The sequence below is a fragment of the Eleginops maclovinus genome, chromosome 1 (genome assembly GCF_036324505.1).
Source record: "Eleginops maclovinus isolate JMC-PN-2008 ecotype Puerto Natales chromosome 1, JC_Emac_rtc_rv5, whole genome shotgun sequence".
Classification (NCBI taxonomy): domain Eukaryota; kingdom Metazoa; phylum Chordata; class Actinopteri; order Perciformes; family Eleginopidae; genus Eleginops; species Eleginops maclovinus.
The window spans coordinates 3,803,107-3,946,343 of NC_086349.1; the positions used below are offsets into that span (position 1 = coordinate 3,803,107).

A 143,237-nucleotide genomic window follows, 5' to 3' on the forward strand; every position below is an offset into this window, starting at 1 on the left:
AGCGAGGACACGAGCCGGTCTGCAGAGCTGACACTCAGCGGGCCGCACAGGACAGGCACTGAGGAGAGGTCCCGTTATTGGGAGTCCCTGCCCGCCAAGTCTGCAACAGTATCTTATGATGTTCCGGTCAAATCCTTCAAAATAAAAGCTTTCTTAACAATCACTAATGAACATATGTATTTATCGGTTTTAACATCGGTGTTCATTAATTAACATTACTGTAAATGGGCCAGGACATTACTGTCTAAAAGCAAACGGTTAACATCGTTACCTTGTTTAAACTGAGTCTCATGTGTTGACATGATATTGTTTTATTACCATTTGTAAGCTCCTAACCTCTTATAAGGGTGATTCAGTATTTGTAATGTGTTTATATTTTGAAAGTCAAATCCCCAGGAAAATAGTGATTGTTCTGCTTAACTGCAACTTTTATTTTATGAAATACATTAAAACACATGCTCTTATTCTTCAATATAAATTAATTAAATAATGTGCAGTGGTTGACGGTATTTGAGTTGTGTTCTTTGCAATGCACTAAAATAGTGTTTCTGTGTTAAATGTTGATATGGTTTTCAACTATGGTCTATGGCAATTTAAGACAAATTCACCAAGACACTCATACATATACACAATGTACATATTTCAATGCAAAACAGACTTAGATACACAGATAAATTGTATCACTTCAAAGTCCTTTGAAATGTGTTATTAAATGTCTTTGTTCCCCCGTGTATTTTCACTACAGGCTGTAGGCTTTAATTTTAAAGGTTGTTGCCGGAAGTGCTTCACGTGAATCTCTCGGGCTTTGTAGTTGAGCACGCGCGCAGCCGGAGGGTTGTTGTGTCTGCTGCTGAACAAGGAGAACATGAGAAAACCCAAACACAGTGAGGAAATGAACCGCTTCTAACTTCCAGTGTCTGCGGGTACCGTCTGGCTCCACGGTTCGCGGCTCGGTGAACTGCTCAGAGTGTGTCCGGGGTTACAAGTGGCGGAGCGGCTCCTCGCGGGAGTGTGAGTGAATGAAAGCGTTGTTTGGAGCCGTTAAACAAAGAGCCCCTTTTCCCTTACCATTGTTTCCGAGCCCTGCGCCCGCTCTCTAACTCATTTCAGAAGTCTGTTAGACTGTTAAAGTAAGCTAACTACTCCAAAGTGTATCTGTTTTTAAAAAGGGCATGGAAAACGCGGGCTTTAATGCAGAGGAGTTTAATTCATCCACAAATGCAACCCGCAAATCCCTAACGTTCACACTGGGATACAGTGATTTGATTCTAAGCAGGCTGGAAGTTACCACAATGATATTAGCAGTTCTCTGAGGCAGTAATGGACTTGGTGTGCATCAGTGGTGTAAAGTAACGAAGTACATTTACTCAAGTACTATACTTAACTACAACCTTGAGGTACTTGTACTTTACTTGTCTTCAAATGTTTTGCTACTTTATACTTCTACTCCACTGCAATGCAGAGGTGAAAAGTGTACTTTTACTCCACTACATGTATTTAATACCTTTAGTAACTTTACAGATTTGGATTAATGATGGTAAATATGATCAGCCCTTAAATCAGACTTTAGTTCACCTGCAGTAAATCAGCAGCTACCCTGCAGTATACAAAGCCATTCAAACTAGCTGCACCTTTACCAGCTCTGAGAACACTTTAATGATCAATAATTATAAAACATATCAGAGATATTATTCTGAAATGGACCAATCAAACAATGACTGCTTTTACTGTCGCTACTTTAAGTACATTTAGATGCTGAAACTTGAGCAGTGAGCACTGCTCCTACCTCTGGTGTGCATAACCTAATTTGAATCCCATTTGCAATAAAGCGGAATGTATTAAACTGGGAAAAGCTTTTTGTTTACCACGTCTTAATAACAACCTGATAAGAAACAGCACTATTACGTTTTTTCAAATAATATGTATGGCAGGTATTAGGAAGGTAACTTACTACATTTACTCAAGTACTGTACTTAAGTACAATTTTGTGGTACTACAGATGTAGTAACCAATAGCTTTGCACATTTAGATTATAAATGCACAATTTAAATCAACTAGTAAATGTTTATAAACTATTATAGTTTAAGCTACCCAGTAACTCAAATGAACCCCACTTTACGAAGTGCAACATTAAAGTGATGAAGAGATTGTTGCATCAATACAATCACTTAAAATATATGTTGTAACTTAAATGTGCGATTCTGCCTAATGAGCACTTTCATTTTGGTACCTTAATTGTATTTTGATGCTTATCATTTTTAACTTCTACTTGAGTGCAATTTCAGATGCAGTACTTTTACTTAAAAGAAAAAGCAAAGGAAGTACAATCGCTGTGGGTAGACTGTCCGCCAGACTGCATTCTGAAATCTGCCAATTTATGTTTATTGCAACAAGTCATAAAATACTACTCAGAACCAGTGATGGAAAGTACATTTACTCCTTTTTTGACATATTTGTACTTTACTTAAGTAATTCTGTTTAATGCTGCTTGTACTCCACTACATTTAAGAGGTGCATATTGTACTTGTTACTCCACTACATGTATTTAACACTCACAGTAACATGGTAAACATTATAACACACACAGTATATGCTGATATTGTATAATGCAATGCTATTATATTAATCTACATTTGGTCCAATTCGACCAACTACAAACCTAAAATACTCTTGCATGTATTAAAACAGGATAAAATAATAACCATAATGATTAAATACTGAGAAAAGATCTATTCTGCATACAAAGTAGTTTCAGTTTTACTTAATTCTTAAATTACATTTAGCTAATAATACTTCCGTACACCAACTATATACGCTTTTGAAACAGGTCATTGTGCAGAATGAGCAGTTTTAGTTAAGTAGAATTTAAAATCATGACTTTTACTTGTAGGGGAGTATTTTAACAACATACTATTTGTATTTTTAATTAAGTAAAGGATCTGAGCGGCACTTTGGGAGCCACTCTTTACATCGGAACACACTAAACCTCCTTTTAAAACCACACCCCCACATAAGTTAGTAAGTTAACAAATAAAAAAAAGGGCATTTAAATAAAAAATGCTGCTTTGTATCAATGCTCAATTCAGAATTGGTTATAAAGGGGTAGAAGAACTCTTAATAAATAATACTAATTCTGTGTTCTTTGCACACACATTACAGTGCCACGTTTGACTGATCTGCATTCTCTGTGCCTTTGATCAGAGGCTACAGGTCCCAGGCTGAGTCTGCCATGCTGCTTGTGTTGACAGGTTGGAGACGGCCTGCGCTCCAGTCATGACCTCTGGGAATGGAAACACTAACAGCAACAGCGGCCAACACAATAGAGAGAGCAGAGCAGCCCAGGCCCTCATGAGGTGCCACATCCTCACCCATCTGATAGAGGGCTTCGTCATCCAGGAGGGGGCCGAGCCTTTCCCTGTGAGTACTGCTCCAAAGTCACAAAAAATACAGACTCAGAATGTGTGAAATATGGTGCTCATAATAACATTGGCCATATCGGCTGTTTGACCACGCTTGATGTTTGATCACGTTTTGGTGATTAGCTTCCAAACTATCTGATCCGCTCATGCATCTGTCCGTTTCTGTCCTGGTATTCCCAGATCTGAGCTAGTGATTTGTTGGTAGTGTTATCAAGTACAAACAATGGACAGAGCATTAGCTGATTCTGGTTTTAGTCAAGAGCCAGGAGGATCAGTCAGGAGGTTGACACATAACAACTTTTATTTATTTATTTATTATTCATTCTATTATTACAATATAAATAGAGACAATTTATGAATCTGACAAACCTACAAAATTAGTAGAAGCGGGAGGGCAGAATGCTTATACAGAAAGTAGCTCTACCGTGAGTCATCCAGTTGCAGGATAAAAAGAAAACATAAATCAGTAATTAAATACGCACAAAAATAAACAAAATTCTATATATACATACGCATACATATGCACACATACAGTATACATACATCAAGTTTCCCGGGTGAAAAGAAAATAATAAGGTATAAAATAAATTCCTACAAGTTCATGTTCAAACAACAAGACATTATAAATTCTCATCCTATTTTAGAATAAAATATGTGAACATCATAACACATCGCAAGAAATGTTGCCCCCATTTCCTGACCACCTTCACAAGTTCAGATAAGATATACTTCTTAACTATAAAGATATAGTTATATAGATATGTTTTCTTCAAAGCCGTGTGTTAAAACAAGGCAATGCACATCATTTGTGCAAAATAAACAAACCTAAAATAGAAAATAAACAGAACTGGAAAGTAAAATATATACAAGTTGAGCCTGAAACATAAAAAATATGTAGACCATCTGACTAATACAACCTATGAAATTACAGCTCAAACAATTGAACAGTAAAAGTTTCAGTCATTTCAACCTGTAATGTTTAGTGTCAAATTTCAAATATAACAAAAAAACAACCTATCCATCTGTCCACGTTTTATACGCAGTGTTCTGTCATTCATTTCAGACTTTTCCAGCTGCAATAATAATGTGTTTAACTTCTGCAGGTGGAGCGTCCGTCTTTCTCAGTGGAGAGCCTGAGGAGACACACTGCAGACTCAAAGATGGACGTCCTCTCACCAAAGGGTAAAGTTGAGACGTTCTCAGAGCAGCAGAGTGTGTTGCATTCTGTGAGCTGACTTTTCTATTCTCCACTATATATTGTGGTCAACACATTTCACTCATGGACAGAGAGGACAATAAATGTTTTATTTATATTGTAATATTCCAACACATGATCAAAAAGCTATGTTCATCCACGTTGTTATAAATCTTGGAAATTCTGACCATGAATTCATGTAAGGGATTCACCTTTCCCTGTCAATAAGCTTCTCTTTCACAAGTCTGGCTTTTAGCACTTTTAGCACTTTTAGCACTAGCATCCAAAAATCCAGGCTGGTTCTGCCATCATCAGTGTTTCCTGAGGATGATGGTGTGTGTGTGTTTGTGTGTGTGTGTGTGTGTGTGTGTGTGTGTGTGTGTGTGTGTGTGTGTGTGTGTGTGTGTGTGTGTGTGTGTGTGTGTGTGTGTGTGTGTGTGTGTGTGTGTGTGTGTGTGTGTGTGTGTGTGTGTGTGTGTGTGTGTGTGTGTGTGTGTGTGTCCTCAGAGTTGAAGGCCCAGCAGGAGCCCATGCTGACCTGTGAGCTGTGTGGCAGGGTGGATTTCGCCTACGTCTTCAAAAGGTCCAAGAGGTTCTGCTCCAATGTGTGCGCCAAACGGTAAGGCACTAGATTCTAGCTTTCTTTATAGAATCTATCGACACCAACTCAGATTAAACTGATCGTTCTAGTTATGTAAATGTTGATTAAATGTTTATCCGTCACATTAAAATAAATGAGTTGATGGATACCAGAATTGGCATGTTGTTTGCTGGCTTGTTTACATTTAGTCTCATTTGGTCACCAGCTTCAGACATAAACCAGTGGAGTATTAATGATGTATTTCATGTCATAGAACAAGCTCTTCAGCTTGTGTTTACCAAATACCATATTTTAGGCATCACATACTGAAGTAAGAATGTACTATATAAGCACTAACTGATGTTTTACTGTCCGTTCCATTTTTCTCTAAGTGGATTTTGAAGAAGTGCATTAAATGACCGCAGAGCAGATGGTGGTTTTCAGCCTTGTAGCTCTCAAAGTCTGTTTTCTTTTCCATTACCCGGCTGTAAACACTGCCAGAGCCCATACCATCATCCTTTTAGTGTACTTCCTGTCCGTCTTTAATTTGTATTTTGCCAGACTCTGTCGTCAAGCTCTCTCATCACCTCCTCTTGTTTTGTATTCTTTTCTTTATCTGGGACTTTTCAGCCTGCATGAACCCAAAGTTTCTCCATTTTAATTTAGTTTTATTGTAAATTGAATGTTATGACCTTTAGACCAGCGTCAGATAAAAAGAGTAGCTGCTTCCTGAATGTTTTGTACTTTGATGCTTGCTGGTGAGAAAGAGACAGGAGAGAGAACAGTTAGTGATGGAGCTCTCCTCCTCATTTTAACCCTAATCCTGCTTTCCAAGCCTCAGGGATGCTGCTAAGGACATTCTGCAACCAATCTAGAACCAATGAGAACCAAAATAAATAAGCAGAACGAACAATCACATCCAAAAGATACTGTATCCTAACCTCCTGAATCAACAATTGTGAAAACAAACAATGATTAACACGCTGGCTAATGTTCCCTTTGTTTGCAGCTACAATGTGGGATGCACAAAGAGAGTGGGTCTCTTTCCAAACCGTAAAGCCACCCTGGAGATCATGAAGAAACAGAGAGCACTGAACGGAAACCTCAAGCTCTGCAGTCTGGAGTCCAAGAAGAAGGTGAGACAGCTTGTTGTTTTGTGTTTCTGTGTGTGTGACGTGCAGCTCTCCCCTACCTCACTTCCTGTCAGAGCTTTTCTCAGTGTTTGACAGAAGCGTTGTGTTCTGTGCAGAAGCCTGCTGCTGGTGCCTCTCCGTCCACCGGCCAGTCGCTCCACCCTGCTCAGGGACAGTCCAGCCAATGCTCAGACCTGCCTGGATACAAGAGACCACCGTCCCCCCCGTCAGCAACGCAGCCCCTCTGCTTCCTGCCCTCTGACCCCGGCCAGTGGAACATAGACGAGGTGTACGAGTTCATCTCCTCTCTGCCAGGTGGGGCCGCCTCTGCTGGTTTGTTAGATTGTGTCTTGAGAGAATTACTTTAGATATGGATTTATTTCCATCAGCTTTAATCACATTTATGAAGAATTTCATTCAGTTAAACCCCATATTAAGTTCCAAACCACATCCAGCATTATTTCTGAAACTCTTCTCAGTGTTTACCTCTAGAACAGAGACATTATATGTATTATATTACAACAACTCTAAGTCCCTCCTGCAGACATCCTGCTGAACACACAGACACACAGAGGTGCTGCGGAGGGGATTCAGCTCGCGACTGTGTATGGGGGACGATAGGTTGGGACGTGTCACATGGGCGGGATGTTGCCAGGAGTTCAATGTAAAGCCAGCCCACATATCCAATATGAAGTCATAACAGAAGCAAATCTGGATCAGCTCATTTGTACCCCCGTTTTTAGAGATGTGGGTAAGGAGGAAAAGAGAGAGGGTTGTATTTCCTGACACTTAGTGAGTCTCCTTACATACCAGGGACATATTTATGTATAAAAGACCTTTAAGGGATGTCAACGCAGAGATGGAGCATTGTCGGACAACAATTTATTTTGCCAGTAGACTAACAGCAGTTCAAAAAGAGAGTTGAGGGGGCAGGGACGATCATAACGATTCTAATATAAAATAATTAAATCAGTATTTGAATTATTTTTATTTTTTGAATTAATCCTTTTTCCAAATTGATTAATTACTTAAAGAGGGCTTATTGTACTTGTTTTCAGGTTCATATCAGTATTTAGTGCCTCCACTGGGACATGTCTCCATGCTTTAATGTTCAAAAAGCTCTTTATTTTTCTCATACTGCCTGTGCTGCAGCACCTCTTTTCACCCTCTGTCTGAAACCAGAGCCCTGTCTGCTCTGATTGGTTAGTTGGCAGACCTGTTGTGATTGGTCAACCACTTAGGGATGTTCCGCCCCTTAGCCTATCACATACGTTGTGTTTTGGAGCACTAGCCAATATAAAGTGAGTGTACAATAGTGATGTCACTATCATAAAGAAGTAACATGAGTGAAGGGAACTTTGGGATTTTCACCTTTGCAGACCATTTACATGCACAAAAACATATAAAGACTACACACTACAGGAAAAGGAAATCCCCAAAAGAATAACAGGGCCTCTTTAATAATAATGTCCACTCAACAGAATCAAGAGCATTCTCAACATCTGATTATTATAAACTGACTGATATTTACCCAGTTGAAATAGTCATTATTCTACTTAGAAATGAGATGTTTGAGGATGAAATTACATTTTGAACTCTGGATTTCATCCGTTTAAGCATCTATATGAATACACTGTCCATCCATATCCTCTGGGCTAATGCTTCTGGGGCTTCTGGCACTTCACACATCATGATGTCGGTTATGATGAGTCAGTAAGAGAGTGTGTGTTCTGACTGTGTTGCTGTGTGTGTGCAGACTGTCAGCAGGTGGCTGAGGAGTTCCGCTCTCAGGAGATCGATGGCCAGGCCCTGCTGCTGCTGAAGGAAGACCACCTCATGGCCACCATGAATATCAAGCTGGGGCCCGCACTGAAGATCTACGCCCAGATCAGCACGCTCAAAGACTCGTAGCCCATCCTACACACACACACACACACACACACACTGCTCTGAGGCACGTGTTGACTGAGCTTGTGGTGCCACATTAGCTTGATGGACATTCTGACATCAGCTGGGACTTTTTGACTCTCCTTCACTTCCCTGATAGCTGCTCCTTCTGGTAAACGTGAGCCCATAGTGTGGATGTTAGGTAGGCTGTGTCAGGGGGGTGTTTTATTGAGAACATATTGTTTTCATAATGTTTCTTTAAGGTTAGCAGATCCTCTAGGACTTCACAAGGAGCGTGACTGTGAATATTCAGATGTGTGCGTGCCGTGTTTGCCTGACTGCTTCATCACAAGGTGGGTGTTATGCAGAGCCTCCCATCTGTGGTTCTGATCCAGGACTTTACATGCTACCCATCAGAGCCCTGCACTGCTATCTCCGAAAACTCTGGACATTTCATTCACTCACATTCATTCACACATGAAGTTGCTGGAACCTATCCGAAGACACTGGCATTATGGTTGACTATTTATTGAATCATAACCATTATGAAGATGTGTTAAAAAGTCAGATTGATGACAGACAAAAGCAGATTTGTCTCTGCTTGCAGTCTTAGAGGACGTCCTGGGCGTCTCTGCAGGGCATCAGGAGATTCGTACTCCCCAGATTTGTGAGGAACGGCTTGATTGAACGGTCAGTTGATTTAGTGTAATAAATAGCATTTTCCTGAAATCAGATAATGATGACTCCACTAGGTTTAAATAGTAGAAACAGCCACTCAAACACTGTGTAAAACGGCTGGTTAATGTGTGTATCTCTGTACAGGACAACATGAACACATTAAATGTCAGCATTATTGCAGTGCTTCAACCCTCAGCCATGCTTTGATAGTGTGTGTGTATGAAGGCTGGATTGATCACAAGTGATACAGTATGTGTTCACTATCTGAGCCACACTTCCATTTAGGGTAGCAGCAGTGATCGGGTGGAGTGTGCACACAGGAAGTGCCTATGTGATACAGAAGTATGATTCAGGCTTGAATTAATAATTGGACAGTGGGTTAGGGTTAGGTCCAGTGTCACCAGAAATAGGTTGCAGTAGAGGACCACATGTAGGGGCCACACACAGTAAACAGGTTTTGGTATCTTACTGCACTTAACTCTAAAAACTTTGTATTACAAACCATACTATATTTGGCAGAAACATACATGTAATTCACCATCATAAAAACAGAGGACCTTTTTTAATTTTCAATGTCCAAGATCTGTTTGAGGGAAAAATAAAACAACTGTAGTTCACTGGGCAACACGGAAAGACAGTTTATAATGTTTATATGCATTTGTTTACAGTGTTTTATTTTAGAATAAAGCTGGTTTCTTTAGTTAAGCTGCAATTGAACCTTGTTATCCTTCAAAAATGATATATATGTGCCGCCATATAGCCCACGTTCTGGTATTTTGGCCCGGTCGAGCCCGCTAGGCAAAGACCATTTACATGCGGGCCTGTTTCAACAAGTAAATTTCCGAAATGTGATATTAAATCAACAAAATGAGTAAACAGCACCGAAAAATGACGAGCCCTCAATTATTTCTTATTTATTTACATGTCTGGCAGCTTGCCTGTCCTGTTGCAAATCAGACACAAGTCAAGTGTCAGTAGTATAGAACTGGACACATAACTAAAGTGACTAATGATGCAGTGTCTCGAGCAGTCTTTTGGGCTTATATTACTCATTATTCTTAATGACTAGAGATAGAAAGCTCCGTATTGGAGGCAACGAGACAGACAAGGTACAGAGTTAGTGCGAGTGCAATCTTACATCAGCTGTCACTGGTCAGAATGGAAGTAATCCTTGTTAATGTAGCACAGTTTTAACTGTAAATTGATCACTTCTATAGATAAAACATAGTGAAATGGTTTGGACAGGCACATGAGTTGATTTTCCAGCTCAAGTGTTATCTCCCAGTAATATATGAAAGGTTTTGTTACTTCAATTTTAGACATTCATACAATGCCAATTCCATCATTATTGTGCTCTTAGCCATTAAATATGCTGAAATTAATTCCATTCTCCATTACATGCCAGTAGTTCACAGTAAATAATGACTGGATCAAACCTCAGCATGAAAGAAGAGTGTCAAACACAACATGACATGTCAATAATCCATAGACTTGAGACAGTACTTTTTGTGGTCTAATATTTCAAAAGGTCTTGTTTAATGTATAGTAGAACATGCACTGATTGTGTCGATAATTATTAAAAAGTATCCAAATTATTCTTTCATTTTCCTTCAAATTTTACATTGCGGAGAACTTTCTGATTAAGCTCCTTCCCGTCTGGACTTGAGTGATCCGCATGTTGGTATGTCCTAGAACGACTCTTTGAGGCCGTAAATCACTTCCAACGGTACCACAGTTGTCTTATACAGTGTTCAGTAGGGCATGTAGATACAGTTCCTGATGACTCAGCATGGAGAAGTAATTGATCTATATGTGACATGTTGACATGGTATACAAAAGTTAAGACTGTTACAGGATTTAGAAATGTTGCACAGCACACGCTGAGAGAGGAGAAATGTGTTTGAATTAAGAATTTGGATGAGTTTTTTTTACAGAGTGTGCGTTAATGGCATTCTCTGTTTTGTTCTTCTCTTTCTGTAGTGTTCTATAGGATTCTGGCATGAATGCTACTTGTAATGCTCCTTCCAGAGTTTCTCATTGGACCTTGATCATTACGCATAGCCTTCAACTGTCTAGCGCTCAACACATTGTCATGATAAGCTAAGGTTGAGCATCTTCACTAGCTAGCCAGCTAATGGAGTCAGAGCGACTGTGCTCATGGTTTGAGACAAGGGTGAAAAGGGGTCTGCAGCACAGCAATGAGAAAATAAGTGCTTTGAAACATTAAAGCATGGAGCATCCATGAGACACTACAAGATTAGTTGACTGCTGCATGGGATGCATAGCGCCTTGTTGTTCAGCCTCTAAAATTCTTGCCTGCACACCCTGTTTGTGGCCCATCATATTGCTGCCATTGTCGTATGACTGCCCACGGCAATCTGAAATGCTGAGGTTGTGCTTCTCCAACTGGTCAAGCAGGATTTCACTGAGCCCTTTACCAGTTGTGTCTTCAACATGTACAAATCCCAAAAAATGCTCAGCAATAGAAACAGGTGTTTCACAGTTGACAATCCTGAGAACAACAGAAAGTTGTTCCTTGTGGCTGATGTCAGGAGTGCAATCCATGATCACGGAGAAGTATTTTGCTTTGTGCACTCTTCTTGCAATCTCCTGTAGGATTTTGTCTCCGACCAGCTGAATGATTTCGTTCTGAATGACTCCACTCAGGTAATGCACCTTTGTCTCTTTGCATTGTATTCGTCTGATGTGTTCATTCATTACCGGATCAAACTGTGCTAGGAGTTCCACTTGAGCCAGAAAATTCCCATTGTGGCGATCATACACGGTACTGGTAGTTCCTCTCAAAGCCTGGTTGCGTTCTGCCAGATGGGAAACTATGGCAATCACTCTCCGAATCACGCCTTTCCAGTGTTCAACTTCAAGTTGCATCAACTCCATCTGTCTTTGATCAATCAGTGTACTGGTTTGCAGTCTCCTCTGAAGGTCGTGCCACTTTTTCACATTGTCACAGTGCACCTTTGTGCACTCGTGTTTTTTTAGGCGATAGGAAAGGTTCTTCCATCCACCGTAGCCACAGGTCGTTAAGGCATTGTCACGCTCACGCTTCCCGAAAACAGTACAAGGGAAACAGAACACTCCATCTGTGTGGATGGAATACACCAGCCACGATCGATGTATATTCTCACCATTTTTCATGGTTCTTTTGTAACTGTCCTTGGTGAATCTTCGAGGAGGATTGTCTAAGTTTTGCGGGAATTCAATGTCCATGATTTGCACAGGTCCTTTTTTGACTATTTCACAGCGCATACTGCTTGTTAGGACACTGGGCCAACATCCTGGGTCATCACTTAATGTGGTGCTTGCAATACCTACAGGTACCCCAGTTCTGGATGGTGGGGTGGTCTCTGCCATGTCAATGTCATCTTCCTCTTTGTCCTCCTCATGAAGTGGAGATGGAGTTGATGGCACTGTTGAAAACATATAGTTGCAAATTAATTTATAGCACAATTGCCATGTGGTAAGTACAGCAACTAGGGAATGGTGATCTACTTGTATAATGCTTTAAAAAGAAAGGGTCATTTTAATACACTTTCATAGCACATGGGTGTTAGGTGATAAGTTGAAATTGTGCGGCTTAATGCACCTTCTGTTGAACCACTGCTGGGAAGTGGTGTGGATGCTTCCACTTGCTCCTCCTCAAGTCGTGATGGAGTTGATGGCACTGCTGAAAAATATGTAATTACAAATTAATTCATGGCACAGTTTCATGTGTGAAGTACGACAACTAAATGCTTAAGGTATGGTGATCTACTTGTGTAACGCTTTATAGCAAATGGTCATTTTAATACACTTTCACAGCACATGCTGCTATAACTTTGGGTCACTATGATAGGTGATAAGTTGAAATTGTGCGGCTTAATGCACCTTCTGTTGAACCACTGCTGGGAAGTGGTGTGGACGCCGCAATGTTGTCTTCCACTTGCTCCTCCTCATAAACATGTGACGAAGACGATGTTGATGGCCCTGGTGCAAAAATAAATAAATACATAAATAATATTCTTTTTATTTATATTGCACATTTTGCATGCATTGATCTCAACAACTCAGTTATTCATTAACATTAGTGAATGTCCCACATATTTGAAATGTCCAGAAGACTCTGTGGGCAAGTGGAATGAATACACACAACTATGACTTGAATTAGAAAAATGTAAAGTCATTTTGATAACATCAAGTGTGTTGATAGAAGGCACTAATAATAGGTAGAAAAGAACGTTACCTTCAGTAGCACCAGAGACAACACTTGGTAGAGCGGGATGAAGAAATTTCAGCAATGCCCCTTGGAGAAAGAATAAGTACTGTATGATTAGCTTGGTTATTTTTCAAATGCTTTTGAAATCCTATCATTTTACAGTCTGATAATTGTGGTGAAATAGATATTAAAAGCATTACACACAGTTCCTACTAGGCGGTTTAGTGGCGGTTTCTATACGACTACAGGTGAAGCACTGCTTCACCAAAAAAAAGTAAAAAAAATAATAATAATAAAATCTTACAATAATCCCGTTTTCACTGGTTTGAAAACAGAAATACAGTCACTAAGACGAGCTGTTTTCCTGAAATCAATTCTGTGAGTGGCAACAGCGCCATCCCCGCACCCGTGGTGTGTCTGTGTGTGTCTGTGTACTGTCTGTGTCCCATAGAAAAAGCTCAAAGCTATCGGTACAGTTTTTAACGGTGGTCCAGTGGTATTTACAGCTATCATGGAGACCAACAACAACAAACAGCAGAATAGGTTTAGAAAAGGATTAATTGACACTAAAGTGGCTGTTTTCTTCATGTGGCTGATCTGCGCCGGGATGTTAACCGTTAAAATGTAAATAAAGTAAGTAAATCAACCCAATGGTATTCTAGCAAAATTATTGTAAACTCCCATGTTAATCTCCTATTAAATAGCTAGCTACTACAGGAATAACTATTTCACTGGTTGTCTCAAGGCTCTAACGACTGAAAACATATGTGAAGTTTATTTAGGATATTAAGAGGAATTAATCGTTGATCAATTTGGCCAGCTGATAACGTTATGAACTTATAGTGAAGTCAAAGGTAGCAGTTTAAGTTTGGTTAGCATGCTAGCATGCCAAACCACTGGTTCCTAGCTAGTCGTCGTTACAACCTCGCTACTCTAGCAAAATATGGTATACCCTGCCTGGCACAATTTTCATGTTGATTGTGTATATTCTACTTACCGGTGTCTTGTTTTCTTTTCTGCTCCTCTTCCCTTTTCTTCTTCTTTTTTTGATTGCCGGAGAGATAATTTCGCTTCATTTTAATTTTTCACTTTTCACTTGCACTTGACGCTGTCGCGCTAATGCATGGGAAAGGGGGGCCCCCTCGAGCTGGGGTATTTCGACTACAATGTGTCGTTGCGCTTTTCGGACATCGCATGCTCTAGGGAGGCGCTGTTGCTGCCCTCGCAGTCGCAGCAGAGCCCTTCATATACAGATGACTGCTTATTATTATGAAGCTATTTAAAATCGTCATTGCTGTTGAATACATGACCTGTCTTATTGGTATGCATGTTGTTTGATTCATGTTGCATTTGTATCAGACTTTTCTTTGAATTTTGAAAAAAAAAAAAAAAAAAATCTTAACCTGTCGTCTTTGGGGGGCCTCCTCCTACTCGGGGGCCCTAGGCAATTGCCTACCATGCCTACCTGAACGCGACGGGCCTGGCCATATAGCTCACCATGTATTTGGACCCAGGTTCGAGCCCGGCCTGGAACCATTTACCCATGCCACCCTCTCTGTCTTCAACAATGTCAATCTTCCAGAAAAAAAATCAACAAAAAAATGATAGATACAGCACCGGAAAAAATGACGAGACCACTCCACATTTTTCTTAAATCTGTATCTCTACATGTCTGGCAGCCATTCCAGTGTCTGTTGAATTCCAACACAGAGAAATGTTGTCAGTAGTTTATAGAATACAATAATAAAAAGTGATAATGCTGCAGTGGTCTCGTCATTTTTCCGGAGCTGTATATATATATTTTCTCTAAATACAAAAGAAACATGAACGATTGAGCCAAAAATCCAACTGGTAAATGAGTTCAGTGTTTGAGTGGATCCTCACATCAGCTTCCCTGCAGAATAGGAAGTAATCCTTGTTACATTACACAGTTTTACAGCTTTAAATTGATCACTTCTAACAGAATAAAAACATAAGTGAAATGATTTGGTCAGAGAGCACAATTATTATTTTCACAGTCATCAACTGATTTATTCTCCCCAACGTAAAATAATATGAAATATTTTTTACTTCAATTTAACACGAACATTCAAGTACAATCCAATCCAATCCGATTATGCTTATAGCCATTAAATAGCTTAAATTAATTCCTTCTCCATTACAGCACAATCAGTAGTTCACAGTAAATAAAGACACTGGATCAAACCCACACACATAAAAAGAAAGAGTGTAAACGACAAACACTGACATGTCAATAATCTGCATAGACTTGAGAACAGTACAGTTATTTGTGTCTTAATATTTCAAAAGGTCTTTGTTTAGAATGATTTAGTAGAATCAAATGCACTAGATGTGTCAGAATAATTATAAAAAGTATCCCAAAAATATTACTTCTTTCTTTTGCCTTTCAAATATGTTTTACTATTGCGGAGAACTTTCTGATTAGAGCTCCTTCCCCAGTCAGACTGTGAGTGATCCGGCACTGTTGGTATGTCTAAGAACGACTCTGTTGAGGCCGTAAATCCAACTTCCAAACGGGATAACCACAGTTGTTACTAACCAGTGTTCAGTAGGGCTGTTAGTTACAGTTCCTGATGACTCAAGCAATGGAAGAAAGTAAATTGACGTATTATGTGACATGTCTGACAGGTATGAGAAAAGTTTAAAGAACGTGTTACAGGATTTAGAAACAAGTGTTGCACAGCAGCACGCTGAAGAGGAGGAAGATAATGTGTTTGAATTAAGAATTTCGGATGAGTTTTTTTCTACCCAGGAGTGTGCGTTAAAGAGGCCCTATTCTGCTTTTTGGGTTTTCTCTTTCCTGTAGTGTGTTCTATAGGATTCTGTGCATGTAAATGCTAACTTGCTAAATGCTCCCTTCCAGAGGAGTTTCTCTCCATTGGACCCCTTTGTTCATTACGCAAGGCTTCAACTGTCTAGCGCTCCAACACATTGTACATGATAAGCTAAGGTTGAGCAATCACAACTGAGCTAGCCAGCTAATGGAGTCAGAGCAGACTGTGCTCTGGTTTGAGACAGAGGGTGAAAAGAGGGGCTGCAGCACAGGCAGTATGAGAAAAATAAAGAGCTTTTTGAACATTAAAGCATGGAGACATATCCCAGTAGAGACACTACATACTGATATGAACCTGAAAATTAGCAGAATAGGGCCCATTTAAAGCATTATGTGTAAGAAGTGAGTGTTCTTCATTACCCAGAAGCATGCTTCCCCCCAACCCACACCCCACACCCCACACACACTCTAATATCTCTGCTTCTCATGCATCGATCTGGAATCTGATGATTTTTAAGAAAAGATCACTGGCTTTAAAAGGGAAAACTACTCGGGTTGATGGGTAAGGAATGAAGTCACATCTTAAAATAGACTTGCTGATCAAACGTTTTCTTTATTGCTGCTTTGTTATCTTCTATGAATTATTTATACCAACATTCCTTTCATTTAATATGCTAAACCCTGTTTAGTTCCTCAAACTTCCTTTTTTTTGGGTCTAGCATGAGCAGAATGTTTTGGACTGTTGTTCGACATTGAAATGTGTACATGATGGGCATTTCTGGTGATTTTTTCAAATGTTAGGAAAGAAAATAAGCAGATTTCTGAATGCAACTGATGTGATGTAGGTGCCAGTTTTACCCTGCATGCCTCTGCAGCCTCACAGCAGATCCCTTAAGAGAGACCCCACTGTTATGAGTCTTTACCTAGCTTACACCAAAACAAAAGTAAAACATGTTATACAGCGCCAGGCAGCACACCCGTGTTAATATCTCACATGCTACCCCAGCGGAAGCACAGACACTAGCAAATGTCGACTGCAGTGTTCAAACAGCATTCTTGGTTTCACAGCAGACATCCTCACTCCTGTGGGCCACCTGCTGGAGTCAGAGCGGAGCATTAGAAACCACTGATGGGGAGACACACACACACACACACACACACATGCTGAGGAGGAGAGAGGTTAAATAGAGAAGAGCCAAAGCCAACCCAGAGATTTCTTGTTAATTTAATTGAGTGAATCAATATAAAACATCATCAAAACGCAGGAAAACAAAAGGGACGGTAGAGACAAGGTAAAGCACACAGTCCAGGCTGATCAGAGGGCAACACATCTGGAAGTGGAAGTGGAAATCCCCACCCACCACCCCCACTGCATCTCACTACTGATTAAGGCTTCTGTCAGTAGCAGGATGAATTAGCTTTGGGCCGAACCGCAACGATCATCTCACAAACAGGAAGAATAGGATTTATTCAGACTCAGGATTTATTTTCCGTAGGTCACTGGTTAGACGTTTCATTTTGGCCAACCTGTTTGTTAACATGGCCGGACCTATTTTTCCTACTGTTGTAGTGACAGATGTTCCTGACAACCAGAGCTACGGAAATTAAATCCAGGCTGTTTTCTCTTAAATAATCATTTTGCAGGACCATACCAATGCTCAGGCTCATTTAGTACAAATCACACGCAAGCCAGTCATGTATTTTAGGTACTAGATCATTTCCTCCCCGACCTCTAAGGAAGTAAATGTTTTCCCTTATCTCTGTTTAAAATAATCAACAGACTACGAACTTCTTAAACCTCCTCTTATTCCAAAATTAAAACTGCCCTGTGGATGTTTCTGGTACACAAAGTTATGTCACTGCTCCTCATCTCAATTCAATGTGTGTCCTTTGGGTGTAACACACAGTGTCTCCCCTTAGGAAAACATGTCATTATATTGGCTAGCCGTCTTTGTTGGCACATTAAGAGAATGGGGCAGTAATGAATCCTAAAAAATGAAATGAGTGATCATTGCGGAAGCTTTACACGTTTTGTTCAACATCAAATAAGTCAGTAATTACCCCACTCGTGAATTTCAAACAGCGGTTGCTAACAATTGTCTAAATAAGACTATTTAACGGAATCACGCTGAACATTAGCCGCCTTTAGCTTAGCCGTGGTGATGCACAGACATGCGCCGTGATGTAGCTTTTTAATTAAGGCTATTGCGATGCTAACCTTTGGGTCGGCATACAATGATGTCATCATTGCATCTCTCTATGGCCACCAACTGCCAATTAGTGGAACATAAAAAGTACTAGAACTACCTTGTGCGTGTTAAAGATGCAAACACATGGCTATTCTGTATGTGGCTGCACTGGATTGCTAAATAGCACTGTTAAAAAGGTGCTAAAAAACTATGCGGGGTTCTTTAAATGATGTTTGTGCAAGATTAAAGATTAAACAACATATGTTTACTAAAATAAAAGCGATGTCCACTTAATTACCCCTACACGGAATGAAAACCAATGGAGAAGACTTCTGAAAATCCTCTACCTTCACTAAAGTAAAGTATTTGTGAGCTTAATAAATGCAGAAACATTGGTACGGTCCTCCTCAGTCAGAACAATGTGAAATAGCTATAAACTTTATACAGTTAAACAGTAACCTCCTAACTTGTGCTTGTTTTCTTCCGTTGCACTCAACAAGTGCTGTACATTCCACAAGTGCAGTTGCAGGGTGTGTGCTAAGATGGCGAGCCGGAGCAGATAGTACGTTTTGTCCTTTTGAATGAAGGGTGCTATTCTACCTTTTCACTGAGATCACATGTCTCTGCTCACAGTCTGTCAGAGGAAACCAGGGATCCCCTCCTTTGACATGGAACACACACTGAAGAATCACTTTAGTGAGGGGGGGGGATGTGTAAGGCGAGTATGCCGACCCACTCCGGACAGGTACCATGTGAGACGGGAAAATAAGAGTTCACTCACTGAGAAACCAACCCACAGAGAGAGCCAAGAGAGTGAGAGAGAGAGAGAGGAAATCTTTGCCACCACAAATCAAAACAAACAAGGATCAGTCTGCAGAGTTTCTGTTTCCTGTTTATACCTTGCTCCTGAAGAGGGGCTTGGCTCCGGGCCCACAGTACTCGTTGTATATGAGCTTGAAGAGGAAGAGGTGGAAGAGTGTTATGAGCGAGGCCACGCTGAACCAGAAGAGGAAGGGCAGGCCAGGGTACCTGTTGGCCATGTGCTCCTCGTGAGCCAGGATGGCCTTGAGGTGCAGGGTGTGGCGGAGGTCCTGCAGGTGGCGCAGGTCCGTGGAGATGTACAGCAACGGCGTGATGGGCTGCGTCACCATCACGGGGAAGGTGTGACCTTTCACCTCGGATGTCAGCTCCACAGGCTCGTTGAGGCAGCCAGCCTCGCAGGCGTACAGCTTCACCGGCTTCTCCTGCTGCTTCACCGACACGTGGAGGAACGGCTTCCCCTCGGCGTCCAGCAGCACCGCCAGGTTGATCAGGTCCTGGTTGTAGTGGATCCCCCTCAGTGCATAGCTGTTGTGCAGCACGTCCGGGTCGGCCTGGAACTGGAGGTGGTTCTCTGTGAACTGAAGGCCCCCGAAGCTCAGCACCATGGCCTGCATGTTGCCGTGGGCCCCGGCCGCCACCAGCACCTTGCAGCCCCTCTTCTGCAGTGTGAGGGTCCACAGCGTGACCAGCTGCAGGATCTGCGCCGCGCTGCTCACGCGCTCCGGCCACAGGTTCTCGGCGTGCATGGTGGCGTGGCCGCTGAAGCAGTGGTCGGCATAGTTGAGGCTGGACTCCAGGCGGACGCGCTCCTCTCCGCTCAGCCTGCGATCCAGGAGCGGGGCCGGTGAGGAGGACAGGATGTAGTAGAGGGTGGTGTTCACCGTGCGGCTCGACGGGGTGTGGGAGTCTGTGATCTTCCTCATTTCAACACCTGAGGATCAAAGAAGCAGATCTTTACAATGACCAGGCAGCTAGTTTATAAAACATGATTCTTGAGCTCGGTTCGACAAGAAGCCGTCAGAACTCAGAACTACTTGCTACCTTCAAACGGACAACAAGTATTTTTAATCTTTTACAAAGCTTGACTTTATCTTGCACCCCCAACACATCAGTGACTTTCTTTCCTTTTACAGCCCTAAGAACACTCAGATCATCTAATGCCTTTCTTTCAGAAGCACCTACAGTGTTACACAAGAATCTGGGGAGGCTGCTCTCTGATTTTATGGCACCACACAGAAGAACCCCCTCCCCTTGGAATTTGTTTGAAGAAATTAAAAGACGTATCCTTTCAAATTTGGCTTTAAATGTGGGCTAATTTTGGAGGTATCATTTTGAATGATTTTTGATAGAACTCTTTCTGTTTAGTCTTAATTATCTTTTACTGTTATTCATTTTTTACTCATTGTCAATGTTTGTATGCATCTTTTGTTGATCTGTAAAGAACTTTGGGCTGCATCTTATACAACAGATGCTATAAAAATGAAGTAATAATTATTATTACCTGTGTTTTTATACATCACTGAGACACTGAGTTGATGGTTTATGTCGCTCGAATTGTGCTCACACTTCTACAGCACTCAAAACAAAGTTGATTTGTACTCTTTAATGTCATCTTATGTAGACTAACAGAGCTTGTTCATATATATAAAAGAAAATTATAAATATGGAAGTCTTGACCTCCTATCCTATTTGCAAAAGTGGCCTGGAGGTCTCTCCATCTGTGTGTGATGTTGGAGGGTATTCAAATGTAGCCAATTACTTTGCAAGCATTTAGGTACATTTCACATGTAAGAATTGTACTTGGATAAATAGTGAGCTAACCAGTGTTTAGTGACTCCCTCGAGCTGTGGAAGAGCAGGAACCTCCTGAAGCGATGTGATGTTATCTACACACACTGTAGGTCGTGAATACCCTGCTTAGTTCCTGCGTATTCATATGTCCATCAAGGCATTGTGTGTCCACAAACACAGCAGGCTGTGTACACAATGATTAACCCGAGCTCCTCACGGAACACCTGAGCAGCATGCCGTGCCATAAATTCACAGCGGGTTTTACGCCCACTGTCAGCTGCAGCAGCTCGGTGGACTGATTTACATATTATTGCCTTCCACTTAAACCTGTTTCAAAGTATTTTTACCGCCATGCTAAAAGGAAATTTAAACTTCTATTAGGAACTTCAAAAGCACACATCTGTGTATTAGTATGTTTTAGCCAATTAGATAACATTTAATCCAGCCAGTGATATCCAAAGGATGTACAGAAAAAATTAAGAGACCACTCCAAATATTTCTTAAATCTGTATCTCTACATGTATGGCAGCCATACCAGTGTTTGTTGAATTCCAACACAGAGAAAAATTGTTTTATAGAATACAAAAAAAAAAAATGTAACTCAAAGACAGATATATTTATATTTCATGTAAATGTAAATATTCCTCTATATTTGTATGAAAATCATTTTATTATTATTTTATATAATTATTATTTATAATTAATTATAATATTAACGAACTAGGCAATTTCTGATTCAGATTTCTGATGTGATTTGTAGTGGGCCTTAATGAAAATGAAACCCTTATGCGCTCCTGCACGGAAAAAAATGAAAATGCTGATTTTAATAGAATGTATTGCGACAACAGATTTCATATAAGTGTATCAGGATATTTGAAAGCAATAATATTAGTTTGAATAAAAAACATTAGGCCAAACTTAATATTATTTCTAACCTAATACAGTGATGTGAAATGTGCTGACATAATACATTTAATTAAAGCCAACGTTTCAGTTTTTCAGCGCCAGTAACTGCCACCCCCCCGCTCACCTGAGATGAAGAGGTCCGTCCAGGACTGCTGGTGCTCCTTCACCAGGTCTTCCAAGCTGGTCCTCAGCAGCTCCCCCAGCTCCTTCTTTGCTCCCTCTCTGAGGGCGCTGAAGGTCTCCTCTAGCTTGGATGGCTCGATCGGCTCCGAGGTCCAAACCACCGACAAGATGTTCTCCTTGTGATCTACCTTAGCGGGAACCTGGATCCTGCTGCTCAGCTTCTTGGTGACCACCACCACCAGCACCATGCGGTTATTCTCCACAGGCACTCTGCCGGAGGAGAGCATTATGTCTCTGTCCTCCAGTTTCTCCACACTGGTGGAGAACTTGCTACCAAAGGGTGGGTTGTCAGAGGAAACGTCCAAAGACACGGTCCTCTCTGATGGGTTGTTGATGTTGATTCGCTGCAGATAGACGTTCGGTCTGCTTCTGTGCGCGATGAACTCCTCTCTGATGGAGACGCAGTCCCGGGCTGACTGCGACCCTGCTGGTGAAGCGCAGCGGACCGACAGCACGGATCCTTTCCGGAACCACAGCATGGTGGCCTGCACCTCGGCCCGGTTCCCCTCCAGACGCACGTTGACTCTGGGTGAGTATTCAGTCTGGTGGACCGGAGCCGAGCCGGGCTGTGAGGACGGGGCCACCCACAGCTTGTTAGAGTCAATGTCAATGAGAATGTGGCCATTACCTGTGGAGAGGAAGAGTCAAATCAAACTTTATTTATAAAGCACTTTTCAATACAGAGGTAACTCAAAGTGCTTCCCAGACACAATTTACAAATAAAAACTCTTCCCCTTCACAGGTAATATATGGCTTTGGGATTAAAAGAACACCTAATACGAAAATATATAATGCAAATATGTATTTGCATTTTAAAAATAAAAACTAAATAATTAAAATATTGGTTGTATCAATTAAACATCAAAGATTTTAATTGTTTGTTTTTTATTTTTAAAATGTAAAATACAAATTATAAAAACAAAGATCTTCTGGGAGGATGTGCTACAGTCGTGGGCCGTAATACTAAAAAGACGCCACACCATGGGTCTGTGTTCTCACTTTAGTCCCGACGGACTTTGCCACCACCACCCGAAAAAGTGTTACTAAAACTTTTTAGTGAGGTGGTGCACAAAAAGTTATACTAAAGTCAAAGTAAAAAAGTATCAGCATCAAAGTATACATAAAGTACCAAAAGTTTATATTGTGTGTAAAAGCTCAACTCAGAATCATGTACATTAGGTGGATTATGATTATTGATGCATTAATGTGTTGATCACAGCTGGTGGAGGTGAAGCTTTTAATTACGTTATAAACTGCTGCTGGATATCTGAACCTATCATTATATGACAATGTTTATTTATATTTTGCATTTGCTGATTGTCTAAAAAGTACAATATTGGCCTCTAAAATGTAATGGAGTAGGAGTATAAAGTAGCATGAAAAAAAAATACTCAACTACAATTGCCCCAAAAATCCTACTTAAGTAGTACAGTACTTGAGTAAACGTACTTCACGACATCACACCAGCAGACTCAGGGACGGTTTTATCCCACAGGCCATAACACTGCTAAACTGCTGAGCTCTGTGTCTTCACACCTGTTAGCAGTCATATGTTTGCACCTCACGTATTTATCTATTATGACAATAACCAGCATTTTATTTCACTGTGCAGCATCTCATTTTACATTCTATTTTTAGCTCATCCTATTCTACTTTACTTGCTAATAGTTAACTTCTCATGCATTACTTGCACATTAGTCTTGCAACATTCAATTTTATTTCCACTCTTATTCTTTTTGCACTACTTTTATTATTATTTTATTATGAGTCATTGTTGCAGGAGCCCGTGACTTAAGTTTTTCATTGCATATCTACACTGCAGCTACTGTGCATATATCATTAAAGCCTTTGAACCTTTTTCTACCTGAAACAAAAGGAGTATCCATTTGTTCCTGGGGCGTGCTGTAGATCCCCTCTCCCCGCTCAACCAGGGACTTCCAATTGTGGATCTCGGCCAGGAGGCACTGTCCGGCCGCTCCGCCGGGCATGGCCGATCCGCTGAAGAAGCTCCACCTGCGTTCCGCTCCCAGGTACCAGTAGAAAATGAGGAAGAGCAGCAGCCCGATGAGAAGCCTCCTCGCCCAGCTGCTAGACAACAAGCCCGGGAGCCCCTTTAGTCTCTGCTGCAGCCACATTGTTTTAAAATGACAGGAGCCCGGCTATGAGTCAGCAACAGAAGAAGGCACCCAGAAATATTAGGCTGTCACATCGAATTCGTTTCAAAACATGGTGATCCCATGGACTCGGTGGTGGCTCCACGGGATGAAGGCTGGTGTTGGCTAAATTAGCTTAGCTAGCTAGCTAGCGTCGAGAATGATAACTATATCAAATGTGTTATTATTTCTGGCATCACGGTTATTGTCATATTCTTCAGCGGGTGTGTATTATACTTGTCCAGTTGTTGTTTCTCATGCCATTTGGTTTCTCGTCAGACTTCAGGTTGAAAACATCAGCGACTTCCCAAATAACTCTTCTGGTTTGTCACAACTGTCGTAAAGAAACACGACACAGCAGCGACCGGAAATGTCGCAAAAACATATATGTACTCTTAACATTTCTTTAAATTAACATAGTACATTGTCAAGGAAACGAAGATTGCATGAACACTTTTTAGTATGTATTCTAATGCATCTTTTATTTATTCAACCTAAAAAATATATGTCATAAAAAATGATTATAGCCTACGGTTGTACCTATTCCATTTTATTCGTTTTATGAAAATGCTTTCAAAACGTATTCAGGAGTATGAATCAGACACATTTAGTAGATATGTTTCACATTTGAGTTACTAACGCCTCTCAAGCAGTGAAAATAAACTAAATACATTTACTCAGTAGGCTACAGTGCTTAAGTTCACTTTTGAGAGACTTGTGCTTTACTTGAGTATTTCAATTTTTTGGCGACTTTGTAATTCTACCCCCCAATACAATTCAGAAGTTAATGGTGTCCTTTTACTCCACTACATGTATTTCATCCCTTTAGTTACTTTGAAGATTTTGATTAATGATGTGAAAAATAACCATCCCTTAAATCAGACTTTAGTTCACCTGGAGTAAATCCAGCAGCTACCCTGCAGTATACAAAGCCATTAAAACTAGCTGCACCTTTACCAGCTCTGAGAACACTTTAATGACCAATCATTATAAAACATATCAGAGATATTATTCTGAAATGGACCAATCAGACAATGACTACTTTAACTTTTGTTACTTTAAGTATATTTTGATGGTAATACTTTTGTACTTTTACCTGGGTAACATTTTGAATGCAGGAATTTTGCTTGTAACGTAGAGTATTTCTACATTCTGGTACTTCTATAATACAAGATTTGAGGACTGCTCCTACCTCTGCATGTCAGCAGGGAAACACGCTGTAAGGCTAAACCTATAGTATCTAGTTTATTAGACATACCAAGGTAAGATTACCTACAATAATGTACATGATAGACTTGTTTTGTAAGGCTACTGTTGAGTTCCAAAGAGTCTACTCTAATAAGGTCATTATTACCAATTGTGACTTTACAAATTGTTTTTCTCCTCCATAGAAAATGTTAAATAAAAAAACAAAAATGCACTGGTTTAGGGTGCTACGTGCAAGTGCTCATGTCTGCAGAACAGCTGGGTCATCATTTCCAGCAGCTTCTCCCGTCCCATTTCGGAAGTGGGCGTTGCGGAATTATACATTTTGAGGCTTGATACTGGAAAGTAGAAACGTTTTATTTCATCGCCTCATTTAAATTGTAATTAACATTGAATAAAATACGTTTTCATGAAAACAAAGCCACACTAACGTTTCACCCTTAGTCTTCAACTATTCCTTGTTCAAACAGTCTTTTTGTTGTATGGAGAGGGAAAAGGAAGGGGGTGGGGGGAGGTAAACACAGACTTAGAGAGAGGGAGGGAGAAGGGGGGGCAGATGGTGGAAAAGTTAAAACAGTCGAGCTAAGTTTGCCTCCTCGCTCCGCACCGGCTGCAGAAGTGTACCGTCCAGTTTGCACCGGGACTAGTACATGGACTTTATCTTATCTTTGCAAAATGAGACTTCCGCGCGTGCTTTTGTTTTTAGGTGTTTCTGTCTGCACTCTTTTCACTCTGACTCCCTGTGAGGAGCAGCGAGTCCCCGAAGGTGAGTAAAGTCAGGAATGCTGCCCCAGACAACACTGACATCCATGTTATAAACATGTTTATGTTAAAATGGTGTTTGAGAAAGTCAAAAGTAAAACACCAATGTATATTTCGGTGAGGTAAAATGTGCGTGAGGTCGGTATTGACTTGGACTCCTGAGCTCGTGCGGTCCCGGTGGATGAAAACTCTCACGTTAACTTTACTCCTGGTTATGGCCGTGACTTTAAACGACAGAGAGATTCGGTTAATTTACAACATCTAGCAAGACTTGGCAGTAAGAAGCCTAAACCAGATAGTAAAATGCACAGTTATAGTGTGTATTTCTGTTAGCTACAGAACAGCCTGACCGTTATAAAGCTGAGATTTGTTGATACATGTGCTGCTAGTGGCGCTTTGAAGCATGCCGAAAAGTAAATAACAACTCACAAAAAACATGAACTACGTTATGTTTAAACTAGGTTTTTCCAATTGAAAGGGAAGTATTGGGAATAAATTCACATTCTTTACATGAGAGAGAAAGTTGCACGTAGGAAACCGGCCCGCTGAGGAGGAGGCTCTGCCGCTGACGTGGACGGGCTGCTAGCAGCACCACTATTAATACACTAACTGTAGCCTGCAGCTATGCTACATTAGCATGTGAAGTGTAGGATGATATTGAATGAGGTCTGTTATGAAAACATATTTGAGTCTATAAAGGTTTGAAGACATATGTATATCTTCTGTTTAAAACCCTATATAATACATTACTGTAGAATTTCGTCAGAAAAAGTTGAGCTTATAAATAATAGCTGTTGTTTCCAGCACCTCCTCCCTCTGGAATTGCACACAAATTAAATAGGACATAGTGGGCTACAATAAATCACCTTATAGGAGAAACCACAAGACAAGGACAAAAATGAACAAATGTGCAGACAGTCAGCTCTGAGTGACCCTTGTGGGTGGACCCCTCTAGGGTTTGCTCCCCAGAAAGAAACTGTTATAGCCTACATGTGTTAAAGTGAAATGCATCCATCTGCTGTACTCTGAAGGCATCATTAAGCTAGATCAATGCAGCTCTTTGTGCATCTGGTTAATTATAATGTGCTCAATTTAATCTCAAACACATCGTTTTGAATAGATGTACATATCTCCTCCTGTGTCCCTGCCTCCACACTAACCCACCTCACTCACACACACAATGATTATAACATAGTACATACCTGCTTATGATAATTGATTATTTATACATTTCTTGTTGAACATTCACCCCTAATTTGCATGAAAACATAGAAGATGGAAACTGCATTATTATTCCTTCTTGTATCTGTCTTTAGCGAAGCCTGTGTATATGCTGGTACCACTGGGGTGCTTAGTGCTCCAGGCACAAGAGGAAAAAATAAGCATCCGTTTCACCTTTCTAATTCTGTCTAAAATGTGATGTCTTCTAGAGAACCTCCTAATTGTGACAGTTGCAACCCAAGACACTGATGGCTTCAAGCGTTTCTTGGTGTCGGCTAAACATTTTAACTACACTGTCAAGGTAGGAACCCCCTGTGGCTGCGTCAAGTTCCTTCCATCCTGTCTAACCATGTAAACCCTTTCTATTTGTTCTTTAAAAAAATGATAATGCTATCCCTGTTTTTACATTTGAAACTATCACTCACAAAAATCACCCAGGGTAGTAGGGTGTTTTTATTTTAGTAGCAGAATATTTAAGAATGAATGTCTTTCAATTATTCTTTTAATTGCATTATATGTATGTATGCATGTCATAAGGTTCTTGGGCGGGGTGAGAAATGGAGGGCAGGCGACTACATGTCGGCTACAGGAGGGGGCCAGAAGGTACGACTGCTGAAAAAGGCTCTGCAGGACATGAAGAATGAAGACACAGTCATCCTTTTTACTGACAGGTAAAGTGTCTTTATCACAAACATTCAGATGAAAATGTTTCTGTCAGCTGTGATGGCCAGTAACACCCTGACACTTGAAGTCATTTTTGCTGAAAACTTACAATAACTCCAGATAAGATAACATCTGAAAATGTTCTGTTGTTATGAATAAGGTATACTACAATATGACATCTCACACTCAAAGAAAAAGAGATGTTCAAAGACAAGAAGTATAATTATTACAAAAATGATATGCATTTGTAAGTTTTCATTCTAACTGTAGTTGTTTGCATTCTTTTGCCTCTGATTTTTTTTTCTCTCTCTGAGATTGATATCTTCAAGTATCAATCTGAACACGTCAATCTCAGAAAGAAAATAATTGTAGTGAGATGTGCAGATATCCACAGAAATTGTTCAGACAAGAGCCTTCAGGTATCTACACACAGATTCTTCTCAGACTGCTCTTCAACAAAAAATAGTTCCAGCACATAGCCCATAAAATCACACATTTACATGGTTGTTATTCAGTGATATATATATACAGTATAAATACAGGGCTCGGAGGGTTTCTGTACAAATGTATTCCGTTATACTTACTTTAAAAAAATGTGTCAGTAACCTAATCTGAGTTTTAAAAAATGAACGTAATGTAATCTGATTACTTTTCGCTTTCCTTTTGGATTACCTCAATGTAAAATGCAATGAAAATTAAAACAAAGAGAAAAATCATTTGTTTCTTACTTAAGGGTTTTATGTTTGACGTCAGAACACTGTGACCTTAGAAAAGAAGAAACGAAGATATTTGGATTTTTTTTAAAGGAAAAGCTGGCTTTCATGAAGCATATTCAGGCAGCAGCCTATACACCAACACTGAAACACAAGAGCACACACTACAGTTTAAAAAAGCAGGAATCAAATCTGAGCTGAGAGAAAATGTTACGTTTTAGTTTAATACTCACAGTTAAGCTCACACACACAATTTTATGAACATAGGTTCACCTGCTGAATTAAAACAGAACAAATGAACCAAAGAAGAGAAACCATAAAGCAGATTCAGGCAGTAGGCGTATAGATTCACTCTGAAAGTATTACGTGTGAATCAACAGTAACATTTTTTAAGTAACATTGTAATTCAGCTAGTAATCCCCAATTTTAATGAATGTAAAAGTCATTTCATGGTGTATTTTTTTTATTTGACTGTAAGGGTGTGTGACCTTTTTTTGTATCCTGATTACGAATCCCGTTTCATGTAATCTGTTACTCCACAAGCCTGCTCATCTCACTTCTGGATAGACAACAAATCAGCCTATTTCCCAGGTTCAACTTCAGCCGAATGTAGCCTTAAAAGCACTGTAATAAGAATGTGGGAGGTGAAGTATAAACTCAAATCAACTCAGCAAAAAAAACATTTTCAATAATCGTAACCACTGGTAACCTCCCTGTTTCACACAGCTATGACGTGGTCTTCTCCTCGGGCCCCAAAGAGCTTCTCAAGAAGTTTCAGCAGGCCAAACACAAGGTGGTGTTCTCCTCCGAGAGCCTGATCTGGCCCGACAGACACCTGGAGAACAAATACCCCCACGTCCCAGAGGGCAACCGGTTCCTAGGGTCAGGAGGTAAGTAGACCGGTCCTGTTAGTCTCTCACATTGTCACGTCAGTTTTTTTTTCCTGAATTTATCCTACCAAGAGATTCGTAACCTTTTGAATGCAGGACTTTTACTTGTCACAGAGTATTCCTACACTCTGGTACTTCTACTTTTACTCAAGTACAAGATCTGAGTACTTCTCCACCTCTGGGGGCTTGTGGCTCCAGTAGTTATGGATGAGCAGCCTGAACTTGCCCTTTTTTTAACAGCAGAGGTATAACAGCACATGGTCTACAATACTCACAAAATAAAAACAGAGGGCGCTTGCAGAGGTTGAGACAGTCTGAACCAGCTGCTTTCCGGGGGTTCTGTTTTTATATGCCCTTCTTCTGAATAGAGAGGTTTGTTGTTGTGATGGGGGAGGGGAAGGCAGGTTTATTTTTTGGGGGAGACGGCCAGACTCTTACCGATGTGGGGTAAGGGGAGCTGGAGATAGTGGATGGGTTTATAGGTGGCATAGTGCCAGGGATTTCCCATTTCTATTAATGTGGTTTATAGGATTTCTGTCCATCTTTAGCAATACCTACTTTTGGAAGTTTTGTATCGATTCAGCATCTTAGAAGCAATAAACCTTAATTATAACATGATTTCCCCCCCACACTCCTACGATACGAGTCATAATACAGTTGTTGCAATTGCATTTATTATGGGTTGCTGTAAGCAATGTGCCTATCTTTAAAAGAGAAAAGGTTTTTGCTGAATTCTTAAGGTAACTAAATGAACTAAACTTTGAACCAATAATTCAAAAAATACACAGTGTTCTGGACAACCAATACAGTATTACAGGAAAGTTCATTTGCATTTTGCAGTATCAATACTTGACATTAAGGGACAGATATACTGTATCTTGCTCATACGAAAGTGTATCACTATCGGGCAACCTGACAGAGCACCACCGACTGAACATGATCAGATACCCAAATCATCCCGCATCTCTCTGGTTTATTTTTTTTACATCCTGAACACAAGGCTATGTATGATTTGTAATAGCTTACAAATGATTAACATGTTGCCCATTACAGCCTCCATGGTACCAACGCCATACACATCTGTGTACACGTTGATGTTTACCAGCAGCTAGCTACTGGACAGTTTTAGTGTAGGCAGGATTTGCTCATTTACTTTTATAGCAGAGAGGCAGCAGGCAGCTCTGAGCTGAGCCCATAAAACTGAAGCTGCCAGGAGCCATTAGTCATGGCCATTAGAAACAGTTGACTTCGCTTTTTCCTTGACGTACCTGTATGTAGACACAGTAGTACATTTACAGGAATATGGACATGAACAGGTTTAGACTTCCATCGTTTTTTCTCACGTCCTGTCTGTGTCCTCTGCGTGTTTCTGTCCTCAGGTTTCATTGGCTACCTTCCTAACATCAGAGAGATGGTTGCTGACTGGACGGGACAGGACAGTGACAGTGACCAGCTGTTCTTCACCAACATCTACATCGATCCTGTTAAAAGGGTACTTAACAATGTTATGTATTTTATCATGAACACCAGAATTCTTAAATAAAATGTGCCTCAATTTAAGACCGGGCCTTTATTTGAGGCATGTATTTTATAGTTCCCCTTGTATTTTATCTTATTTTACTATTTCCATATCACTAAATCCAAATTCGAAGGGGGGTTTAAGGCATTAAAGTATAAAAACAGTGTAACTAAAACATCAAGGAATTTGTCCAAATAATTCTACCATACACAATAATTCTGATTTAAAAATATGTGAATAATAGTTCCACAAGAGATTTGTAAAGCGGATATTGAAACTAAACACCTTTTTCTGCAGAAATGTTCACATTCAAAGCCTTTCAGTAGCTCATTAGGCATAGTCGCTAATTTCCTGTTAGGCTTTTAATGTCTAAGAACTGCAGGTTGAGACTAAACAGAAAAGAAGTGACTGGAATGAAGTAGTGATGGGAACAGTTTCAGTGTTTCTTTGGAAGCATGCTGAGAATGACCTGACCTGTCAGCTCAATGCAAGTCAGATCCACCTACATTTTTTTTTTCCTAGCACTGAGTTCTCGGTGCGCACCTTCAGATATGATTTCAACATATACATTAAATCTGTGTTTCCATGTTTCAGAAATCCATAAATATCACAGTGGACAGCAAATGCAGAATGTTCCAGAACCTCCATGGAGCCCTCGGTGAGTGCCCTGTTTTCTTTTACAGGTCTCTGTTGCTATGTTAAATTAAGGCATACACCATGTTTTTATTTGCATTTTAAGAAATGATTTAGTTACAGTGAGATACAGTTGAAACTAAAATACATTAAATACACCCACTGATCCTATATTAAATTATTGATGAGTGATTTTATGCAGTGATTGCTTAATATATGCTACAGATTTTAGGGACCAATGCCAAAAATGTCATTTGAATTCTTTTTGTGAAAATGCCCTCATTCAACTAAGTGTTTATAATACATAAAAAAGGAGATAAAACCCACAAAGGAAGATGCTATACAATGTGCTTATGGTTTCAGACAGTAAACATCACTTGGAATAGCCACATTATTTTTTCTAAATACTGAAGAGTACAGCAGAGACACATTTAAATAACAATACCTATATTCATATTTGATCATTTCTTATTTTATAATTTAACAACAATATCATAATCTTCAACCTAATATCATAAAACAGAATAATATTGATGTTATATTGTATTTATTAGGATGACTTCATGATGTATTGAGCTGGGGGGTGCATTATATCCCAGTCACAGTAAGGTGTAATGACTATTCTCTCAATGCTTTGGTAAATACATCACTCTTCACCTTGTTATAGAACGTTTCTTTTCTGGCTCCTAGTTGTGTTTCTTCCTCCGTCTGATCTTTAAAGCCCTGCTGAATGCAAACACAATACCTCATAATATATCTTCTTATCAACCTGATTTATTATACCTAAGGGGTCCAGAGCTGAGGGGTTGCAGTCGTTAAGGTAAGGCTGCAGGTTTGGGCATGAGCTGAGCCCTCCTCAATGTGTGCAGCATTTTTTCTCTCTCTGAGGGAGGAAGGAATGTGTGTGCTCACTGAGAGACGGATGTGACAGCATCAATATTATACGGGCCCGGCTCCCAAAAATCCCCTCTGTGTGTGAATTCTTCTGTTAACCGCTGGTCACTCTGTCTCTTTCTGAAGACTAAGACATTTGACACACACAGAGAGAGATCTATGATTAAATATGTGATGAGAGAGGTGCGTTTTAAATATAGTGGCAGTACTACTTTATACGTGACTCCCTTCTCTAATTACATAAACACAGATCAATCATCGTGAAGCCAACATGGCCTTGCAGCCACACATGTAATGACACAGCATTATGTAATAAGAGAGAAAAAGTATACATTTTCACTTCATTACGGAGAGAAAAAAAAATATTTAAGACATAGGTTCATCCTTTAACAGAAGATGGCGATGATTGTTTGACTTTAATAACATCAGGCATTTAGAAAAGAACATGTTGTCCATTTTAAAGTGAAATGAACCAATTAGGTGCTTCTTAAGAGCAAAATGAAGGCTGAATCTAAATTGGTGCTTGTGTAAATAATTGTATCATAAACACATTAGTTATTCACATACAAGTGGTGCTGACATGGTATAAAAGAACAGACTAAACACAAACATCACTGTGAAATGGATTGAAACACAATCATCATTTTACCTTCATTATCTTGTTTTCATAATCCAAATTATTTCTGAAAATAAAACATATAATCGTCCAGACTTACTGTTGCGATTGAAAATGTGTTGCCTCTTAATTACAGAACTCGCTGACCTTGTTTTTTTGTACATAATTACGTACTTACTACAGTGTGATCTTTGCCTATGAAATGCAGAATGAAGAACTTTGGAATTTACTGTTCCGTATTTCTTCTTTTGGATCTTTAAAATGTGAAAAGACCTGATAGCTTAAAGACAGTGTGTGTGTGTGTGTGTGTGTGTGTGTGTGTGTGTGTGTGTGTGTGTGTGTGTGTGTGTGTGTGTGTGTGTGTGTGTGTGTGTGCGCGCGCGCATGTTTTCAGATGAGGTGGTGCTGAAGTTTGAGGATGAACGTGTACGTGCCAGAAATGTGCTGTATGACACCCTGCCTGTCGTCATCCATGGGAACGGACCCACCAAGGTACTGACCGCAGACTGTAAATATTGACCTGATTTATACCGCTGCCCAGAGAGCTAAACGCCCAGAGGAACCGCTGGAGTGTCTTCAGCCAGCAGAGTCTGAAATATGACTCTTCCTCATTAGTCAGAAGTACTATATTTTGGTCTGAAAATACTCCATTACAAGTCAATTCTGAATTCAAAATGCTAGTAGAAGATCAGGGTATCAAAAGTAAAAGTACAAATGATGCACTATGACTCTTTTTAAAGTATTATATTATAGAATATTATATTATTGTGTTTGTATCGCCTACAAATACATGTAAGAGCTTTCAAATGTTGTATTTTTTCAATGTTTAGCCAATCAAAAATAAATAAATGGTGCAGTACAACTAATAATAAAAAGCGTCAGGTGTTTTTAAAGGGACTGAGAAGCTAGTAACTACAAGTTTGAAAGAAATGTAGTGGAGAAAAAGTACAAAATACTCAAGTAAAGAACAAGTATTAACTTGCAAATTAGATTTTTTGCACTGCGTGCTGCTTGTCGCTGTACGGTGAAGTACATTACTTATTTGACCATCTATGTTTCTTGTACCGTATTTTCCGGACTATAGGGCGCACTGGATTATAAGGCGCACTGTCAATGAATGGTCTATTTTTGAAATGTTTTCATATATAAGGCGCACCGGACTATAAGGCGCATTAAGCGAAATGTTGTTACCTCCAGCGTTGTTATGCTCTATACCGTAGTGAAGAGCAGCTGGGTATGTGACACTCTGAGGAAAGAGGAGGGGGAAACAGCGGAGCTGGAGTAATCCTTTTTTATTGTCTTCGCCGACAACGCAGCCAACCTGGCAACATCTTCACTTTCCCAAAACTACTTCTTCCGCACACACACGCCCACCCCGCATGTCGCTCTCCTACACACTCCTTTTCTACATGCCGTAAAACGGATACATATTATATAATTATTAATTATATAACAGAAACAAAACAGTCAGATAAGTCAGTAATAAGTTCAGTTATAACACGTAAAATACGTATCATTGATTCATTAATGTTGAATTCTCTCCCAGCTGCTCTATTCCCATGTTCTACTGCGTGACTGATAGCCTCGAGTTTGAAGTCCGCGTCGTAAGCGTGTCTCTTGACGGGTGCCATTTGGTGCAACTCCACGACGCTCCTGACTACGGTAGCCGTAATGCTGCAAGCGGTGCGGATTTGTAATTTACCAAAGTCGTACTAAAACATTTTGACAGAGCGCCGTGAGAGCTGTGTACCACACAAAATCATTTCGAGGTCAGTAAGCACAACCAGAATTACCGTAATCCATATATAAGGCGCACTGGATTATAAGACGCACTATTGTTTTTTGAGAAAATGTAAGGCTTTTAAGTGCGCCTTATAGTCCGGAAAATACGGTAGTTGTTTAACTTCCTCACTACAGTTTATTATTATGATTGTTTATTTTATTATTATGTTGCTGTGTTTATTGTATATTTGTAACTCTAACACAACGATTTCCCTAATAAATACATATGTATACAAATAAATAAATACAGTCTTATCTTATCTTACAAAATAGTGCTTAAGTACAATACTTGTATAAATGTATTTAGTGGATTTAACCACAGCAGGATTGAAAGTCTTCACTTCATCCAGAGGAAAGAATGATGAGTTCATTCTGCAGTCTGTCAGTAACAAACGTTCCGCAGGAGATAAACACACTTCTATTAATGTTGTTCTAAAACTGACTTCTTACAAATGAAATCTTATAGCACATTTTCCCTGCTATCCCTCCTTCACCCCCCCCCCACTTGTCTCTACATATAGCAGTAGGAATGTTCTTCTGTGCCTACACACACAGAGCAGTTCTTTGTCTACAGCCCTTTTATTTGAATCTGTCTGGTCTTGTAGTGTCCGGAGCTTGCTGAATTAGCAAACCAAAAAAAGGCTTAATAGCAAGTATCATCTGTTGCACACAGATCAGATCTCTGTTTGATCTGAATGACTCTTGCCAAGAATAACAACCAAAAATCAGTTATACTCGGATGAAAAGGACTTTCTTTTTCTTCTAATACATACTGGATGTTTGATAGAGATGTGATTTCTCTTCCAGCTCCAAATCAACTACCTGGGGAACTACATCCCCAACATATGGACGTTTGAGACAGGATGCACAGCGTGTCATGAAGGGCTCCTCCCCCTGGAAGTTCTTCAGGTCTACAGGCTTCTTCATTATATCTCCATAACTACATTGAATCGGTTTGTTTGTGGTCAGTTGACGTATTAAGCCCTTTCTCTATTTGTTTTTTCCCAACAGGAGAGCGAGTACCCACTGGTGCTTATCGGCATCTTCATTCAGAAGCCCACCCCTTTTGTGACGGTGTTCTTTGAACGCCTCCTGAAGCTCCAGTACCCCAAGAACAGACTCAAACTCTTCATCCACAACCAGGTAACAGGAAGTCATATAAATCATCAACCTAACCCTGACTTCCTGCTCAATACAGAAACGAACGTAATTACATAGCTCTTCTGAAGCTAACTCTCAAGTCCGTTATTTAGCTGTCAGAGTCAGCAATGTCTCATGCTCTGCACTCCCTTTTATATCTGTTTTATTTCCAGGAAGCTCATCATGAGCGTCAGGTCAGCCTTTTCCTGAAGGATCATGGGAGCCTTTATCAGGATGTCAGGGTGGTCGGGCCTGAAGAGAAGATGGAAACCGATGCCTCCCGCAACCTGGCCTTGTGAGTTCCACACATTTAGGGTTCCGCTGTATGACACATCTTGAGTATTTCAATCATTTGTGATCTCCTAAGAATTCATGGGTTGCTATCGAAATGTCCACAAAAATCAGGTCAAATCATATCTTTTCCTAAACACAAGTTCATAGGGATCAGGAGAGATGTGAAGGAAAATTCAGAGTTAGGAAAAGGAGCTACGATGCTAAGATAATCCAACTACATTTAGACTGAGCAACCTTATATGATGCGCCAGCAGAGGTTATTGATGTGAAGGACATGAAACCCAATTCATATGATTGTATGAAAATATTCCAAATAAATAGAACCTTTATGCATTATATGTATTACCTGTTAGGCTATCACTGTCCGTATCACCATTCAAACATGTTTGAAAAAGTTTAAGTAACCCCCACACAAGTGTTCACTGAGTTGGACTATATTTCAGTTATTAGCATAACGTTCATATTTTGGCTTTTGGTTTAATATAGTGTTGAACGTTTAAAACAAATAAGCACATGAAGATACGGCCTAAGTTGTAAATTGCTTAATAAGCACAGTAATTGATATGATCTGTGTGTCGCAAGGCATTGTGGGACAGCATTTTCTCCTTTCCTTTCCTTTCCTGAAGGTCCAGTGTTTCCTAAGTTAAAGGAGGTTATAAAGGGGGTATTGAAGCTCCGTTCCTATCATCTAGGGAATGCAAACAGCTTTTCTTATCATAGCTGACACTCAGAGATATCCGGGTCATTTCCCTCCATTAGGAACCGTCCTAGGCCAAATCGACAAATCAACCGCATCCCTGCTTCCAAGATGAACCTCCCCACCTCACAGAAAGTGTGTGTGTGTTTGATATGTTCCTGGTTTACTGTGCAGACTTGTAGTGTTTTTATCTTAAAGGAACAGTTGAAAAAGCTCCCCGAGAAACAGTCTGCAGTCATTCCCTGACCGCTCCCTGCCAGACAGAACATCATATTTCATTTTGAATCAGAACATTGCACATTGTTTTTTCCAGATGAGATTGTTAGTACTACTGAGCATTTATTGAAAACCATTTCCATTAGCTGTGTTGTTCTCTATGTATTTATCTTTTTTTTCATATATCTTTCTTTCAAAAATGTTTTCCATTATTTGGTATTATTTAATTTCACTATATTTGGAGCTTTTTGGTGTCATGTAGAAATCTTCAATGTAATGTAATTAAATGCCCACTCATCCATAGTCACAACAACATTGGACAAATAAAGCTACCGCTGAGCTGTGTTTGCTTTCTGGTGCAGCATGTTGTTGGAGACCATGCAGGAACATGTGATGCACGCTCACACACCGTATGTATCTCCTTCCTTTCAGCGATGTGTGCCGGAAAGACGAGGACTGTGACTATTTCTTCAGCGTGGACATTGAAGTGGTCTTAAAGAACGAAAACACACTCAAAGTTCTCATTGAACAAAACCTGCAAGTATACTTTATTTATATTCAAATGTAAACATTTATCCTGGGCTGATGTCTTCTGATGGCTGTGGGTCACATCTCTTGTTGTTTGCATGAGTTATGTTTCTATGTTTCTCAATTTATAAATGTAGTAACACTTTGTTGTTCTTTAGTCCCTTTGTGGCCCCGATGATAACTCGCGCTGGCCGACTGTGGAGCAACTTCTGGGGGGCCCTCAGTGCAGAGGGCTACTACGCCAGGTCTGAGGACTACGTGGACATCGTTCAAGGACGCAGAGTGTAAGATGCTTTAATATTTCTTTGATTGTAAAATTAAATGATGGTGTGAAGAAAAGACTGAAAAGCTGACAAATAGAAGTGCAGACAACTTCCCGGAACACTGCAGCTCATCAGCAAATCAAATAAGAGCAATCCATAGAATTACCAATTATCTTTCTCAAGGATTATAAATAGAGAGAGAGAGAGAGAGAGAGATACCTTATTTATCCCAAATTCGTTACAGTTTTGTCACAACAGCAGTGTTGTCAAGCATTACACAGTTACATATTACATATAACATATAAAATGTGGTTCTTATTAATAGGCATTGAGGTATTAACAGTTCACATACTTATTTGCTTAATATATCTAATTGCTTCTTCCATTTTTGTTTTTGTTTTCAACACTTGTTTGCATTTCAAATTAAAGGCCCAAACAGGGGGTGTTTTTCTTTAAGGCTCTGTTAAAGTGCTGCAATAGAAATGGACCTAAAGCTATAAAAAGACATCAGGTAAACACAGGAAATGTTGTGGTTGCACCAACAACAAGGGAAAACAGCAAAGTTACTAAAAGACAAAATAATATATTTGTATAAAGGCTGTCTCCTACAGGCCTGGGTCTCTCTCCCTCAGTTAAGCACAATCTGCTCCCGCTGTCAGACCTCGTGTTGGTGTGTACTTTGTCTCAGATGTTCTTGTTTCCAGGGGTGTGTGGAATGTCCCGTATGTGTCGAATGTGTACCTGGTGAAGGCTGGTGTCCTGCGGTCTGAGCTCACCGAGTACGATCTGTTCAACTCTGACATCTTAGACCCCGACATGGCCTTCTGCCACAACATCCGCAACAAGGTCAGTGAGAGTGGATTCTTCATAAACTAACAACAGTAGTAGTACATATATGCAAGAACTGCGGCGTATGATCAATTCTAAGATCTAATTAGATGTAAAATATGCGCTTCTGTCTCTCAGGGAGTCTTCATGCATGTGACCAACATGCACACTTTCGGTCGCATCGTGTCAACAGAGACCTACCAGACCAGCCATCTCCATAACGACCTGTGGCAGATCTTTGAAAACCCAGTGGTGAGACTCTTAATATTATAAGTAGTGATGGGGGGGCTCCCCACTCTGTTGGATCTGGGTTATTGAAATGGCATTAGATCATTGTGTGTATAAAACAGGGGTGTCCAAACTAAAGCCTGGGGGCCAACTGTGACACGTTGTCCGTTTTAAATCGGGCCGCAGCTAATTCTAAAAATAAATGGAATATGGCCCACACCTGAAATGTGGGCTTTTCTTATACAGTATTGTACTTCTTAAATACTGTATAAGAAAAGCCCAATAAATTATTTCTAAAACAAGCTTGAAATATACCCTCCATATCTCCCCTTATTATAAGCAGTCTGAAGCTTCTGTTGTAAGTGATGGGCTGCCAACACTGTACCAAAATGAAACCCTACGGAGAGCTGAGATGTAGGCTGTTTTTTAAAAACATATTCAAGTATCAAGAATAATTTTTCTACATTTAATTGATTTTGTTAACTTATAACTTAACTTATGAGGCAAAATAAGATCAACTTTATTGATCCAAAATTGGGAATGTTTTTTGTTGCAGCAGCATGTAAAACAAAGTATTGCACATAATGAGAAATGAAGAGAGTAGACAATAAACAATTATACGATACAAACATCTCAAAATAGAAAATAAATCATATCTAAAAAAGTAGAGTTGCCCTTGAAGATAAGAATGTGTTACTATCTGACAAATAAAACACTATTGAAGGGCCAAACAAATAGCTTTCCTCTAGTTAGGGGCCCAGCACTCTGTATATTTGCTGTATGTGGCCCTCAGTGAAAACAGTGTGCACCCCCTGGTATAAAACATTGTAGAAACACCTCCTCACTTTAGTGCAGGGCTGCTGAGAGAAAAGATATGCTGAATTCTCCTCACAGTAATAAGAAAGAGCTACAATTACCTCTACCCACAATGCCCTCCTCAAACACTGAATCAGCCAATAGCAGGCCTAGAAAGGTTCAACCAAACAAATAAGATATTGAAGTGAGTTTGGCAATATCTGAATGGCTACTCATCTTAAAAGGATACAATTAATATGTTAATATGTTAACTACATAGATATTAAATGTTTCACAATCATAAAGTGAGGTTTATCGGTAAAACAAAAAAGTAATTTCAAACCTTGTCTACTCCACAAGCATGTTCAAGATGCATTTATAGAAATAAAAACCAAGAAAAAGAGGACTTACCTTACTTTTATTCCCTGCAAAGATGACTCAGTTGTTACATAACATTGTACCAAAGCTTTTAACCCAGAATGAAATCAGCAGTGCTCCGATTTCACTTCCACATGGTTCTGCACTCCTGCTTATTAAGCATCTTTGCATCACAACAGAGTGAAAGGTTCATATCGCAGTCCATCATGTTTTTATTTCATTGTGGGAAGACAAAGTAATGGTTGCCTTTAAGTATTCTATCAGTGTGCGGCCCTAGCTGCTTGTTGCAGTGGTTCAGTTTCTGCTCTGTGTTTGTTTCCTTCAGGACTGGCAGGAGCGCTACATCCATCAGAACTACACCTACATCATGAGAGACAAGCTGATCGAGACTGTGAGTGCAACAGCATCACACGGTTACATATCGTATAGTACAGCAGTGTGGAAGATGTCCTGTGGTAACCAGTGTCCTCTGTCCCTCAGCCCTGTCCTGATGTGTACTGGTTCCCTATTTTCTCCGATGTCGCCTGTGATCACATTGTTGAAGAAATGGAGCATTTTGGGAAGTGGTCCGGAGGAGACAACACGGTACATTATGAAAGGGTGTTTGTTTTGCATCAGTGCAGTGATTCTAAAAAAATTCAAATAAATGCTTAACATTGTCATATATGTTCATAAAATACCTCCTTTGAGCGTCCTGTAGACAACAGTTTTATACAATATGAAATAAGGTCATTTATTATGTGGAAATTACTTTAATTAATAATGAATAATAGAAAGAAAAATAATTACAAGTTAAACCAATTCATTATGAATGACTTATTGAAATGGTTAATTAATGTAATTCATATTCTAAAATGAATGTAATATTAAAGCTCTGCATAGTGTCTTGGTTAGGTCTTATTGTATATAGAGATAACATATTTAGAAAGCATTCTGTCATGTGTGTCTGCTGTAGGTCATGTGTGTCTGCTGTAGGTCATGTGTGTCTGCTGTAGGTCATGTGTGTCTGCTGTAGGTCATGTGTGTCTGCTGTAGGTCATGTGCTGGCTCCGATTTTAATTTTTTATATTTCAATTTTCCTTGTCTGTCAGGACAAGAGAATCCAAGGCGGCTATGAGAACGTGCCCACGATAGATATCCACATGAACCAAATCAACTTTGAAAAGGAGTGGCACAAATTCCTGCTGGAGTACATTGCACCCATCACAGAGAAAATGTATCCTGGATACTACACCAAGGTACGGCCTGGACACACCATCATGTCATTATGTCAAAATATGGCTTACAATAAGTGCAAAAACCATAAATATTCAAACTCTGAACAACGAGGAAAGCCAGATATATTCACTTACAACACGATCATACCATAATAAGTGCTGGTGAATTAGTTACAAGGCCTAAATGAACTCAAATAGTGCTTTTTTATTTTATTTTCACTATCACTGCATTCCAAACTCCTGCATGGATAATTGTACTTCAGTAAAAGTATTTAAGTATGATTAGGGGAAAGTATTGGAGTAAAAGTGATCATTGTGGAAAACAATATAAACTCTAAAATATTTTTAAAATACTTTTTAATGTTTTGCACCAAAATAAATAAAAACCAGTTCATTCCTTGATTTCCTACCAAACCACTCACTGTTTTTGGTACTTCATTATAATGTATAGTGTAATCCACATCAAAACATCATATTTTAAAAGTTCTTCAAATGTTCTTCGAATCTATAAAGTAACTAAAGCTGAAGATTAACTACAGAAGTAAAACATGTCATTGTTGCCTTTGAATTGTAGCAGAGGAACAGTAGAAAGTGGCACAGAAAAGAAGTAAAGTACAAGTACCTCAAATGTGTTCTTAAGTACAGTGATTGACTAAATGGACTTAGTAACTTTAGACCACTGGTTGTCACACATTTTAAGAATGTAACTGTCTGTATGTTTTTTTTAACATGATGATGTCTGATGTCATTTACTTTGTTGCAGCTTTTAGAGTGGACTACATTTCATTTCCCAGAGTGCACCTGTCAGTCCACAAGAGTAGCACAGTGTGACGATTCATTTTGTCCCTCCAAGGTTTTAAGAGCTGTTTATTTTGGCCAATGACAACCCTTAGTATTTAAACCATAAAGTCTCTGATAAACACACTGATATCCTGCTGTCAGTTACACACACTTGCAGAGATATAGCCTACATTACCCAGGAGTCTTAAAAAGGAACTTCTAAAGTAAAAAGTGCAAGTTGTGGTGTTTTAAAAGCAGACTGGTGGTGTTTTAAAAGCAGACTGGTGGTGTTTTAAAAGCAGACTGGTGGTGTTTTAAAAGCAGGCTGGTGGTGTTTTAAAAGCAGCCTCACATAAACTTTGGAAAACATGTTTTGCATACAACAAGGCCTGTGGATTTTGTCCTCCTCTTACATTGACGGTGTCTCAGGAAGGAATCTCTGTGATGATAGATGATAAGAAAGAGAGGTCATTACCTTAATCCTAACATGGCTTTAAATGATCATAACAAAAGCAAAGATCATTTAGAAACAAAGCGCATTGGGTAGCATACTGTAACACAATGTGCTACTTTTTAAGGTTTAACATTCAATTCATTATCTGCTACACATGATGGACTCAGTGGAAGGAGATAATCATTTTAGAATGTATTATTGTTGAAAGAGAAAACCATGAAGCAGATTCAGGCAGTAGGCGTGTAGATTCACTCTGAAAGTCTTAGCCTACAGAACAGAACAGCTGACAGAGAGAGAACATCTGATCCTTAACAACAAACACTAGATGCTCTGGTTAGAAAACATTGTAATCCTGCTAGTAATCCTGTATTTATAGAAAGACAGTAATCTGATTAATTTTCTTTAATGAATGAATAAGGGAATACAGTTAGCTTTCTTTTATTGAATCCCTCAAGCTTGATTACTAGTAATGTTGGTCAATCGTACATGAAGTACAAAAAATGGCAAACATTTTAGGACACAATCATCCCCTGTTCAACCCTGCTGTCGTGTTCGTTGGGGTAGGGTGTGCTGCTGCTGCCTAACGTGTCCTCTCTCATCAGTGCGCCACCCCTCTGAACTTCGTGGTGAGGTACAAACCCGACGAGCAGCCGAAGCTCGAGCCTCACCACGACGCCTCCACATTCACTATTAACATAGCTCTGAACAGCAAAGACGTAGACTACCAGGTAAATGTGGAGCAGCTGGAGGCAGCTCCAGGATGTGACGATGGGGGGTGGTCTTCTCTCTCTTTCTCTCTCTCTGCTTCCTCTCTGCTCCCTGTCTGGAGGTGAATGCTGGAGCAGGAGCACCTGACGCTTTCTCTTTTCCTGAGCAGGAGCTGCCGGGGCGTCCAAAGGAGGCGTGTCCACGGCAGAGCTTGCATGACTCCTCTCTGTCTGTGTGTTGCAGGCTCAGTTTGAGTTGGCCTTTGTAGTTAGATATAAGCCAGACGAGCAGCCGTTTCTGAGACCGCACCACGACGCCTCCACATTCACTATAAACATTGCACTCAACCAAGTGGGCCTGGACTACCAGGTGAGTGGTCAGAGGTTGGTAGAAGTGTGACGTTTGGTAGATCAAAATGATTACACCCCAAAACAGAAGAGGGTGTCCCCTGTACAACCTTAATGACAAACATAAGCAGGTAGCGTTGGGAGGGCAACTTAAACATTCACTCCATTATGAATATTCATTTCCTGTAAGAACAATCACCTAATCTGAGAAAAAACAGAAACTTCATGTATTCTGATTACTTTCTCTTACTTTGGGTTACCTGAATGTCAAAGCCAAAGCAAATGAATACAAATGAAAAGAAATATCAATATATATTTTTTAATTCAAGTGCATTATCTAAGACAACAAACCTTAAAAATGAAGAAACCAAGATATTTAGGATCAGAAAGGATGTGTGCCCCCCAGGCCTGCACATAGTGAGCAGCACAGAGGGTGCCATCATGGTTCATCTCGTAGTAAATGGAATGCCATCTTATCTCTGGCATGTACACACACGTCTGCGGTGTTTCAAACTCTCCGTGTCTGTCAGTCTGTTTTTGTTGCATGAAGCTGGGGGCCTTGTTTTTATCGTCGCATCCGTGGTGTTTCCTATAATACTCTTCAACCTGGACTAAACCCTCAGATATTAGCCCATATTGTCATCATGCTATGTGGAGTCAGATAAAATGCTAGTTAGTTATTAACTGATGATAAATATACATATAGGCCTTTGAGGATTGAACCTAACATTTCTTACAGTGACATTTTTTAAGTACAGTTTGATTATTTAGAGAACAAATAAAAGTACACATACATTGAGCTGGTATTAATGAAAGAGGATTAGGGCCAACATTAAATTGAATTTATTTAGATCCAACCAAGAGTGTTTTCATTTTTGTTCTGAGTTAAAAGGCAGAATTCTGAGAACATAAAATCTAACTTGTTCTGACTTTTTTTTCTCAGATTTCTGACTTTAATCTCAGAATTTATAAAAAGAAAGAACTTCAGAATTTAAATAACGTTGGCCCTTATCCTTTTTCTAAGGGTACAGTTTCTTGTGACAGTTTGCACAGCATCAGTGCAACCATGCTCAGCTCAGAACACATTCATGTTGTTATTTACTTATTATTTGTAATTGTTTGTTTAGCTATCCTAAACTAAATAAGTGACACTTAGTTCTTGCACTTTCGTACAAGTTTACTTGCTTGTGAAATGCTGAATGATAGACCCCCCCCCCCCCCCCCCCCGTTGTGTTTGAGCTGCAGAGGATAACATGTGTGTTGTTGTGCTGCAGGGTGGAGGGTGCAGGTTCCTCCGCTACGACTGCTCCATCCAGGCCCCTCGTAAAGGCTGGACCCTGATGCACCCGGGTCGCCTCACGCACTACCACGAAGGCCTGCCCACCACCGGGGGGGTGCGCTACATCGCTGTGTCCTTTGTGGACCCCTGAACTCATCACTGGCTCCAAAGCCAACAGGACCCTCGGCTGACCGCATCCGAACGCATCACGGCTGCTCTCTACTCCTCCGCTCTTCTCGTCTGCTTGTTTTCATGTCTTAATAATGTTGTTTCTGCGTTACTCCAAGACTCTCATACAGTGTTCCTCACAGAACCCGTGCTCTGTGAGGAACACTCAGCTGCATAATGGAACATGTTAGCGCCACATTAGAAGACAGGTGGCTCCAAAGTAACACTTCACCAAAGCTTCTCAGTAATATTAGCAGGAGTGATATCACCCGCAGAACCTGCACAGAGTAAGTGATGCATCCGGGGCATCCCCCAAATTGAGATTTAGAGTCATTTAAAGTGCTGATTTAGTTTTTTGTGCAGGAACAGAAGTCGAAATTCATTTGATTTTCTTTTACATGTATGTCTCACGCAATTGTGTCATCGTTTCACATACCACCTGCCTTGAGAAAGTGCCTGGTGAATTTAAGGGAAATAGAGCGTGGAAAGTCCTGGCATTAGGTTTTCTAAAAGGTGAAAAAAAGGATTGTAAAACACTGTTAGAAAACAGTGATCCAACAGCGTTGTGTAGCCTGCTGTAGGATAAAGTCACTGAATTTGTATCATCCTTCACCTGAAAATGAGATAAAATGTGATTTAATTCAAACCAAAGACGGTATAAAGAATGAACAATGTTCAGCCAGGTGTGCCGTTAGCAGGAAGTAGCTCTTGTGCTAGCGGAACACCTGGTGTTTCACACTCCAACCTCTCACCTCATAACTCCAGTTTTCTTATTCTCTAAAGAAGTACATGTGTGTTACTTTAGTCCCAGTTCTGAATTCGTGTGTGGACCAATGTTCATTTAGAAGCACTGTGGTGCAGCGTCTGCTGGTCTGCAGTGTGTAGTGGTTCAGGCCTCGGTCACATGGACTCCTCAGGAAATTACCCGCTCGAATATCTTACCGATGCTTGTGGAGAGTATTGTTACATTTACACTAACTGTGCCAAAGTAGTTATTTTCTAACTCTTTCTTGAACTGAGACACTTCCAAACCCCGCTAAAGCCTCTCTTTTATTTATTTTGTGTATATATTAATTGATAAAGGCCACACTCCCTTAATTGTTCTGCAATATAACTGCATTTTGGGAGAGATACTGAAGTCCTTCTCTGGTGCACTCAGTGATATTGGTCAGCTGAGTTAAAGGGTTATATCCACACCATTGTCATTTCTTGTTACCAGCCATCACTGAGCTACGACTACAACTTGAATAAATCTGTGAACCAAACAGTGTGAACGACTGTCCCTCGCCATGTCAGAAGAGGAGGGCCAAAGCTGACGAGAAGCAGATTTATTTATGTCCAAATCCAGCAGTTCAGTTTGATAACACCTATCGGTACCAGCATCATATTCAGCTAACATGAGCCTGTTTGAGTAAGAGTTTCATCAGATTGAATGAACCGTCATTCATTGGTGCAACACTTAACCGTCCCCTAGATACAATTAGAGCTGTATCTCTATTTGAAGCATTTTTAATCCAAAAATAATTATTTGTTAAGACGTATTATTGCTGTTTTGTCCGGTAGCATGCATTATGTGATGAGCCTTCAGGGCTGAGAACAAAACATCTATATAGATGGTTTTAGAAACAGTATCTGATGTGGTTGATTATTGTCAGTCTTCACCAACTCCTGAGGGAATTAAGTCACTTTAGCTGTAACAAATGCAGCATTACATTCTAAAGGTTCTTTAATATGACTCAAAAATATTGTTGAATGACCTCAAGCCTAGTGAGTTATTCTTGTAGTTTTCTTTTAATGTCAAGTTTAAACTCATGCATATTTTATACATTTACGCCACTTCATATAAAAAAAACAAAACGCTGAAAGAAATCTGGTGGACCAAACTCCAAAAACAAATTTGTAAAGAATGAAAATAACAAGGAAAGATTTAACTAAAGCCTTCTTGGCCCTCCAAACAGAAAGCCTTTTCTGTATCCTTGCATATTCTCCAGGCTGAATCACCACAGATAAACTGTATGACATTTTATAAAATAACCTCAGAAAAAACTAGTTGCTAAATTGTTGAAGTTGTTAGAATTCCCAGAAAACACTGGCTACATTTCCAGAACTTTATTTAGTAAAAGCGACATAAAAAAGAAGCAAAAAAGACAGAATATGCTGCTTGGAATGACAAAGTGTGGGCAACACATTGAACCTCATTGCAAAGCACTTTGATAGAAAGTGTGAATGTACAACAGGTGGCTAAAGTAAAAAGAAGAGACAGTAAAACAGCTTCTGGCATCTCAAATGTACAGCCAGCGCTCTACACAGTACTGGGAAGGTCAGAACAACTTCTGAAGCGGTTAAATAAGAGTGACTGAGTCCGGCTGATCACAGACGGAAGCGGTCAGAGAAGTTTGGAGAGTGGGGGATGGTGAGGGGGACTTCACTCTTCTTCACAGCCACAGGTTTGTAGTGTCTGATGGGCTGAGCAGCGTGGACCTGCAGGAGGACATAGCAACAGAGTGAGTCAGTTAAACACACATTGAAATCAGTGATAAATATAGATAAAACTACAGCACTGCAAACATTTGAAAAAAGCAGAACACATAGTACGTTGTACATATCAGGAAAAAAAACACATAGTATGTCTGAGAAGTGCAAAAATAAAAGCTAAATCTTTGTTGGAGTTACCTGATCGTGCCGCATCCTGTTGATCTCGTCCCTCTCCCTCTGCTCTACCACTTGTCTCTGCTGCTCCTCCATCAGCATCCTGAGAGCCTCCTTCTCACTGGCCAGACGCTCAAACTCCTGGCGCTCGTTGGCCCGCCTCTCTGTCGACAGCGCAAAGGCCTCCACCACTGTGGAAGAGGATGACCATGATGATAACAGGAACATACTTCAGCTTCAGTCCCAACTCCCAAGGAGAATTATCAGTCACATCTACCCCCCAACCACATTTAGACGTGTACAGACTGTTGGAAAGGGGAGACTCTTAGCTTTCCAATACCTTTTTTTATATTTTGTTGTATCAAATTATTTAGTTTTTTATTTCTTTGAGGGATCATTATCTGTTTTTATTATCATACCTTTTACCTCCTACCACTATTCTATGTTATGCTGAATTTTTCTTGTGGATTTTAATTTGTGCCCTACTTGTAAAGCACTTTGAGCTGCACCTGCTGCATGAAAAGTGCTTTATAAATAAAGCGTTATTATTATTAGAGGGGTACCAGAGAGAAACATCATGGGGGGACCTTTTTACAGGTCTATCTGATGATAGTCTGATATCACAACATGAGTATATATTTATATACCTGACCTTAAATTGGTTTATGCCACTGTTCCACACTGCTAATGCCACAATACAAGCAACTGGTGAATAATATGTCAATCTACAGCCTAGCTTCCGGAGCGTTACAGTTGTATAATCCATCTTAGCATGCTACGCAGAGCCTTGAAGTGAAATCAGCTAGTGCAGTTTAGCACTACTATATACAGACATCCCACAATCACGAGCCTTGTGTGGTGGCACCGCTCTGTTGAGGAAGACAACTGCAACACCAGCGCAAAGCCGATTTATTGATATCATGCGAGTGCAGCTTGAGATGTAGGCAAAACCAGTAAGGAGACGTCGGCCGATGTTAACCCTTTTTTATTTATTTAGATATTTTTTTGGCAACCAGTGCAGTTCAGAAACAGGGAGACAGAGGGGAAGGCGTGCGGCAAAAGGGACTCAAACCCCAGTATATGGCCGCCTGCTCTACCCACTGAGCTATACGAAGGCCATGTTAGCCCTATTTACCACCACATCTGTAAATAATGTGGCATGTGCCGATGGTAGACGCCGAAGTTTATCTTTTGCTCGGTGACTGGGGGAAGTCGGGTTAGCGCCGTAGGTTTTAAATCTGACGGACAAAATCTGAAGTCTGGCCATCATTTTGAAGGATTATAACTGTGACTGTCTTTAAAGTCATTCGGCCCCCGCGCCATGCTGCAGGACTTCTGCCCCATGTAGCGGGTGTTTGCAGGATCGGTAAATTAAAGCCATCATTCAGTGTTCTTGGGAGGATGCATAGCGTTTTCATTTGTGACTTTGTTATACTGCTATTACTCTCGTTAACTTCCAGAAAACCTACTACGCTCGCTCAACTTCTCGCTCTACACATGCCACAGTCAGCATTATGCTACTATTACAGTTTACGTAGTAAAAGATCGTCAACATTGTTATTCTAAACATCAGTCGACATTTTTTAAACTGGTGCAGCCCTAAAAACCAGATTAGATTCAGTTCAGTGTCACATTTCGTTCGGCTCCACATCATTCTGCTCCCAAAAGAATAAGAAAATATGCAGCCAATGGCAGACTTCGCTCAGCTTTCTACTTCCTGTGTGTAGGAGTGACAAGACTTACCCACTGGAGCCCGCAGCTCTTTCTTAGGCTGGAACGGCTCCTTATGAGTGACATTGTTGGGCCTGGCTTTGAATACTGCAGCTTCCTCTCGCTTCTGCTCTTGTTTGGCCTACAAGAAGAAGAGTTGGAAAGCTGAATTCAAGTTCAAGTAAAAGATGGACACGATTGAGAATGAAAATGATCATACCATCTGCTCCCATCGATTAGTCTTCTCCGCTCCCCGCTCGTCCAGCAGCAGCTTGAAGGCTCGGGCTTGGTGGGCTCCAGCTTCTTCTTCTCGGGGAGGACCACAGTGTCAAAGTGTGGCAGCGGCTGGGCCTTGAACTGATGCACCTTGGAAAGTTCAAGGAAACGAGAGGAAGATGTTTAACGGTCGAGTCTTTATTATTACTGTGTGTGTGTGTGTGTGTGTGTGTGTGAGAGATCCCCACTCTCCATTGCGCTTCTCCTCCAGCCTTTTCTCCTTCAGGGCCCTCCTCTCTCGATCCCGCTCTTCAAAGGAGAAAGGACACACCTCCACGTGGTGGTTCTCCTCAAGCTGCGGCTGGAAGGCGAGTCCAAAATGAGGCACTGGGGGGGCCTTAATTGGTGAGGGCTGCTTTACCTGGCAGAACAATAAACGTTTGGTTACTTTAAGGTGACAGAAGAGTTTTTGTACTAAACGTTGTTTTTATTTCTGGATAAAGGTTTGTTCTAGTGCCAGACACACGTGTGCTGCTCTACTACACTTTAGTTATGATTTTTTTTGGGGGGGGGTTTATTCAAATGTATAGCATCTGCAGTCTTCTGAAGTCAAGTTTATAACATGATTTAACATGTTGACCTTTAACCCATTTAAGCCGGGAAAGCGTTGCCGCATTTCTACCATTAAAACCGGGAGCGCTGTTGTGTCATTCTACCATTGAAGCCGGGAAAACTGATACGTCATTTTCTAGTACAAGAGCTCTGTGGTATTTTTTTGCATTCATTATCGACCTCTTAGTCCAATGAAATGCATCAGAATATACACGTATACATTCTTTTGATTTTTTTCGAACAATCATGGCAGACTTAGACTACTGCGGAGGGAATTCTGAAGTTAGTGAAGGTAGTGACATTGAAGATCTGCACAGCGCTGATGACATTATTGCTGACGACTTTGAACCCGTCGAACCAATCGACCAGGATTTGTGGTTAAGACATACGTTTGAAGACGGCGATGATGATGGTCATGAGTTCGAAGGTTTTGAAACCGAGTGGAGGACGGAGAATTACCACTCTAATCCACAGAGTTTTTTCAACTGCACCCCAGGGGTGAAAGTCGATTTTCCTGCAGAGGCCACTCATGAAAGCCACAGCTGTAAGCTCTCAAATACTTTTTGAATATTGTTTCTATCTGCTACAGAGGCTGAGAAATCAATTATTTAGTAAGCATTGACACAATTGCTGAATTTCCAGAAACACTTCTGGTTTTAGAGGGTTCTTCTAAAATCGCCCATAGGTTTTACAGGTGTTTTAGGCCTAAATGGGTTAACCATACATTTCCAAAAAGAAGAGTAAAACTTGTGGTAACGGGTCAGAATAAAGCTGGCTTAGAAAGGTGCAGCACGGATCCGGCTGATTATTTATACTGTATCCTATGTAGGACATGGTTGCACAGTTGATTGGAAGACAGCACAAGACGTGTCCTTACCTCCTCCACCTTCTCCAGACGGACCCTTTTCTTCAGGAGGAAAGCTGGGGACTCTGGCACAGTCGGCTGCAGAACCTTCTTCTCTGGCAACCCCTGTCATCAGAAGGAAAGCTGTTGATGTGACATCCTCACAGAGATAATAATCTTATAGCTTGGTAGGATTGAGACTCACCACTACTCCCTCCAGGATCTTTTTGGGCAGGCGCTGGGCTCTGAAGCTGTGCGGCTTCTCCTCGGCCTCCTGGGGCTTCTTGGTCTGCCTCTCGTGGAGCCTCTTCTCGATCTGCAGCTGGAAGCCTTCGGGCACCGTGGGCTCCTTCACCGGCGGCCTCTTCAGGCACTCTGCGCTCTCCAGGATCTTCCGGTTCAGCTCCAAGGCGTTGAATTTAAACCTGAATAAAAAACAGACAGTTTAGTATCCCTGGAAGTATGAACACCTGATTAAATTACAAAAATGTGGTTCTTACTTCTGCAGTTTCTCCAGCTCCTCCTCCTCCAGCTCAGCGCTGCTCTTGGTGGTGGTAGGGCGGTTCCTCCGGCGGGTCATCAGGTGAGGCGTGTGTGGCTGGGTGAGTTTCAGCTTATCCCCCTTCACTCCCGAGGGCCCTGAGGAACACAAAATGTCTGTCAGTTCAACCCCCTATGCACATCCCACACACATCTTTAAAACTAATCCGGCTCTAAACACACCTCTGTTTATACTCTTGCGACTGCGCAGGTGGTAGCGATCGGGGGTTCGATTCTGGAACTGCAGGATCTGCTGGGCCATGGGCACATAGGCCCCCGGCCCCTCTACCTCCTTCTTGGTACCCGTAGATAGGTTGAAGGGTTTGGGCACGGTGGCGCCTTTCAGAGCCTTTACCTGGAGGAGTAAAAAAGGGGAAGAAGGCGTTTTATTGAAGATGTGCCTCAAGTTGTCCACATCTGGCTTGACCTTCAATATGTTTGGCCAACAACATCAGGATGAGTCTGTTTTTACACAGAATGAAGCCCAGGGTTTTATAAATCTGTAGTTTCTATCCAGCAATGTTTCACCAAAGAAGCAGTTTGAGTGGAGAACCGAGTACCCTGTTTTGAGTGCAGACACTAAACAAATTGAAAAACTGAATTACCATTGCCTTATTTAATGAATAGTGTGGATTCTGGGCTGTAGCACACATAACATACCAGCAGAAAGTAACTAAGTACTTTTACTCAATTACTGTACGCAAGTACAATTTTGGGGGACTTTTACTGTACTGTAGTATTTCCATTTTGTGCTACTTTGTACTTTTACTCTACTACAGTTCAGAAGTGAATGGTGTACTACATTTAATCCCTATAGTTACGTTACAGATCTGGATTAATGATGGTAAACATAACCAGCCCTTAAATCAGACTTTAGTTCACCTGCAGTAAATCCAGCAGCTACCCTGCAGAATACAAAGCCATTCAAACTAGCTGCACCTTTACCAGCTCTGAGAACACTTTAATGATCAATCATTATAAAACATATCAGAGATATTATTCTGAAATGGACCAATCAAACAATGACTACTTTTACTGTCGCTACTTTAGAGTACTTTCTACTTTCACTGGAGGAACATTTTGAATGCAGGACTTTTACTTGTAACAGTATTCCTACACTCTTAGTTTTCTTCTCTAACTTCTCCCACTTCTGAGCATCTGACATGGTAACGTTACCCGTAATTGGGGCAACAGAGCTGCAAGGTTTTGGTAGTGAAAAATGTTGCATTTCTCCGACTGAATATGATGCTGCTGGCCAGATTTTTGGACAGATTGCTCGTGTTTCCATGAAAATACTTATGGCAAACGAGCATTATCTACATCGAGCCTTGAAAAGTATCACTATACTTTGAATGAGAGTAGCGGAAATAATGATTTTGCAAATTAAAAACGTAGTTGGTTTGATACAAATGTGAAAGATATCTTTTGTATAGCAATAACAAATAGGAATTCTGTTTTATACAAGTTTTACATTTCTACAGTATCGATAAAGTCGGAGCTTATAGATACCACGGTCTCTAAAAACGTAGCCGTAACGTAGAAAGTAGTAAATTGACCCAAACTCGGGTTAACTAAAGCAGCAGTTTGCCCAAAGGATCCCCCGACCTTTAACCTCTCTCAAGTCAATTATAAGCGGCCCCTCAAACTTTAAAAAGGTTTCAGAACACAGGAAGTACTCACAGGGGAGGAGGGTTTACGCAGCTGGCTGATAAAGTCCACTTCCTTCAGTGTGACGGTGGATGAAGCGCTGGCCTTGTGACGAGAGTTTGTGTTGAAGTGGAACTCTTTGGGCACCGTCGACGACAGGACCATCTTCTTTGGTGGTGGGTCTGAAATTAAAAAAAGTTCCTTTTACAACTTTCAGATCTATTTAAAATGGTGCCAAACAGTAAGCAAGCACAATTCGCTAAAGGATGCTTTAAGCCACTCACTGCCAGCCAGAGCCGCTTTGTAGCTGGCCTCGTTCTGCTTCCGGTGCAGAGCCACTTCCTTCTGCAGGGTCCTGATGCGCTCCATCTCCTGATCTTCTGAGCTGCATGGCCTGTTAGGAACATGTCAGTCTTTAGCAAAAATTCAGCTTTAACCTGCATTCCATCTGAGCCTTATGTAAAGTAGCGCTTTCCTATTCAAAGCTTTGAAAAAGACACACACTTAGGCTTACCATAATGGACTATATCAACATGTAGGAACATTTATTTTTGCTTTTGATGGCAATTTGGAGAGAAGCCTGAGCTATAACTCATCTTTGAATAGTGCGATGATAAGACAAACAGAAGAAGAAGACCTACTCTGTGTTTGAAGTAGATGGAGCTGCCGTCTGGCTTTTAGGCGCAGTCCTGCTGTTCTGCAGGCCGTTACTGCGGCGGAGGACACTGGTGGACTTGCAAGGTTCAGGAGTTCTACAACAAAGAATAAAAGTAGAAAACTTAAAGGACAAAAGTTTACAAAGGAACAACTTTGACTGGGTCTCTTATGGGGAGCATTGTGTTTTTTAGTACTGGAACATCAGTGTGGGGAACGTGAGAGAAATGTCACTTACTTCCTGTTCTTCTTTGACGGTGGAGCGGGACCACTGGACACCTCTTTGAAATACCGCTTTGAAACCCTAAAATGATTAAATCAATGAGAAATGTATTCACTCACATTTAATCTCAAGTAAAAAAGGCAAGGGTCTAGAACACTAAATACTAAGGGTGTAACGGCATACGTATTCATACCGAAAATATTTTTGGTATGGGCCCATGGAACGAATATATAATATAAGGTTGAACGTAAAAAAATGAGCATGTGAAAAAGTGTAAGTAATCACAGGTGCTGCGTTCTTTCGCTGCATTCAGTGTAATTTGCTCACTTTGGGTTCAACGTCATAGGGCAACCAAGTCATTTCATTGGACGGGAGCATACTATGAGAGCTGGTCAGGGATGCGTTGGAAATTAGTCAGTTGTTTGCAGAACAGTCGATATGGCGACCACAGTTCAAGTTGAGCTTGAAAATCCTCCGGCATCATTTAAGTCTCCGGTTTGGGTTTGGTTTCACGGTCAAAGTTATCTTGCACATTTTTTCAAACCAAATACTTTTCTAACTTGCAATAACATTATTTCCGCTCTCTTCACAAGAGAGACTCGCTCACAGACACGCTGCAGCCCCGTGCACACTGAGATCTGCCAGGGTAGTGGAGTAAAAGTACACCATTTACCTCTGAATTATAGCGGGGTAGAAGTACAAAGTAGCAAAACCTGAGATACTTGTACGTACTTGAGTATTTCAATTGTACTCAAGTACAGTACTTTGGTAAATGTACTTGGTGACTGCAGGTATGATATGTGTGCTAGCAGCCCAGAATCCACCATATTTATAAATAAAGCAATTTTAATTGTTTTATTCTTTCCAATTTGTTTAGTTTTTCACTAAACAAATAACAAATTAAAATACCATTAATTTCACAGTTGTTTATATTTATCCATAATAACATACAGAGTTATAGTTGGATCTTTGTGTGTGGATATTATTAGCAGACAAAATGTAAAGTGTGTACTACTACATACAATTAACCCAACCATTCTAGTTCGGAACCGGGTTCAGGGTGGGGGGGCTCAAATATTTCCATTACCCAAGGGGGGCCTGACTGTAAAAGTTTGAGAACCACTGCCCTAGCGAGAGGGTGTTCTCCACAGCAGGAGACATTGTTAGTGCCAGCAGATCTTTCTGCAAGCAATGTGGACAAGTTCATTTTTCTGAGAAAAAAATATGAAAATACAATGAATGTACCAACTGACAACAAGTCCTGACGTCAAGCTGCTGATGCGAACCGTGACCTAAAAACCGAGGTACGTACCGAACCGCGACCTAAAAACCGAGGTACGTACCGAACCGCGACCTAAAACCGAGGTACGACCGAACCGTGACCTAAACACTGAGGTACGTACCGAACCGTGACCTAAACACTGAGGTACGTACCGAACCGTGACCTAAAAACCGAGGTACGAACGAAACGTGACCTAAACACTGAGGTACGTACCGAACCGTGACCTAAAACACGAGGTACGTACCGAACCGTGACCTAAACACTGAGGTACGTACTGAACCTAAATGTTTGTGAACGGTTACACCCCTACTAAATACTGCATTTCCCACAATGCAACTCATTAGAAGCTGCTTTTTTTTTTTTACAGACCCTGCCTATAGTCCTAATCTTTCCAGCTGCACTCCTATGGTTTCTGTGAAAGCTTCAAACTAAGATGCCACAGACATCATGCATAATTAATCGAAAAGTTCAAAAAGTTGCAATATGGACTGATTCAAATGGCAGGAAGCACATTATTTAATGGTTGAATTTGAACTGTGGAGCTGCACATTCCAGCCAACAAATGGTATTCTATAGACTTCATGAAAAAACGTGTTTCATTAGTAATGGGAATGATGCTGCAGAAAGAATATCATTTTCTTATGCCACAATATCAGTCAAAACATTTCCAATTGTTTTTTACTCCCCAAAAATCACGCAGCCCCAGAACAACTGTTAATAGGCTAATGTATCATAATCTGATGGGGAGGGTTATGATCAGTGCCACATGTTTCTGCTTTAAATTTTGAATTAATGACATACTGGGTTGCAGCTTTGTTGTAGCAAAAGAGAGGCCATAACCATGACTTTACCTGCGAGGCTGTGCTGGGGGGGGGTTAGAGGTCCTCTTTGGGCGTGCACCAGTGCGAGCCGGAGAACCAGCAGCCCAGGATGTGACCAGGTTAGCAGGTGGAGATGGGGGTGGACTAGGAGCTGAAATGTAAAAAGAAGTTATGGGTTCATGTCGTTGCAACTGACGACAGATACCTACAGGCTAATTACACACTAGTCAAGCTTTTTTATGAGAAAATTAAAATGCTTTTGAACCTCAAAGCATGGAGACATGTCCCAGTAGAGACACTTTATACTAATATGAACCTGAAAATGAGCAGGATATGTTGTCTTTATTTATCGACTAAATGAATGCTATGAACATCCATTAAAACAATTGTAACTACTGTGAAACCAAATGGCCGGAAAAAACAAAATAACCAACCTGGGTTGTCCACCTTGACCTGGGGGGCTACGATGGCTCGGGGCAGGTCCAGGTCATGGCTGCTCTTGAAGGCTATGCTGTTCCTCAGAGGCGTAATAAGGTGGCTACCTGCCCCACTGCTCTGTTCCTCTGCACACAAGAGACAGTCAAAGATCAAGAGGGGGGACACTCCTTTTACAGATTCTTGATGGTTAATCTAAACTGAAAAATTACCCAAATCTGTACTGTAGTATGGGTTATCATTTTCGTAATTATTTGGGGCTATTCAATTGTTACAACTCAAAAATATCACAAATACCTGTAACTGCTAGTCATATTATGCTTAAAGTCAAACTTGTAATAGGGATTTCAGACAGACATGGTGAAGTGGATCAAACCTCACAGGAGGGTGCAACTGAACTTGCACTCCTGACCAGCTAGCAGCGGGTCCGGGAGAAGCTGCACTGAAGTGCTGATATTAAAATATTCCATGAGATTGAAATTATTATCCAACCAGAGGGAGAACCAGCTATTCACTTGTGTTTAATAAATGAATGCTCTTGACTGAGTTGTAGTTGCAGTCTTACAAATGTCATGTATTCTTGTCTTTTTGGAAGTGTTCTACATTTTTTTCCTAACCCTATACATAACGTCACAGGCTAAATATCGGCCAGTCACATCTTTTTTTCCAAGATTCAAAACTAAAGAAGCCCTGTTGGTAAACTGACCCCACACATGTTTAAGGAAAATATCTGTGGTGTCACCAAACTCACTTTGTGTGGGGACAAAAGAAAGAACCTGCTGAATTGGAATCAGAAATCCTTCATCAGTCCCACAGCAGGAAATTTACATTTACAATTAACTGATGTCCTAAAGATGCAATCACCTCGTCAACTGTCATAGACGAATTATAGATATTACAAATAAATCCTGTGCATTTTGCTGTTAAATTGAAGAAATTATTTGTTTCCTCAACATTGTGTAAAGAAAGGGAATTCATTTGTTTTGCACTAACTCTTAATCTCCCCCCATAGGCACACTGGTGCACCGCTGGTGCATCGTCATACTGTTAACATTCACATTCCTCCGTATATTTTGCACATTAAACGGACATCTTATTGTATGTAATGGTTATATATTTATATTTCTTTTATACATGTCTAAGTTGATGAAGTCATTTTAAATCTGCTCATTTTTTGCAACCACATTCCTCTCACTGTGTTTATGTATGCACAATTACAAAAGTGTAAACCTACTTGGCAATAAACCAGATTCTGGTTCCAACAGTTCACAGTTGGATCAATAGCAGACGGATGCAGGTTAAGTAGAAAGACTTACCAAACCACTTGTCCTCGGTCTCAGCATTCTGCTGTGCTAACGTTAGCAGGTCCACTACGTGCGACGGGGCATCAAACTCGTAGCGATCATTGGATTCGCTGTCCGCCATAGTGTCAATATGTGTTATTCGACAACTCACCTAAACAAGAAAAGTGTTGACCTGATCAATCTTTGATAATAAAAAAAGTCCCCATGAACAATGTGTCCGCGGCGAGTCAACCTTATGCAACCAACGGCGACTAGCTTGTTTTTAAACAAGGAGACAGCTCGACGTTACATCTGATAGCGTAGGTTGTATTTTTAATAGTAGAACAAAAAGGAAAAACACTTGGAAAGAGAAGTCGGTTTAGCTGTACTTATAGAAGTTGGCATAAAAGTTCCGAGTATCAGTTTGGGAGTCATGTTTTTCTTATTTGAGATGAAACGTTAGGTTAGGCTAGCTTGACCGAGGGAAAACTAGCATTCTAAAGTTGAACATCATTTCTAACGCGTATTAAACTATCAGCTTATTCTAATTGATACATTAACACATTAATGAATTAGTAATACTACACATATTTACGCAATTACGGATGAAACATGGGTCCTAAAAATGTAGAAAGTGTCTAAAAACACTTACCGAGGCCGTCCGTTCTCAAAGCAACACAAATTTGGTCTGTAGTTCAAGCCGTTAAGCGCTTGAATCGCCTTTATTTTTGAACCAACCAATGACGAACTTCAGGATCATCAGCTCACCGCTTATTGGCTCATACAAGTTCACTTCCTGTTTGAGCACGTGATCCTCGCTAAGTGCTAAATAAAATGCTGAAATATAAATGACAAGGGACTACTTTTTGTGTATCATTGTCGATTGAAATAAGGAATGCATGGTTAATAAATCCTCAGTTTTTTTGCATGTGTCCATGGATTAATAGATAAAAACGAAACAACAACATTGTGTAGAGTTCCTGGGAACTGTTATACTTCCGCCTTGCCTTCAAAATAAAAGTAACCTGCAATCCTGTTTTAAATCGGATCTGGGAAGGGGAAGAAGAGGAGACGCAAAATGATTGCAGTCCAAACCATAGATTGTATGCAAACACGGTTTTTTACAAGTAAAAATAACAGCAGGATGCAGTAGCCTCTGTAAAAGCAAATGTGTTTCAAACGTGGCACTTTTTGATGGAGCATAGTTTTATATTTAAGTAAATCTATTTCATAGTATAAATACATCTAAAAAAAACCATTTGACAACAAATAACAAAATGTTTGGAATGGAAACAAAATAAACAAAAACCTAAAAATGTTAATTAGTTGTAATTGTCTAATAACAGTTTGGGTTCCTTTGTGTTTACTTTTGAGATTTAAGATTTTGTCAAGTCATTTTTCTAATATCTCATGGATATTTTTTTATTATATATATATCAGATTAAACATGTAGCCTACATTATATCTGCTGTGGCCCTAAATCTCAACCGTAAAAGAAGAACAACGTGCTTTCTCCCAGTTGACATGCTATTAACATCACTCTTAACATATTCTCAGAGGTAAGATTTATGGAAATAATGCATTGTTAAAACTCCAGCAGCAGCAGGGTTTGAATGCACACTCTCGACAAAAAAAGCCCTTGGATGCTTGACCCCAGGCTAAACAGTGCTTATAACTTTTTTCTACCGAAGACAGAACTGGGAGATTTGTACATGCAACAGCAACATTCATTGGCTCCCTAACTACTCACTCATGAGCTCGGCAGGTCCCATTGGCTGAAAGTATGTAATGTGGGTGGACCCAATCTTCGTGGCACTGGGGGCGGGACTGTAAGGTCCGACAGGAAAACTAAAGAAAGGCGAGGATCTCCAATAAAACGGTACAATTACGTTAACCTGACTCACGTTACCCATGATATATCTCTGTTAACTTGCTTTATATATCATGGTATGTTCTAAAATCAATTACGTGTGCTCAAATATAATGTATCTATCTTACCAAGCTACCAGCTGTCTCGAAAAACTAAGCAAAGTTAGCATGCTAGTACCTAGCTTTATAGCTGCAATGGAAACTGCTGGTAGCTAGAAGTTAGCTGACACTGTAACGGATTCAGATAAACATAGGCCAAAAAGGATATTATTGAAGATTATGTGCCTTTAGGATTATAAATCAGCTGTGATGCGACCCAATGTATCAGAGGTTAAATTGGCAGATACATTTTCTCCTTAAATTTGAGGCAAATAGCAGTGAGGAAGTGAAGTAATAATGCAACGTAAACTTGCCAAATCGACTTCAAGTTAACGCCGTATTAGGATATTATAACTAAACCATTTTCCGAAGGTGTGTAAACGTTATCAACTCGATGTCATTCTCTTAAGCATGTAGTATTTCAATTATAGTATGGGGTTATAAGGCAGGCTGTACACCATTTAATCTGAATGCGTTTAGTACTAGCTCCATCCACTAAAAACTGTTAGGGCTGGTTGAATTTAAATCAGGCACTAAGTTGATAAGGTCATTTTCCGAACAAAAATGAGTCTCTCTATTATAATGTACTGTGACTACAAAATAATGCCCCGTATATTTGCTCTCAAGCAAGATGGGAAGAGGATGGTTAGTATTTTGCTGGTTGTGTGTAGGTAATGGATTCAAGATGTAAAGGCTTTATTTTCATATGCACAGTAACTCAAGTGTAATTATGGCAATGGGAATCTTAACTCCCAGGCTCCTCCAACTGTGCAACGTAAATATATATATATATATAGTCATTAAACACATTTAAAAAAAAACAAACATACAAATAGTCCAGGTAGAAACAGAGTATACATGAAATAGTGCAAGATTATATTGCAAGTAAGGCAGGAGAAGTGAACTATATACATGTACATAAAATACAATCAGCTAAAGGTTACAAAGAATGTTGTAAGTAAATGCAAGACTCTATATTCATGTTAAATAAGATAAACAAGAACATCATTTATATTTAAATCTTTTACAGTGGAATAAATACTGATTATTGTAGAAATAAATACATTTGTGAGATGCAAAAGATAGTGCCTGTAGACGCCATTTTGACATAATCGACCTGCCAATTTACATTACTTATTTTTTAATTGCACTATTTCACTACACCAGGGAACACCACTTCACTATTGACATTATTTATTCGTATTTATGTAGGTTTAAACATGATAGTTGTCTATCAGGCTAAAGGAGGTGCTGTTATATACTGATAACTTTATGTATGTGTGATTTATTTATTTAGTTGATACATTTTTGTTTATTTAGAATAAGTGCACTGCAGGACAGAGTGCAAATCGGATCAAGTGAGAGTCAATGTGAGAATTAATAGACTCAAATTCAGCAAGTTTTTGCCTCATTTGTGGTTTTAATAAATGTATTTTATCAGATGCAAAAAAAGACAACAGCAACATAACATTGTCATTATCGGGCCGCCCACTCTCTAAATATGGGAATCAGCCATTTAAAAGAAACACATTGCTTAACCACTAGTGTAAGTGAGGCTTTCTGTTGCCACACTGAGAGGTGTTACTCTGGGGGAGGTATGTCGACGCAGGAGGTGCAATGTTTGTAAAAATGCATCAACATTCTGCATGAAGTATTGGGTTGCTTCAGAAATGTACTGGCCTGCAAATCAACAGATGTCTGAAAAAAGATTTATTCCTTGTAAATAATTAGACCTTGTTTTCCTTTCAATGTCATACTGCCTTTGCTATATCAGTAAAAAGAATATTAAATTATATACTTTTTTTCCAAAACATTCAGCCCTTGTTAAAGGAAGTCATCACCGTCTCATTTGAATGACCAGTCTCAACTTCCCGATCTTGCATGTTGATAAAAATATCTTTCTTTTATTTTCGTTTCAGATGGCTGCAATCAGAAAGAAGCTAGTGATCGTGGGTGATGGAGCCTGTGGAAAGACCTGCCTCCTCATAGTGTTCAGCAAAGATCAGTTCCCTGAAGTGTACGTGCCAACGGTGTTTGAAAACTATGTGGCAGACATCGAGGTGGATGGTAAACAGGTAAGCTGCTCATTACAGACGTGCTATCTTTTATTTTACATTTGAACTTTCCATTGACAAAGCCATGAATTTGTGTTTTTTTTTTTTTAAGTTGTGACCATGGCAGGTTGTCAAATTGATTAATGATGTCTCTGCGTTTGCTTACAATGATCGAGGCATAGGGAGAAGTGAAACAAGTCAAACCAGGCTGAAGGGTTAAGGAAGGAATAATACATGCAGTAAAGTGGTGCAGGAATGAGTCCTCAACATGGAAATGAGTTAGCATGTGGGCACTTCCAGGCTCTTTCCTTTCAAAATCAATGTGTTTTTGGAATACAGTTTTGGTTAGATTCTAGAAATAAGGTTTTTGTTAATTTGAGCTTACCAGATGTTCACGTTTTGGTATATCACATAAAAGAGTCAGTAAATACCCCTCTGGCGAATGTCTGCAACTTTGACGTGTCATAATAACAGCAGTTGCTAAAAGGTAACCAAATGAGACTGCTAAACACCACACCAAATATTAGCCGCCTTTAGATAAGCGGTGTTGACGTGAAGTCTTGTGAACGTGATGTATTTTGTTTATATCATAATGTTAGCTTTTTACTTCTGGAAATTCCCTGTATGCTTTAACAATCACAACAGTATTGTGGATATGCACATATAATCCTGCTGAGCAAAAGGTGTACGTATCATAAACTTTAATTTGCCACATCTTATTTTCTGCAATATACCAAAATCCAATAAAAAAAAGTCCCATTGGTTTTATTGAAGGAAATGTTGCAATGCTTACTTCCTGGTCTGCCTACAATAATACGTCATCACTACACCACTCTATTGAAAAAAGGAAGTATATATGTTTTAGTCCAAGGTAAAAATGTAAGATTTCAAATGAAACTGCATGGAATATCAATCGGCTAAAAAAAACTTCCCAGTGGCCTTCAGTTTCTAGTAACTTATCAGGGAGATACTGTATATATGAAGAGCATTTAATCTACGCTAAGGTAGTATTTGGCGATATATCATCATGGCCCTTACTCAAAGTCCCTCCCTCATTCCCATCTCCATCTGATTGGTTATCTGTATAATGACAGCTGATTGCAGGCCTTATAATGTCCCATGATTGCCTGGCAACCAGCGAATGACCAGACTTTGAGAAGTCACAAATCGTGGCTCAGTCAACCTCCAGCATGTCCTTTAAAACCCAAATTGGCAATTTTGAATATCATACTTTGGACGGAGTCAGTCTTCCCCTGCTGCCAGCCTTTATGCTAAGCTAGGCTACTTAAGAAAACACACACCCACACCCCTTTTAATATAATAACCCAACATTTAATGAGTAACCGCTCTATGAAAGACATTCAATTTGTCATTCTAAATGGATCAATTCAAGGCAGTCAATCTTTTTTAATCCTTCATAAAATGTAGAGTTAATGACAGTTTTACAAATCAGATACAACCAGGCTTTGAACTTGTTTTCCTAACATGAATGCATATATAGAGTATAGCCCTGTCTCTTGAAAGGTCCCCTATTATGCAAAATGCACTTTTTGATGTCTTTTATACATAAATATGTGTCCCCGTGTGTAAGGAGACTCACAAAGTGTCAGGAAATACAATCCTCTCTCTTTTCCTTCTTACCCACATCTCTAAAAATGCGGGTACAAACGAGCTGATCCAGATTTGCTGCCGTTATGACGTCATAACTGAAATGTGGGCTGGCTTTACATTGAACTCCTGGCAACGTCCCCCCCACGTGACACGTCCCAACCTATCGTCCACCATACACAGTCGCGAGCTGAATCCCCTCCGCAGTGTGTGTGTGTGTGTGTGTGTGTGTGTGTGTGTGTGTGTGTGTGTGTGTGTGTGTGTGTGTGTGTGTGTGTGTGTGTGTGTGTGTGTGTGTGTGTGTGTGTGTGTGTGTGTGTGTGTGTGTGTGTGTGTGTGTGTGTGTGTGTGTGTGTGTGTTCAGCAGGATGTCTGCAGGAGGGACTTAGAGTTGTTGTGTATATAATACATATAATGTCTCTGTTCTAGTGGTAAACACTGAGAAGTGTTTCAGAAATAATGCTGGATGTGGTTTGGAACATAATATGGGGTTTAATCACGGCAGCATTTAGCTGAGTATCTCTGTTAGAAACTGCTCCAAAAGGGCGTGACTACCTTCAGTTCAGCACTTTTGGAACATAGGGCTGAAACAGAGGGATAGCGGACATGCTAAAATCAATGATCTGTTTGGTATTTTGAGCAAAACTCGTCAGAGACATGTTTTTTAAAATATATTTGTGACCTATAATATAGTCCATAAAAGAGCATAATAGGAGACCTTGAATGTAAATCGGTGTAAAAATCTAGGAAATAAACTTAAAAATTGGCCTAAAAACTCTGAAATTATAAATCATGAGTTTTCTCATGACATTTGATTTAAATAAAGCTATAAAGAATGATAAGTTTGGGTTTTTGCTGTCTTGTGAGGATAGTAAGGTTTAAGGATAATGTCAACGGCATGTTTTTACAGATTATCACAAGCAGGAATTCCAGATCAATTTTTATTTCTGTTTGCAGAAGAAAAACAAAACAAATCAAATGAGTTTACACAAAATAGTTCAAATTCAGATTACAAGTTAACAGTGGCAGAGTCTGTAGGGATGTCCCTGGCAGTAATTTGGTGCTGTTGCAGGTGGAGCTGGCTCTCTGGGATACGGCGGGTCAGGAGGACTACGACCGGCTGAGGCCTCTCTCCTACCCCGACACTGATGTCATCCTCATGTGTTTCTCCGTCGACAGCCCTGACAGCTTGGGTGAGACTTCCTCTTCTGTTGTTTTTTTTTGTTACACACAATCTGTTTGCGTCTGTTCCATGTTCAACATGTACCTCATGTGCTCGTTGCAGAGAACATCCCAGAGAAGTGGACTCCTGAGGTGAAGCACTTCTGTCCCAACGTGCCCATCATTCTGGTGGGGAACAAGAAAGACCTGCGTAATGACGATCACACACGCCGGGAGCTGGCTAAGATGAAACAGGTCAGTCCTGTGTGGAGCTCATTCCCATGTCTCTGGAGTTCTGTGTAGCTCAATGCTAATTCTTCCTAAGGAGTAACGTGACTGTCGGTGCACATAAGACTGCAAGCCTTACTGCTCTATTAAAATACTTAAAATAAAAATAATTTGGCCAATTTCCAATTTCTGTGTGAAATGGTCACAGACCTGAACTGAAAAATAAATAGAAAGCCACACACACATCACCGGGCTGTACAAAAGTAAGAGTTTAGTTTCAGAAATCCTTTATTTGTACCGCAACAGGGAAATTTACATTATTACAACAGCAGATAAAGTGAGCCAAAAAAAGGCTAACTATGCACATATTATTAGTAATTAAGTAAAAAACAAAAGGTCAAATATGTAAATCATAGTAGTAAACGTGAAATTGAAGGAGGTTATGTATATTGCACAAAGGTTGTTAGCAGATGATAAAGGAGAGGAGGAAGAAACATGACTTAGATTTGTTATTATATTTTTTAAACCACTGGTACACTGGTTTAACCACCACTAACTTTGTCCGAAGCTCCATTGCAAGCCCACCATCTGTGAAAAAAAACCACAGAGACCTTGCATATGGCTCCTACATTCGGATATGACTTCAGACAAAGGTGGCTTTGCAAAAATCAGACATGGATCTCATTTATGAACATGTATGGGAGTGGACTAATATATGAAATTGGCCCAAATCCGAATAAAAAAGATCAGATTCAGCTATTATGCTGTTCCATTATGGGAAAACAAAAGATCTCAATCACACATGCAAATTGTGTTTTGTGTTTTCTATGACTTGATGATTTTCCTTAATGTCTATGGTTGATCCCAACAGGAGCCGGTGAAGTCAGAAGAGGCGAGAGACATGTCGAACCGCATCAACGCCTTCGGTTACCTGGAGTGCTCGGCCAAGACCAAGGACGGAGTGAGGGAGGTGTTTGAGATGGCCACCAGGGCAGCGCTGCAGGCCAAGAGGCGGGGCAAAAAGGGCATCTGCAATGTGCTATAGAGCGTCAGGGCACACGGGTCGGGTGGGGGATTCGGGGTGGGGGTGGGACAAACCAGGCCAAGTAACACCCCCTCTCTAGTGTCTTCTGGGGCACCAAGCTGGGCACAATTGATCGGGGCATTATAGGGAGAAGCTAAGACAGTCCAACCAGGCTAAAGGAGTAACAAAGAAAGCCGGAAATGAGTTAGCATTTAGGGCTCCCTCGTCTCAAATTCAATGTTTTTCTCCCCAGAAATAAGGTCTGTTAATGCAAGCGTTTGAGATTTGAGTTCGACGACATGAAATATGTGAATAAATACCCCACTAACAGTTAGGGTTGCATTTATGCGTTAAGATTCCTAAAAAATGTGGAGATTATCAGAACGAGAGCAGAACGTGTATGTGTCATAAACATCTGTTACAAAATCCAATAAAAAAAATCCCGTTTATTTTAGCTGAGGGAGCCCTTGTGCTTACTTCTGGGTCTGCGTACAAAAAAATCCACCATCACTGCACCTGAGTAAGTGTATAGATTTAAGTACAATTGTTAAAGCTTTCCAATAAAACGGCATAATTAGGACACAGGAAATCATGAAGCGAGCATGAATTAGTGTGGAGGGTTTGTAGTTTTTTGTGGTCTTCTCCATCCTGAATTCAATGGTTCAGTGCACCCCCTAAGTGTTGGGAGCGTTCCATGGCCTGCAGTGTGACGGTGCTCCTCTTTCTCGCTCCTCTTATTACCCAGGGGCGATATAAACTGTATACGGCCTTTCTGTTCCATCACGCTGATTATTGGCATTGGAGCATAAATATGTGATGGTATTAGACCAACTTATTTGAGTGTTTTATACAAGCTTGTTAAAGAACGCTACATTAAGAAAGATCAAGTCAGAAAACTGTTTGTGATTCAATGGATCAGGACTGTCAAACACTGTCAACAGTTGAGTATTAAAAAGGTTAACAAAATTAAAGCTGTCATTTTTGAAATAGTATTGGGGCCTTAATTTCCCTCCTCTACAGAGAGGACCACACAGGTTTATATTCGAGAAACGCCTTTATTTTAGTTTCCCATGAGTATATTTTATATCATACTTTAGTAATGCGCCTCCATGTTTTCTGATCTTTTTTAATTTGTTGATGCAAGCTCAACTCGTCCTCCAAATTCTGTATAATGTACATTTCCACAGCATTATTTAGGCCACTTCACAGCCTTGTCCATTTCTTTTTAACAGACGTACCTTTTTCAGTTTAAAAGAAATCTCTTTTTTTATTGTACTGCTGTGAAGGTACCATCAAGGACATGCAACACACTACTGAATTTATATTGAAAACTTGCCGCAGGTCATTAGATTTTCCCAGTTTCAGTGAGGCTGCTGTGGAAATGTACATGATATCAGAGAGACATGATCTTAAGTAATTGCAGCCTCTGTTTTTAACTCGTTTTTTGTTGTTCAGTTGTTCCACACTCCCATTTTGAAAGCATTGGTTTTTATTTGGAGGTGTGTACCTGTCTGCCACGGCCTTTTTTTCTGCTTCTTTATTCTTTTGTATGTTATTTGAACTACATGATATTCCACTGGCTTATGTTGTATTATTTGCACACCGCTTAAAACAAAACCTCAGTGTGTGTGGTATACACACTTTGAAAAAAATGTCAAATTACGAAATGCTCAATGCAAGCAACCTCTGGTTATTTGTTAGAGGAATATTGTTTTGTATGCAAACATATCCTCGCATTTCTCCAGTTGTCTTTTTGTAATGTATTCTAAAGGAAATAAATTGTAACTGAGAATGACCAAATGCTGAGTCATGCTTTGTCTACCGGTCACCATGGGGTCAGTATACCACAGGTAATGCAGTGTAGCCACATTACTTAAGACACGTCATTACTTATAGCATTTATTTCTTCAACATTTGAATACATAATGAGATTAGTTTTATGAACAATCCCAAAGAAGGAAGAGACAACAGAGACTTCAGGATGGAATACACTTCTTGAATTATAAAATAAGACATGAACTTATTCCCTGTTTCCTGCCTCATTTATTTACTGATGTGTACTTTGTCCTTGTTTTTTGCTAAGTCATTTGCTTCCTTACTACCCTCTACTCCAGGGATGTCCAAATGTTTTCAATGAGGGCCACATACAGATAAGTACGAAGGGATAGAGGTGAGGTAAGCTGCCTCGTCTCTTAAGTTAGCAAAATCAATCAAATGAAGGTACATTCTGCTTTACAATTGAATATGCTTGAAAAAACCAGCCTACATCACAGCTCGCCGCAGGGGTTCGGCAGCTCATCCCTTTAAACAGAAGCCTCAGATTGCTTATAAGTTATATTTGGAAGGGTATATTTCAAGCTTGATATTAATTAAATTGGCTGAATTTATTTGAAAAATGAGCTTATTAACACAGGAATACTACTGTGTAATATATCTTTACCTTTATATTTAAGAAGTACAATATAAGACAACCACAAGTTTCAGCTGGGGGCCATAGAGGAACATTGGAGACTCAGTGACACTTTATTTCATCCAATGCTGTCATTTCACTTCACTTTCACTTTCACATGTCACTTTATTTAGTATTTAGTTTTTAGTATTCAGCTTAGTTGTATTAGTTATCTTATTACTGTACTGCCATTTGCACTATACGTATTGTTGTATATTGTATATACCTACGTAGTTACTGTAACTATTTCACTATTTCATATTTGCAAAGCTGCTCTTATTGTTAATACATTTAGTTTATATTTAGTTATACTTAGTTATTTTAGTTTATATTTAGTAATATTTGATGTATATTTAGTAGTTTAGTTATATTGAGTGTATATTTCTCCTTCCTCCTTTGTATTGAACTGTTGCACCTCAATTTCCCTCGGGATAAATAAAGCTTCTTGAATCTTGAATCTTGAATCTTGAATATTCCATTAAACTGTTAGAATTTGCTGAGGATCAAAATGGACAATGGGCTGCAGTTGGCCCCCGGGCTGCAGTTTGGACACCCCTGCTCTAAACACACGAGGTAACTAAATTAAACGAGCGTCTCTCCTTGCTCTGTGAATACTGTTTAAAATGTCAGACCTGCTGTCCTCATATTGAAATTAATGCTGCTGCTGGTTAGCTGTACTTTTTCCCTCCGACAAATGGTGTTATTAGTTTATGTAGCCTATGTGTATATTACTGTTCAAAAACCAAGTTCTAATATGCTTAACAATATAAACACATTTGAAGACAGAACTACAGTGGTGTGCAAAAGTGTTTGCCACCTTCCTGATTTCTTGTGTTCTTGCATGTCTGTCACACTTAATTGTTTCAGATCATCAAACTAATTTAAATATTAGACAAAGATAACACAAGTAAACACAAAATGCAGTTTTTAAATGAAGGTGTTTATCAATCAAGCGTTTGCGATAACTGGCAATGAGTGTTTTACAGCGCTGTGGAGGAATTGTGGCATCCTCATCTTTGCAGATTTCTTGTAATTCAGCCACATTGGAGGGTTTTTGAGCATGAACCGCCTGTTTAAAGTCATGCCACAGCATCTCAATCAGATTCAGGTCAGGACTTTGACTAGGCCACTCCAAAGTCTTCATTTAGTTTTTCTTAATCCATTCAGAGTGGACTTACTGGTGTGTTTTGGATCCTTGTCCTGCTGCAGAACCCAAGTGCGCTTCAGCTTGAGGTCACAAACACATGGCCGGACATTCTCCTTCAGGATTTTTTGGTAGACAGCAGAATTCATGATTCTATTTACCACAGCAAGTCTCCCAGGTCCTGAAGCAGCAAAACAGCCCCAGACCATCACACTACCACCACCATATTTTACTCTTGGTATGACGTTCCTTTGCTGAAATGCTGTGTTCCTTTTACGCCAGATGTAATGGGACACACACCTTCCAAAAAGTTCAACATCTGTCTCGTCAGTCCACAGAGTATTTTCCCAAAAGTCTTGGGGATCATCAAGATGTTTTCTGGCCAAACTGAGATGAGCTTTTATGTTCTTTTTGGTCTGCAGTGGTTTTCGTCTTGGAACTCTGCCATGCAGGTCACTTTTGCTTATGGTGGAGTCATGAACACTGACCTTAACTGAGGCAAGTGAGGCAAGTGAGGCCTGCAGTTCTTTGGATGTTGTTCTGGGGTCTTTTGAGACCTCTTGGATCAGTCGTCGCTGCACTCTTGGGGTAATTGTGGTTGGCCGACCACTCCTGGGAAGGTTCACTACTGTTCCATGTTTTTGCCATTTGTATTTAATTGCTCTCACTGTGGCTCGCTGGAGTCCCAAAGCTTTAGAAATGGCTTGATAACCTTTTCCAGACTGATAGATCTCAATGACATTGTTTCTCATTTGTTCCTGAATTTCTTTGGATCGCAGCATGATGTCTAGATTTTGAGGATCTTTTGGTCTACTTCACTTTTTCAGGCAGGTCCTATTTAAGTGATTTCTTGATTGAGAACAGGTGTGGCAGCGGCTGGGTGTGGCTTGAGAAATTGAACTCAGCTTTCCAAAGATGTGATAAACCACAGTAAATTTATGTTTTAACAGGGGGGGACAATCACTTTTTCACACAGGGCCATGTAGGTTTGAATTTTTTCACCCTTTAATAATAAACACCTTCATTTAAAAACTGCATTTCTAAATGTGTACCTTATCTTTGTCTAATATTGAAATTTGTTTGGTGATCTGAGACATTTAAGTGTGACAAACATGTAAGAAAATAAGAAATCAGAAAGGGGGCAAACACTTTTTCACACCACTGTATATAATATATAAAACCATACACTAGTGTCTATAGAAATGGAAAACAGTGTCAGTTTAAGTCATTCTGTCCTGGTTACCGCATCATTTATGAGAATACATTTTATAACATGCAAGATTGTAATAATAATAGAACATATTCCAGGGGTTTGTTTGCAATAACATCTGTATTTATTATGTTTCTGTGTGCACTCAGGAGTATCAAACAGGCGTTGTTTGTTCATTGAAACATTGTCTTTTATCCACACTTCTTCATACATGATACATGAGACGTAATATTTAGATTGATGGTGTTATTTTAAATGTTTCTCTCCTTTCTTCCTTCTGCCAACAGTGCCGCAGTTTTTCATCTCTCCCGTTTTTATGCATACATTTTCCTGTCAAGTTTGTCTCTTTATAAAAAGTGCAAACATTGCTTGGATTAAATTAAATTGCATTCGCCATCTTTTGAACGATGCACCTGGTCCTCCTACTGGAAGAGCTGATGGAGGACACTCAGGGCGGTCGAAGGGAGGTGTATGCAACCAACACGTCCGTACAAACCACAGAGGGAGCTGTTGTTGTTATCACCATGGTGAAGTGTCTCTGCCTCAGTCCTCAGCTTCAATCCAGTGTCTGATGGAGTCCTGCCCCAAATTCCTGATAGCACGGCTCTGTAATGAAAGGTTTACAATCAACGCAAGACATTAACAAAATCATACTGTTGATGCATAACTTAAAGGGGCCCTATTCTGCTCATCTTCAGGTGTTTATCAGTATGTAGTGTCTCTACTGGGACATGTCTCCATGCTCAAATGTTCAAAATTCTCATACCGCCTGTGCTCCAGCACCTCTTTTCACCCTCTCTCTGAAATCAGAGCCCAGTCTGATTGGTTAGCTGGCCGGCTCTGTTGTGATTGGTCAAACAGCTTAGAGATGTCCCTCCCCTTAACCTACCAATAGTATATGTTGGAGGGCTGGACAGAGCAATTGTTGGGATTCAACCTTGGGATTTTAGCCTTTGCAGACCATTTACATGCATCAAAAACTATAGAACACACTACAGGAAAGGGAAACCTCCAAAAAGCACAACAGTGTATAGTCACAAACCTGTGTCTGGATCAATGAGCGAGTGTCTAATGAGGAAGTCCAAGACCACCATGGCACAGTTGGGTTTGAAGTCCTCAGTGGCCAGGAGTTCCTTCACCTGAAACCAAGACAGAGCCATAACCAAACCCTCCTGTGGTATTTCTGTCTCCCCTCAGATTATTGTTATCTGACAGGATTCATATTCAGACCGTGTCCACAGTACTGACCTTGTCCATGGGCAGGAGGTAGAACTCTTGCACCTCTCCATCCCCTACTTTAGGCTTGAACCCCACAGGAAGTTCTAAATCAAAGACATACTGGCTCTCTGGAAACACCCCGTCTTCATCCTCATAGGTGTAGCTAGAGATGCACAGGAGTAGTTAGTTATTACATTGTTTTTTGTTATATTAAAGACTGTCCTTTAGTGAATTACTAGATTGTGTCCTCATTTAATACGGTGTTACTCTTTTTTTACGTTAAAAAAACAAACAAATATTGATCTTGGTATTTCGTTTTTTAGGCATAAGACATTAAATAAAAGTATATCCCCACAAAGAAGAAGAAACAAAAACATAATAAAAAAAACAAGACAAAAAATATACGCACACACACACACACACACGCGCACACACACACACACACACACACACACACACACACACACACACACACACACACACACACACACACACACACACACACACACACACACACACACACACACACACACACACACACACACACACACACACACACACACCATTTTAAGAAAAATCTAAATAAATCAAGCTTACCTTACTGTGCTAACAGGACGAGCCTTCTCCGCAATGGCTGCTGGAATGCATGCCTCCTCCTCACATTCTTTGATCGCAGTTTGTTTGATGTCAAGCCCAGCCGCCAGACCACCTGCTGCCTCCAGAGACAAAACACTGACTCATTCATTTGTGGAAATCTGAATTGGAAGAACTTTGTATTTAAGACTTATCCTTTGTATAGTAAGTATCTACTATGTAGTATATGTAGACAGTGTCTTCTCTCACCACATTGTCCAGCAGTCCAGGGTACGTCTGCTTAGTAGAGGAGCGACGTGCAAGCCACATGCTGACTTCCCCCCCGTCACTGACAGTGTAGCCATTGATATGGACTCCACTCCTCTTCACACCGAACAGACCTGCGTGTGAAGCATCACAATAAGCTCGTACAACACGAACAGTGATATAACATGGCACTGTGGGTTCCAAAACTGACTTGTAGCTGATCTCTCCATCGACATCAGAGGAGGCTCAGAGAATTTTGACATCACACTGTATTTCTGAAAGACAGGAATGCATCAGAATTACAGCGATGCACTTGATGTTATTCACAACTTCTAGGCTTATTTTACATATTCACATTATCACTATAGTATACAGTCCAGGGTCAAGTCCAGTGTATAAGACAGAAGAAACCACCATCCCTTTAATCCATGAATGTTTAATCCATGGCATTATATCTCTGGAAGTCATTAAAGAGGCCCTATTATGCTTTTGGGGGTTTTCCCTATCCTGTAGTGTGTTCTATAGGTTTATGTGCATGTAAATGGCCTGCAAAGGCTAAAATTCCTATATGGGAGTTACTCTCCCACACCCCCCTGCATGAAACGCTTCCATTGGACTCTTTTGTTTACTCCTGTAACATTAAACTATGTAACACTTGCGCTTCTGTTGGCTAGTGCAGCAACACATTGTACGTGACAGGCTAAAGGGCGGGACATCTCTAAGGAGTTGACCAATCACAACAGAGTCGGCGTGTGTGTGTGTGTGTGTGTGTGTGTGTGTGTGTGTGTGTGTGTGTGTGTGTGTGTGTGTGTGTGTGTGTGTGTGTGTGTGTCTCACCTCATCTCTCCATCCTTTGAGGCAGCTGAAGATGCCCTCTTGCCTCAGGGTCTGCAGGACAGCGTCCACAGCCTCAGACCTCCTCCCGTGTGAGTCCAGGCTGGGTCGCAGGGACACAGCGCTCCCTTGCGGCGGACTAAACACATCTGGAAACCGACTCAACAGCGGGGCGACTTGAGGAGGAATCCAGCCGACCTGTGCTCCATTTATTTCAAACCTAAAGCAACTAGCCCGACAGGAGCCTGAAGGGAAGGTGGAGGGGACTACTTCAAACCACATACATATCGTAGACCGCATGTTTAATTCAGTGCCCAAGTGTCGTGTAACTTACCTGGTGAATAAAAGTTGTTCATTCGGCTGAGCAGCTGGAGTATCTTTTCTGACCACTGAGAGAGAGACATTTCCCCAGTATGTCAGGAAAACGTTACTCAAACTTAGCCCTGAGGCACCGCGGGAGGAAATGTATGAGTCAAACTGGAAGGGGACTAATATTGTTATTAAAAAAAACTGGAAAAAACTAGCATCTCTGGCGGAACCAAGCTGGACGCCATGTTTTCATAACAGTGGCCAGCACGCATGCGCATCTCTGTCGGTGTGTGTCTTCTTTGCTGGATTTGGCAGATTAGAGGCTGCAAATGCCGATTAGTTCCCTCTAACGTTACTGTCCGTCGAATCGAATTACAACATACAGTCCAATATTGGTTACTTTAAAATTTCATAAATTGTATTTAGTTACCTAATCTAGGCATCACAATCAAAAAGTAATGTAACCTGATTACTTTCTGTTACTTCTGGATTGTGTAATATTTAAGACAACATAAACTGTAGAAACCAAGATATTTAGTATCGAACATGTTTCCTCTTAAATTATAATGTAGGCCTACAGAGTAGTATAGTAACACAGTATTTCTGTTTCATTAATCTGGTGTTCACTCACTGTCCATTTTCCACTTCAAGTTCCCCAGAACCTGCTGTTTCTTCTATGTGGAATCAAACCTGCTTTATTGCTACCCATGGGGATTCCTCCCTGAAGCGATTGCCCGGCAACATACTTTTCTCTGCACTTGTCTGATGGCTTAAGTTATTTTCCATAGCATGATCATTTTCCTACACTCCCTGTCCAGTAAAAAATCCCGTAGCACCATATTTAAAAACACATGAACATTTTTTAAAAACAAGTTATAAATGTGAGGGGTTACCTTGTAAGTTTGGACTGGGGAGCTGATGTTATATCTTTAACCTCCAAAATATACAATATGAGAAAGTCCGACTCTGATAGGGCCAATAATACCTCCTTGGCTTTTAAAAACTCTGGTGGAGGATTTGGAATATCCTCAAGTTAATGTATTACTAATGCATCTATAGTCCCAACACAGATAGTACAGTTAAGGAGAAAAGTTGAGATTTACTTTACAAACCATGTCAATACAGGCAAGAGTAAGACATCACTGCACTGAGGTTATAATCATCTCCTCATATTCTGGGTAACTGTAGTTGCTATAAATGTATAGAAAGAAAATATAAGTAAATCCTTTTAGAAATTATCCTTTTAAGGGCTAACAGGAGCAGGAAAACAGGAACATTTGACAAATGAAAATACCTCCTGATGATGGCAGTCATGCAACACTGGAAAAAAACACTAAGGCTCCTGTTGAGTTTTAAACCAATGTTTAGACTGATGAAATACATATTTTAGGCCATTCAGTACTTAGGGTGCGAGTAGTTTAGTTTTTAGGTTTCTTGGTTAGTGTGGGATATGTTTTTGGCTTGCAATGTTTCTGTCTAATATATGCTGTCTCTCCAATGCAGTATGTATTGATAAAATATTAATGTAAATACTTTATGTTTAATGTCTGGGCCCCTGTTGTTAAGCTTTCACGCCTCAATTATGTCTTATGAATGTACTGCTGTGTGTATTTTTATTTAACCTTGTGAATAAATAAATGATGATGATGATGATGATGATGATGATGATGATGATGATGATGACAACGGTCTTCAATGTGGAGGTGGTGGGAGACAGGAGAATGGCAGCCAAGCTGTCCTTCCTGCTGGACAATGTATCCTGGCCACCCCCTCCAGGACACCCTGTCTGCACTACGTAGCTCCTTTAGTGGCTGCTGCACCCGCGGGGACTCATGGTCCTTCCTTCCTGCAGCAATCAGACTGTATAACCACCACAGCCACTGGTAGACCCACACAATACAGACTGCTGAGATCTTGTGCAATAAAATCGTAATGTGCAAAAGACTCTTTTTTGAAATACTGTGCCATAATAACCTTTATGTGAAAAAAAATCATTGTAATACATGTCCCAATATTTGTATAATGTCTCAACACCTTACATCACATAGGTCATTAAGTACTTAAGTACTTACCTACTTAATTGTCTTCATTTTTATGCTAGTATCACTACTGTGCATTTCTTCTATTAATATGTTAGCGCATTATGTATTATTGCATGCCTTTTTTTACGTGCTATGTGTCTTTTGCGTCCATGCCACTTGCTGTAACAATGTACATTTCCCCGCTGTGGGACTAATAAAAGATTTTTGATACTGAAATAACAGGAATTTAATGGGGGTATAGAAATATTCAATATCCAAGTAACAACATAATCAGAATCTCAGGTAAAGATGTGGTGGGTAATGGCACTCCAAAAGTAGCAAGCGTAATCAGCCCTATACTCTTCTATACATTTAAAAACAAATCTGGTTCTCTGAAAGGGGATAAAAAACGTACATTTTAATGTGAATAGAGTTCATCAAGGGGTCAACCAGGTGGGGGAGATGGGACTTTAAATCATCTGGAGAAGAAGAACAATTTTAGCAAAAGGACAATAATGTTTTTTTAAGAAAATAATATTTTAGGAGGATGGCCTGTAAAAACGGGATTGCAATAGTTTGAAGGGAGGTAACATTTTTGATTTCAGATTAGGGATTCACATAATAATGCTAAAATGCATATTTATGTTATTTTGATCTGTTCAAGACTGCAATATGGCAGCATGGCATATGCAGGGGCGGATCTAGCCATTTTGGGGCCCTAGGCAAAATATAGACATGGGGCCCTCATTCTTGAAACACACACATCAACCAAATAACCATTCCAATACCCTTGCTTTAAATTGAGATTAAAGAATCGCAATAAACCAATAGTGCACTGTCACTAACAATGGTCTTAACTCTCCACAGTAAAATCAGTTTCAGATTGCTCCAGCATTTGGCAAAATTATATGTTTATTATTCAGAGAGACAGGCAAAGCAGTGGTTGAGTGTGTGAGTGAATGGGTGGGTGAGTGAGTGAGTAACAGGAAAAACAATGGGAGAGAGAGAGAGAGTTTAGGTTTGCAGGTAGTTAAGTCATCTTCAAATGTCCATTTTCCATGTTGCCTTCACCATTTCATGTGAGTGAGTGAGTGAGTGGCAAAACAGTGTGTGTGTGTGTGTGTGTGTGTGTGTGTGTGTGTGTGTGTGTGTGTGTGTGAGAGAGAGAGAGTGAGAGAGAGAGAGAGAATGTGAGTGAGTGAATGAGTAAGCTGTGTGTGTGTGTGTGTGTGTGTGTGTGTGTGTGTGTGTGTGTGTGTGTGTGTGTGTGTGTGTGTGTGTGTGTGTGTGTCCAGAGGAAAGCTCTTTTTGTGGTGCAGTGAATGGAGCAGCAGCCTCTTTCCCTGACGTGATGGAGGAGACGTCAGAGTGGGTCACCGCCATCGGAGGTGATCAGCAACCCGCACACACACTCACCTTAATGTGGACAGAATTGTTGGAGTGTATACTTTATTGTGTGTGTGTGTGTGTGTGTGTGTGTGTGTGTGTGTGTGTGTGTGTGTGTGTGTGTGTGTGTGTGTGTGTGTGTGTGTGTGTGTGTGTGTGTGTGTGTGTGTGTGTGTGTGTGTGTGTGTAAAGGAGTGTGTGAGCGAGACAGAAAGCATTTGTAAAGTCCTACTGTTGTCGTCTTCTCAAAAGTCTTCATATCATAGAAAAGTGGTGAGCAGCTGTATGGAACCCAACCTGAAAAACAGACAAACACAGCATTAGAACAAAAACACTCACTACACTGTGTTTCATTTGGCAAGGATCCTTATACAACAGGAATGTACTTTGTCAAATCAAATACCTTGTTCAGCCAGGGCTCACTGATAGAAGGTGATGTTGTTCATCTGTCTTTTCCCCTGTTGTCTTCTCACTACGACAAAAATCAACACCAGGTCAATCATGGAGCATTATAAATAATTGTGAATATATATAAATAAATGTTTTTGAATGATTACATTCTCTTTGTCCCTCTCTTCCTTTTCTCTGTCTGTATCCCTGTTACTCTTCATCTGTGTCCCTGTTTTGCCTGTTCTCCTTTGCGCCTGTCTCACTCATCTCTTCTTCATGTGCTTTTCCTGCCCTTTATCAGGTCTCATTCTCTCCTTTGTGCCTGTCTTACTAGTCTCTTCTTCGTGTTCTTGTCCTTGCCAAGTTTCTCTTGTTTTTGATCTTTTAACTTTTTGAACTTTCTGAACTTTCTTTTCAACAGTCTCATCCTCTCTCATTTCAGGTTGAATCATCTGACATCAGCTGTGTATAGCTGAGAGGCCTTGTATACATTCTACAGTCTGACCCTGCGAGCTTTGGCTTCTGCAAATCTTGTGATCACTGAGTCCATGTCCAGTGTTTTTGTGATTTCATGTTCAATAGAGATAACAGCCAGGGCAGACAGGCGGTCTTGAGACATGGTGGACCTCAGGTAAGTCTTGAGTCGTTTTAGTGATGAGAAACTTCTTTCCCCTGATGCCACAGTCACAGGGAGACTGAGCAGTAGTCTCAGAGCTATACTCAAATTTGGGTAAATGTCAAGGATGTTTTCCCTGTACACATAATCCAGCATCTGGAAAGGTGAAGAGACGTGTGGGGGGAATGCTCTGACTGCATTAATTATTTCCTGCTTTAGGTCCTCTGCATCAACATCATTCATTTTCTTCTCGAGCCTGTGGCAACATTCATCTAATTCCTTTCCCTGCATGACATTTTGCATCTGGTCAGTGGAGTAGAGAAAGCCGTATAGCTCAAAAACACCCTCCATGTGTGAAAATCTCTCCCTGACTGTGACCAGGGTTGTGTCCACCATATGCAGGAAAAACTCTCTTCTGAAATGCTCTTCTGCAGTACACACTGTCTCCTCTCTCCCCTCATACTCAAACTGCCTTTTCTTCTTTCTCTGGCGCATCTCTGGCCAGGCCATCTCCAAATCAATCTTCTCTGCTATCTCCCTGGCATCTGTTTTAGCAGAGTTGAATCCATCCTCTCGATAATCTTTCAGAAATCCTATCACTGCAAGGACCTCTCTCCTCATGACCTCCACTGACACCTTGGGGCTCTGCAATAGCTTGCTGACTTTGTTTGTGTGAAATAGGACATTGTACCATACAACTGTACTCACCAGAAAAGGCCATTTCTTCATCTCTTTGTGAATGCTGTTGGCATTGGAGGCACATTCAGAGTCCTGCTTTCCCTCAGCATACTCCCTCAGAGCGGTTAGGGCATCCAAAATTTCAGGCAGCTGGTATCGGACAGCTTTCACGGACTCCACCCTAGCCTCCCATCTTGTTGCACTGAGTGATTTAATGGTAAAATCCGTCACGTGTTTTTGAAGGATTGTCCAGCGGTGAACTGAAGCACTGAAAATAGCATACAGTCGCTGTAACAGTCCAAAAAAACTTAAAGCTGTCACAGAAGACTTGGCAGCATCACCAACCACCAGATTCAATGTGTGGCTGGCACATGGGACACAGAGTGCTTTGTTGTTAAGCTCCAGGATTCTGCTCTGGACTCCCTGTTTCTTCCCCTGCATGTTACTGCCGTTGTCGTAGGATTGCCCACGACAATCAGCAAGATCCAAATTTAGTGTCTGAGGTGTCCCAAAAACAATTTGAGTAGGCCTTTCCCAGTTGTGTCCTCTGCCACGAGAAAGCCAACAAAGTGCTCATGAATAGACACTCCTTCGCCAGGCTTACAGTCCACAATCCTCAGCACCACGGACAGCTGCTCATCATGGCTGACATCTGGGGTGCAGTCCATGATGACACTGAAGTATTTTTTTTTTCTTCACCCTCTCCACTATTGTTTTCGTCACGCAGCTTCCGATCAAGCAAATCAATTCATTTTGAATCACTTTACTGAAGTAACACTCAGAGACTGCTTTCTCAGCTACCCTCTTCACGTGGCCCCTCAGTACAGGGTCAAACTGAGCCATCAGTTGAACTTGGCCTAAGAAATTTCCATTGCCGTGCTCATACAGCTTCTCTGAATGGCCTCGAAAAGCTAAGTTGCGCTCGGCCAGATGTGTAATAATGGCAATCAGTCGTTTCAGAATCTCTCTCCATTTGTTAACTTCATTTACAAACAGCTCTTGGTTCACATTATCTATGGCTTTACCTGTTTGAAGCCGTTGATGAAGTGTTCGCCAAGCAGCCATATTATCAAGATGATCGGCAGACCTCGCGTGATCTTTTAAGAAGGCTGCTAAATTTTTCCAATCGTTTGTGCCATCGGAGCTGAACTGCTGCTTGTTGCAATTGCCAAACAGCCGACAACAGAAGCAAACAGCGCGGTCTTTCATCATGCTGTACACGAGCCAGGACCTCTGGATTTTTTCGCCATTCTTCATGTTCATGTTGTAGTACGTGTTTGTGAATCGTCTGCCCTGAGTGTTCTGGGGGAAATCTCCTCGTATCTACACTGGTCCTTTCTGTACTATTGAACAACGCTCTCTGTCTGTTAACTTTTCTGGCCAATGTGCAGGGTCGTCGCCTATTATTAAATTATCTCCACTGCTGGTGGTAAATGGCCTAGCACTACTCACCACTAAATCACCTTCGTCTTCATCATCCAGAGTCACCTGTTCCTCTGCTTCGGCTTCTATAGCCACCTCTTCTCCTTCGGCACCCATAGCGACTTCTCCTTCCACTTCAACATGTTCCTCATCAATACCTGCTGAGCATGTAGAACTAGCAAGTTCAGGAGCTACTACAGCGGATGCTGTAGCAGCAGGAGATGTAAAAAAGCCAAAGGACGTTAATTTTGGCAGTGTATCTGCAATTCTTTTGCTCTCTTTTTTTTAGAATAACCACTTTCGTAGCTCCGCTTCATTTTTACGGAGTCGCATACAGTTTACTTCCCGCTGCTTTGGTTTGAAGGCACGTCATTATTGCTACGTCATCATATTATGGACTAGTCAATGCACAGTAATGGAGGGGGGTATGTGTGCTTGGACAATTATTATTTAGACATTAATTCGGTATTATGCTGATATTTCTTGTTTTTTTATTAGAAATGTGTTTTGTTTTTTTACTTCACTTAAGTAACAAATTAACATTCGTTTTTTGTGTCTTTACTGTGACTGGGATGGTCAGATTTGGGGGCCCCTATTTGGTTGAGGCCCTAGGCAATTGCCGAGGTTTGCCTAATGGAAGAACCGCCACTGGGCATATGGGTCAGCAACAAAATCAATGCTGCCTGAGTTAGAAATCAGACTTCAGAATCAGCATTCACAAAATCAACAGCTCAACATCAGCATCAGGAACTTTAGAGTTTACGTTTAGCCAAGCACAGGAGATCCCTTGAAAGTACTAAACTGATTGTTTGACCTCTTGACCCACATTGGTCTGAAAAGGATTTACATTTGTCACAGTAATGAACTAGTCCCACTAGGTGGCGGAATTGCAGCTCAGTGGAAGCAGGCTGCCGTAAAACCCCAAAGAAGAAGAAGCTGCCGTTAATCCTCAAGCGAAGAAGAATCCGCAACAAAAAATATATCCGTAAATAACACAAATTTAGTCTCGTGAATATGAGTTTAAATTTGTTTCTCAAGAAGTCCCAACACAAATAATTAAGAATTAGGTCTGCGTTGTGTTTGAAATAGGAGAACCCTGCCAGCTCCATGGAAATAGTAACTGCAGTATTTAGCTAGTTTGCATCCAAAGCTAACATTAGCTAGCATCCATCCATTCTGGTGTTAAAGACACTCACTCCTCACCCAAAGACGAGACAACTTTACGCGACTGACGACTGAAGGTAAGATTTCATATTATCCCAAATGCCTTATGCTGTCACATTCAGTCTTAGCTAAATAAGAGGCCATACCAAACTGCATTCAAAACTGCAAGTTGATATTTAAAGGCACCAGCATTTAAAATATGTCCAATAGGGTATACTCTAAAGAAGTGAAAGAAGTACTCAGAATAAGTAAAGTAGCAGTACTACAGTGTACAAATAAATATAAATAAAAGTTAAAGTCCTGCAATGTAAAATGGCCATTTTAAGCACGAGATATTGTTTTTTATATTTTATAAATTATTGCACTTGGGAAATATGGGTTTATTTGAATTACTTTAGGGTAGCTTCACCTGTAATAATATATAATAATGTGTGTGTGGTGTATATTGTTTAATAATAACCTTTATCTGCAAAGGAACTAATGTAGTGAGTAATAAGAACAACATTAGCCTGCTGGATGTAGCGGAGTAAAAGTATAAAGTAGCATGATGTGAACATAGTTAACTAAAGTGCAATTACCCACATGTTTTACTAAAGAACAGTACTAAGTTACATTACACCACTGCCTAACAGTATACATGAAATACACAGAATGCATTTTCATTTTATTTTAAAACTCGCCATGTTTTCTAGCGCATAAATTAGTTTTAAAAACATGTTATTTTTACTTCCAAAAGGTGTTATTACTTGAAAGGTGTTATTACTTGAAAGGTGTTATTACTTGTTGTTATACAGTGCACCCCATTCTGAGTGTATTCTTTGAAGAGGATCAGGGGCCACATGCGAAAAACAAAAGGAGATCTTTTTTTTTTAGTTAGAATTATGAGAAATAATACAGAATTATTAGAGAGAAGTGAGATTCTGACGAAGTCAGAAAACGTACTTTTGGTCACACTTAAAACATATTGTAGCCCTAATTTTCTTTTCTGGTATGAATTATAAATCTAATGTGATCAGGCAAACCCTTTTCAGAATCTGATTTCCTTTATTAGTCTTATAGTGCTAAAATGACAGTGTTACAGCTGAAGTGGCATAGCAAGTAAAAAAGGCAAGCAATGACTAACAGTAAGATAACTAATTCAATATTGACAAAAAGCACACATTACTAATAGAAAAAATACAAACAATTAAGTGGATTTTCTTCAATTATTATTATTTTTCTACTACATTATTTAAACTGATATAATCAACATCAGTGTTTTCCTCTCTGCTGTCATCCTGTGTGAAGCTCCATCTATTCTCCATGGCTTCATCAGAGGTCAGCATGCAGGACATGAGGGAGGTAGTGATCGTCACCATACCCGACGGCATGGGTGAGGAGCTCTCATCTGTGGGGGAGGAGGAGGAGAAGGCAGTGATGTTGAGCGCAGAGCTCAGCGCTCAGACTGGGTAATGTACACACACACTGCTCCGGAACACAGTGTGGGCTTTGATTGTCCTGTTGATCAATTTACTAAATCAAACACTGTGGTTTTACAGGGAGGAAATCCTCACCGAAGCATCAGTGGAAGCAGAAGCTGAGGCCAACAGAACGGATTCAATGTCCAGGGAAGAGGCAGTCATCGGTAATGTCACCTGCACTATTTCCTAGATTTTTGCTGCTCTTTTCCACAGAAAAAACATTGCTAATGCTAAAATGGGCTAATTTAGAGAGCTAAAGCATATCAGTTTACTTCCAAGTGAATCAAATACAGTATTGAAAACTTTCCAGACAATTTATTAACTTTTCATGTCTGTATATGCCTCAAAAACAGAAGAGTCTGTGTTGTGAGCAAAGCTATTCTAATAGGAATTGCCCCAAAGCTTTTACTTCATTCCATAAACAGCTCTCAGGCTCTGAAGTCTTTACACTGGCTACCTGTCTGTCTGCTGCTGGTTTTTAAAGCATTAAATGGTTTAGGACCAAAATATATTAACCATTTCTTGCTAAATTATGGACCATCAGGAGTCTCAGGCCTTCTAGGACGGATCTGCTCTCTGTTCCCAGAGTCAGAACTAAACATGGAGAAGCAGCGTTTAGCTATTATGCTCCAACTATCTGGAACAAACTCCCAGAATCCTGCAGGTCCGCTCCAACTCTTACTGTTTTTTAAATCCAGACGGAAAAAATGTTTTTGCTTTAGATTGAGCTGTTCATCTGCAGTGTGGCTTCTATTCATGTATTTTATACCTGTTGTGTTTATTTTATTATCTGTGCTTTATTTGTGCCTGTTTTTAAATGCCATTTGGTAATGTGTTTCTGATGCATTTTTTTCTTAATATCTTTTATTTTATTTTGTAAAGCCCTTTGAATTGCCATGTGTTGAAAGGTGCTATATAAATAAACTTGCTTTGCCTTACCTCTGTAACTGTGCACTAAATCATGCTGGGGCTGACCATATGCGTTTCAAATACACATGATGTTTATCATTTTATAAGAAAGTTGTTGCATGTTTACATGATCAGATGTAAGAATTGACAGTGTTTTGGTCTCTGCAGTGAAGTTGACTGAGGAGGTGGATGTGGAATCTGATGAATTCTACCCCATCACTTGTGGAGACACCAAAGCAACGTTGGTCTGGAAGAAGTTTGTCTGCCCGGGGATCAACGTGAAATGTGTCCAGGTATTTCTACAAACAGATCGGCAAAAAGCTAATTTCAAACACATTTTAGGAAATGAAGATTAAGTGTATGGTTAATCGGATCATCTCATGCTGTTTTTCTTGCCCCTCCCTTCAGTTCAACGGGCAGCTCATCAGCCCCAAGGAGTTTGTGTGTTTAGCGGGGAAATCCACTCTGAAGGACTGGAAGAGAGCCATCCGCCTCAACGGCACCATGCTCAGGTCTGGACTCATCAGATATATTAAATATGGTGTGTCCCCCCCCCCACCCCGCGCCTGATTCGCCTCCATTGGACTCCTTTCTTTACTTCCGTAACATAATTACATCACTATGTAACACTTGTGCATCTACTGGCGAGCGCTCCAAAACATTCTAGGTGATAGGCTAAGGTGAGGGACATCTCTAAGCGGTTGCCCAATCAAAACAGAGCCGGCCAGCTAACCAATCAGAGCAGACTGGGGTCTGGTTTCAGACAGAGGGTGAAAAGAGGTGCTGCAGCAGAGGTAGGATGGGAAAAATAAAGAGCTTTTTGAACATTAAAGCATGGAGACATGTCCCAGTAGAGACGCTACATACTGATATGAACCTGAAAATGAGCAGGATATGGCCTTTTCAGAAGGGAGCCCAAAACCTTCTTTTTTTTAATGCAACATTTGCTTAAAAATACGCTGAACTTTTCTTTTTTTTTGCATGTTTCATAGAAGAATGACCAGTTTAATCATGCTATAGTCCTTCATATGGCTCTTTACTCTAATCTAAACAAAAATCATTGTTCAAATACTCTGATATTTACCTAAGTATAGTAAAATATAAAAGAGATGTGATGAGTGCCGCAGGGTTGACTTGTCAGAAGAAAATCTGAGTTTTTTCCTGCTATAATTGTAAATATGATAGAACAATTCCATTGGCCAGGTACAACCTGGAACTTATTGTACAATAAGTTCCAGGTACAACCTGGAACTTATTGTACAAAAAGCCAATGGAATTTTTCTATTACAGTGGGGCAAAAAAGTATTTAGTCAGCCACCAATTGTGCAAGTTCTCCCATTAAAAAAGATGAGAGAGGCCTGTAATTTTTATCATAGGTATACGTCAACTATGAGAGACAGAATGAGAAAACAAAATCCAGGAAATCACATTGTAGGATTTTTAAAGAATTTATTTTCAAATGATTGTGGAAAATAAGTATTTGGTCAATAACAAAAGTTCATCTCAATACTTTGTTATATACCCTTTGTTGGCAATGACAGAGGTCAAACGTTTTCTGTTAGTCTTCACAAGGTTTCCACACTGTTGCTGGTATTTGGGCCCATTCCTCCATGCAGATCTCCTCTAAAGCAGTGATGTTTTGGGGCTGTCGCTGGGCAACACGGACTTTCAACTCCCTCCAAAGATTTTCTATGGGGTTGAGATCTGGAGACTGGCTAGGCCACTCCAGGACCTTGAAATGCTTCTTACGAAGCCACTCCTTCGTTGCCCTGGCGGTGTGTTTGGGATCATGGTCATGCTGAAAGACCCAGCCACGCTTCATCTTCAGTGCCCTTGCTGATGGAAGGAGGTTTTCACTCAAAATCTCACGATACATGGCCCCATTCATTCTTTCCTATACACGGATCAGTCGTCCTGGTCCCTTTGCAGAAAAACAGCCCCAAAGCATGATGTTTCCACCCCCATGCTTCACAGTAGGTATGGTGTTCTTTGGATGCAACTCTGCATTCTTTCTCCTCCAAACACGACGAGTTGAGTTTTTACCAAAAAGTTCTATTTTGGTTTCATCTGACCATATGACATTCTCCCAATCCTCTTCTGGATCATCCAAATCCCCTCTAGCAAACTTCAGACGGGCCTGGACATGTACTGGCTTAAGCAGGGGGACACGTCTGGAACTGCAGGATTTAAGTCCCTGGCGGCGTAGTGTGTTACTGATGGTAGCCTCTGTTACTTTGGTCCCAGCTCTCTGCAGGTCATTCACTAGGTCCCCCCGTGTGGTTCTGGGATTTTTGCTCACCGTTCTTGTGATCATTTTGACCCCACGGGGTGAGATCTTGCGTGGAGCCCCAGATGGAGGGAGATTAGCAGTGGTCTTGTATGTCTTCCATTTTCTAATAATTGCTCCCACAGTTGATTTCTTCACACCAAGCTGCTTACCTATTGCAGATTCAGTTTTCCCAGCCTGGTGCAGGTCTACAATTTTGTCTCTGGTCTCCTTTGACAGCTCTTTGGTCTTGGCCATAGTGGAGTTTGGAGTATGACTGTTTGAGGTTGTGGACAGGTGTCTTTTATACTGATAACGAGTTCAAAAAGGTGCCATTAATACAGGTAACGAGTGGAGGACAGAGGAGCCTCTTCAAGAAGAAGTTACAGGTCTGTGAGAGCCAGAAATCTTGCTTGTTTGTAGGTGACCAAATACTTATTTTACCGAGGAATTTACCAATTAATTCATTAAAAATCCTACAATGTGATTTCCTGGATTTTTTTTTCTCATTTTGTCTCTCATAGTTGAGGTATACCTATGATAAAATTACAGGCCTCTCTCATCTTTTTAAATGGGAGAATTTGCACAATTGGTGGCTGACTAAATACTTTTTTGCCCCACTGTATATTTACAAGCTTTCTTCAGCGAAATAATATTCATTATTTGTTCCATCAGATGTTCTGTTCGTGCTGCTCTAAGCCTTTCATCATGTTTTATTCCTCAGGAAGATCATGGACTCCGGTGAGCTGGACTTCTACCAACACTCGAAAGTGTGCTCCAACACGTGCCGTAGCACTAAGATAGACCTGGTGGGAACCAAAGTGTCGATCAGCACTGATCAGTCTGCTGACCTGGTCCCGGCCCCCCCCTCATCAGCTGACTGTAAGTCTGAAAGCGTCAAACATGGTGTTATTGCTTTAATAATAGCGATAACTGACATTTTATAACCACTGCTGTACGACAGATCCCCTCAAACCCTTAAGATTTGAGGGGATCTGTATCTATTTATTTGTTTGACATTAGAAGCTCTTTTTGTGGTGCAGTGAATGGAGCAGCAGCCTCTTTCCCTGACGTGATGGAGGAGACGTCAGAGTGGGTCACCGCCATCGGAGGTGATCAGCAACCCGCACACACACTCACCTTAATGTGGACAGAATTGTTGGAGCGTATACTTTATTGTGTGTGTGTGTGTGTGTGTGTGTGTTTGTGTGTGTGTGTGTGTGTGTGTGTGTGTGTGTGTCCAGAGGACTCGGTGGCATTCTGGCGTTCGGTGAAGGATGCTGGTCTGATGGAGGAGGTGGTGGAGGACTTCCAGAAGGAGCTGCAGGAGGTGCTGAAGGGGCTGCAGGAGAGAGTGTGTGACCCACCGCTGCAGGTCAAAGGTCAGGAAAAGGGAAAAAAACATCTAACTACTTTATAACAATATATACAGATGGTGTTAAAATATTAATAACATATTAATGCTGAATTCTGAACAATAAATTGTAGTAAAAATATGAAATTTAAAAAAGTTACATACAAAAATACGTGCATTACAAATAAAAATAAAATATTTATACAAACAAAGTAGAAATGTGCATATTGTAATACTATATATAATACGTATACTTCAATTTAAAAAAGTGTATTAGTATTAATAACAAATAAATGCTGAATTGGACAGTTTAACTGCAACTAATGTTAAAGAACTGTAGTTGTGCTGCAGGCACACAAACTCCAGCCAAACGACAGGAGATGCTATCCAGTACAAACCAGTTTAATGACAAGAGTTTGAAGAGAAATTGTTCGACTCACTCACTGCACAAGATGACACTCTATACTAAAAAGAGCATCAGAAGTACACACTTTATATGAGCAAGGTTGGCTAAAGCTGCCTCATTTACAGTTTTATGTGACACTATAAACAAATACTAAACTAATATAAATGCATTTGTCTTTTCCTCATGTCTTAAACATGACTAGAAAGTGAAAATGACTAGTCTACCAAACGTGAGTCAGCTAAGAAAGGCTTTCAGTAGCAATCTCCAGAGTCTAGAACTCTTCTTTAATATCAAACACTGCTCTGTCGCTCTGAACTTCCTGTCTTTGTTTTCCAGATGCTGTGCTGCTCAACAACATAGTGCAGAACTTTGGGATGTTGGACCTAGTGAAGAAGGTTCTGGCCAGTCATAAGAGCCAGATGGATCGCTACAGAGAGCAGTACACCCGCAGCCTGGCCGGTCAGTGCATCCCGCTGCTCTGTGTTCACTGGTGACTGTGTAGGGTTACTAGGGTTTAGTTTAGTTTATAAATAAAAAGATATATATACAGCCCCGGAAAAAATGAAGAGACCACTTCAGCATTATCATTTCTCTTGTTTTATTATTTATAGGTATGTCTTTGGGTTAAATTATTATCGTGTGTCTTAAATCTTTATCTCTACATGTATGGCAGCCATTCCAGTGTCTGTTGAATTCCAACACAGAGAAATGTTGTCAGTAGTTTATAGAATACAATAAAATAAAAATAATAATTTAACTCAAAAACAAACCTATAAAAAATAAAACAAGAGAAACTGTCTTGACAATAATAATCTGTGATTTAATCAAATGTAATAATTAAGTTTAAATTCTAGTATCACAAGGTTTCCACACTGTTGCTGGTAGTTTGGCCCATTCCTCCATGCAGATCTCCTCTAAAGCAGTGATGTTTTGGGGCTGTCGCTGGGCAACATGGACTTTCAACTCCCTCCAAAGATTTTCTATGGGGTTGAGATCTGGAGACTGGCTAGGCCACTCCAGGACCTTGAAATGCGTCTTACGAAGCCACTCCTTCGTTGCCCTGGCGGTGTGTTTGGGATCATTGTCATGCTGAAAGACCCAGCCACGCTTCATCTTCAGTGCCCTTGCTGATGGAAGGAGGTTTTCACTCAAAATCTCACGATACATGGCCCCATTCATTCTTTCCTTTACACGGATCAGTCGTCCTGGTCCCTTTGCAGAAAAACAGCCCCAAAGCCTGATGTTTCCACCCCCATGCTTCACAGTAGGTATGGTGTTCTTTGGATGCAACTCTGCATTCTTTCTCCTCCAAACACGACGAGTTGAGTTTTTACCAAAAAGTTCTATTTTGGTTTCATCTGACCATATGACATTCTCCCAATCCTCTTCTGGATCATCCAAATGCCCTCTAGCAAACTTCAGACGGGCCTGGACATGTACTGGCATAAGCAGGGGGGACACGTCTGGAACTGCAGGATTTAAGTCCCTGGCGGCGTAGTGTGTTACTGATGGTAGCCTCTGTGACTTTGGTCCCAGCTCTCTGCAGGTCATTCACTAGGTCCCCCCGTGTGGTTCTGGGATTTTTGCTCACCGTTCTTGTGATCATTTTGACCCCACGGGGTGAGATCTTGCGTGGAGCCCCAGATCGAGGGAGATTAGCAGTGGTCTTGTATGTCTTCCATTTTCTAATAATTGCTCCCACAGTTGATTTCTTCACACCAAGCTGCTTACCTATTGCAGATTCAGTTTTCCCAGCCTGGTGCAGGTCTACAATTTTGTCTCTGGTCTCCTTTGACAGCTCTTTGGTCTTGGCCATAGTGGAGTTTGGAGTATGACTGTTTGAGGTTGTGGACAGGTGTACATGTGGTGTTGTAATAAAGAATTGCATGACAAACTAAGAAGAGAAATCAGAGGGGGGTTTACTTTATGATAACATGATTTCTGAATTATTGGGAGGATGTCCCGTCATTTTCTGACACTTTGACACTGTGTGTGTGTGTGTGTGTGTGTGTGTGTGTGTGTGTGTGTGTTGTGTGTGTGTGTGTGTGTGTGTGTGTGTGTGTGTGTGTGTGTGTGTGTGTGTGTGTGTGTGTGTGTGTGTGTGTGTGTGTGTGTGTGTGTGTGTGTGTGTGTGTGTGTGTGTGTGTGTGTGAGAAGGGGAAAGGGAGAGAGCTGGCAGAACTCCAAAGCCAGCCTCATGCCCGCAAATGAAACAAACAAATATTTATTGTCTGTGCTGCGATACAGTCATCGTAGACCCACAGTATGTATTGATGGTGGGTGTATTGATGGTGTGTGTGTTCCCGCAGCGCTGGAGCAGCAGTGTGATGAGCACAGGAAGCGTGCCAAGGAGCTGAAGAGCAAATCCCAGCACCTCAACAACGTGCTGATGACCCTCACTCCGGTGCCTGCACCCCCCACCCCCAAGCGCCCCCGGCTGACCCGAGCCATCTCCGGCCCGGCCACCCTCAACGCCGCTCCCACCCAGATCACTCTCAACCAGATGGGCGGGGTTCTGACCGTGGCAGGAGGAACCGGCACTAACCTGGGCGGGTACACCCTCCTGACCTCCCCGCTCTCTGGGTCTGAGCTGCAGGGCGATGCCACCAGCCTCACCGTGCTGTCGGCGGCAGCGGGGGGGCAGGAGGGGGCAGCCGGCGGGTCCCTGGTGAAGCTTATGGGGCCTCAGTTCCAGCTGGTGACGCTGCCGATGCAAAGCCTGTCCTCCGTCCAGCAGCAGGGCAGCAGCATCAGTGTGCTGGAAACCACGGCAACCGCTGCGGACGATTCACAAGAGGAATGCCAGGCGGACGGCGATGGCGAGAGTCAGCCAGAGCAGGTTAAAGAGGAAGGGGTGGGGCAGTCGGAGGAGCCGCAGTGAGACAGAGACAGATGTGTCCCTCCCGCTTGTTATTGTCATTATTCTGATGTAATGGCGGCTGAGGACTCGTCCTCATGTTCCCTTTTTATGAGTTGTAGATGTCCTTCAATGTCTGCGTTTGTATCGGAGTGACGTGTGTCAGCAGGGATCGGTCTGTAAATATGTAACTAATATATTTGATACCGCTGTGTGTTTCTGTAGGGATGTACGTCAAACAGTGTTGTTGAGTTTAGTAATAAATGCTCAGTCTTCAAAAAGAACTTGTGAGTGTAAATATAATGTGTACTTTTTTACTCCTATTTTATTGTTTGGTTGATTGCTTCCAGATGTCTTTATCAAATGAAATTTGATCAGTTGTCTTCAAATAACAATTTACTACATTTTGTTGAGGTGATAAAACGAGTAAATTAGCTGTTTTTCCACTTGCATGTTCATGTATGCTATTTTCTGTTGAGACAAATGACCATCAAGCAAATAGTAATAAAAACCTTTTGAATGCAGATAAATTCAACAGAGCAGGGTTATAGTTCATGCATCCTGCTGCATTGAAGCAGTCGTCAGGTCTTACACTGATATCTTTTGGTGTGAAGAGATACTTGAATAAAAAATAATAAAAGTATTAAAGAAACATAATCGGTAATGATCAATGGAGGAAAAAGATCTCAGCTACTCTGCTCAAGAAAAAGTGCTGCTGTCAGTCTAAACATATTCTGTTACAAGTAATAGCCCTGAGTTCAAAGTGTTACTTAAGTAAAAGTCTTATGAGCTAAATGTACTCAAGTATCAAAAGTAAAAATACTCATTGTGAAGAATAGCTCTTTAAAAAAAGCTGTGTTATCATAGGATATTATATTATTCTGTTTTCATCCGTAGAAAATACAGGTACGTTCTTTTAAAATAATTTTAAAATGAGTAGTAAACATATACCGTTTAAACACAACATGTTTATCATGTATAAAGTAAGTTTAAGTGTCAAATAAACGTAGTGGAGTAGAAGTAAGAAGTAGCCATTGAAATGCTCACGTTAAGTTGAAGTACTGCAAAATTAAACTTCAGTACAGTATTTTAGTAAATGTACTAAGTTACACCTCTGGCAGCCTAATCAAGATGGAGGTATGATGAGTCCTCTCTCAGGTCACTTTATGTGTTTGTACTAAGGTGTCTTTCAGCCAATCCGAAGCAAGGCTGATGAAGTAGCGGCAGGCCGGGAGTCTCACATCTGGAATGGTATTCTACTATAAGTGAACACATTGAGTTTGTTTTATCCTTTAGAAGCATTGGGACTTTACTTGACACTTCTGAGTATTTTATTTATTATTATTATTATTATTGTTATTATTATTTTCTGAGTGCATTTCATCCCGTAGACACTTTTTTCAAATGCATTTATTTTTGTGTTTCTGAGTTTTATCCTGTTTGCTTTATTTGTACGCTTACTGGATAATATATAGAAGTATGGGGACTTATCGTGACACTTCTGAGTTTTTATTTATTTTTATTTCAATTTTTTCTAAATCATTTTTATTATTGCTTTTTAACAGTGAGTTTTTGTCTTGTAGAAGCTGTGGGACGTCCCTGGACACTTCTTCCCTTTGCACAAGATGGCGCCACACCCTCACTGTCAGCCCTCTGATGGTCTGCAGACCTTCTGTCTCCAGTGGATTCCTGTGTCAGGTTATAGCTTCTGTTATCTTGATCTGAAAACTTACTTTTAGAGTACTTGCACAATAATTCGATCGGTTTTGGATCACAGAAAAAGGAGGAATATTTTAAATAATTATCCCTTTATTTTAGTGGAACAATTTAGAATTAAGAACTAAAGAGAACAAAGGCAAATTTTGGATTAATTGTGAGAAATTATCCGATACAGAAATGGCAAAAACATTAATTTAAATCAATTGGTAATATGAATAATTTTGCACTCTTTAACTTTGACAGCTAATGGCTCACACTAAGAAAGTGATCGATCAACTTGAAAATCCAAAACATCTATCGAGTTTTTTATTAGTTTTATCTTCAAACTCGCATTAAAAGAAAAAATGTTCGTCAGTTTTGGCGATAGAAAATTAAAAATATATATTTGGCAACAAAGTAACCCATCACACAACCCATCATTATATTTAATTAAATGTCACCAATTGTTTTATTAAAGTTTAAAATGCATTAAAAGTGTATGGTGCATGCCGAATTTGATAGTGACTTTTTATATATATTTTAGGCGTGTCATGTCCAGGTATGATTCTGTTGATAAATATAAAATATAAAATCACATATCCTGTGGGTTTGGCATGATGGGGCTTGGCGCAATGAAGCGGAACTCTGTCAATCAGGATTCCCTTCTAACTTGTTAGTCAAACAGGAACATGGCTTTATTCATAGTTTATTAAACAAGCATCCATTATTGAATGACAGACGATGATGGCAATAACACGGAGATGAGTTACACAGAAGGCAACCGAGTAAAGCAACATGGGCAGGCATATGATCATTCTGGATACATGGTGTCGTTTCAAGTGAACCTGCACGAGTTCTTATAGTTTGCAGCATCTATAGGCTCAAGTCATCATAGGAGTAGTACGGCTCCTCCGCTGAGCGCACAGAGATTTTGAAGTGGCGGCGCAGAAAGCCTCCGTAACGCTTGTCCCACTTCAGGTTGTTCAACTTTGGCCGGATCCTTCTCATGAATCCCCCGTAGCGCTTCTGCACCTCCTCGGGCTCCTGGCTTTCCTGCTCCATGGAGCTACTCCTCTTTGTCTTGGGGCCGAATTTGCGTAAAAAGCCGCCATAACGTTTATGGAGCATCTGGTCCTCCGACGCATCTGGCCCGTCCGCACCCCTCTCCTCCAGCCTCTTCAACAAGTCCTCGTATTTCTTGGGCAATGCTTCGGCTTCCAGGATGTAGTTGTCGCGCCACGGGGAGCCCAACATTTTCTTCTTGTTCTTGTCGATCCTCTTGATGAAGCCACCGTAGCGCTTGACCAGGTCTGCCTGCTGACTCTCCTCCTCCTCTGCGCCTTCATCCTGCCTGAAGTCCGCCAGCGCGGGAGCCGTCTCGCAGCTCTGCAGCCCCCCCACACACTCGGCACCGCACGACTGCAGGACACAGAGGAACAGAGTAAACCCAATATCTGTGCACACATATCGGTGGACGCATGGTAGCCTATACCTTACTGTGTGACCTTTATATCTTTTTGGTTTGGTTAATACCTTTCCAAAGTTTTCCCGTCAGCTCAACCCGAAAACACCTTTCCTGAATCCCCTTAAGGACCTTTAAGTGCTATTAACTTTTCATTTCTGCTTATTAGTAAAAGACTAAAAACTAAGATGTCCTCGACATTATTTTAGATGTACCATACTGATCGGGTGTCAGACATTTACTCATTAGTACTGACCCTGACAAATGTGGCATTTGTAATTTAAGGATTAACGAAAAAATATTTTAAAATAATTATAAAAAACACTTTTATTTGCTTATTTGCCAGAGCCAGTAATTAGTACATGTATACGTGTCGATGGCTATAAATACTGGTTGCGTAAAGTAAATCAATTAGCTTGTATTTTGTACTATCAAGCGCCAATAAAGGAAGCGGTGATATCACTTAATATAATTTAACGCTCCTTAAGGGGAAAATAATCAGGTAAGGTGTTGGCTGTGTCTGAACTACCGATAAAACCCTGGGAAGAAACAAATTAAGTATTTGGAGACATTTTAAATGACTACCGTCTCCAAGTAGGAGTGAGAAGTCATCCCAAATCCATTTTAGGCTTTTGCTGCCAAACATGAAAAAGAGAAGATTTTTTTCAAGCTGCTTTCTCTTGAATGTGAGCTCCGTGTGAATGTGTCTCACCATGCTGCTGAAGGCGTCGGGACTGATGATCTGCTGCACACATTTCTGACACTGGGAAGAGCAATCTGCATGGATGGAGGGCGGCAAGCTCAGCATCAGCACCAGGACATACCACTCCATTCTTCACCAGATCCCTGACACACACAAATGGAAAAACACCATAGGTCGTTCAGTTTTTACAATTTGAATTAGTACAATTCATGAGATAATTTCACCTGTAGTCATGGAAATAATTTCTGTAAATAAACACTCTCAATTCACTCAGTTTCGATAGTAACTCCATTGTCACCAATCGTGGAGACCCATGCGCAATGCGTTATGGAGTAATCCTTTTTAACACCAATCAGAGAGAAAAAAAAGGTTAAAGTCTTAATTTAAATCAAACAGACATTAAAGTAAATGAAATCAGTACCTCAGGAGTTGGACAGATACTTCCAGTCGTTGTAAGGCTCGCAGAGGCGCATCCAGCATCAGAAGTCCACCCTCCAACTCTGCGTTTCTCCTGCGCGGTGCGTCGCCTTTTCTTTTTATCGCCGGAGACTTGGCTGTGTCACAGCAGCGCAGCTTCTATTAAGGGACCAATGGGAGGGAAATATACTGCGTGAATAGTCCTAGCGTCTCACCGCTTCAGGAGTTCTTAACGCCCACACAGGACGTTTAGGAGCAGCAGCGCAGCTCATCCCATCCGCACAACACCATCATCATCATCATCATCATCATCATCATCATCATCACTCCATCCCTGGGGGCTGCGATCAAACCTGGGGCTGTAAATCACACCGTAATATGTCCATAAACAAACTTTTTTCTCTTTTTCAGTCAAGTAGAGTAAGTATAACCTACGAGACATGAACACTGATCCAAATATGAACATGATGCGTACGTAATGGGGGATTTAGACATGGCCAATGGTGGAATGTAGTGAAGTAAATTTACTCAAGTACTGTACTCAAATATCATTTTGATATATTTTCCTTGAGTATTTTTAATGATTCTTAATACTTATTCCTCCAAAACATGTATCTGACAGCTTTAATATTCTTTGCAGATACAGATTAATACAAAATAATCAAATCAAAATAAATAAATGCTGTCATCTGGGTTCAAAATATCAAGCAGCATTATTTAAAGTAATTAAACATAATTTTATATATGTGATATGTGATGGGCCATTTTCTATAACAAGTACCCTAATAAGATGTTGATGCTTGAACTATTACTTAAGTAAGATTTTATATGCAGGACTTTTCCTTGTATCAGACTATTTAAAACATGTTCTATAGGATATTTTGCTTGAGTAAAAGAACAGAGTATCGCTTTGATATCTTCAGGGCTGAGCAGGGGCGTAGTTAGGACCTTGAAACATTGGGGGCTTAGCCCAGCCCAGAACTTTTTTTTCCATGGGTGCTTGCCTTGGAACATAGTGCTTAGCTTTGTGCTGTGCAAAGACATATCACTATTGCCTTAATGATGACCAGATGTCACTCTTCAGAGACTCAGAAGTACTTGTACTGTACTTTGATCAACAATATTATTATTTTCAAGGGCTTTAAGGCATCATCGGAATGACAGATGAATAGATCCGGGACTATTGTTTCAATTATTGGTAACAAAGTTTTATTATTAACATTCATATTTTGTGATTAACATTTTTGAGATGCTGTGAGGGCTATAGCCCCGAATGCCCAGGTCTAAAGATGCCACTGGGGCTGGCCAAAGGTATTAAAATGGCCAGTTTAGTGTAGTGGAACCAGATGTAAACAGTCCCCCCTGGCCCCTCAGTTCAATGCTGTTTTGCTGTTCTTATGTCCATTTAAAATGAAATGATATTCATGTTGGCAAAAAGGCAAATATCCCCACACAACCTCTTTTCAAACAATTATTCAGTCAGTTTTTTTTTTGTGAAAGAACGCATGCACACACAAATTGAAAGCATACACAACACGCATACCCTCGACAGTTGTGAGTCACTGAGTCATGAGTTAGTTAGTTTGAGGCCCACATCACATAGGTGGCCAAAAAATATAGGCTATAAATAAACAGTTAATTTTCATTTTACATTGATATACTTAAGGACATGCTCAACAATTATTTGGTAAGTAAGGTCTATGTTATTCAGGGGCTACAAATGTGCCAACAAGCTTTCGTTAGCATTGATACCATTAGCTAGTAATGTGGGGAACAGTGGAATATGGTCGAGCTCTTATTTCTTATCCACTGAACTAAAAAGAACCATTTGAATGTTTTCCATGGAGAATCTCCCCCTAATACTGTGAACTACTATGAAAGATGCTATATTAACATTGTCACTAGCTAGCTAGCTACGTTAGTTTGCTAGCATTAGCTACATTAGCTCTCATTCTGCTCCTCAGTTGCATGTGTCAGTAATAAACTGCCATGTAGCAGCGTTAAAACCACCCTCAGTCATGGGTTTGTTTTTTATACATACATTTTAATATCCCTTTATCACAGAAGTAGTCATTCCAGGCATATATTTATCCTGGCTCTAACGCTGTCAGATTGAGTGTTGAAGCTCATAGCTACAAAGTGTGTGAGTAAGCGTTGGTGCTTGAGGTGAAAAAACAAAAATAGATATGGATCAGTAGGGAATGAGTCCTTACCCCAAATGAAGGAGTATCAAGAAGTAGAACTAAAAGAATAAAAAAGTAACAGAAAATAATCAGGTTACATTACTTTTATATTTTGACTCAGATAGGTTACTGATTACAACTAGTATTTCTAATGGATTACATATCTAAAGTAACCTTCCCAAACCTGCTAATGGCCATGGCTGGATTAATATGCACAGGGTTTCTTGGTGGCAACATGAGCTGTGGGTCCCTGTAGACCCCATAATTTTGGTCATTTTGTCACACTCAAATATATTAGGAAGAAAGAAAATGGCTATATGTCACCTCTGTAAAGCATGTTTGCTGTTTTCTATTTGTTTTCACACCAACAGTGTTCAGAATGGCATGTAAAAAAGGACCCCAGTCAGACCCTCACCTTAAATGCTCGAGCTGTCCTTTAGAGAATCTGTGCATCAATGAAGATTCTGCTGCATGGAGAAGTTATCACTCCTTTGTGTCACCATTAAATTACATATAGATTGAATATTGAGTCAATGACACAACACGTAAGGAGAGTGGAAGCAGCTGCAGCAGAAAATGAAGTTGGCAAAGCTTGGTGCTACTGACTTTAGAGCAAGTTGAATACACAGTGACAAAAAGTGCTCTGTATGAGGAAGAAGCTCAAATGTTTCTATCGTCTCTCCAAGCGCTCCACCGGTAAGTGTTTGAGCATCACGTTAGCTCCTTTTCTAATGAGCGGCTGTCACCTCGCCATATGTTCCTAAGCAACCTGAAGTGGGATTTCTTTTTGTGGCCCTCTTCTTTTCTTCCGTCTATGTTTTGATCTGATGCTGGGTGTAAAACAGTGGTGGCTCCTGTGGTGATTTATTGGCTCTTTCTGTACGACAATAATGTGATGGAGGATATTTTATATATTTCTCATGGCACATTGACAGACTGCCATGGCCGAAGGAACCTTTTAGCAGTCCTGGCATGGACTTGCTTTTTGGCCCCTATTTACCCCTCACCCCCTATGAACAGGTACAAACCAACATGTACAAGTATGCCCATTGCACCCACCTTAAAGGCGCCGTAGAATGCATCTATCTGGTATTTTAAATTGTTCTCTGATGTCTGCAAAGAAGGTTTATTACTTTGGTTGATCCAAAAAATGTCCAGATGCGATTTTGTTTTACAGGCCCATTTATAACCCTATGATTTGGTCCTAGAATGAAACAAGCTGAATTACCTTATTTGGGGCTCATTTAAATAATGATGATGAGCTCTGCTCTGATTGGCTGGTTTAAAAGGAGCAACCCATGGCTGCCTCAGAGCCCACAGAAGTAAGTGAAGGACGCAAAACTGTGAGAGATGAACCATGGAGGCTATTGACATCCAACCTTACATCTCTGAGCCTTTATTGGAGGAGGAAACCAATGAATTTGAAGAACAGCCAGTTGGTCGGAGATTGGAGAGCAATGTTACGGAGTGGTTAGTGTTAGCGTGAGTGTTTCCAGCTGCTGGTGTATGTAAATGTTGGGGCTGGACTATCGTGTGTGACGTAACACACAGGGATTGTTGTAATTCGCCTGTTTTACCGCTGTGATATGCATATTCATGATTAGCACGTGAAGGAGGAAACAATGGTGTTTGAGGTTCACGGTATGTCAGTTCAATGTACCGAACTCTCCTCTCAACTATGCCAAGGGAGATACAGCTTTCCATTCTATGGCACCTTTAAAGGACGGCTTAATTTTATACAAAGGGACACAGAATGTGTAATGGTGCGTTTAATGCAGGTACACACTGAGAGTTTAGCAGAAGTTCTGCTTTCCTGATATCAATGTGAAGCTTGTTACAACATTTTTGTCAGTACTAGGATCTTGAAGTGGATTCGGGAAATTCCAGTGAAGGGAGCGGAGGAACTGTGAAGTGTGTGAGAACTAAGGAGGTTGAACTGGTCAGTCTGCTGCATTCTACAGATCTGATTTGTTTCATCCAAAGAACACAGAGTAATGTCGTCTTCGAAAAAAGAGGAAAAGCTTCCTTTAGGCCTTGTCTGTTTATCCTGAGCTTTATATGGCAGTCTGACACTATCATAAAGGTGATGGAAAAGACCATTTGTTGGAGCAGATCGGATGGGCAGACACTGAATGTTGATGGTCAGGGACCGGGTCGCTTTTATATCGGTACACAGTGATGTCCTCCTCGCTCGAGCGCTGTCGGATTGAGCGTTGAAGCTCATACGAAGTGTGAGAGTAAGCATCCTTTGGTTAGTGCTTGATGTGGAAAAACTAAATAGATATAAGCAGAAATAAATAATAATGAGTAAGGAATTGCCTCATTGTCTCATCGTTTGTAGTGAGGATGGAATGACAGGTTCATGTATGTGTGTTACTGCGACAGATGAACTCAACATAGAATGTCCTCAAGGTTCATACAAATGCAAGGTTTTTACCTAACAGCGGCAATAATATAGAACATGAATCAGGCAACCAGACGTTCTTTATACTATACCTCCCGCATCTCTCTGAAAATCTACTGTAGAGCATCATTACACTCATTTGGTTCCTGTTGCAGTAAATGCCTTCAGGTTGCTTTGTTGGTGAGAGGAGCAGCAAGGCCAGCATGTGCTGTGTGTTACAGTGGGAGGACCCGGATACATGACGACTGGGCCGGATCTTTTTTCAAGGTCCTTTTGGAGCTCATTGAAGGACCAAGGTTACCCTGTGGGGCTTCTCATCTCGGTTTTTGGAGGAATAAAGAGAAAACTAGGACATGTAACTGAGAGCAACACACTATGTCCACAAGTGCCTTTCAATTATATTTATAGACCTTTTTTTATGTTAAGTTGGAAAACAGTTTTGTCACAGCAGCATTGTTAACTTGTGTTAACTGAATTAAAAATATTAAAAAATACAAATAGAATACAATAAAAACATATATATACTGTAAATATATATCTATATATATCTACAGTAGAAGACACATTTAGATGGACAAATCTATCTAAAAAATACAAAGTATACAGAATAAATTAGAATACTGTATAATATTCAAACATTGTGCAAAGTATCTGTTCTGTTTTTTTTAATTAAAATGAGATTCTTTACAATATGTGCAAACTGTTCCAGGACAGAGCCTCCTCACGTCACACTCCTACAGACATCTTATTAGCAACCGACCAGAGGGCCATCTGTTTGACCCAAAATATAAGGCCTATTACGAGAATCAAGTTGGGATTCAATGAGAATAAAGTGATAATATTTCGGGAAATACTAATCATATAGTGTGCTCATTATCAATTAATTTGCATATTTTATTCCTTAATTGTATTGTTTGGTGTATGAAATGAAAAGAAAATGTGCAACTATGTGATATAAAATAAATAGCAGGAAATCTCCACAACATTTTTACATAAAAAATCACTTTAACAATTAATCAATTGACACAATGGTTTGGGAAAAAGGCCATAACAAGTGTTTTATCATCCCTACGACTCTTTATAATTATACTGTCAGTGTATGATCACTTCACTTATACACACTATATACTTGAACTTGAATGTTTATATATCCATCATGGGCTTCACTGTGTTTTCAAAAGGGGTGAGGGGACTGTTTTTAGATAAAAATACAACTGTATTGCGTGCCATCCTTTTTTTTGTACAAACTAATTTCCTTATTATTTGCTAGAAGCGCCTGTGTAGGCAGGATTTACACAGTCAGGCTACACACTGTTTCCGTAGGAACCATTATATATGTATGGAGGGGGGGAAATTATTGAGGAGGCCAATGATCTCCGTCATTTAAAAAAAAGTCTTGAACACGCCTGTTCTCCACAGTGACGCAAATGCACACTCATATGTTAAGAAAATGATGTTGGCAAACTGATCCCCTGCAGGGTGGTCTGGGGGGGACCCCTTTTAACATACGCATTCTGGTACTCTCGGAAAATAAAATGAAGCAAAAAGACATTTACCTCAAAGATTATATTTTATTCTTGCATGTTTTACAGTCAGCAAGGAGGAATTATTTTTAACTAACGTTCCTTTTTAAAGGGCAGTGTCTGCGCACTGCAGATGGTTTCTTTTTTTTCCGGTAAAAGTTTCTGTTAAAAATCGTCCAAATTGCTCATCTTGACACTAAACTACAGTTTTTGTTTATTGTATTTCTTTGTTTGTATTTTCAAAACATTTATAAGTTTGGCCATTTCAAAAAGTGGTGGGGAGATGTCCCAAGCGTCCCCAGCGCAAATGACGCCTCTGATATCCATACAGACTTCGCTTTTCAATGGGGACAGCCAGGAAGTTCAGTTTTGATGATGCTGTTTAGACAAAGTTGTGTGACATCGCTTCCTGTTGTGGATTCAGTGTTCTGAATAGAGAAGCTCTTCTTTTCTCCAGTCAGTGCCACTCCTCAGGGAGAGAGGCTGACCCTGAACACGCTGAATGCAGTGCTCAAGGTCAACTCTCACATCTTGCAGCAAACCTCATGGATCTGTGTTCGAATTATACTCTGCAGAACATGGTAGTTACTATGGTTACCATGGTTTATCTTATTTGGGTTTCATTTGTCCTTCATTAGCAGAAACAATCCTGGCTCTACTTCTGGATTTTCTTCCTTTGCGTTGAAAAAACAATTCTAACACAAAGCTGTGGCAGAGCTGGAATATATACTGTTTTTTTTTACCCAGCATGTCATCTTGACACAGATGCTTCAGCTCAACAGTCAACAGTATGCTGGGATGTATTCTTTGCAAAGGAAGAATGATCTGAAGTACACCCAAAGAACTACTAAAGAGCCAAATGTACAATGTCATTTTTTCCACTAATGGCCAGGTTTGGGGAGTAACATATATCCTGTGTGTCAGGATGACGTAATCAGGATGGATAACTGTCCTTCTCTGTAGTAAACTAAAAGAGCACATTGTGTTTGTCGTAAAAAGATTATATTTTATTCTTGCTTTTTTAAACTGTAGTTTCAGTTTGTAAGTAACATTGTAATCCCTCATTTGTAGTCCTGTTGCATGTAATCTGTTAGTCCCAAAGCCTGAACACAACACACAGGTGTCCAGTTATATGGCAGTGTGGTACACCTTCATCAACACAATATGAAGCATTAATTTAACTGTAAGCTCAGCTGCATGTCCATTGAATTTGGTTAGTGATGGCTATCGGTTACACTGAAATTTGATTTCATTCTTCATTGGGGCACCAGTTGTGAAAATTCAGATTCTTTAGACCGAAGATTTAAATAGTACATATCCTGTCCATTTTCAGGGTCATATTATTATTTATTTCCTCTACTGGGACATGTCTCCATGCAATAATGTTCAAAAAGCTCTTTATTTTTCTCATACTGCCTGTGCTGCAGCACCTCTTTTCACCCTCTGTCTGAAACCAGAGCTCAGTCTGCTCTGATTGGTTAGCTGGCCGGCTCTGTTGTGGTTGGTCGACCGCTTAGAGATGTCCCTCCCCTTAGCACATCATGTTGATGGTGCATGTGGGAGTGTTACATAGTGATGCCATTATGTTACAGAAGTAAACAAAGGAGTCCAATGGAGGCGTTTCAGGCAGTGGGGGGGAATGTATGGGGGAGAAACTCCCCCTGGAGGGAACACAGGGATTGTAGCCTTAGCAGACCATTTACATGTACACAAACCTATAGGAAAGGGAAAACCAAAAAAGCAGAATAGATGAACAAAGAAAGAAGGCTACCTCAGAGCGTGGTGCTTTAGAGTGTGTTGAATACTCAGTGACCAAAAGTGCTCAGATTTACTTGATTATTTTACTCTTCCATCCAAGCGCTCCACCGGTAAGTGTTTGAGCATCACGTTAGCTCCTTTTGTAATCAGCCTCTGTCACCTCGCCATATGTTCCTAAGCAACCTGGAGTGGGATTTCTTTTCGTGGCCCTCTTGTTTTCTTCCATCTATGTTTTGATCTGATTCTGTGTGTAAAACAGTGGTGGCTCCTGTGGTGATTTATTGGCTCTTTCTGTGCGACAATACTGTCTTTGATCAAGCATCCAGTCAGGTGCATATAGGTGTTCTTTAGGTTTTTGTGTATGTAAACTGTCTGCAAAGGCTAAAATCCCTGTGTTGCCTCCAGAGGGAGTTTCTCTCCCACGTACCCCCCCCCCCCCCCCCCCCCCCGGCTTTACACGCCTCCATTGGACACCTTTGTTTACTTCAGTAACATAGTGACATCACTATGCAACACTTTTATTTGTTAAGTGCTCCAACACATTGTACGTGATAGGCTAACAGGCATCTCTAAGCAGTTGACCAATCACAACAGAACCGGCCAGCTAACCAATCAGAGACAGAAGGGTCAGAGTATTGAGAGACAGACTAGCACACTGCTGGTTTTGGTCTTTTCACGAGGTACTGGGATAATACCAAAAATAGAAAACAGCAACAGGCAAATCCTTAAAATATGATGTTTACTGTTGTGGTTTCTCTTAATACATTTATACATTCATCCCACTGCTTCTAAAAATAAACACATTTTATTGTGTGTGCGGTCCTATGTACGTGTCTGACGATTGAACATGGATTCGATTTGGTTTTTGATTCGCCTGATTTTGGATCAAACAGAGGACCTACGCTTTATAATCTCTCTCCTAGTCAGTGGTGATAGAGGTACTTAGATGTTATGCTTAAGGGTAGTGTGTTCTATGGGTTTGTGTGCATGTAAATGGTCTGCAAAGACTAAAATCCCTGTGTTCCCTGCAGGGGGAGTTCCTCTCCCACACACTCCCCCCCTGCCTGAAACGCCACCATTGGAATCCCTTGTCCGTAATATATTGACATCACTATGTAACACTTTTGGCTAAAGCTCCAACTGGCTTCCTGATAAGGGTCGGACTCTAAATGGTTGACCAATCACAGCAGAGCCGGCCGGCTAACCACTAAGCCTGTCCCAGTAGAGGCACAAAACACAAAAAAGATTATGAAAATTAGCATTAGCATTACAAATTGAAAACATGCTTTGCGACAAGGAAAAGTCTTGCATTAAAATGTTACTTAGGTACAAAATTATTGCCATTGAAAATATACTTAAAGAAACAAAATTAAAAGTACTTGTTAAGCATAATGGCCCCATACAGAATCATATATACAGTATTACTTGCATTAATGTGCATTCAAATCACAGCCGGTAAAGGTGGAACTTATATAATTAATGTGCATACTGCTTCTGGATAATTTAACCTATAATTATATGACAAATTGATTTATAAGTTGATTTATAATTTGTATTAGCAAATAATCTATTTCTGTAAAGTAAGTAAAGCTGTCAGATAAATGAAGTGCAGTAAAAAATATAATATTAGATTGTTTTTATGCATTGTGATGTACAATTTGTCATTTAAAGAGAGTATAGGTATTAAAAAGCATCAAATGAAAATAGTAAATTACAAGTACCCCATAAGTGTACTTAAGCATCATTATACAGTATTTCACCATTACTGTCACTACACAACATTTCAGTGAAAAAGATCTGCTGAAATCACATGAAGACTAAGACTCATCCACCACACTAACACCTGTGAGATTCACAGGAAGTACAGCAAGACACAAATATGAATCAAACAGTGGAGACACGGACGTCTGAAGTCCACGTCAAAGAAATGACAGCAAGGTCCTTAAAGATGATAATGGAAGCAATGGTTTTACAGCATACAAAAAAAGGCTTTAATCCCTAACAGTTAGTCTAGAATCAGATGTAATCAGATTCTTGGTGCATTTCAAAAGATTGGGGATAAATGGCAGGATTGCAATGTTGTTAAACACTAAAAGATCATCTAGTGTTTGTTGTAAAGGATCAGGTGTTCTCTCCTCTGTCAGCTGTTCTGTTCTGTAGGCTAATACTTTAAGTGTGAATCTATACGCCTACTGCCTGAATCTGCTTTATGGTTTTCTCTTTTTTGGTTCATTTGTTCTGTTTTAATTCAACAGGTGAACCTACAGTATATGTTCATAACATAGTGTGTGTGAGCTTAACTGTGTGTGTTAAACTAAAACAGAGCATTTTCTCTCAGCTCAGATTTGATTCCTGCTTTTTTAACTGTAATATATATATAATAATAAATAAAAAGTAACCCTCCCAACCCTGTATCTTTGGCTTGTCTTTAGACATTTACCTTTCATACTCTTTTAGACTCAGGTTCTGCGGTGTTTAACTTTTGTCTCACAGTCCGATGAGTCAGTGAAGAGGAGGATCTCTGAGCAGATTACGGTCGTGCAAACCAAAGAAGACGATGATGTTTCTGCTCTCCTCCTGAAGGACACAGCTCCATTTGTTTCTGCTGTTCCTCCGATAAATGATTAATCCACTCCTTAGGCTTCTGACATACACTCACCCCCTCACTCTCTCATTCAGTCTCTCACGGTCTCTTTCTCTCTATCTCATTTACAGAGAGAGTATGATAGCCTATATATATATTTAAACTGGATGAGGGAAACTTGTTGCATGTTGTGGATTCCGTGAAATTTGACACAGCATAGTTTTCAAGAGATTTAGTGAGCCAGGCTATATCTTAAATATGACATTAGGGTTATGATTATTATATTTGGAGATCATTTCAAATGATCGTTTACAATGTATTCTTTGAGAGGTGTGTGTCCATGTCATAGGAAAAAACTCACTGCAGCAACAACCAATCATTATGGTGTCTATGACATATAATGCCCAAACAAGTTTACATTTCTAGTGAAGCCACCTGTGCTTTCCTGAAAAGAACAGAGATTTTCAACTTGAGATGTACACAACAAAACAACAACAACAACAACGTAAAGCCGATTAAAAAGCCAGTGGAGGGCTTTTTCTTGAGGCAGCTGCATTTGCTATGTAAACACACCCTTAGTTACCTTCCATTGGCATTTGGCAGTCTGCTCTGATTGGTCAGCTGGCTGGCTCTGTGGTCAACTCCTCAGAGATGTCACAGCCCTTAGCCTATCACGTACAATGTGTTGGAGCGCAAGCCAATACAAGCGTCACTATGCATGTATTGCACATTTGGACACAAAAGGGACTTCCAGGCGTGCGTGTGTTTAAAATAGTTCTTTACTTCTTTTCGTTCTGTGGAAATACAGAAACACAAGCACATCACTGCAACGCAGCTGCATACTGTCGGCTAGGTCTAATGAGTGACGCACATTATCAACATTCACCCGCACTCTTGAACTTGCATAAAACATAAAATATCACATGTCCGCTTGCATTAACAACCAGCAAAACACACACTCAGTCTGACATTATTCTGCACAAATACGCAACTTATACTCTAGCAACCTACAACAGGTTACACTACTGCATTTAATATCAGCGATGGTTACACCATTGATTCCCATATTAGCGACCAGGTGAAGCACTGTTTCACACGACACACTCTTTTTACTCATTTACTTGTAGACTCAGATATAAATCCCATATGTACAGCACCGGTTGTCTGTTACTCTTACACATTCGTTTTACATCCCTGCCACTACCTTAATGCATCTTTTTACTGCTTTTGCTCACTGTGGAAATACAGAGACACAAGCACATCACTGCAACGCAGCTGCATACTGTTGGCTAGGTTTATAATGAGTGACGACTGTGCCCCTCCTACGTCTTCACCTAAAAGGAGCCTTAAGCTGCCCTAAGTGCCTGTATGAGCCTTACTCATTGTAACCATAACTTGACCTACTAAAATATTATAGTTGCTATTGCAGATTGACACATATACCAGAACATTACAAATGATCAAATACAAAAAAATACTACAGTGCCCATAGCAAAATAATACAGTTTCCATGTCCATTAACATTCCAGTGTCCATCAATATGGCCAACATTATTGAGGGCCCCAATCTCTCCCCTCCAAAATGAATGTCGTCTTGACATTATTGGTTTACCAGACTACTCGTGTCTTCACCTGGTGAGTTATAGCATTAGGTGAAATGAAGTCAGTCTTTCGGGATAATCTCTGTACAACAACAGTCTTTGACATGACATTCATCTCCCTTTAGGTCACGTGTCAGCAACAGACATCACTGGCCAGGTGATAGACTAAAGTGCTACTCCGCAACTCATGCGGATTATGTATCTCGGACTGAAAGGCTTTGACCCTATCTCTACCCCATAACCCATTACACAGACCTACATGTATTACTGTATGCCTCACATACTGTATGTCCCAGTATCTTCTATCTGTAAGTGGTCTGATCTGGTACTCAACTTGTTAACTAACAGGAATTAATGTACTATACTGCATGAATTTCACCGTTTTACTCTAGCTTAACATGCTACCATAAACTCTTCTCTTTCTTGTTAAACTGTCACAACAATAAACTCAACATGTGACTATGAACTGGTGTCTTTTACTGTTGCTGTGCACATCACTTCTGCTCAGCCTACCATCATCACCCTCTTCTGGACTGTCATCGTCCCCACCGCCTTGCTCTGTTTCTCTGTCAGCTGCTGGTGGCTGGAATTCCTCTGCTTCCACACTCAGCTCACTTCGGACCTGGTCGAATGGCTCAGCTGGTTGTGTGGTGATGAACCTCCAGTTACTTTCATCCTCTGAACTACTGTCAGGGTCCCTCTCCTCATGCTTTGCCTGTCTTTTCCTCCCCTTGACAGTGTTTGGCTGTCCCTTTTCCGCTTTCTTTTTCTCCTTCTCCTGCCTATCTTCTTCCACAGGCAGAAAGTCACAGGGCAGTAACAGGTTCCTCTGCAGTACTCTAGTCCTTCCAGGGTCCCCTTCTGTCCCTGAAGTTCCGGACCAACACTCTACACCCTGTAGTTCAACTCAAAAAGTGTTCTGGTTATACTGCTTCTATGCTCTATTTTGCTCCCTCTGAGCTGTCTGTGATGCCAGCCTGTATGCCTCCTGCATCCACCTCCTCCACTTACTTGCGTATTCACTGTGAGAAGTGCTCTGGTCACTTGGCGCCAGGCCAAACATAATTTCCACGGGCAGCTGGGGGTTTCTACCGTACAGGAGGTAATATGGAGCATATCCTGTTGCTTCACTGCGCGTACAGTTATACGCATGCAAAGGGCTCTTCCAATCTGACTTGGCTTCCTCCGGCAGGTTCCTGGGCATGGAAAGGAGTGTTCGATTGAACCTTTCAGCTTGACCGTTTCCAGCTGGGTGGTACGGTGTTGTGCGTGAGCCTTGGATACCACAGTAACCTTCCAGCTGGGAAAACAGCTTATTCTCGAACTCCCTTCCCTGGTCATGATGCAATTGGGCAGGAAATCCAAACTTGAGCACAAAGTCTCCAAAGATCTTTTCAGCGGCAGTTTTTGCTGACTTGTTGGTGCATGTGTATGCCTGAGCAAAGCGAGTAAAATGATCGATGACTACTAGGATGTACTCATATCCTCCTTTACAGCTTTCCAGATGCAGGTAGTCTATTGATACAATCTCAAGCGTATAAGTGGTTACTATATTAACCAGCGGTGCCCTTGCTGGCTTGTTCGGACGCTTCCGTTTCAGGCAGCTACACACCTTGGTCACATAATGATCCACATCCTTTTGCATATGAGGCCAATAGAATCGATCACGAATCGAACTGAGTGTCTGTTCTACTCCAAGGTGTCCCAATTTCCTCATGTAGCTCCCTGTAGATCAGCTGATGGAATGCTGTAGGTAACACTAGTGGAGCTCGAGCCACTGATTTCCTGTACAGGACTCCATTTTCGTTGATATACAACTTTTTCTTCTCCCTTACCAGAAGAGAGATGTCATCGCGATGTTAGAAACTACAAGTTCCAAAGAACTACAAGTGCATTTCCCCTCCGCTCCACAAGGTGGTACAAGTGAACAATCTACCTGTCAATCATTGCCTACCCTTTAAATACAGACCTGTAAGGGCGGGACTTCCTCTCTTTGTCCCTAAACACGTCTGGAAATTGTTTGGTGAAGTGTGCCATGTGTCTTTTGGAGTTATTTCAATGTAAGTCCAGTTTCATTTATTGATGAGGATCATGTTTAGGTATTAACTGCTAATATGTTAATAGTAAGTTTAATAGTTCATTAGATCTAACTTGTTGATTATGAAGTTAATGTGAAGCTTGACTAGATATCGTTTGAATTGTCTACGTTTGATGTGGCATGTGTTGCGATTGTAAGGCAACATTTCTGTTTGTATTTTACTTTGGACAAAGCATTGTAATGTTGTTTTCTGTCTTTGTAGAACCATTGGTACTCATCATTGGCACTCATCCAGTCCTGTCTCCAATTCACCATTTTTGGACTAAGAGAGAATAAACTTAAACTTGAGTGCAACCTTGTTTCCTGTGTGGTCTGTGTGGCTCCAGTCTGAACCTTAAATACCCTACAGTTTGGTCCTTCGAGCCGGATACTGAGCCACACACCACACGAAGACAATGGCCGATGTACAACCAGACGAGATAAGGTCTACTGATGAGCCCCCTGTACTTGAGACCACTGAAGGTCAGGCTACCTCCACTGAGTGTGCGGATGGATCCCAAGGTGAATTAGACGCAACCAAGCTTTACGCAGAAGATAAAGCCCCCCCGCAAACATCACCTACGCCATCTATACCCACTCATCAAACAGAGCCTAGCCTTTCACCTAAACTCCCATTACCTACCTCTCACAAAGAGGACCAAATCCCTTTGCCATCAGTACCTTGTGAAGTCGTCTTAAAGCCACCTGCCCTTGACCCAGGGACTAGACCGAAAAGGCAAACACGGCCCCCTGATTTCTATAGTATTCCTGTGCGATCGCAAAGGCCGCATACACTTTCCCATGGCTCCCGTAGCTCTCATAGTAAGAGGGGTCGTACAAAAACGACCTTTAGTCTCCCTGCTAGATCTCACACCAGTAGGCATTCTAGTAGTAGCCACACTAGTTGTTTGAGTGACCTCCAAGTCAGCATGCTTGAGGCAAAGAAGAAGAAAGATGAGCTGGAGGAGCTGAAAAGACAAAGACAGGAGGAAGAAGACCTGGATGAACAATGCAAACTGATTGATAAGAATGCCAAAGCTGCTCAGCAGTGGCAGGAAGAGGCGCACAAGGACAGAGAGAGAATTGTCAGACAGGTTGCGATTAATAGACGCATTCGCCAGAAAGAACTAGAGCTTGACTCAGCCCAGCTTGTGACTAGTTTCATTCAACAAAACCTCTTTGATGACCCCTGTGGAGCTGCCGCTCTCTTTCCCTCACCTCCTAATGTAGCCACCTCTTCCTTTTATGATCTGCCTCCATCCAGAATATTCACTCCTGCCCCCTCAAGAATTCCGCATGCTGACAATCAAATTCTCGCAGCTTCACAGTTTTCTCTATTCCCTCAGCCTGGCCTTCCCAGGGTTCCCCAAACCTTTCCTATGCCTCAACCTATGGAGCCAAAGGTAGCCATTTTCCAAGCTCCCAATTCTGTTGCTGCACCTCAAACAGCCCCATTGTCCATAGGCTCTATTCAGTCTTGCCCTTTGCCCCCTGTAGCTACTGCTCAAGCTGCAGTGCTGTCCATGCCTAGTGTGTCTACCCAGCCTTCCAGTCACCATGCCTCTGTCAGTGTACCACACTCCTCCCTTCTTATTCACCGTGCAACTGCACCGTCAGCGACTGTCCAAGCTCCTGCTTATATTGCATCCATGCCTGATCCTAGATGGCCCATTTCGACTGGTAGATTGCCCCCAGTGCAAGTTACATCATCCCAGCAGCCACAAGCTCTTTATCCACATATTCAACCCCCCAATAACATGGATCTGCTAATAGCCTCAGCATATGGGATACCAAGACCTTCACTTCCTGTGTTCAAGAGTGGTCAAGAGAGTGAGTTTGCCCTCCTGAGAATGGCTCTTAGCAACCTCCTTGAAAATCACCCACATCTTACTGAACATTATAAATATCAGATCCTCTTGGACCATCTGCAGCACCCAGGTGCTAACAAACTGGCCAGATCCAGCATGCATGATGCTAGACCATATTCCACAGCTCTTGCAGCGCTTGAGGAGAAATATGGTCAGCCAAGGCTCCTTGTTCAGAGCGAAATTGGAGCAATATTGAATTCCCCCATTATTCGCATAAGCGATGTAGAGGCCCTGGATGATTTCTCCCTTTCCATCCATGCTTTGGTGGGAATGCTGCTGTCCCTAGAGGGCCCTAATGGCTCTGAATTAAGATGTGGTTCTCATGTCGACAGACTGCTTAGCAAACTCCCTGTGCAGTATAGAGATGGATTTGTTGAGTACTGCATTAAACGTGGCATTATTACTGGGCAGGCAAACCGAACTTACTCCCTCCTTGACCTTTCAACCTGGCTGCAGTCAAAGACAAGAGCTAAACGCATATCAGAGAGAGCGGTTGAACTCCATAAACAGGAAAGACCTACAATTGGTGACAAAAGACCACAAGCTGTAAATGAACGCCGGCCCTCTAGACCTGTCTCCTCTGTCTACCTGTCAACATGGGAAAAGGATACTACATCAAGCGCACAGGAGAAGGTAGAAATTAAGCCCAAACCTTACTGTCCTCACTGTAATGTCAGAGACCATTTTCTTGGTTCATGCCCAGACTTCAAGAAACTCTCAAAAAATGACATTCTGAAATGGATCAATGAGAAGGACAGATGCCGTAAATGTGGGAGAACACACAAATTTGACAAATGCACATTAAAGAGGCCATGTAACATTTGTAAGGAGATTCACCTAACCATTCTCCATGATGTTAATGTAAACAAATCAGTCACAGTGATGCTTACATCCTCCCCCTCAGAGCTCCTTTACATGGACAAACCCAACCGTTCCCATAAGGTCATGTTGAAAGTTGTCAATGTATGTCTCTACAATGGAGAGAAGACCTTCACCACATATGCAGTCCTTGATGATGGGGCTGACAGGTCCATTCTACTCCCCCAAGCTGTTCAGTCTTTGGGCCTCACAGCTCAGCCTGAGACCATCTCACTACGCACCGTAAGACAAGATATAGTGCAAGTACATGGAGCATCCGTATCTTTTGAAATTTCCCCTATCAACCAGCCAAACCAGAGGCATGTTATCAGCAGTGCATTCACTGCAGACAATCTTGGCCTGTCAGAGCACACATATCCTGTGAGACAGCTACAAGAGCAGTATCACCATCTCAGAGATGTTCCATTACAACTTGTTGAACATGCATGCCCTCTTGTACTCATTGGTTCAGACTATGCTCATCTTATTACAGCCATAGAGCCAATTCTCATAGGGCCCCCTGGTGGCCCATTGGCTGTACATACCAGGCTAGGATGGGCTCTGCAGGGACCAGCCGGTTTAGTCCAAACTCATCATCACACTCTGTCTTTCGCTCTTACCTGTTTCAAAAGTGAGCTGCTCAGTAATGTAGAGAGGCTCTGGCAGATTGACACCTTGCCCTATGTTAATGAGAAAACAGCTACACGGTCCAAACAAGACAAGCTAGCCCTTGATCTACTCCATTCCAAAACAGTACGAGTAGAGATAGATGGTGTAATGCGCTATGCCACTCCCCTGCTAAGAGCTCCCAACACTGCTCTCCTTAGAGCTCCCAAGAAAGCTGCCTTGCCCCGTCTCTGTGCTACAGAAAGACGCCTGTCCAAAGATCCCCCACTGGCAAAGAAATACCAAGAAGAGCTGGATAAACTTGTGCAGTCTGGCTATATTCAAAGGATTCCCAGCGACCAGGTAGATCAATCAAATGAACACTGGTATTTCCCACATCACATTGTTGAACACAACAACAAGCACAGAGTCGTATTTGACTGCTCTTTTGAATACATGGGCCAAAATCTGAACAAATGTCTTCTGCCTGGACCAACACTGGGGCCCTCTCTCCTTGGGGTCCTTCTCAGATTTCGCCAACATGCTATTGCCATTTGTGGAGATATTAAAGCAATGTTCCATCAGGTACGCCTTCTGAATGAGGACAAACCTCTACTGCGCTTTATATGGAGAGGGATGCAACTGGACCAGGAACCCACTGTTTATGAATGGCAAGTCTTACCATTTGGAACGACATGTAGCCCTTGCTGTGCCACCTATGCAATACACAGACATGTCCAAGATCACTCTGGAAGTAATGAGGATGTCCTCCAATCTGTCCAACATTGCTTTTATGTTGATAATTGCCTCCAAAGCTTCCCTTCCTCTCATGAGGCCAAGTCCCTCATTAACAAAATGAGACCCCTTCTTGCGGATGGTGGATTTGACATCAGACAATGGGCTAGCAATAATCCTGCTGTAATACACCATCTCCCACCAGATGCAAAGTCCAAAACAAACAACTGAGACAGTCCTACATACAACCCTTATTGAAGTAGAGGGCCTTCTGAATTCGAAACCCCTTGCATACATTTCCTCTGACCCTGCTGACCTTGATCCAGTTACACCAAATATGTTATTGATGGGGCGGCCTGATTCTTCTCTTCCCCAAGCAATCTACTGTCCCAGTGAACTTCTTGGTAAGAGAAGATGGCGTCACAGTCAAATCTTGGCTGACAAATTCTGGTCAGCTTTCATCCGATCCTACCTTCCAAACCTTCAAGTCAGACAGAAATGGAAAACTGACAAGGAGAATTTGGATTCAGGCCAGGTTGTGATGTTGGTTGACCCCCAGCTACCTCGAGCATCCTGGCCTATCGGAAGGATAACCGAAACCTACCCTGGAAAAGATGGAAAGGTTCGCAGTGCTAAAATCACCATTCAAGGTCGAGAATACATACGCCCTGTCTCCAGATTAATCCCACTCCCTGAAATCACTGAAGAAGAAACCACGTAACGTATTTGCTGCACAACTCCGGGGGCGGCTGTTAGAAACTACAAGTTCCAAAGAACTACAAGTGCATTTCCCCTCCGCTCCACAAGGTGGTACAAGTGAACAATCTACCTGTCAATCATTGCCTACCCTTTAAATACAGACCTGTAAGGGCGGGACTTCCTCTCTTTGTCCCTAAACACGTCTGGAAATTGTTTGGTGAAGTGTGCCATGTGTCTTTTGGAGTTATTTCAATGTAAGTCCAGTTTCATTTATTGATGAGGATCATGTTTAGGTATTAACTGCTAATATGTTAATAGTAAGTTTAATAGTTCATTAGATCTAACTTGTTGATTATGAAGTTAATGTGAAGCTTGACTAGATATCGTTTGAATTGTCTACGTTTGATGTGGCATGTGTTGCGATTGTAAGGCAACATTTCTGTTTGTATTTTACTTTGGACAAAGCATTGTAATGTTGTTTTCTGTCTTTGTAGAACCATTGGTACTCATCATTGGCACTCATCCAGTCCTGTCTCCAATTCACCATTTTTGGACTAAGAGAGAATAAACTTAAACTTGAGTGCAACCTTGTTTCCTGTGTGGTCTGTGTGGCTCCAGTCTGAACCTTAAATACCCTACAGCGACAGTCTCTTCCTCTCAGATGTGGCCACTGTCCTTTCATAACATACTCTCGCACCTTGCCAATAACTGGATCATCCTCTTGTGCTTTCTGTAGGTTCTCGATGGAGATTTCTGCCACTTGGGATGTTACTCGTTCCTGCTCTACATCTGTACATGCTGCAGTGATGGTGGCTGGACACATCCAGGGCTCACGTTCATGGGATTCAAGTTTGAGTGTCTGTGTGACAGTGGTTATTGTCTCTGGCTCCATTTCCTGCAAACATGTGTGGATGTACTACTCCATGTCCAATGGCATTCATGACAAGCCATCGGCGTCTCCATTGACTTTTCCTGGCCGATACTTGATTGAAAACTTGAAGTCAGCTAGCTCAGCAATCCACCGATGTGTCGTGGCATTCAGCTTCGCTGTGGTCAATACGTATGTTAAAGGATTATTGTCGGTGTAGACAACGAACGAGGGCTCATAATATAGGTACTCTCGAAACCTTTCATAAATTGCCCACTTCATTGCTAAAAACTCCAACTTTCCAGAGTGGAGGTGGTAGTTAGTTTCTGGAGCAGTTTGCCTTGTTGGCTCTGGTACAGTACTGCACCAAGCCCTTCCTGAGAGGCGTCGCAATGCAACACAAACGGTTTCTCAAAGTCAGGGTAACCCAGGAGTGGTGGGCGCAGCAGGTACTCTATGAGCTGGTGTTGTTCTGTCCAGCTGATTGGCTGGCTTGAGGGTAGAGGAGTAGCTTGCTCCTACTTGTGCTTGCTCCTTGGACCCTACGAACTGCAGTCTTCTCGATGGATAACAGACTGTACAGTGGCTTGGCAATACGTGAAAAGTTTGGGATATATGGACAGTAGTACGATAGGAACCCTAACATTTTCCTCAGGTCTCCCACAGTTTCAGGTTTGCGGTCCTTGAGCGCCTGTACTGGTGCTAACTCTGCAGGATCCATGCAGTAGCCATCTTTGGATACAATCTTTCCAAGGAATTTCACCTTGTCTTTAAACACTTTACTCTTTTTAGCTGTCAGCTTTACTCCATGTGCTTGATAGCGACATAACACCTCTCTCATGTCACGCAGCTAGTCCTCAAAAGACATACTGTGGACAAGATTGTCATCCAAATATGGCTGAGAGCTTTCATCCCTCAAACCCGCGAGGCACTCCTCCATACTGCGTTGAAACTCCGCTGGAGCTGAAGAAAGGCAGAATTTTTAACTGCAGAGATGGAATGCATCCCTCATCATTCTCGTCCTTGAAAAATGCAGCACACTCTTCTCGTAGCATCTGTCTCACCTGTTCTTGCTGCTCTGGAGTCAAGTGATCAACTGACACTGGAAGATCCCATGAATCAGATGTGTCTGTATCCAAGTGTTTGTGTTCCCCTTTGTGCTTTTCAGGAGCGCTAGCCCTGTTGTCACTAGCATAAGCTGGTCTTACCTCTAATGGGTAAATGGCCTTAACCGGCCGTAGCTGTCCCAGCACTGTACGAGGGGTGAGAGTAATGTCATGGTCACTGTCATTAGTGAGAGGAATTGCCACCCTAGAACAATTACCCTTCTGTAGGCAAATTACTGTTTCAGTAATGTTTACCCCCTCTGGCCACTTTGGTATTTCATCTGGTTCAAAAAGGACATCCTGTTTTGTTGAAAGGGGGCCTGTCCTCACACTACACTTAACCTCCCTGGTCTACCCTGCTGGAATCACTGTCTTTATTTTTCTAACTTTCACCACGCCCTCCTTCTCATTCTGGTCATCGCTCCGCACTATGTGGATCAACACCTCTGCTTTTTTACAGTCAATGGAAGAAGCTTCTCTTACCACAGCAGGTGTCTCTTCTGGATGCTGCTCCATTCCACTCATCACCAGATGTTCAATCACATTGTAGCCAATGATCGGTGGTTCTGCTACTCCGGGCTCATTAGAGACCAGCACTGGCACGAGTAGCTCTGGCTGTGGGCCCCTCTTTGATCCCAGCATGAACTTCAGCTCAACCCAGCCAGCAAAGGGTATTGGTGTCTGGTTTGCTGCTTTGCCAATCAGAGTCTCATCCTCTGCCAGAAGTATGTAGCACCCACCGTCTGTTCAGCTTTCCCATTTTTCTCTAACTCCGTCTCCAGCTGCCTGATTCGATCGCAAAGAAGCTCATGCACCTTGTCATCTGGTTCAGCTTGGCTCTGAGCTAATTGTTTTGTGGAGGTGACAGTCTGGATTGTCACATTCATACCATCAGATTTCCCTGTCAGCCTCTTTTGACCTCTACAGCCCCTTGAGAAATGCCCTGTCTGTCCACACTTGAAGCAGTGTTCACACTGAGCACCTGCTCCCTGCTCCTGACACGCTTTACATCCTCTCTTAACATTCATCCTCACTTGGCGGGCGGGCCCTTGGAAGTAAGTTATACTTTTCCTTATTTCTGCCATTTCTTCTTATAGCATCCTATATGTTTCCTGCTTATGTTCTTCCTTTGTTTGGATTGTCTTTCTGATTCAACACTCACTGCTATATTCATCCTGTCGATGAGTATTTCATCACTCACTGTCTGATCGTCAAGATGTGACTTAAGCTGAAACTTGATATGGGCACTTAACAGCCCAGTACTAACTGACCTCAAAAATGTCTTTTGGATGAGCTCGGGACTGTACTGTTCATCTGACCCTACTTCCCTTGAAGCAAGTAATAGCCTCTCCTTTAACTCAATTGCTCTAAAGAGGAAGTTCTGAGGAGACTCACGACAGTCTTGTGTTATGTTTGCTAGTCTGTGGTACATATCTGTTGAACTGTCTTCTTTGAAATGTCCCTTTAATATGGTCTTCAACTGTGGAAGAGTAAGGTCACTTTTTATCTCGAGCATATCACGAATACTCAAACCTGGACTGATTGACTTGATCACCGCTTCCATTATTTCCACCTCACTGTGCCCTTTAATCAGGCCTCTGTCCATCTGATACATCAGATTTGTGTAAGAGTCTGTCCTCCTGTCCCTTTTCCCCAATCTGACCACAGATCTTGAAATCTCTCCTTACTGTCACTTCAGGAAACCTGTTCACAGTAGTAGGCAACACATATTGTGGAGCTGAAACTTGTCTTAAAGGTGCTCTGTTCTCTTTAACTCAGTCTCCTAACTTCATCCTGCAGAACTTGACTGTTTAGTTGAAGCTGTGAGTATTTTTCTTCTTAACTCAATTCTTTAGCTGTTTCCTGGCTGCTATGTGCTGTGCTCTCTGTTATTACCTCATTATCAATGTGTATTGTACTTTCTTATATTTGCTCAACTGATTTCAGCAATTTCTTTAGATAGTACCTTGCAACATCGTCCTTTTCAACATTGATTGTATTGTCTATAGATTCTGTAATTAATCAGATTAACGCTCGCCTTATTATGACATTTCCACCTGGAATTTAAGTTCATCACACATCTCTTTGAGCTGATCAAGCTGCAAAAGCCATAGTCTCTGAGACCCGACGGTCTCTGCCAACTCCTTCAGGTCCATTGTGTCTGATGTAGCCACGCCCCGATGCTGCACGCTCCCGTCGTCATCAGTCAAAGGCAATCTCCGTCCGTGTCATGACATTAATCATCCCAGCGGGGCCTCCAATACATGTAGTAAACAAACGAGTCTAATGGAGGCGTGTCAGGTAGGGGAGGGAGTGTGAGGGAGGGAAACTCCCTCTGGAGGAAACACAGGGATTTTAGCCTTTGCAGAACATTTACATGCACACAAACCTATATAACACACTACAGGAAAGAGATAACCCAAAAAAGCTGAATAGGGCCTCTTTAAACAGAGTGCAAAATGACGGAAATGTGCTTGGTTGCCTATAAATAAATAATAAATAGTGTTATATTGTAGAATGAAGTGTGGTTTATAATTAATATTGCACATATAGTCACATACATGGACGGACTAAGAGTAGCAGCCAGTAGTAATGATTGTATTAACTTGTAAAATATTACCCCAAGTGAAGGAGTTCAAGTATCTCGGGGTCTTGTCCTCGAGTGAGGGAACAATGGAGCGTGAGATGGGCCGGCGAATCGGAGCAGTGGGAGCGGTACTGCAGTTGCTTTACAGCACCGTTGTGACGAAAAGAGAGCTTTGCCTTCTGGCTCAGCTCTCTGTCTACCGGGCCATCTTCGTTCCTACCCTTACCTATGGTCATGAAGGATGGGTCATGACCGAAAGAACTTCGGACTCGGAGTAGAACCTCTGCTCCTTCGCGTTGAAAGGAGCCAGTTGAGGTGGTTCGGGCACCTAGTGAGGATGCCACCTTGGCGCCTCCCCAGGGAGGTGTTCCAGGCACGTCCAGCTGGGAAGAGACCGAGGGGTAGACCTAGGACCAGGTGGAGGGATTATATCTCTTCGCTGGCCTGGGAGCGCCTTGGAATCCCCCAGTCAGAGCTGGCTGATGTGGCCAGAGAAAGAGAAGTTTGGGGCTCTCTGCTGGAGCTGTTACCTCTGCAACCCTGACGGAAAAGCGGCAGAAGATGGATGGATGGTTGGTAAAATATTGCAAATAATTGTTGTCTCCTAACAGTGATGTCTTTGTTGTTTTGGGGTTTAATTTAATTTGTTTACATTATTGCACATTAGTGTAATTTTCCAGTGGTGTCAATATTGAAGCATGTTCTAAATGGAGGGTTCATATTTTAAATATATGCTATAATCACGTATATCTATTATCACAGAAGGTATGTGGTTGGTCTGTTTTGCTTTCACACCCAATCTCTCAGTGTTGCTTCTCTTGTTTGACCTGCATATGATCCCGAAAACCGAAGCAAACAGGCAAACACAACAGAGTTAGAATCAAACAACAGAGGTCAGGTTTGATTCTCACTCGACACAACCCTATAACCCAAGGAGGAAGAAAAAAAAGCATTCCAACAGGTATCATCCTCACACACACGCACGCACGCACACACACAAACACACACGCACACACACACGCACTCAGACAATACTCAATGAAGTGTGTCGCCCTGGGTTTCATAAATGCTCCCCCTTCCTGTTTGAGTAGCCGTGTTTGCATTTACATTCCCCAGTAACCTGGATACACCTGCATCTCCCACAGAACATGAGCGTAATACTCCCAGATGTTGGTGGACACACACACCCAAACACACACACACAGAGTAAAACCTTTAGAGATGATTTACAGGACAAATACTCAGAAACATAGATAATAACCTCGCATTGTTTGTCTTGTGTTCAATGGCCATGTTATAATGAATGTCCTCATTGTTTTTCCATTTCCCTGCTCTCAATCAGCACATGCTGCTTTATGTCTTGAGACACACATCGCACCATGACAGAGTTGCTGACAAAGTGCATGATAGGTAAAACCTCCATAGGCTTTTCCATGCATCATCTCCATCATCATCATCATCATCATCATCATCATCATCATCATCATCATCATCATCATCATCATCATCATCATCATCATCATCATCATCATCATCATCATCATCATCATCATCATCATCATCATCATCATCATCATCATCATCATCATCATCATCATCATCATCATCACACACGCCTCTATCCAAGTGAGGTGAGCGAACAAGTGACAACAACACCGCCAACCTGAGCTCTACACTATCTGGTGTGAAGGTAACCATAGCAGCCGTTGAGAAAAACTACCATCACCACCATAAATAAACCTTCTTGATGGGTGGAGGACGACTTTAATGTCACCTCGTCGACTAGATATACGAAGTGACTCACGGTGCTGCGGCAACGCTGATAGGCTGGGGAAATCTTTTAACGTTTAATATAAAATCATTGACGTCATAGTCCACTTGTACGTAGCTATTAATGATATGAAGGCAGAGTTTTTAGAGTTGGAGTCACTTCTGTGGAGGCAGAGATCGTGAAAGAGGCCAGATAGTAAAGACAAGTAGTGCAGATCAGAAAAGCATGAAGCTCTGCATCAAAGGAAACTCAAAGTAATTGTGCTTCAAACCATGGCGGCCTTGAATAGCACATGCTTTCTACCAACATGAAGTGTGAAAAGGCATCCTTGACACTGAGTAAAAGGACGCTGTGATGGTGAATGGTGACAGACTTTTTTTGTAAGATTACTAATATGCTGTAAATAACAAGCTTTATGAACAACACACTCAAAAACAGCCCTCAAAAGGGGGATGCTGTACTAAAAAATTAAATTTAGTACAGTAAAAGACTCCACATAAGGTATACTATGTGTGTAGTACTGCTGTCAAATAATTAGAATATCACAATTATAATCTGTTCTAAACACTTTTAATTACTTCTTGGGAGATAAAACCAATATTGTGTGGTGTTGTAATAAAGAGATGCAAGATAAAGGAAATCAGAGGGTTTTTCACTTTATTATAACATGATCTCTTAATTATGCACAGTTTTCCAACACTCAGCTAAAGCATTGACAAAGCCACTGTGACCCCCCTCTGTATGTTGTGTGATACACAGGGTGCTGGAGCTATATTTAGATTTATGTTATAGTCAAACATTTATTTTAGTAATTTCCAGGATTTTATTTTGAAGGCACGTATGGGCACTGGGTGATTACGGCACCTGGTGTAATTGTATAGATTGGAGACAGGTAGTGGTGGGAATAGGGCACCGGTAGGCACATGCTTTTTTTACCAGGGTTATTCGGGCAAGAAAGGAAAGCGACAGGAAAGGAATAGAAAGGGAATCAATAGGAAATTGTGTTCATTGTATATTGATCATGGAAATAAATGGACAAAACGGAGATTCTTGTCAGAGACCTTGCACTGCATACAATTTGCTAACTGGTGCATCAGCGGCCGTTTAACTTTAAGTTAATTATCTGTTTATTTTCACATGATTTTGGTTGCTACACAGGGCATATTATCCCTGCTGCTCAAAGTCAAAGTCAAAGTCCACTTTATTGTCAAAGTTTCCACATGTGTTATACATACCAACAATTGAAATGCCGTTTCTGGCAGTCCCACAGTGCAAATATAAACAAGAAAATATAACATAAAAAGATAAGAGCGTAGAAAAAAAAAGGGGGGGGGGGGGGTAAAAAGGGGTATACAGAAAAAAAACCTATGTAAGTAATATATACATAAGTTCGACACAGTCAACACAGTCTGACGGTAGTGCAAGTAGTTCTTTATCATACAGTAATCATTATCTGTTCCTACAGTGGAGACACTGTCTGATATCTCTTCAAGAAACTGGCCAGCTGAAATGCATTGGGGTGGTTATGGTTGAAGCAGTGATGGTTCTTACTGATTTCCAGTCAATGTCTGAGGTGCCGATCCTAGGCATTATTTCTGTTTCACTGCCATGGGATTCATGGTAAAAATCCATGCTGGTAATACGGGAGCAACTTTGGGATAAATTTGGTTATGTGAGTAACTTGTGTTTATATTTTTTATGCGTTTCCAGATTACTGTTTGGTACATTTTCATTACCAGGCAGTGATGTTTCCCAGGATGCTCTACATGGTAAATTCCTTGTGTTGTTCCATCATTTCATTTATTTTCATCCAATACTGATGGTGGACAGACTGACTGACATAGGCGAGATTTGGAGGTTTTCAACTAAACCTGACATTTTACTTTTAAATGTACATGAAATTATTATGGTGAGTAAGGGAAAATGTGATCATTATCTCGCTTATTACACTGTTTACATCCCGTCTGTGTTCTTTTGCTATTCCCTTTAATGTTTACTTCCCGTCTGTGTTCTTCTGCTGTTCCCCTTAATGTTTACATCCTGTCTGTGTTCTTCTGCTGTTCCCTTTAATGTTTACTTCCCGTCTGTGTTCTTCTGCTGTTCCCCTTAATGTTTACATCCTGTCTGTGTTCTTCTGCTGTTCCGTTTAATGTTTACTTCCTGTCTGTGTTCTTCTGCTGTTCCCTTTAATGTTTACTTCCTGTCTGTCTTCTTCTGCTGTTCCCTTTAATGTTTACTTCCTGTCTGTCTTCTTCTGCTGTTCCTTTTAATGTTTAATTCCTGTCTGTGTTCTTCTGCTGTTCCCTATAGTGTTTACTTCCTGTCTGTGTTCTTCTGTTGATTTCTCTGGAACTCTAATGTTTGATGTCCAAAGCTGACGTTAAACTGAACAGACTTCTTTCTGCGGATTGATATGACATACTGCAGTCCCTTGATCAGATTGTCCTCCTTAGTAGCAGGCTGTTGGCAAAAAAATAGCATACCTCTGGGATGTCCAAATTGACCAATCAGAAATAGGTATTCAGTTAAGCAGCGTAACAAGTTCCGGTAACAGCTACTTAGGAACCAATTTGCTTTATACAGAATGGAAAACACATTTTTGCTCAGACCCTGGCACTGGAGGGACAGGAAATGTTGTTTTTTTGTATTCTTGTTTTAGACCTGTGGTTTCAAATGTCTTTTAGACCATGGTTCCAGTTCAAGAAAAAGACGCGTCATGGAACTTGGAGTCAACCAACCCTTAAAATATCATATTAATGACTAATTCTTTGTTTGAATTTCATTACATCAGGTTATATTATGTTGATATTAAATCGAATAATGAAGGCCCATTACCAATTACTGAGAAGAATGGCAAACAGATACATGTAGGCCTACAGCTGAATATTTAAAAAGATGCAATGTTTAATGTCTGGCCACCTGCTCCAAAGAAATAGTGGGCGGAAGTTCACCCTTCTTGTGTCCATACAATATGAATGTGCAGTCATCAGTTATAAAACAAGCCAGATGCTCACCAACTGCGGCGCAAGGATAACAAAAGTTGAGCAAACTGCTGAAACTCTGAGAATTAGATATAATAATGAATTTGTTATCCTTACATTTGTTGACTTAAAGTTTGTGTTAGCCATATTTGGGTCTGCTGTAGCAGTAACCAAGAACTGTGTCTCAATGTGTACATTTTGAGGATGGAGAACTGAAGGAGGAATGCTTCTCTAAAGGACAGCATCAGTCAGCGTCTGTGGCGGCTCGTAAACTGATGCAGCTGTGATGCAGGCCAATCCAATGTACCAAAATATCCAAAAATACGTCGACTACAAACATTAAACATTAAGCCCCTGTATTCCTTGTTGCACATTGTGCCTTTTTCCGGCAGAAAGGGTGCTGGCAGGGCAGACAATCTTCCCTTGATAACTCAACAATGTCACACATCTTTTCCAAGACAAAATAGCATTTCCCGCTTTGTATTTTATCATCTATTTCTGCTTCTTTATATTTGATTGACATTGTTTTTTTCTGCCGTAGAGCAAGAAGGAAGATAAAAGTCACACACTTACTGGCAGGGTTTGCCTGGCCAATCATACAATAAGCAAGCTCTGGGGTCGTTGTAATGATAGTTTCTGATGTCAAAAACAATTTCTACAGTGACATCACCGTCGCTTCTTTGTCAATATTTTCAATTTTAAGCGTTCAGAGCTAAAAGGGGAAGCTGGCGGGAAAAAAGTTGCGGGACACTTTTTCTTGAGATGGCCCCTTCAGGAGGACGGCCGGACCTAGTGCCTAGCAGCTAGGGAGTAGAGCTCCACACGTAGACCTCTTTGACATAACGCCAACACTGTAACTTCGTCACATTTTTAATAATTAAAACACAATCTTTGCCTTATTTTACAAATTGCCCCTTCAACTTAAAATGAATAGAAATCAAAAACATCCTACATTTCATTTATTTATTTTTTTCTTCAAAGTGAAATTGCTTCGGCCTACCAGAAGAAAGAAATACTGGAAAGGATTTACATGAGGCATGAAGATGGTTGATGTTGCGAGAGAGAAAACCATCTGCAGGCCTGTTTTCTTTTTCATTTTGGATGCAAAAACAAAAGAGTAATGACTTGAAAGGTGCACCAATGGGAAAAGGACATTTGTCTGTGTTGAGGCTGTATTTCTGCAAACTCAAAATAGAAGGATATAGAATTTAAATGAATGGTGATTCCAAGACAAATGATGTTATTTGTCTGTCTGCCTTCTGTAACTTCTAATAAACCTCTCATCTTTCTAATATAAATCTGATGCCACTCAGAACTATAAAAATATCCACTTTCTAATTCTCTTCTAGTAAAAACATATCCACCTCCCCTGTTTATCCTGTTGTATAGTGGAGTAAGATAACGTTGAATTTCCATTATCACTCACTAATAAATGATGCATCAGACAGTCAGCTGCTTGACTTCCCACATTTCCTTTGTGTGGCTCTGACGCAGCGTGTCGTTCAGACTTCCTGCAAGGCGCCTAAAAGCATTTTGTCATTTACTCGCCTGCAACATGGACTTTCCCTGCAAACTCCATCCCAACAAGGTCACAGAGAAACCCCTGCTGGATGCTGAGCAGCAGGACTGCAATTGTCTAACATTCTAGGCTGACTATTGTGTGTGACCCCCCAATGACTGAGGTCGCTGTAAATCACATGCCCTTCTGTCTCCTGTATGTCACTAAGCTCTGAAGTTGCTGTTCATCATTTTTTTTATCCATGGATGTGTACGTACTTACGCACTTATTTTTCTTATTTATTTTTATTCCAGATAACTATTGTGTGCTTTTCTTCTATATATTAATATGTTAGCTTATTCTGTTTTATTGTATGCCTTTTTTTTACCTGCTATGCCACTTTTGCATTAAGGCCACTTTTCCTGTCCCCGCTGTGGGACTAATAAAGGATTCCTGTTTCTGATTAAAGTCAAATAAACATTTAAACTTAACCCTAACCCACCACCATTGCCATATTCAGTCATCTTCTCATGGATGGTTACTTCGTTATTTATTGTTCAGGGAGTTTTTCTGTAGAGGACAACTTCTCTTCAAAACCAACAGATCCTATAATTAAAATGGGTAAAAACACAGATTCCGGCTATGAACTAAATTCTAATGTTTGGTTAGCTTGTTATGGTGTGTTCACACTGAATGCAAATCTAATTTATGCGCAGTAGGATTTTATTTTAAGTCCATATGAAGATGCAAATAAATGCAAACTCTCCTTAGGGTTAGGGTTAGGGATGTTGACGTTGAATCAGAAAGGAGCAGGAGGTCGAGTGCTTTGTTCAGTGGAAACAGCAGGAAGAGAAGATGTTGTTTTCTGCAATAAAAAGGAATCTCCTTTGTATGGTTACTGCTACGGGTTTAAGTGATAAACATATTTCCTGCTGGAGTGTTTTGCTGACCCAAAACAGCAAGCAGACAGATGTGAAGGTCAACAATGCTTTTATTTGTTATAAAAGAAAACAATTTATGAACAGATTTAAAAACACACGTTAAAAAAATGAATCCCGCATCTGCTTCAGCTTTGGCTGAAACACACGGTTGGCTTCTGTCTTCACCCTGGTGTGTCTCCAACTGGCGAATACAGCAAGGAAATGCTAATCAAAAGACCTAATTGTCTTATTCTACTGTGTCAGTGCTATAATTATTATAACTAATAAGGACAAGCCCAAATAGTACGCACTACAAGCAAAAAACAAAACATTTATGCAAATAAAGTAAATATACTGCAAACTTAAATGTCACCTATTACGCAAAATGTACTTTTCATTTCTTTGATACATAAATATGTGTCCCCTCTGTTTTAAGAGATTCAGAAGGTTTCAGGAAAAAGACTCCCTCTCTTTTTGTCCAGATCCATTTATATAAAAACTGAAAATGTCTGAAAACTAATCAGATTTTCGATACTTAGTGATGTCATAATGTTTTTTTGGTTGTGCAACCATGAGTCAATAACCAACCAAGGTAAGACCCACCCACCTTATCCCCTGAATCTCCTCCTGGATCACCATTGTGTTTTTTTGAAGCAATCATTTTAGATTAGCAGCAGCTCATTAGCATTTTAAGCTACAGACACAGTTGATAAAAGCTCCATTTCAAAAGATGACCAACTTAGATACCTTTTAGTTTGAGGCCTTCACTATAATGTTCCTCATATTGTACTATTCTTGTTTCTTCCAGCGCTTTTTTTATGCTTTAAAAGTGTATTATGTGCATGTATGTTCATGTGTTTTTACAGTATGAGTGGTCTGTACATAGTGTTCAATACATTTTAAAGGTTAAAAGTTTTAAAACTAATCCATAGACATGGTTGGGGTTGAGGACTAGCAAGAGGAAGACACTAATGTATGTTTTAAACCAGTGGTTCTCAACTGGTCAAGCCTCAGGACACACTTTTTCCTTCGTCAATAAATCACGCCCCAAAATTTTGAACCACTGCAGTAATATATATATATATATATATATAGCACATTATTTTTTGTATGAAATAAAATGACGACTTGGAGCCAATGCTGGATCACTACGTGACAGTTTTCAAAACCGTTTCTGGTCTCCGACATTTCCAGTCAAACGGCTACTGCACGCGCAGCATTAGAAAATAACAAATCTAAAATAAAAGTGATTTTTAAGGTTTTTTCTCAACTTTTTTTTTTTCCCTTGCATAACTGCGACCCACTCAAAATGGGTCCGTGTCCAACTTTTGGGTCGCGACCCACCAGTTGAGAACCACTGTTCTAAACTGAGGATCATGAATATGGCCTCTGTTGAAGCAAAAATGTCTGAAGTGTCTTATGTTTGCTACATGTAATGTAATAATACCATAATATGTACATGTAATAATGTTGGAAATATAAAGGCTAGGGTTAGGGTTAGGGTTAGGGTTAGGGTTAGGGTTTGGGGTCACAAACTTTTTCTCTACCTCTAATTACTTCAGACAATGGCATAGCCAAACTATTGTGGAAGTAGGGGCTACTTCCACAATAGTTCGGCAACCTTTGGAAAACAGCAGCTAGATATTTCACTGGTGCATTCTTCTTCTGACTGGGAAAGTGTTGATATTACCTTCTCCACTACTGGAAATAAATATGATCAGCAGTGGACTTTTCTACAACTTTTTCTTTTGTCGTGTTTTCATGAAGCCCTACACCTCCAGACTTTTCTGTATGACACTTTACGGAAGCATGCTAAGAGTTTCTTTGAGCCAGTTATTATCTACAAATGTAGATGACATAATAATGTCATCTACAAAATTGTCATGTATTCAATGCTCAACATGAAATGTGTCACCTTCTGTCATGCGTTCTACAGGGCACTCTGCTAAATATAGCACCTACAGTCTCTGTGGACCTTCAGCTTGTTCAGGTGTGTTGCATTTTTAGGGTTTATTTTGGGATTTCAACTTATTGGAAAATCTTTTAGTTTAAAATTGCCTCTTTGTGATTGTGTCTAACCATCACCAGAGCAATGAAAAGGGGGCAGTTACCATATGAAAAAGTAGGGCTAAAAAAAAGCCAAGTCGTTTTGGAGGCCAACAGTTTGGCACCATCATCAACTGATCTAGAAGTTTGTGAGGGAAGACAAGATCTCACAGTTTGTCTGGCTCCTTGAGATACGATGTGCATTTGAAACTGGAACAGGTTGTCATCAAACTATGCGTTGTTTTATTTATCGCAAATGATCTTTGAATCAGGTTTGTCCTTGTCAAAACAGGGACAATGGGGTTTATAACGGGTGGCTGCGCATCATAATTAAAACACATCTACTGGAGGGCAGTGTCCACAATATTAGGGCTGGAGAAGGTGGCCAAGAGGGTGTTAGATGAAAGCAAAAAATAGTGATTAATAATTAACTTAATTAAAATGTAATTTGCAATTATATTATTGTCGGTTTTACTTGCAATAAAAATGCGAACAGTGAGCAAGCAACATCTGGAATAAAAAAATTATTACAAGGTGGTTTTTCCCAAAGTCATTGAAGGCTCTGCAAAGCCAGTCATAACAGACCCTACATATGTATTAAGTTGTACAATATTTTATCTGTAATACAAACATGATACCATATAAACAATTTTAAAGACACTTATATTTAAGTTAATATGTACAAGGAAGGTGGGTTCGAAACTTAAAAATATAAGACAACTATGTATTACTTATGTATGGTAAGTAATCCCTTCTTGATTGTAATTCCATTGGCTGTGGTTATGGTTAGAACCTTGTGATCCCGCCTACCAAGATCCCTTGTTCACCTGTGACAATAAAACACCTGACCATTGTTACCTTATAGACTTGCACACGCCACCCTCTTGTGGTCAAATACTGTAGTGTATTCTTTACATACATTGTACATAAACATGCTAAATGGCTCCTACACAACAGAGTTGGTGTGCGGCTACAATTACAGCATGATACTGACCTATATTACTATGAGATATTTTGAAAGATGAGCCAACGGGTGTATGTGCATGTGTACCTTTAATCTTCATTTAGCCAGAGGTTACTTCATAGCCAAGGTGGGATCTGTTCTTTATCAGCAGCCCTTAGGCTTCCAAAAGCATGTAGAGTTTAGTGGCATACCTTTTCAAGTAGCCCATCTTGGATCTCAGCTTCCCAGAGCAAACCAGAGCTTACTTTATTGTCCAAATAGGTCTTTGCTACCTTTCCCAAAATCCAAGAACCACATGAAGCACTGGGATACATGATGACCACCATAACATGTTCATTTCTGTCTCTCCTGAGGCAGAGGAAGACGCTCTCCCACCAAGCGCTTCAAGAACAATTGACCAGTCGTTATATTCAGTGAGAGTTCATGAGGAAGAAGTGGTTGGGACCTGTTAATTAGGTTGTGGTTTGGAGTCATCAAGAATGAATATACCTCTATTCCCTTCTGCAGTAAAGCACTCAGTAGCTTGTTGTGATTAAGATGTTCAAGGTCTTCTCTCAGTTCCCTTTCAACTCCAATAACATTCACTCCATTGGCAGTTCTCATATCACAGTCCTGACCTGTGAGTGGGATATATCGAGAAGTACTTTCCTGCTAGACTGACATGTCAACACAACTCCATATCTCTTTATCAGACTGCAAAATCTCTTCACTTTATCGGGTCTAAAGAAGTCCATTCCTACATCAGTGAACAGTGGCAAATCTGGCAGAATCCTCTAAGCTGGCAACCCTTCCTTTAAGGCAGCAGCTGACCACACGTTGTAATTGATTTGTCTGCTGGCTTCACAACTGATGATCCAGCATTTCTTGTGTAGAGCTAATATCATGTGATTTCGTCCTGCATGGCCCCTCTTGGTTGAATTTAAATGTGCTGTAGAATGAGTATGGATACGGGTAGGTTCTTTGCAAGAATGCTAGAAGGCATATGCTTTCCTCAGTTCTTTCCTCCTACCCTTAGGTAGTATGGAAGTCCTCCCAGAAGCTCCAGCTTGCAGATATCAATGCCTTGTTTAAAATTGTTCTGAGACTTAGGATCAGGTTGAACTTGGGGTTGGAAACCTCTTTATTAAAAGAGTCCTGTAACGTTTTTTGAGGTTTTCCCTTTCCCACATCATGTTATGTATGTTTTGGTGCATGTGAGTGGTCCGTAAAGTCTGAAATCCCTGTGTTCCCTCCAGAGGGAGTTTTTTTGTTTCACAGACTTCTCCACCTGCCTGAAACGGCTCAAATCTGACTCTTGGTTTACTAGGCTAAGAGGCGGGACATCTCTAAACCATTTACTTATCACAACAGAGCCGGCCAGCTAACCAATCAGAACAGACTGGGCTCTGGTTTCAGACAGAGGGTGAAAAGCGGTGCTGCAGCACAGGCAGTATGAGAAAAATAAAGAGCTTTCTGAACATTAAAGCATGGAGACATGTCACAGTAGAGAAACTAAATACAGATATGAGCCTGAACATGAGCAGAATAGGGCCCATTTAAAATAAAAAGATGGACCTAGGCCTCTCCAATCGCACCACACTGTGCCAGTGTCATGCACAATTTGCTGAAAACAGCATGACATTTTGTTCAGTAATAACGGCATCTCAAGTCCATCCAAAAACAAACTTCATGAATTCACTTGAAACTTGGTGTTAACTCTGATGGAAGAAATAAATTAACTAATAGAAAAACTAATATTGAGATTAACTCCATAAAAATGAGCCCCCCCTCCACTGTGAAAACATTTGGTAGAGAACTAAGGACCAGATAACATCCCTCTTTAAGTCCAATGTCTCTGGCTCTGTTTATGCACATACAAGAGGATTTTATTAGGCTGTGAACATAACAGCAAATATATACATTCTTCTACCAAAATAAATGTGATATATGTGCTGTGTTTCTGTCATTCTTTTTTACAGTTAAAATGTATAGGAAGGAAATACATTCTCCATATATACAGGAATATAAAATAGACTTACAAAACATGGTTATCCTTGAGAAATATATACATCTCCAACTGACTAAAGGTGGTCTCTATGCTACATTCAGAGACATGCATCACCTCCAATTAACCAATTCACTACAAAGGAAACTCAAGAGAAAAGACACTCATCTCCGTCCGTGCAGTTCTTCCTCATTGGTATTGGCCTTCAGGTTGGCATGGTAACACCAGGCTTAGAGACGTGGTTGTGAGTCAGAAGCTAAAGTCAATGACCCTGAAACTTGTGAAATATATTTCTCTTCCGGGAGCAGAACAGGCAACATAATAGAGCAAGAAGAGCCCTCCAACACAAAACGTCTGCAGGCCAAGGTCAGAGCTACACACACACACTTACACAAGAGTGAATGGGGTACGAATATCCACCTCCACTTGATCATGATGTCTCACTCTGAACACTCACACACTCTCTCACACACACTCTCACACACACACACACACACACACACACACACACACACACACACACACACACACACACACACACACACACACACACACACACACGCACACACACACACACACACACACACACACACACACCGGCACAAACCTTTTCCTGTGCGCCTTCAATGTGCTTTTGATACTCATCGCTCTCAGAGGCACTTTTGAACAATGATCTGACTTGTGGAGGTCATGGGGTTTACTGGTGGGCATGACTCAGGTTACACTCTTTTTTGATGCTTTTATCGACTGATATGCCATCATGTGACAAAACGTTATCTGGAAATTGCTATTTAAATGATGTCCTTCTTGATCACCCACAAGAGGTCAGAATTGCATGCTTTTCATGCTTGCGTGCGTGATGGTAAAGAAGGGGATTAATGCATCTCAACAGGTCTTTATTCGATTAAATTCTGTTCTTCGTCAGAAAAATGCCATTGTTTGGTCTGAAATCACTTTCCATCGACTTCACCCCTTGCTCTCTCTAGCATGGTGGTAATAGAAAGTCCTTAAAGGTTTTGTATTATTTTCCTCATCCACCAGCTGCCTAAAAACGTTAATTTCTTGCTAAATACTAAATATCAGATGGAAATATTGCACTTTTTATACAAAATTAATCACTAAATAGAATTCACCAACAATAGAATAGAATGTATCCAAAGGCACGTAAAGCAAGGTGCTGCATTAAGGAGATAAGATGACAGGCAATGTCCCCCCCATCATTGAATGTAAGGCTCTCGAAAAGTTAACCATCAGAGTGCATTCATTGTTGGCATGTCTCTTCAAGACCAAGGCTACAAGGAACTCCACTGGGGCTCTAATGTGAAGCCCCCTCTCAGTGGGCTCCCTAAGCACCAGCAAAAGAGGGCCCATTGTCAACAGAACAGAGGAACCAGACAAAATGAAGCTGTCAGTCATTGATTTCTCAGATTTGCTGAAGTCAGAAAAGTCGATGCCTTGATCTTGAGCCCTACCTTTTGAGCTCTCCATGAGAAGGACATGGAAGCACCAGATAGCACCTCTTTCTGAGCACCAGCATCTTTTTAAATGTTATGACAATAACAATGTGGAAAGCCGCTCCCAGTGTCTTTTATTCTCAGCGCTACACTTTTTGTTGAACGACCTTCCGAACGCTTCGAGTTGAATATATAGAAACTTTTTAGAAAGCTCAGATGACCTCACTGCAAATGTTTGAGTAGAATCTCGTCTTCGATTGTGTCTTTCAGACAGAAATTATCAAACGAAACGCAAAAAGACTTTTTCTTTGGGCGGATCAACTGGGCACCCTTACTGTTGCTGCCGCTGAGTGTGTAACTTTTATATTCCTGTACGCAGGTCGACCTTTTGGTTTCTACGGCTGTTAGACTGAAAGGTGAAGCTCATTCACACAGAATTTGAGGGCCAACCTCCAGGGAAGTGTTCATTGCGAAAAAAATCCAAGTGGGGGAACTCTAGTCTGTTTGTGGTGTTAAACAGTTCTGATATCACCATCATGCTCTTGTCTACAGATTCTGACCTTAAAATACAGGGTCAAGCAGAAGACCTGAGTCCCCGCATTCTCCGTCAGGTTTACATGCATCCTTTTCCATGGCTCTAGCATCCAAGCCATGGTTGATGATGATAGGTTCCCCATTCAAGGTGCTTCCAGAGGTGACCAACTCTCATTAACTTGCATTACAACTACCAGCTCCCCCTTCCAGAAAAGGTATTGTCACCTACAAAGTCTGCAATCCAGATAAAGAGTCAACCCTCATTATCAGATGTCATCATGCTGATTTGATCGTTATAATAGGGTCACTGCAAATGGTTCCCCATGGTAGCCCAACAGCAGCCATGACTAGTCTATAGGTTGGACACTGAGCAGAGAACATGCAGCAACAGCTGGAGATCGCACAGTGCTTCTTTATTGCAGTTTCATCTCCCTCTGCCCTGCTGTTCTGCACAGTTAACGACAGTAAACAGTTGTTGCAATTGGATACACTTTCAGGAGGGAGATCCGGACAGGAGAAGTACTCAGTGGACCTGTCTCAGGCCAACACCACCCGTGCTGGGGTTAATGGAGTCCTCTGGTATGCTCTGATTGTCCTGCGAGTCCCCACTGTGCCAAAGCTGCAAGTTCCAAAGGAACCTGTGGAACATGAAGAAGATACAGCTCCTGACAAAATCAAGAGACCACTCCAAATTTTTCTTTAATCTATATCTCTACATGTATGGCAGCCATTCGAGTGTCTGTTGAATTCCAACACAAAGAAACATTGTCAGTAGTTTATAGAATACAATAAAAAAAAACTAAAGAAAACATTTAACTCAAAGACATACCTATAAATAATCAAACAAGAGAAAATGATAATGCTGAAGTGGTCTCTTATTTTTTTCCGGGGCTGTATACTTTATATATGTTTAGAACATTAACTTTTTTTCTAAGGTAATTGACAGAGCTTTATTGTGTGATCTATTGCATTAAGTTCATTTGTACCACGAGATTGTTTCTCTGGTTGATATTAGTATTACATACACATACAGAGTTGCACGTAGACCAATTCCCTCCTTAACTCGGCGTTAAAAATACCTTTCAAACATTGCCACACACACAAAGACAAAGACTTAAAGCTCTCCTCTGTCCGCTACACGTATATACAGTATCTCACAAAAGTGAGTACACCCCTCACATTTTTGTCAATATTTCATTATATCTTTTCATGGGACAACACTGAATATATGACACTTTGATACAATGTAAAGTAGTCAGTGTACAGCTTGTAACAGTGTCAATTTGCTGTGCCCTCAAAATAACTCAACACACAGCCATTAATGTCTAAACCGCTGGCAGCGAAAGTGAAAATGACCAAATTGTGCCCAAAGTGTTAATATTTTGTGTGGCCACCATTATTTTCCCGAACTGCCTTAACTCTCTTGGGCATAGAGTTCACTAGAGCTTCACAGGTTGCCATTGGAATCCTCTTCCACTCCCCCATGACGACATCACAGAGCTGGTGGATGTTAGAGACCTTGCGCTCCTCCACCTTCCGTTTGAGGATGCCCCACAGACGCTCAATAGGGTTTAGGTCTGGAGACATGCTTGGCCAGTCCATCATCTTTACCATCAGTTTCTTTAGCAAGGCAGTGGTCATCTTGGAGGTGTGTTCGGGGTCGTTATCATGTTGGAATACTGCCCTGCGGCACAGTTTCCAAAGGGAGGGGATCATGCTCTGCTTCAGTATGTCACAGTACATGTTGGCATTCATGGTTTCCTCAATGAACTGCAGCTTCCCACAGCCGGCAGCACTCATGCAGCCCCAAACCATGTATACATATATATTGTTTTAACAGTGAGGGACAGAATATCAAAAAGAAATCCAGAAATGTACATTATAAAAAAGATATAAATTGATTTGTGTTTAATTGTGGGAAATAAGTATTTGATCCCCTTGCAACCAACATGAATTCTGTCTCCCTTGGACCGGTTAAATAAGTCCTCTCGCTTAAAGAAAGTACTCCTGATGTCAACTCGTTACCTGGATAAAAGACACCTGTCCACAGTCAATCAAACAGACTACAACCTCTCCCCTGAGGGCCAGACCAGAGACAGGTCTGTGATCATGGTGGAACTAATGTCTAAGGACATCAGGGACCAGATTGTAGACCAACACAAGGCTGGAATAGAAGACAAGACCATCAGCAAGCAGCTTGGTGAGAAAGAGACAACCGGTTTGATAATTAGAAGATGGAAGAAGCACAAAATGACCATCAATCGCCCTCAGTCTGGGGCTCCACGATCAATGATCATGAGAAAGGTGAGGGGTCAGCAGAACTACACAGGAGGGACTTGTTAATGATCTGAAGGCAGCTGGGACCACAGTCACCAAGAAAACTATTGGTAACACACTGCGCCGTAGTGGATGAAAATCCTGCAGCGCCCGCAAGGTCCCCTGCTCAAGAATGCACATGTACAGGCCGTCTGAAGTCTGCCAGTGATCCTCTGAAGGATTCAGAGAAGGTGATGTGGTCAGATGAGGACAGTGAACATGAGCAGTGAAGAACATTTCGGAAAGATAAAGTTAGTTAAAGGAAATGGTTACTCACACTCCCTTCTCACAAAATGAAGGAAAGGTGAAGTTATTCTCCTAATCATGTAGAGAATTTAAACAGTTTATGGCTGACACGTGGGTACTTACGGGTAATTTTCCTTCCAATGCAAAATTAATATTACGCCTTCAAACCATCTCTTCCAAACACGCACACAAATATTTTGCTATCAATTCATTCATTTTCAAGAGTTGGTGCCCCTGTTGAGGTGGTTTTATTTATGTTAAGTCACACAGACAAACATACTTAATAATATTATTCAATATAATACTTGGTTTTTTAAATAATTTTGAATTCCTTCCTTCCTTTTGGATAACTGTTTTAATGTGTCCTTGAGCTAATGCACCTAACTAGCTGTAGTGGAACTTATTATCGGCGACTATTTAAGATTTTATGAAATATAATAGTCTTAATACTCATTATCATACTGTATTTGTTAATTGGGCTATGTCTCCATAGATGTAGTCTATGCGGACCATGTGACCCTTAACATCCTCCTCACGGGAAGACCCAAACTCTTCACCCCCTCAAGTGTTGTAACTTGAGTCTGAGAGTGCTGGTCGGAGAAGATGGTGTGAGCTGACCAGTTCTGGAGCCATTTCCTGGGAAACTACTTACCATCCGTGCAGTCCATGCAGAAATCTACTTGCTGTATCAATTATCCTGTTGATTGTTTTGCTTACATGGAGAATATTATTAGATAAATGTGTCATTAAAGACAAACCTAACACTAGGCTAAAGAGCAGTGTTTTTCTCTCTGTTAAAATCATGACTAGCATCATCAGTGCTTCGTGTTGGGGGAGTGGTAAGATGGCACCTGGTCATGGAATACTACATCTGAGAGGTGTACTTTGAAGCCAGATTGGTGTGCTAGTGAGCTAAATTGAGCCAAAAGCTATAATCTTTCCTGTATTTTGGAGGTGGTTCTACTTTAACCTGGCTAGATCATCATGGCACATAGGATTGAAAAAAACGGATACTTTATTCCATATGTAAACTTCATACTGGTGAATAATACAGTGAATAATAAATGTATTTTTTTTTAGAGCAAGTGTGAACAGATGGCTTAAGAACAAAGGAATATTTAAACATTATAGAAGATAATACAACCAACCTAATGAAAAGACAGGAAAAAAAATAGATTATTCTCTCCTTTTTAAAATAATGACACAAAACGGTATTGTTGTTCTGAAAAAAAAGCACTAGAACTCACAAGTGGTGAGTGTGGTTTGCTGTGAATCACCTGTAGTGAGTATATGGTATAGCACCGCAGACAAACCTAGCGTAGCATGCAACCCCATTGATTGGTCTCAATCAGCTTTGTTTTTCGTATATTTTCTTACACATAAGCTTATAATATTAACAGATATTAAAAATAAATAATACTTATGATGGTGTATTTACCAATTAGCTGAAGTCTATCTTGCAGCAACCCTTTCTTTCTAAATTCCTATTTTGATTAAATTGAATAAAAATGAAAAACTCACAGATATGTGTGTTTTTTAAATCCAAATCTCTGTCCCTCAGTAAATATTACGGTGGTGGACATATGAAGAGATTTTTTTTGGTAGCTGGTATATGATTTCCCTGCTATTCCTATTTCCTGAGGTTCCTTTCCCCATGTGGCGTTGTTGGTCTTCTGTCTCCTGTAACTTAATAAATATATAGACGCAAGCTGCATTTGCACACATTTACTAGGCTACATTACATTTGAATCATATATTTGTAATGGATTTGAGAGGTACTGTAATCTGTAATCTCTCTTATTTCAATATCATTGTAATGAGTGAGTACTGTATGAATGTGTGTGTGGAAGAGATTACCTTTAACAATTTTAACATATAAACTCAATGCATTTCTATTGCTATTTTTAGAAAGGATAAATAAAATAGGACATAGAGAAAATTTAATAAAGTACAGAAATAAAAACGTATAGAGGTAAAACATTGAATTATAGTTTACAATCAGTATAACTAAATAGAAAAGTGAAATGTATGATAAAAAGAAATGAAATACTTCAGAACTATTTGCAAACAGTCTTATTATGACCTCAGAATTTTGGCTGCCTTTGTTCCCTGATTGTCAATGCTGTGGAGTGGGGGTACTGTCTATGCGGTGCAGGTGCCCCTGCCCCGCCTCTGAGAGGAGGAAGGAACCAGCAGCTGTCCCTCTCTGTAACTTTCTCTAAGCTTTTCAGCATTTCACCAGAACCTACAGCATTAATGTATCCTATTTTCAAAATAAAAACAAACCTAGCGTGCTCCATGTACTCTCCACCCCTTTCACTAAAGGCAGCAGCAGCAGTCTCCTGTTTCTACCAATCAGCGCCTGTATGCAGCAAACAGCCCGCCCTCTGTTCTCTGTGTGTACTTGGAACATTTTGTCTGAGGGTAAACTAGTCCCTACAGCTGGACACTAGCTTTGTCACTACCAACAGCAAAAAAGCTCCACACTGTTGACAGGCTGGCGTTTAATCTCCACGAAAAACAAGCAGGCAGACGTGAGGACGTCCAACTTTATTAGTTTCCAGTTTAAGTAATGAAAGATAAACACGTCCTCCCTTCATGCTTACTTTCAACAAAAAAGAAGTTATGGATATTTGCAACGGGAAGAAGAGGAGACAGGTAAGCGGCGGTGTGCGGGGCTGCAGGCGGAGGGTGGCCGTGAAGATGAAGCGGGAGTTGGGGAAAGTGCTCCGTTCCTTACGGGTAGAGGACAACAACCGCACGGAGCCCATGGAGGAGGAAGAAGACGACGACTGTTTCTCCATTAGCTTCATGCGGAATGACCGTCTCGAGCCCGCTGTGGCTGTGTCTCCACGGTACAGCTTGCTACGGGAGGTCGGCCGGGGAAGCTATGGGGTGGTGTATGAGGCCGTAGCGCGGAAAACAGGGGCCAGGGTGGCGGTGAAGAGGCTCCAATGCGACGCCCCGGAAAATGTAGAACTTGCTCTGGCCGAGTTCTGGGCTCTGACGAGCCTGGAGAACCGACACCAGAATGTGGTGCAGCTGGAGGAGTGTGTCTTGCAGAGGAAGGGCCTGGCCCAGAAGATGAGCCATGGGAACAAGCGGTCCAAACAGTACCTGCGTCTGGTGGAGACGTCACTCAAAGGTACAGGCTACTGTGTTGTTTACACCTTAGTCAGCAGAACAATGACACCAATACAAATGATCAAAGAATGCATGCATGGAAGGGTGAGCTAACGAAAGTGACCTCAAATGCATGCCTTTAAAATTAATATACTTATAAAGTAATTTAAAAGGGAGAGTGATTTTGCCAGATTTAGCTCTAAATCCCTTCTTTTTTTTTGGAGCCTTGCATTAAAGGCTCAGTTATTTTTTTCTCATGCAGACTGAGTTCATCTACAACATGGTTAAACGTATTTTAAGCCCATGCAAACACGACAGATGGTGTAAGCAGAATTGTTTTCCTTTAGAAACCACACCAAGCCAAATAGTATATTTCATTTATCGTTTTACATTCCCTTTGTTTCTATACGTTATCTATAGTAGGCTCAGAGAGTACACTGTGTTTCGCTCGGCTCACAAAAGAACACAGTGTACTACTTGGCAGCATGCTAACCCATTGCTGGTTGACCGTACATTTGAACACTAAGACACGACCATTCAGTGTAATATGGGTTTTTATACTGAAATAATAAAGGTTTATTTTACGACTGATACATTTTTATTGACTTATGTTATTGTTGTAATCAATCCAATTGGACCTTATTATCACCTCATTTGTTGTTGCACAGCTGGCCGAAGAGAAATATCTAGATGATGTATCTTTATAAAAATAGAAATGTTGCATTAAAGTAATGCTGACATAAAAAACCCCAGTTTAAATGAATCAGTTTACCGTCCTCCCTCTTGTTTTGAGAACGTGCCTGCCTGTTATACAAGTGTCACCATTCAGGCTTTTGTGATGAAATATTAATCTTGAGTGGACATGTTTCACAGCCACCAAGTGACTATACAAGTATATTTAGGTTACAGGAAACAATACAAAGGATTTGTTCGTAATATAATCTGATGTCATCGGTAAAGCCATGTAGTAAACAATCCGGGTTCATCAGGGCAGGTCAGTTTAGGGGAGCTGTTTTAACATGTGTAAACCAGTTTAACCTACAGTATTGTATATTTCTATATAATGAAGCTGATCTAGCAGTGTGAATTAAGAAATTATTTGTGAGAAAAGCATAAGTGTCTATTCGAGCCTGATTTTTAAATCATCAGGACCAAAACATCAGGTGATGCTAGCTAGCAAGTACAGAGAGAGTGCTGTGTGGCTGATGAGCTACAACAAGGTCTCAACACATTTTTTCATCCAGACCCTCAAATTTGATTATTAGTCATTCACCTAAAAATCCAGTTTTGGTCCAGTTTTAGTTTCCCAATATTTATCTTTATTTATCTTATCTAGATTAAGTAAAGTTACTGTCCCTGTCCTCTGCTAATTAAATTGAACCTGAGATGAGATTTGTCAGGATCCAGTTTTTTTACTACCTCTTTATGGGGGAGACCCTGACCCCCATGTCTTAGATTGACAATTGGCTGAGAGCAACAAGACCCATCCACTGTTTGTCAAAAAGAGAAGTCTTAAATGGTTTGAGGTTGGAATCCTCAAATGCAACTCTTTTTGAAGCGGCACAGATGTGAAACTATCTATTGCACACACAGATAAACAACTGGAAATAGTGTGGCTTGAGTACAACATACCTATTTCTACTGACACCTGTGGATGACTGAAACTCACCGATACATGAAGATAAGTTAGGTCTTTATGTATCAAAATCTCATTGGATAGTCAGACAATAATTTGATTAGAATAGCACAAAGTAGAATGCAGTTTGCATCCAACCAGAAAGTGCAAAGAGTAGATAAAGTGCATGAGCCTACATTAAATGTAAACAAAGTTCCAAGAGTTCTTGTGAAATATACAATGTATTTGCTCAGCTGTAGCAGGTAAAAAAAAGGCATGTCAAATATTGTGGTGAAAAGGACTGTATTTGTGCATACTGGATTTGTGTTTTGAATGAGTGTAATACACTGGTCCTGGCATGGATTACCACTAGTTTAAGTGTTAACAAAAGACTAAATGACAATTACTAATCAGGTTTATCTGTCGATCTTCAATCTGCTTGTTGCAGGGGAGCGCATCCTGGGCCACCCAGAGGAGCCATGCTATCTGTGGTTCGTCATGGAGTTCTGTGAGGGTGGGGACCTCAATCAGTATATCTTGTCCCGCCGGCCTGACCCTAGCACCAACCGGAGCTTTATGCGCCAGTTGACAAGCGCCGTAGCTTTCTTGCACAAGAACAACATTGTCCATCGTGATCTGAAGCCAGACAACATCCTCATCTCACAGAAGTCTGGTTCACCCGTTCTCAAAGTGGCTGACTTTGGCCTCAGTAAAGTTTGTGCTGGCCTAAACTCTAAGAACTGTGAAGAGCATCCTGTAGCTGGAGCAGGCGGCAGAGTCAACAATCAGAACAACAACATTGTCAACATAAACAAGTTCTGGCTGTCGTCAGCTTGTGGCTCAGACTTCTACATGGCCCCTGAGGTGTGGGAGGGCCACTACACAGCAAAGGCTGATATCTTCGCCCTTGGCATTATTATCTGGGCGATGATCGAGCGGATCACCTTCATCGATGCAGATTCCAAGCGTGAACTGTTGGGTACATATATACGGCAGGGAACAGAGATTGTACCTGTTGGGGAAGCTCTGTTGGAGAACCCCAAGATGGTTCTCCACATCCCTCAGAAGGCCAGGAGCTCCATGTCTGAAGGGGTGAAGAAACTCCTCCAGGACATGCTTGCAGTCAACCCTCAGGACAGACCAGACGCCTTCCAGCTGGAGGTGCGGATGGACCAAGTCACGTTTTCTGCATGACAGCATTTCCAAAACCTCTCCTTTTTTTTACCCAAACTAGACAAAGAAGGGACCCCTTTCCTGCCCCGGTAAGCTTGACCTCCTTGATATCTTATAGTACCCCTATCTTCCTACCTTTTATCAATGCTAGCTTAAAGTTAGTTGTGTGCTTCAAAAGAAAACTGCAGATCTTGGCTAAGTCAAAGGAATTGAAACATTATTGTGAATTAAGCTATTGTTACAACCTTTAAGTTTTAAGACTGTGAAATTGGTTTACCAAAAAACGTTAAAGGTACAGATGTCCCAATTTTAGTCACTGATAAAAAACTATTTTCTGGCTTGAAGTGACTGACACAGCAGTTGTAGTAACACCTTTTGGCCACTAAAAACATTTACTTTAACGTCCGGCACACTTCCAATAGGCTTGGCCCCAGCTCGTCCATTCTTGCAATAACACTTATTCCTCTAGAGGTGATAGTGAGGCACTGTAGCACCACGGAGAAGAAGTATTGCAGCCCCAACTTGAGTGCATTTAAGGTGTTGTCAAAATAAATGGCAGTACAATGTGATTGCGGTGGATGCTTGGGATTGATAATTTCATTGATAGCTTTAGTTTTCTCATTCTAATTTGTTAGATCAAGATCTCATCAATGATTTTCATTAGTCCTGTGTTTTCATACTGATTGTAATGAACAGAAAACTGAAAATTTGATCCAATTGGTAACAAACTAGAACTTTCTTTTATCCAACTACCATCTACCAACTATCCACTATCTCAACCACAAGACATGAGACAAAGTGTTGGCCTGGTTTCTTCACTTTGAATATAGTTCCTAAGCTTGACTGCTGCCCCTTTTCTGCCAAAGTATCCCACGTCACTGTCCAGGAAACAGGATTAGGTATCTGCTGCAAGAACATGAGTGCACAGACAGGATCTACTGATGAGGTTAACAAGATGACTGATGCTACTAGGGTTGTTGTAGGTAGCTTAAAGGAGTGTGTTGATGAATTTGAAAGGTGAAGAAGGGCGATCTCAGAGCACAGCTCTCAAATGTGCACTTGTAACCAACAGGGAACACCCTGGGCTTGAGGGCAAACCGTCCGGCTTTAAATAAAACACACAGTCAGGCTGTGTGTGTGTGTGTGACATTGTAAGAGTGTAGATGAAAGCAGGTAATTTTTTGGAAGCATAAAGGTTTTTCTGGTTCACATCTGAGAATGATGTGAATGAAAACACTAAACATGCTCCAATAAAAATATACAAGTTATTATTCATTCTTATTACTGTGGATTGTGAAAGATTGTAACTTCTGCTTTGCACTGAATCTTTTTTGTTCCCAGAGTTAAGGAAATAGGAATTAGAGAAACACATCTCTGTTAGCATGACATTTACTCAAGTGAAACTGCCTTCCAAAAAGCAGAAGATAAAGCTGTCACAGCTGTTAGCTGTGTGCAGGTTAAACTGTAGTATTCAACAGATCTTACCTACTCTTAAATTACTTATGCTTTTCAGACCTAGAGCATCATCTCATGAAATAGAGTATATTTTTTACATTATTATTATCTGTTTTAAAGGTGCTCCATTACGCTAATTAGGGTTTACCTGTTCCTGTAGTGTGTTATATAGGTTTTGGTATAAATGGTCTTCAAAGGCTAAAATCACTGTGTTCCCTCCAGAGTAACACTCATGCTTCTATTGGCTAGCACCCAACTTATTATGTGTGATAAGATAAGTGGTTGACCAATCACAACAGAGCCGGCCAGCTAACCAATCAGAGCAGACTGGGCTCTGGTTTCACAGGCAGTATGAGAAAAATAAAGAG

The 143,237-nt window shown here is 40.8% G+C and overlaps 10 protein-coding genes across 13 annotated transcripts in view; 5 read left to right on the forward strand and 5 right to left on the reverse strand.

The window, feature by feature from the left end:
- The first annotated feature begins 828 nt into the window (after window positions 1–828).
- LOC134867352 (polyhomeotic-like protein 2) lies at window positions 829–9,651 on the forward strand. The gene is made up of 7 exons (XM_063887869.1): window positions 829–1,011; window positions 3,249–3,417; window positions 4,523–4,601; window positions 5,122–5,233; window positions 6,204–6,330; window positions 6,444–6,642; window positions 8,084–9,651. Exons 2-7 carry the CDS (start codon window positions 3,274–3,276, stop codon window positions 8,236–8,238), a joined length of 816 nt encoding a protein of 271 aa, XP_063743939.1. The 5' UTR covers window positions 829–1,011; window positions 3,249–3,273; the 3' UTR covers window positions 8,239–9,651.
- Window positions 9,652–11,115: 1,464 nt separating this feature from the next.
- Window positions 11,116–13,149, reverse strand: LOC134872473 (zinc finger MYM-type protein 1-like). Its single transcript, XM_063895798.1, has 4 exons — window positions 13,133–13,149; window positions 12,778–12,876; window positions 12,497–12,574; window positions 11,116–12,320 (listed from the first exon to the last, which is right to left on the reverse strand). Exon 4 carries the CDS (start codon window positions 12,262–12,264, stop codon window positions 11,116–11,118), a length of 1,149 nt encoding a protein of 382 aa, XP_063751868.1. The 5' UTR covers window positions 12,265–12,320; window positions 12,497–12,574; window positions 12,778–12,876; window positions 13,133–13,149.
- Window positions 13,150–15,108: 1,959 nt separating this feature from the next.
- On the reverse strand, window positions 15,109–24,299 carry kiaa2013 (KIAA2013 ortholog). Of its 2 annotated transcripts, none has more exons than XM_063886957.1 (4): window positions 23,654–24,299; window positions 21,731–22,417; window positions 18,988–19,841; window positions 15,109–16,993 (listed from the first exon to the last, which is right to left on the reverse strand). In XM_063886957.1, exons 1-4 carry the CDS (start codon window positions 23,922–23,924, stop codon window positions 16,943–16,945), a joined length of 1,863 nt encoding a protein of 620 aa, XP_063743027.1. In that variant the 5' UTR covers window positions 23,925–24,299; the 3' UTR covers window positions 15,109–16,942. The 2 variants fall into 2 exon arrangements, with proteins under 2 accessions (XP_063743027.1, XP_063743018.1); XM_063886948.1 differs by having other exon boundaries at window positions 15,109–16,996.
- A 1,416-nt stretch (window positions 24,300–25,715) lies between these two features.
- plod1a (procollagen-lysine, 2-oxoglutarate 5-dioxygenase 1a) lies at window positions 25,716–46,426 on the forward strand. Of its 2 annotated transcripts, none has more exons than XM_063886704.1 (19): window positions 25,716–25,914; window positions 27,341–27,432; window positions 27,669–27,802; window positions 29,234–29,397; window positions 30,777–30,889; window positions 31,511–31,574; window positions 33,454–33,551; window positions 35,649–35,750; window positions 35,853–35,984; window positions 36,155–36,276; window positions 37,621–37,725; window positions 37,875–38,000; window positions 38,684–38,825; window positions 38,946–39,059; window positions 40,534–40,599; window positions 40,689–40,793; window positions 41,300–41,446; window positions 43,262–43,387; window positions 44,989–46,426. In XM_063886704.1, the coding sequence occupies exons 1-19, from the start codon at window positions 25,824–25,826 to the stop codon at window positions 45,142–45,144; spliced, it is 2,199 nt and encodes a 732-aa protein (XP_063742774.1). In that variant the 5' UTR covers window positions 25,716–25,823; the 3' UTR covers window positions 45,145–46,426. The 2 variants fall into 2 exon arrangements, with proteins under 2 accessions (XP_063742774.1, XP_063742767.1); XM_063886697.1 differs by lacking the exon at window positions 43,262–43,387 and adding an exon at window positions 43,611–43,736.
- An 829-nt stretch (window positions 46,427–47,255) lies between these two features.
- Window positions 47,256–58,852, reverse strand: tpx2 (TPX2 microtubule nucleation factor). The gene is given in 18 exon segments (XM_063886716.1): window positions 47,256–47,642; window positions 47,835–48,001; window positions 49,554–49,662; window positions 49,741–49,796; window positions 49,799–49,886; window positions 49,984–50,157; window positions 51,226–51,318; window positions 51,398–51,617; window positions 51,693–51,831; window positions 51,916–52,087; window positions 53,413–53,561; window positions 53,664–53,773; window positions 54,021–54,131; window positions 54,272–54,337; window positions 56,390–56,510; window positions 56,794–56,922; window positions 58,111–58,249; window positions 58,730–58,852. Coding segments are annotated over 17 exon segments (2,124 nt in total). The 5' UTR covers window positions 58,220–58,249; window positions 58,730–58,852; the 3' UTR covers window positions 47,256–47,531.
- Window positions 58,853–59,862: 1,010 nt separating this feature from the next.
- On the forward strand, window positions 59,863–67,920 carry LOC134866513 (rho-related GTP-binding protein RhoA-C-like). Its single transcript, XM_063886727.1, has 5 exons — window positions 59,863–59,956; window positions 61,965–62,120; window positions 64,780–64,900; window positions 64,993–65,123; window positions 65,968–67,920. The coding sequence occupies exons 2-5, from the start codon at window positions 61,965–61,967 to the stop codon at window positions 66,139–66,141; spliced, it is 582 nt and encodes a 193-aa protein (XP_063742797.1). The 5' UTR covers window positions 59,863–59,956; the 3' UTR covers window positions 66,142–67,920.
- A 3,104-nt stretch (window positions 67,921–71,024) lies between these two features.
- On the reverse strand, window positions 71,025–74,380 carry tpk2 (thiamin pyrophosphokinase 2). Of its 2 annotated transcripts, none has more exons than XM_063902899.1 (8): window positions 74,150–74,380; window positions 73,819–74,060; window positions 73,193–73,256; window positions 72,985–73,115; window positions 72,744–72,853; window positions 72,172–72,304; window positions 71,966–72,062; window positions 71,025–71,529 (listed from the first exon to the last, which is right to left on the reverse strand). In XM_063902899.1, the coding sequence occupies exons 1-8, from the start codon at window positions 74,217–74,219 to the stop codon at window positions 71,480–71,482; spliced, it is 897 nt and encodes a 298-aa protein (XP_063758969.1). In that variant the 5' UTR covers window positions 74,220–74,380; the 3' UTR covers window positions 71,025–71,479. The 2 variants fall into 2 exon arrangements, with proteins under 2 accessions (XP_063758969.1, XP_063758914.1); XM_063902844.1 differs by having other exon boundaries at window positions 72,739–72,857.
- Window positions 74,381–81,558: 7,178 nt separating this feature from the next.
- gmeb2 (glucocorticoid modulatory element binding protein 2) lies at window positions 81,559–91,337 on the forward strand. The gene is made up of 10 exons (XM_063899839.1): window positions 81,559–81,878; window positions 83,089–83,249; window positions 83,340–83,425; window positions 84,339–84,463; window positions 84,579–84,682; window positions 87,161–87,318; window positions 87,480–87,548; window positions 87,681–87,818; window positions 88,533–88,655; window positions 90,506–91,337. The coding sequence occupies exons 2-10, from the start codon at window positions 83,104–83,106 to the stop codon at window positions 91,075–91,077; spliced, it is 1,521 nt and encodes a 506-aa protein (XP_063755909.1). The 5' UTR covers window positions 81,559–81,878; window positions 83,089–83,103; the 3' UTR covers window positions 91,078–91,337.
- Window positions 91,338–93,444: 2,107 nt separating this feature from the next.
- pdyn (prodynorphin) lies at window positions 93,445–95,501 on the reverse strand. Its single transcript, XM_063890466.1, has 3 exons — window positions 95,338–95,501; window positions 94,926–95,059; window positions 93,445–94,170 (listed from the first exon to the last, which is right to left on the reverse strand). Exons 2-3 carry the CDS (start codon window positions 95,043–95,045, stop codon window positions 93,625–93,627), a joined length of 666 nt encoding a protein of 221 aa, XP_063746536.1. The 5' UTR covers window positions 95,046–95,059; window positions 95,338–95,501; the 3' UTR covers window positions 93,445–93,624.
- A 42,411-nt stretch (window positions 95,502–137,912) lies between these two features.
- stk35 (serine/threonine kinase 35) overlaps window positions 137,913–143,237 on the forward strand; it is a 13,017-nt gene continuing 7,692 nt past the window's right edge. The window contains exons 1-2 of the mRNA XM_063883682.1: window positions 137,913–138,648; window positions 140,690–141,503. Of these exons, the coding sequence (XP_063739752.1) occupies window positions 138,102–138,648; window positions 140,690–141,435 (1,293 nt within the window). The 5' untranslated portion in view covers window positions 137,913–138,101 and the 3' untranslated portion in view covers window positions 141,436–141,503. The remainder of the gene's footprint in view (window positions 138,649–140,689; window positions 141,504–143,237) is intronic.

Coding starts and splice junctions, on each gene's coding strand:
- kiaa2013 (XM_063886948.1), bottom strand. CDS start 23,924: ATGTGGCTGCAGCAGAGACTAAAGGGGCTCCCGGGCTTGTTGTCTAGC. Junction 22,418..23,653: donor GGATACTCCTTTTGTTTCAG/GTAGAAAAAGGT, acceptor TCCTCTCCACAG/GTAATGGCCACATTCTCATT. Junction 19,842..21,730: donor GACGGACCTCTTCATCTCAG/GTGAGCGGGGGG, acceptor TTTGATCCTCAG/GTGTTGAAATGAGGAAGATC.
- tpk2 (XM_063902844.1), bottom strand. CDS start 74,219: ATGTCTCTCTCTCAGTGGTCAGAAAAGATACTCCAGCTGCTCAGCCGA. Junction 72,063..72,171: donor ACCTCCTGCCCATGGACAAG/GTCAGTACTGTG, acceptor TCTTGGTTTCAG/GTGAAGGAACTCCTGGCCAC. Junction 71,530..71,965: donor GCTCATTGATCCAGACACAG/GTTTGTGACTAT, acceptor CTTTCATTACAG/AGCCGTGCTATCAGGAATTT.
- LOC134867352 (XM_063887869.1), top strand. CDS start 3,274: ATGACCTCTGGGAATGGAAACACTAACAGCAACAGCGGCCAACACAAT. Junction 3,418..4,522: donor AGGGGGCCGAGCCTTTCCCT/GTGAGTACTGCT, acceptor TAACTTCTGCAG/GTGGAGCGTCCGTCTTTCTC. Junction 6,331..6,443: donor GTCTGGAGTCCAAGAAGAAG/GTGAGACAGCTT, acceptor TGTTCTGTGCAG/AAGCCTGCTGCTGGTGCCTC.
- plod1a (XM_063886704.1), top strand. CDS start 25,824: ATGAGACTTCCGCGCGTGCTTTTGTTTTTAGGTGTTTCTGTCTGCACT. Junction 36,277..37,620: donor GCCTCCCGCAACCTGGCCTT/GTGAGTTCCACA, acceptor CCTTCCTTTCAG/CGATGTGTGCCGGAAAGACG. Junction 37,726..37,874: donor GTTCTCATTGAACAAAACCT/GCAAGTATACTT, acceptor GTTGTTCTTTAG/TCCCTTTGTGGCCCCGATGA.
- gmeb2 (XM_063899839.1), top strand. CDS start 83,104: ATGGCTTCATCAGAGGTCAGCATGCAGGACATGAGGGAGGTAGTGATC. Junction 84,464..84,578: donor TCAACGTGAAATGTGTCCAG/GTATTTCTACAA, acceptor CCCTCCCTTCAG/TTCAACGGGCAGCTCATCAG. Junction 87,319..87,479: donor CCCCCCCTCATCAGCTGACT/GTAAGTCTGAAA, acceptor TTTGTGGTGCAG/TGAATGGAGCAGCAGCCTCT.
- LOC134872473 (XM_063895798.1), bottom strand. CDS start 12,264: ATGGCAGAGACCACCCCACCATCCAGAACTGGGGTACCTGTAGGTATT.
- LOC134866513 (XM_063886727.1), top strand. CDS start 61,965: ATGGCTGCAATCAGAAAGAAGCTAGTGATCGTGGGTGATGGAGCCTGT. Junction 62,121..64,779: donor TCGAGGTGGATGGTAAACAG/GTAAGCTGCTCA, acceptor GTGCTGTTGCAG/GTGGAGCTGGCTCTCTGGGA. Junction 64,901..64,992: donor CGACAGCCCTGACAGCTTGG/GTGAGACTTCCT, acceptor TGCTCGTTGCAG/AGAACATCCCAGAGAAGTGG.
- pdyn (XM_063890466.1), bottom strand. CDS start 95,045: ATGGAGTGGTATGTCCTGGTGCTGATGCTGAGCTTGCCGCCCTCCATC. Junction 94,171..94,925: donor CCGACGCCTTCAGCAGCATG/GTGAGACACATT, acceptor TGTGTCCTGCAG/TCGTGCGGTGCCGAGTGTGT.